The sequence below is a fragment of the Grammomys surdaster genome, unplaced genomic scaffold (assembly GCF_004785775.1).
Source record: "Grammomys surdaster isolate TR1022 unplaced genomic scaffold, NIH_TR_1.0 125807, whole genome shotgun sequence".
NCBI lineage: Eukaryota > Metazoa > Chordata > Mammalia > Rodentia > Muridae > Grammomys > Grammomys surdaster.
The window spans coordinates 3437094-3553562 of NW_021620638.1; the positions used below are offsets into that span (position 1 = coordinate 3437094).

The 116469-nt window shown below is 40.0% G+C and overlaps 1 protein-coding gene, 1 long non-coding RNA gene and 1 pseudogene across 2 annotated transcripts; all 3 read left to right on the plus strand.

Moving 5' to 3' along the window:
- The first annotated feature begins 7384 nt into the window (after positions 1–7384).
- On the plus strand, positions 7385–7902 carry LOC114640334 (annotated as a pseudogene).
- A 10185-nt stretch (positions 7903–18087) lies between these two features.
- Rala (RAS like proto-oncogene A) lies at positions 18088–71833 on the plus strand. Its single transcript, XM_028789251.1, has 5 exons — positions 18088–18306; positions 56290–56438; positions 59802–60010; positions 63956–64130; positions 69898–71833. Exons 2-5 carry the CDS (start codon positions 56325–56327, stop codon positions 70018–70020), a joined length of 621 nt encoding a protein of 206 aa, XP_028645084.1. The 5' UTR covers positions 18088–18306; positions 56290–56324; the 3' UTR covers positions 70021–71833.
- Positions 71834–97339: 25506 nt separating this feature from the next.
- LOC114640310 lies at positions 97340–110712 on the plus strand. The gene is made up of 3 exons (XR_003714133.1): positions 97340–97388; positions 97678–97745; positions 110617–110712. It is a non-coding gene; the product is annotated as an uncharacterized LOC114640310 (long non-coding RNA).
- The last annotated feature ends 5757 nt before the right edge of the window (positions 110713–116469 follow it).

The following is a 116469-nucleotide window of genomic DNA, read 5'->3' on the forward strand; positions in this document are numbered from 1 at the left end:
AGAGAGAGAGAGAGAGAGAGAGAGAGAGAGAGAGAGAGAGAGAGAGAGAGAGGGAGAGAGAGAGAGAGAGAAGGAGGGAGGGAGAGAGAAAGATTCATTGATTCATGGAGATAAATGAAAATGAATATACAGCCCAACAGAAGCTCTGGTGCACTGAAAACAGCGCTATGAGGGAAATTTATAGCTCTATGTGCCCACATTGAAAAGTCAGAAAGAGAAAAAAATAAATCAGGTAATGATTCAACTCCAGAATTTAGAAAAAACAAGAACAAAACAAATGCAGTGGACAGCAAGAAATTAAAATCATGGCAGCAATTAATAAAATAGAAACAAAGCAATACAAAGGGTCAATGAATCTAAGACCTGGTGAGAAGATAAACAAGACTCCTGCCCCAGCTAACCAAGATAGGGATCCAAACACATAGAGCCAGAAGAGAACAGGAAAACATTACAACAACTTCCAAAGAAATTCAAACTATTTATAAGGGAATATTTTTAAAACCTGTATTCCATTCAGCTGGGAAATCTAAAAGAAATAATGGTCTAGATTCAGCCAAACTACCAAAATTAAACCAAGAAGAAATCATCAACCTAAACAGGCCCATAACAAATAAAGAGGTTGAAATAGTAGTAAAAAGTCTCCAGGTTTAAGAAAGAAAAAAAAAGCCAGGTCCAGATGGAGTCACAACAGAATTCCACTAGATATTCAAAGGTTTGTGTCAGTTCTCGGCCTCTTCCAAAATAGAAACAGAAGAATACTCCCAAATTTCTTCCATGAAGCCAGTGTCATTCTAATATTGAAAATAGGTAAAGAAAGGAAAAACAAAAACTGCAGGCCAATTATCCCTGGTAAATGTAGACTCAAAAATGCTCAAATAAAATGATTGCAAATGAATACAGACATGAAAGTCAATAATAAAGGTGAACCATATAAATAGACTTAAATAGAAACATTATATCTCAATAGATGCAGAAAAAAAAAACCCTTTGACAAAATTCCAAAATGCCTTTGATAAAAGACCCAGAGAAAGTAGGACTACATAGTTCATCATAGTAAATGCTATATGTGAAAAATCCATAGACAACATCATACTAAATGGAGAAAAACTTGAAGCATTTCCCTGAAGTCAGGAGTGAAACGAGATAGCCACTAGTTCCACTCCTTTAAAATACTGTGCTCAAAGCAGTAGCCAGGGCACCAAGGACATTAAAATAATGTGAATAGGAAAAGAATAAGCCAAAGTATCCCTATTTGCAGATGACATGATATCATAGCTTTTACTTGTCCTGAGTTGCCCTTTAGTTCTATTCCTGTGGCTGAGTGAGTAGAAATATAAGCTATTTTTTCAAGGTTGCAGACATTTCTGGGAACATGTCCAGGCATCCTATTCAATTATTCTCTTGTTATTAATGAAGATTTTATACAGTTCTTTTGGAAGTTTGCACAGCATGTTTCTGAATCAAAGGAGTTTGAATTCAAATACAGTGGTATAATTTGAAAAGAGAAAGAATTGTCACAGTGAGACCACTACAGAGAACCAGAAGAGCCACAGAGTCAGCTCAGTTCAACAACTGCTTATGTGACAAGCCATGCTTACCTGAGGGAAACCCAATAGACAGTTCATAGCTGTTTTAAAAATAGCTTTATTGGGTCTAGGGGTGTAACTCAGTTTGTAGAGGGCTTGACCAGCCTTCATGAACCCTGGATTCCATCCCTAGAATCACAAAAACCAGGTGTGGTACTGCATTATCTATAATTCTAGCACCTCAGAAGTAAAGGCAAGAGGATCAGAAATTCCAAAGTCATCTTCAGCAAGTCCACCCTGGCATATACGAGCCTATGTCTCAGCAAAGAAAAAGAAAGAAAAAATATCAGCTTTATTAAGATATGCAGGTCCAGTGTCACTAGTCAGAACCTGAAATCTTAAATTCTCCAAATTAATTTTTTTTCGAGTACTGAGATACATCATAGATGAAAACCGCACTTGACCTCATGACAAGTTTCAGCTAAAGCCCAGGCACATGAAAAACACAGTGTCAAATGACCTCTGACCATGTATACAAGGCATAGGCAATCACATGCCACTGAATTTGTCATCATCAGAATAATGTTTCTTTTAGAGTTTGCAAAGGGCAGTACTTACAGCGGAACATTTGAGAACAAAATAAGTTCTACTAACTGAAGCAGTCTGTGAGTCATTCATGTTAGTTATTCACCATGAAGCATCAGATTTTCCTTCCCCTCCTGGTTGTCTTGTGCATCTCCCACATATATTTGTGTCAGATATTGTTTACAACACTGTATTAACACTGCTATTGGCCTAACCATCTGCCCACACTGGCCTCCTTCCTGAGATATGCTCTTACCTTTGTGCCTGGGCTCTTAGGTCACTACCTGGGATACAACAAGATACTCAGTATATGTCTATTGCATAAGTAAATGAGTGTGCTGGAGAAGTAACACCACCAGATTAAATAAACAAGTTATGCCTATAAAAACTTAAAAGGGAAAGGTTTTGGAAGCATATATGAGTCTATGTTATTAAAACTGACTTTCTTTTTTAGTTTGTGCTTCCAATGGCAATTTCTTTCCAGACTTTCAAAAGATATCTCAGTAATAAGCCATTTTCTAATGGAGTTCTTGGCCAAAAAAGTCCCCTAGGAACCTTCAAACAACCCAGGATATTGCCAGGGCTGTTGTTTGTTCACCACAAACTGATGGAAAGGCCCTTTTGCTGAAGATACATATACATACACACATCATTGAACACAAAAGAGTCAAGTTCCTACCTAGAGTCTTGACATCCATGTACTAGAGTTCATGGTACTGGAAGGCACCCATGTGCTACCAAAGGAGAAAGATAACACCAACACAGCTACAAACCCTTCCTTCTAGTATGGTGATCTACCTGAAAGATAGATGTAGGCTTAGATTTTTCTCTAAACCTACTTTATTTAATGTTCTTAAATGCTTCAACCTCCCTTCTAGCCCACTGAGAGAGAAGGTTAATAGGAAAAGGGCATTGTGGACCTGCTTTGTAGTAGCTCTTTGGGGAGATTCTTCATTGTCAGGATACCAATAGTCCAGTTCAATAGCAAACACCAAACATGAATCGTAGCAGTGGCACAATCCAGCAAAAATCATGAGGCTCTGTCAAATCAGCACGAGTCAGTGGAAGCCACCAGAACCAGCTGGAGTAGCATGACAAATGTTTTTGGTGTGTTTCTCTCTATGAAGTGAAGACCATCGAAGACCAGCAAAGCATAGCACGGTACTGCAGTGCAAGAGCGACCTCTCACTGTTTTTGGGGTTTCATTTATACTTTTTTCCAAATATCACATGCCCTCTGAGGCATCCACTCCAGCAAAACTTTACATGGCCTCTCACATGTCTGATTCAGCAAAATATCCTCTTACAAGACAACTTCCAGAAAGACATCACATGACACAACTGAGTTTCCAATGAAACCAGGACTTTCTGCTTCAGATAAGTTGGTTGCAATAGCAGCATGAAGTTTGTCAGAGTAATCAACCAATATAAGATTTGAGTTAAGGCTCACTCCAGGAGATGGAACCCCTATCCAAACTTCTTTGGTGGCTAAGAACCTGAAACTAGATAGGGCAGAGACCTAGGGGAAAAAACAAATACTATTTATTGTTCTGATGAAGGGATGTCACAATTAAATGATGCCTTATGACATTCTCTTCAGTGCCTTGCTCAGCCATCATCAGAGAAGGCTACTCTTGCTACAGAAAGTAGCTAATACAGTGACCCACAGCCAGACAGTATGCAATGAATAAGAGATCTTGGAGCCTTAAAAGAGATGTCGCCATCAAATCCCTGCTCTCAGGGATCAGGAAACTCTGTGGAAGAGGAGGCAGAAAGAGTGTAAGACCTAGAGAGGATGCAGGACACCAAGGAATCAAGGCCTTTTAGAAACAACAAGGATGGACATGTATGAACTCAGAGAGACTGAGGCAGCATGCATGGAGCCTGCACAGGTCGGCTCCAGATGGGGTCCTAGAGCTGAAACAAGTGGGCATTTCATCCCCAATCCAGAAGCAGTCTCTAATAAATTAGTTTTCTCCATGGGCGTCTTAATGGGGAATCAAAGCACTCTTAAGGGTAGGCCCCATTCCCAGCAGTATATTGCCAACTGAAAGCCGAAAACCAACCCAATAGCATCTTTATGGGTTTGAAGGTTCTTTGTCAAGGTTTCTGTTTTGTTTTGTTTTTTCCCCTTACTGATTCTTTGCATATATATTATAGTTTCTGGTTTTGTGCTTTTATGGTGTTCCTGTGTGTATAAATGTATGTGTCTCTGTGTCTATATGTGTTTCTTGTGCTGTTTCTTTAGCTCATTTTCTTCTTTGTTTCTTTGTCCTAATTTGCTTGTTTTGTTTTTATCTTATTTTATTATTATTCCTTAGATGCCTGTTTGTTTTCTATCGAGACAGAAAGGGCATGGAGCCAGATAGGAGGAAAGGTGGGGAGGAACTGGAAGGAATAGGGAAAGAGGAAACAGTAACCAATGTATTTTAGGAAAAAAATCTATGTTCAGTAAAAGAAAAATACATAAATATATTCATATCACTAAAACATAAGCCATCCACTACCATTCAACAGAATGGAAATGCAAATGTTATCTCCTTTAGTGGAACTATTTTTGATATTTGGCTTCTTTGAAATGAAAAGGCTCCTTAGTCAGGTAAAAGAGAATATTTAAATACTCTTTCTGTGCTTATTCATGGTGTACTGAATAATCAAACATAATACTTTTTCACTCAGAACCCTGTCACTTATCAGAAATAAGGACAAAAATGTGTGTCTGGGAGCTTGTTTGATTGATCCCAAGGTTGCTTCTGGAGAAGAAACTCCAAGAAGCAGCTTCCCTGGGCTCCTTACACTCCATGTTTCCTTGCAGAGGTGGCCTTACTGAGCTGTTGTCAATACTGACATGTTGCCATTGCTAGAGCAGCTTGTTGGCTGCTCAGAGTTCTTTTACCCATGGAATATAAAGCAAAAACAGCTGAGTAATGTTTTTGTTTCAAGCTTCAAGTAAGAACAACTTTTTGAAGTATGAAGAGATGAATGAAATGCTTTCAGGAAGGAAAATGATCCACTGTCAGGGTGGGGCCTATCCATTGGATCCTAATTCGGATCCTTTTCCTTCTGAAGTGTTATTTCATTGCATCCCTCCACACTTCAAAAAGTTTTCCTCTAAAGACCTATACGTTTCCATCCTAGACTAGTAAAACAACCGGTTTCCAGTCATTCTCCCAGTAAAGAGACTATGACCTATCAACCCATTTACTTGGGATTGAACCCAAGGCCTTGCTTTGGCTGGGCAATTGCTCTGTCACCAAGATACAGCCCCAGAACTAGCATTCTCCATGGAGGAAATCCAATGTGTAGGTAGAAAAGGAGAAAAAAGAAGATAAAGCTTTTTTTTAGTATATGTGCTGCCGAAGCGAGCACAGATAAAGCTTTTTTTAAGACTAAATATTGGTAGAAACAGTAAATGAATTTGCAAATGCCGTCAAGTAAAACAGCAACAAAGGGAAGGAAGAATTAGCTGATTGGTTACCTTAAATGCATCAGACAGAAAATCAAGATGTTTTTTCAAGTCTTCCTACCACTAGAAGGAATATATTGTATGATTGTGTAGCATGGAGAAGCTTACTCAGAGGCAGAGGATGCTACATTTAGAGTCTCACTCTGCTCTTTGCTAAGCTTCTCAGAATCTTGGTTTCTTCATCTGTAGATGGAGTGACTATAAAAGTTCCCACTTTGCACTGTTGCTTTAAAAATAAAATGTATCATGAATATGACGATGCTTGAATGACATTCACCAAATATTGAACATAGTTATTGTTTTTAGTTATTCTGCCATGTAAGCCACAGTTATTTAAGCTCCTCCTATTTTTTCTTCCTTAGGGGTTACAAGCTGTCAATGAAGAGGTACAACCCCATAAAATGAACTTTCTTTAGGGCAAAAACTGTATTTCATTTATTGCTGTATTCCCAATGACTACCATAATATTTGATACATATGCAAACATTTGTTGGTGAAATAAAACAATCACTAGCACAAAACATAATTTTAACTGCAAGTGGCATGCATTGAATTATATCATCCCCAATTTCATATGCTGAATTCTTCACCTCTGATATTTCCTAATGTGATTCTCTGTGGTAGTATTGTTGATATAATTCAGATAAAGTCATACTGAAATAGAAGGGGCCCTTACTCCAATACAACAGACATGACCACCATGGGAGGATGATGACTAATGCTGAGATACTTCCTGTGCAGTCCAAGGAACACCATAGATTTCCATAAATCCAGAATCTAGAAGAGAGATTTTGTTCAGTGTCAAAGGACAAAACTCAATAACTCAGTGCATAAGAATGAACGCTGCCACAAAGCCTGATGATCTGAGTTTGATTCCTCAAATCCATATTGTGGAAGGAGAGAAACAATTCCCACAAATTTGCCTCTGGCATCCACCTTATGCCATGGCATATGTGTACTCACAATCACACACACATAAATGTAAAAAATAAAACAAATAAAAAACCCTCGATGACAGTGATCTCATACTTGTAGCTTCTAGAACTATGAAATGATAAATTTCTGTTATTTAAGCCATTCAGTTTGTGACATTTTTTTTATTATTACAGACTAGCAGTCTGATAAGGCAAATTAGTAACATTATTTCCAAATGCTGTAATTCTATGATGGATTGAGTGCTCTGAAGAGAACCTTCAGCTGATGTATTATTTTATATAAACACAAGGGTAAATGGTAAAACAAAGATAAATGAAAAAACAAAATTGTTTCTTGTGTGCAACTCTTCTGTGTTTAATTTCATTTTGTTTTGTTGAGACAAAGTCTTGCTATGTAATATAGGCTTGAATTGTGGTCCTCCTGCCTCTTCCTCTAAGATGGTTGAATTATAAGCATGTATCATCATCCTATTCTGCAGTTAAGCACAGGAACACGTCAAGTGCCTGGCCCCAAGGCAAGAGGAAATCAAGAACACAGCCAATTTCAGAGCCAAGGGTCTCTTTCATTTAGACATGGAAGAACTGCTCCTCCCGCCAAGAGTAGTGTATTGGTACATAGATACAGTAAACAGGCAGAGAAGGTAACAGTTCCATTTATTGATTTTTCTGTAATCACTTTTTAACATGTTTACAAGACTAATAAGCCAAACTTCTGACTATGTGTGTGAGTTAATTAGGTTTCTCATAGCTGTGAAAATATCTCAGACAAGAGTGACTTAAAGGGCCACCATCTGTGGGAGCAAAACCTGCACTTGGCTGGGAGCAGCTTGCGTGGAGGTCTCTGGCCAGTATTGCTTTCACCTGTCCACAAGCATGGGGCATATCTTTTCTAGTCTCTTCAAGGGCCTTTTTGGTAAAAAAAAAAGAAATGCTCATGGTGGGCCTGGATGCTTCAGGGAAGACAACAATTCTATACAAACTGGTCGAAATTGTGACCACCATTCCCACCATTGGTTTCAATATAGAGACAGTTGAATACAAGGATATCAGCTTCAAAGTGTGGGATGTAGGCAGCCAGGACAAGATCCAGCCCCTGTAGCACCACTACTTCTAGAACACCCAAGCCTTGATCTTCGTAGTGGTTACCAACGACAGAGAGCATGTGAACGAGGCCCGTGAAGACGTCATGACATGTTAGCTGAAGATGAGTTCCGGGATGCGTTCTCTTGGTGTTTGCTAACAAGCAGGACCTCCCGAATGCCATGAACCCAGCTAAAATCACAGGCGAGTTGGGGTTGTACTCTCTACGCCACAGGAACTGGTACATTCAGACCACCTGCGCCACCAGCGAGGACGGGCTCTATGAAGGACTAGACTGGCTGTCTAATTAACTCTGGAACCAGAAGTGAACCAGACCTCTCCCTCCCCATCACTTCCTCTTCCCTGGCCTCCACTTTCCTCTTATGTGGCAAACGTGCGACTCTGCGGTCTTGAGTTCCAGAAGCTATCTCCATGGGTTGGGCACACTATGCTGTATATGTGCAGACACAGTCTGCAGCCAGGTTTTTATTTAATGTAAATAGTTTCTGTTTCCACTGAGGCAGTTTCTGGTGCTCCTATGAAATATTACTTAGCTTTTTTATTGCAAAAAGAGAATCAACTCACTGTTAGTACAGAGTAGGAACACCTGGCCTCCGAAAGCCTTTGGGCTGTAGACTGGTTTCGGTATCCATTTGGTGATTAGTTTTTAACCCAAACTCAGTGCATTTTTAAAAAATAGTTAAAAATGCAAGATAAGAACACTTGACCACACAGAACGGAGACTATGCCTAGTATAGGCTTTGAAGTTAATGGCCTGAACACTAGTCTATCATATCACCTGTTTCCCTATGGGAACAAGAGAGAAGTTGACAAACCACCAAGCGCTGCATGGTCACAGTAGAGCCCCCGTGACTCGCCTGTCTTTGGGTCACCTGCATTCCATAGCAATGTGCTTGTACTTGTGTTCACATGGTCACCTAGGAGTGGGCTGGGAGCCATTGTTGGATGCAGGGCCCAGCTTGTACTTGGTGTGTAGCCGGGCCAGATGGCAGCCTGGATCTTACTCGTGCTGGCAGGAGGCCTAGGTCTCACCAGTAGGAGCGCGTGCAAGGTGGGAGGGTTGGTCCATTGCAGATCCACATCCTAGAGCACACCCACGGGTGAAGTAGCTTCCTCCCTCAGCCTGCAAGGGTCCCATTTGCCATCAAAAGACAACCTCTACTTTTTTTTCTTTTGTACTTTGATAAACACTGAAGAGTCTAGAGCTGTTAAATTTATCATGGGAAAATCTCAGAACTGGTTTATTTGGTGTCGTGGAACTGCTCACTGCTTTCAATGCACAATTAGTAATCAACTGTTTTGTATACTTATTTTCAGTTTTCATTTCGACAAGCACTGTAATTATAGCTATTAGAATAAAGCCTCATAACTATGAAAAAAGCGACTGAAAGAAGAAAAGAAGATTTATTTTGATTCACAGTTAAGGAATACATAAAGTCTATTATGGCAGGGAAGACAAGACAGTGTGTGTGTGTGTGTGTGTGTGTGTGTGTATTTTATATATATATAAAAATCTGTATGGGACCTAGCCCATTAAGTCACAACCCTCTTCCCTCTTCAATAAAATCATCCCAGAAACACCATCAAGACATGCCCAGAGGTGTGTCTCATTGTTGGTGCTAAACCCAGTCAAGCTGACAATGAAGATTAGTGGTGCTGGGTTCACCCCTTTGTCAACTTGACACTGAAACACATCACTTTAATACATAACATCCCACCCACTGCTACCAAAATGCTTATGACTATTTCATAAAGCAAAACACATTTAGTTATAATCTCCAAAGTCCCCTAAGTGTTAAAGTTATATCTCAAAGTGCAAAGTCCAAAGTCTCTTCTTAGATTCTAGGTAAGCTCTTAACTGTGAGTCCCTGAAAAACAACCAATCCACAAAGTCACATACTGTTTTATGCAGTGGCATAGAGCAAAGTGTCTCATAAATGATAGATAGATAGATAGATAGATAGATAGATAGATAGATAGATAGATAGCACCCATCTCTCTCTGCTTCTTGACTGCAGATTCAATGAAGAGATATCTCACCTTTTCACTTCCTTGTCTTTCCTGACATAATAGACTTAATGTATTCCTTAACTGTGAGTTAACACAGTCTTACATAGTGGTCTCCTTATAGGAAATCAGGCCCTGGCATGCATTCCAGACCTCAGCAGCTTTCCAGAATTGAATTTCAAACCTTCGTGATCAACTAAATAGATGACACTGTTCAATTCTACTACCAGCTGCAGATACAGCCTGGTCTCCCTCCATAGCCTCCATGGGTCTTGGCAACCAAACCTGGGAAAACACACCTTCTTAACTGGTTGGGGTTTCTTGTTTGTTAGTTGATATTTTTTAAGCAGAAAACAACTTCAGTGGCATTCTCTATTCAGTTTTTTTCCATTTCAAACAGCTTTGTATTTTTATAAGCTGGAACCCTGATGAATAAGGTCTTGACCTCAGAGTAGTCCTCTTATTAGCCCAGCGCAAAGCTGGAGGTTTCTCTTATAAAATTCAGCTGCTTTTTCCCATTTGCTTTTCTGTAACCTCAAACTCTCTCATTCTCTTTTTATTACCAAACCAGACAGTTTCCATTTTTCCTGTTTCGGCTTCTCATTATAGACTTTAATAAGTACAGTGAGTAATAACCATGCTATAGGCTGAGCTGCCTGAAATTTCCTCTGCTTGGGGAATAGAACATTTGTGACAAGAAAGTAGAGAAGAACAAGGAAGGAGGAAAAGCTTTAGCAGCAGTGGAGGTACAGTGATGGAGAAGAGGAAGAAACTGGGGAGGGACAACCAAAACGAAAGATGTGTGAAGTTATGTGGACCAACTAGTGTCTAATAAAATTTAAAATGTAATTAAAACAAGAGGTTTAATGGATATAGGCTGCATGAGTGATACTGCTGCCCTCAGAAGCCATGTTATTAAATTAAAATCCCAGTGCTTGGTATCATAGCTTCTGTGAGCTGCCAGTTAGGAAGGTTCTGAGGCCACCAAAATAACACAGGCTATTGTCATAACCCTTTGTTGTCCATCATAGCTGGATGGTAAGATCTTATGATGATATATATTTTGGGATTAGGGCATAGACAAATGCAGCTGGAACCCTATTGGCTAACTTTCATAGTGTTATGAAAATGCAGGCTACTAAAGGAGAAAAATCAGCAGTCTTACTCAGCTGAGAACTCTGTGAGCTACAGTACCAACCTGTCAGGCAAGATGTATGCACTGGTGCCATAGTGATGACTATGGAGTTCATAGGTTCCAGTGGGGAACTTACTACTATTATTTGCAAATATACATGTTATCTTCACACACACACACACACACACACACACACACACACACACACACAGACTTTGTATGTCTAACATGAGCGGGTTTTAATTGAATTAAAAAAAAAATCTTCCATGACTAGATCTAGGGCTCAAGAGTTCAGTATCGGGAAAATGACTTTGGAAAAATCAGCCAGAAAGAATGAAAAGAAATACTAGATTTCCTACAAGTTGTCAGATAAGGGTTAACTCAATTTTAAAATATATAATGACAGAATTTATGTATTTAAATTATGCCTTGGTCAGTAGTAAAAACCTTGTGATCACTTGTCTGAAACCACAAAGGAGTCATTATCTCGTTTCACAGGGATTATAGGAAAAGGGCAGGAGATATGGAAGAACGGGTGACACAAAGGACTTTGATTTTCTCATATGTTCACTTAACATTTTTAGCTGATATAAAAATGGCTATAAAAGTGCATACCAACACAACCACAGAACATCCAGAGGCCCTTTATTGGTACATCTTTTGATAAGGAAGTCTTCCCAAAACAACTCCAGCAGATTTTCTTGTCTAGTGGGACAGATGTTTACCACACCCTTACCATTAAACCAATCTCATGCCAGGAAAATATGTTCTCATTCTGAAATTCCTTGGCATAGACCATGGAGTATTCAGACCTACCATCATTACCTAAATCACAAGGGATATGCATTCCTAAGAAACTTGGGATTACTGGGTGTGCAGTGTGGCCACCACTGACATTGAATCTCAAAGAAAAAACACTATGTTTCAGGACTGTTGTATTAATAGGTGTGCCATTTCTAGATATTGCATGTACATTTGTTTGGGGTTGTCTTTGCAAAAGATTAACATTTGGGTCAGGAGTGAAGCAGACTGACTTCCATCGTGAGGTGTGGCTCTCTTCCAATTAATAGAATAAAAGAAGTGCTGACCTTCCTCAAGGAAGAGGAAACACCTCTTTCTAGACCTGGAGCTGAAAGCTAAATCAATCTCTCCCTCCTCCTCTCCCTCACCCTTCCTCCCCCTCCCTCTCCTCTTTAAAATTTAACAATTCTTTGATAATTTAATACGTGAATATAATGAATTTTGTTTTCATCTCCAGTTAACCTCTCACCCTTCTTGTTGGAGTAATGTTTTTGTACACTATGTGAAGATGTGTCTTTGTCCTTCCTTTCCTGTCTAAGGCACCTTCTGATTGGTTAAAATAAAAAGCCTATAGCAAGAGGCAGAGTAGTAAAGTGGGACTTCTGAAGAGAGAGAGGAAATCTGGGAAAGAAGAGTGGCAGGAGATTCAGCCAGCTGGACATGGAAGAAGCAGGCTGGGAAAGAAAGGAGAGGTAATTAACCAGCCATGTGGCAGAACTTAGATTAGTATAAATGGGATAATTGAGTTATGAGCTAGTAGGAAACAATGCCTGGCTATAAGGCCAAAAGCTTATAAATAAATATAGTCTCTGTGTCATTATTTGTTAGCTTCCTGAAGGTCTCAGTTATTACTATACAAATCTCTCTCTCTCCTTCTCCTCCTCCCCCACATGTATAACCATACAAAACTGGGAGAAACCTAATAATTTCTAATAATTATTAACACTTACTCTTAAAGTGAGCCATGTCTTGAGTTCTTATAGATAAGTGATACATGCTTTCTATATTATTCTTTTTTGCATTTAGAAATTAATAGAATTCATTATTTTTATTGTTATTTTAGAATAGATTGGGCACAGCACAGGTACAGAGGCTCTGTTGCCCTACTTGGTGGTGGCAGGAAAAGGGATGGCTGGAATTTAGTTTCACTTCATTTTTGTTGATTCATTTATAACCACCGTGCTCTTTTTAATGGAAAACTGATAGAATGCTAGAAGTTATGGCAAAATTCTTTGAAAACTTTTCTTATCTACACCATTTCATAAATCTAAAATTTTAAAACCTCATTATAATAACAACTTACTGCTTTTTTTTTCCTTTGTGAGTTCTTCCTCTATCCCCTTGCTCACCATAAGCCCCCAAAGAGAAAGTTTTATTACAAGTCAGAAGTAGAAGGGTGGGAGATATAGATTATATTTTTAAATATGCATTTCAAAACCACAGAGACATTTGGATTTAGGTTTTAACTCCCATTTTACAAATGTTTGGCAAGCAGAAGAGTACTGATACATTAAACACCAATGCTGGAAGTCTCATGCAAACACAAAGGGAGCATAGAACCCTAAGCTTCTTCTCTTTGACAGTGTTTAGTCTGAGGCTCCTTGAAAAACAGAAGGGAAAAATGAAACTGGTTCTTACATGCTGCTCAAATCAACTCCACCCTGATGAGTTTGCTGAGATGGAACCCAGCAGATGGTGGGATACAGTCTACATCTTAGCTGTTAAGACTCATGCATACACATGAGGGTATGCCCAAGATTTTCTATCTAGATTTAGGAACAAAAACAAAACCAAAACAAACAAACAAACAAACAAACAACAACCACCAAAAAAACCCCTCATAATATCACACGTAAAATACTGAAGTAGCACTAAAATAATCAAAATATCCAACATTTTACATAATTATAGGATATAATTCCATTGTCATCTTTATAGAATTGAAGATACACGTTGTGGAATGATTTACATAAAATTACCTATTGCCAACATCTGTCCATAGTATTGAAGGTATTCTCGTCTACTTGAACTGTCAATTGTAAAGTGGAACTACATATACACTGCCTTCACAGAAACATCTAGATTAGAGTTTGATCATGAACTGGCTAGTCTAGCCACATTGACACATAAAATTAGCCATCACAACATCTATTTTTGAGGGGTGGGCGATGGAATTTGTCTGGGTAGGAACTCAAGCAAAGGCCTTGGGATAATGATGCTTAACGGCTTGTTTCCTATAGATTGCTCAACTTTCTTATACAACTCTAGATGCCCTGCCCAGGGGTGGCACTAAGTACAATGAGTTAGTCCCACCTACATGAGTCACTACTCAAAAAAAAAAAAAAAAACCACCTCAGGCTTGCCCACAAGACAATTTGGTGGGGGCATTTTCTCAATTGAGGGTTCCTCTCCCTGGATGACTAACTTCTGTAAGTTAACAAAACAAACAAACCCAACAAGACACAGAATAGGTGGTTTGTTGTTTTATAATTTAAGTTAGTTGGTATCATGCCATGGAGATAGGTAAGCTTAAGTAGGGGCAAAGGATGTATATCACTTGTATATTTAGTTGGCCTCATTGATGTGGCTACACTAGTAAGAACAGAAAGAACAGAGTCCTGACAACTTGAGACCTTACCCTTGTGGACCACGCATTTTCAGACTGTCTATACAGTTAGAAAGACTATTCAGTGATTGCCAATGCAACTGCACAAAAGAGTTACATGAATTCAGACTCCTTGATTTCCACCAATTAAAATATGTTGGATAAACTAGAAGGCATTTGCTCCCTCAGATTCTGAGGACTGAGTAGGTTTGGGAAGCTCTGGTTCCAATAAAATCTGAGATTGTACAGAACACTAGATTGAGCCAGTAACTGCCCCAAGCCTCATGAGTCTCAGATAACTTACTCTTATCAGGCTTGGCTGTCTTCTTAGTGGTTGTATGATAATGCAGAATGGAGAGGTGAGACAAAAAGAAAATTTTTTCTTTCAAATTTCTTCTTTTTAAGCAAATTCTGTTGTATAATTTTAAGATTTAATGCAATAACATCTGTAAAATCTTTAGAACCATAGTTGGACTGCAGTAAGGATAAGAAAGACAAACACAAATTTTCATTGTCTTGTTCTAGAAGTTACTTTGCTCTAGGTTAAATCAGGTAAAATTTCATCAGATATTAACATTTTCTGGGTAAAAAAATTGTATAAAGATACTAATATTCCTTCATGTTATGGGATCTTTGATTTACATAGATGATTTTTTTTGTATTAATATGCTCTGATTTGAATTTTTGAGATGATTATGCCTGTATGTGCACAGGTTCTCATGCAGTCCAGAATGGTCTTGAACTCACTGTGTAGCCAAGGATGGCCTTGAAATCCTGATCTGTTTCCAACTCCCCAGTGATGGAATTATAGGCATTCACTGCCATACCTAGTGTCCTGTTTTTGATATGAGAAATGTTAATAATATAAAATTTTAGATCTATAGTTGTGTAGTATTTTGTATTTTTAATATATAGTTACAGTACATAGGTATTTTACATTATCCTTTTGTCATTGTATAAATTATTAAGAAACCATCTGATTGTAATCTTCCAAATGAAATATTTCCCTTAAATGAGACAATAGATACACTTGATTCTGTTTAATTCCCTGCAAAATTTTTCACTTTTAATACTACACGGGCCTTATGCTTGTTAGTTATAAATAAAATTATGCCATTTTATCACTGGAAATGAAGAACCTAAATTAATGTTTTAAAGTGCTCTTTGATACATTTGACATAGCATGAAAATGACCTTTGAACAGCATCTGTGAATATCAAAATTGAGATCCACTTTAACTTTGTTCAATTTTACATTATTTTCCAGGGGTATTATCACATCTAAGCATCAGTTCCTAGTTGCTCTTGTATGGGTATGGATATATATGTCAACAGAATACTTTCATATCTTCATGCCGAGTTCTAATTTAATTTAAATGACCCTTATTAAAATGAGCTATTTTATAAACAGATGGTTTTTTCCCAGAGAAGTGCAGAAATAAGGACAGAGCAAAAGAGAAAGTATTCATACAATCTGGATGGAACAATCAGACAGTGACTTGAACCAGATCAGAGAAGCCAGAAGAACCAAATGCTGTTAGAGAGGAAGCAGCTGTTTAAGCTCAGAGTCAAGGACGGGGGATACGGTCACAGCTTAATGAATTTCAGACCCTTGTATCTTAGAAAAGAAAGAAAATCCCAAATGTTCCTAAGATGTAGGCAGTTTGAGTCTTGGGAGTGAAGATAATATTACTAAGTAAGACACGTGAATAAAATCTGTTGCTTCTTTTTTTGTAACCTATTACATAGTTTATTGTAAGAATTCCTCAAAAATTAAGGATGCAAGTTGTTGAATATAATGAAGCTAACTTATTGACCATATTCAGTGTTTAGGCCTTCTTTCTTTTTACAGTAAGAGGCCATTCTCCAATCTGTGTTTTGGATTTCAGTTCCCCCTGCCTCTTTTTTTTTTTGTTTTGTTTTTGTTTGTTTTCTTTTTTGTTGTTGTTTTTCGAGACAGGGTTTCTTTCTGTGTAGCCCTGGCTGTCCTGGAATTCACTCTGTAAACCAGGCTAGCCTCGAACTCTCGAACTCAGAAATCCACCTGCCTCTGCCTCCCAAGTGCTGGGATTAAAGGCCTGCGCCACCACTGCCCGGCTTCCCCCTGCCTCTTGTGGAGACCTTCATACATCAGTTATTCGTATTAGAATAATATTAGAATGGCTATGGATAGTGAGATGTATTAATACAGTATTTTAAATTTTTCTCTCAAGTAAAGCAGAAAGGAGAAAAGGTTTTTGAAATTGTGCTCAACGAAGTGACATTGCATCTGCTTGAATGTGGTAATACAAACCTATGATGAATCTAACTTCAGCTCCTCCTGCCCCCTCCAGAACTTCAGCACACAGCAACTACCATTAGATAACACCACTCACTTCAGACTAAAAAAACCTTCTCCCCTAACCTATGCCCATCCTTCTTTACCTCTTTAGTAAAGTACACCTTTATGCAGTGGAAATATGAGGAGTACAGTGTTTGCTGGCTAGACATGAAACTCAGGGTTCCAGCCCCAGCAGAAACCAGACATGATGGCGCAGGTTTCTATTACCAGCACTTGGGAGATGGAGTTAGGAGAGTCTGAAGTTCAAGGTCATCCTCAGTTACAAGGCCAAGACAAAACCATACCTACAAAGTACACTTTTACCCTGCGTCTCTCCAAAAGCAAAACACTCACTTCCAATTCTCTTCTCCTCCAGTTGCCTAGCAAACAAGTTTTATTCGGCTTATGACGCTTATATGGCTTCATCATTTGGGAAATGATCTCTTTTGGATGGTTACTGGCACTGTTACAAAGATCTTTCTCCTTACTTCTGCAAGACTTCACCGTCTACTCTCTGCTTGCTATACTGCCCAATGCCCCCATTAATCCATCCTCCATTTACAAACAGCTTAAAACTTAATGTATCTAGCCATTCTACTCCCAGAATTTAATAGACAACACAAAAGACAGCCATGGCTTGACGGTCTCCTTCTGCAGCCTCATCTTTCTCATCAGCCCTGATAGACCGTTTAAGACAGCTAAGTGGCACTCAACCTTCTCTGTGAAAGACTGACCCCTGTTCTGTGTGAACTCCCTTTGTTTGGATCCGGATTTACCTACCATCTTCTTTCTGTACTGGAAAAAGATTTTAAGTTTAAAACTCTAACCTGCAGTTAGTTAAGTCTTCCCTCCATTCATACTTCCAAATGCAAGTATTTGGTCCACTTGACTGAGTGGACATTCTTTCCTTTAAGTAGTCATGCCAACCAAGCCGTTGGTTCTTAATTTGGGGCCAAAGGAAAAGAGAATTTAAAGTCCAGGGAAGAATGTGTAGCAGCTAACAGAGGCTAGGCAAACTATCTCAAACGTGTGGGCAGATTTAAAGAAAACAACCGATTCAGTTTAACTACTAATTTTAAGACATTAAATCAGTGTCTGGAACCGTCGCCTTATCTCAGTGCCATATCTAGAGTCGAAAGGGAACACTCCTCCAAAAGGAACCCGAAGCTCATATGCAGAGGCCAATTCTCCACTTGGTCAGCTACCGAGACCCTGCAACCAGGACAGGCCACTAATCCACCTCCCTGGACTTAATCTGCGACAAGCCACCGTGCAGGGTACACGGTGGAAAACGCTTGCCAGAGAACCTAGCAGCCCCCAGAAGCAAGATGGCGGCCTCCCCCTTCCCTTCTTTCTCCAGGAGCCCCTCAATGTCCTGGGAAGACACAAACACCGCGATACGGGTTTGGGAGGCCCGGCCTTGGGAGGTGATTGCGCCTCGCGAAGCCAGTGGCTCGCCGTAGGTCCGCCATGAGGCTGTACCACTGGACCGCCCCAGCGAACGGAGAGCCTTTGTTCGCGGCCGCCAAGGAGTATTCGACCCCGAAGAAGGAAGTGCTAGCTGGCGCCCCGCCCCACTCGCCCGCGCCCCGGAAGTGATCTGCGGCGGCTGCTGCAGAGCGGCCGGGAGGAGGGTGGGTCTCCCTAGAGCGGAGCGCCAGTGTCCTCCTCCTCCGCCGCCGCCGCCGCCGCCGCCGCCCAGGCCGTCGCCGCCCTCCCGACTCCTCCTGCCGCGCCCTGCGCGGAACTCCGAGAGCAGCCCCGAGCGCGGTCCGATCGGCGCAGCCGAGGCCCAAGAGCCCGCGGGGCGAGCGGCTCGCGGTGCAGGTGAGCGCTCGCCGGCCGGGGAGGCCGGGCCGCGGCGGGGGTGTGTCCGACGGGCCGGGCCCGCGGCCGCCGAGATTGCATGTCCCGCCTGCCGCCTGGGCTGAGACCTGACTGCGCCTAGACAACGGGCGGCGTCTCAGGAAGGTCACCTGCATCGCACCGGTGGCTACCAGGACTGTGCCCGGGCGGTGCCCGCAACCTGGGGCCGCCGCCGCAGTCCCTACGCCGCACTCCACCCCGACCTCCCTCGCTTTCAATCCACTCCTTGCCGGTACAGAGCAGCAGCTTTTCGAGCTTCTCTCCCAGTCTTTGGTGCCAGTTAAAGGAATGGCTTTTTCTGACGAAAGTCTTTAGACGCTTCGCGTCCAGCTGAATGCTCATAGGCTCTTGTACAGGTTTAGCCTCTAGAAGAGGAAGGGAATGTAGGTATTGTGTGATGGGGTTATCTTCCGCGTTTGGTTCTTGAAAGGTGTCAAGGAGTAGAAAATACGATTTGTGTGCTTTAGATGGACATATGTATGTTTGAGTGGGCGGGCGTGGTGTTGCTGAAATGGTTGTGTTGTTGGGGGACTTAGGAGGAATTAAAGAATTAACTGGCCTTTGCGTGGAAACCAGAATGTCCAGACTTGTGAGAGCTCACCCAAGTGTCTTTGAGCTACTGTGAGAACTCTGGTGCCACGCCCTACCTGTCAAGCCGGAAAGCACTCAATTTACAAACAGTTTGGGTATGTGTTCTGGGAGAACCTTTATTTCTGTAAATTCTTTTTCTGCACATAAATTACAGCTTTAATCACCGTTCCAAAATTGGGTAACAAATTTATTACTCACAGCGTAGAAGGCATTCCTTTTGGCTTATGCTTGCTAATATGTCTAAGAGTATCCTATTAGCCTATGCTGTTTGTATCTGTTGATACAGTATTCTTGTAAATGACTCTTGTGACTCTTAAGATGTTTCTACAGCTCAATTTTCTTTTTTCAGAGGAGGAGGCTTTTTATCTTCCTCTCTGTTACCATGTAAAGTGCTCAGAGCTCCCCACATTTCTTCACTGAATGAATGAGTGTGCATGTGTACAGTTGATGGAATAGTCACTTTCCAGAAGCAATTGATTTTGTCTGGGGGTAGCTCAATGACTGTGGTTGCCTGCCGAGCAAAGGATACTAGATTCCGTCTCTAGCAAGTCCCCTAAACAATTTTGTTAAGAGCATAGTTTTGCTCCTTTGAGATTCTTAGAACATAAAATTTTTGCTTTGTCTTTTTTGTTCTCCAGAAGATCAAGAAACAACTCAGGAAGAATTTTATTTTCACAACTCTAACCTGGGAAAGGTTAAAAATATTTAGGGATTGTGGTTAGACAACATAATCATCTATATTTTATTGTTTCGTGTTTACTTCTAAAGTATGTCCAGAGTTAGATGGAAGAGATTTCCTGGCAAAAGATAGCAAGTATATGCTTGGAGTTGATAACTGTACCCAATCTTAATAAAAAAGAGGAAGTTTTGAGTTGATGCTGCTTAGAAATAAGGTGAAAAGCACGATTTGTCAGAGTGGCGCATTTTTTGTCGCGGATACATGAAATCTTCCGACACCCCTATGTGACCTTGGCATCTTTGATCAGCAGGCACTTTCATGTTTGGATCCACATGCTTCTTTCTCTGCTGAGTGTGCAAGTGCAACATTTATTTTGAAGTAGTAATTCATTACAACTCTTTTTTCCCCAGGGCATTCAGGGTGGGGGAAACTAATCATAGGAAAGAATTATAGGAAAGAATGCTCACCATTTTTAAGGAAATGTTTTGGCCTCTAGGTGGTTGCATTATTCTCAGTTTAGGCTGCGCATGTCTGTCTTCTAGTATATAGTGGTCCTGCACTGGCTTTCTAAGCAGCGTTTCTACAGGGCACAAATAAATGTACCAATATCACTTCTTGTGTATGGATCTGCCAAACTAATAGGTTCTTGTATTGTTTTATAAATGAATGAAAAGAGTAATCATTTTACAAATACTGGAAGCTGTGAATGTTAACTGGGGAAGAGACTATGATCTTGAAGAGGTAGGAGACAGTTTCCATTGTTTTATAAAATACTATGATTTTTAAATTAAGGAGAGTTTCGTAATGTTACTATACAGAGGTTAGATTTCCCTTAATTCAGCAACCATCTTGGTAGTAATAGTTCTTACATATTGATTGCTATTCAAGCACTGTGCTGAGTATTGTTATGATACCAGTATGCTTATATTATTTCTTATCTCCACAGTAGCTCTGCAAGACGGGTAGTCTTCCCCAACACTAAGTGAAGTTATTTGGCCAGAGGCCCGTCTCACACACTAGCATGTAGCAGAGCTAGGATTTAAAAATGCAGTAACAATTTCCAAAAGCACTGAAAATTGCAGCTAATCCTAAAAGTCAAGGGGAAAGTGATTCTGACTGACCTGAGCTTCCAGAAAAGATACTATGCTTATCACTCTTAGTTCTGAAGTCTGGCCTGGAGTCTCCAGTGACTAGCCAAGGGTCTTCAAGTGGGAGCCACAGACATCTTTATTTCCAGGGTGATTGCAAACACAATGTAGCTGTACCCCTACATACAGTCTGTTAGGTGCCAAGATGAAAACTGGTCAGACATTGTTCTTGTAGGTGTCCTGGTAGAATACTAGGAACTCAGAAAAAGATCTTTGATGGCTTTTTACTTCTTCAGCACCTGTTTGAGCTGGCCCTGTTTGAAATCATATTTGTTTCCTTCTTCTTTCTTCCTCTAGTGTAGGTGGTATCAATGTAGGACAGTAGGAAGAATGTTTTAAAAAAAACAAAGAGAGTTGCAAAACTCCATTCTTAGAGGTCTGGTTGCCTTTTCCCCTGCAAGTGTGTATTTTTTTAAAAAAATACTACTTTCTATGGCCTAAAAAAGTAATGGATGAAGGACATGCCCATCACCCGGTTATAACGATGGGAAGTGTGATGTGATCGCTCCAGATAGCAAAGCTCCTTTTCTAGCCCCACAAGGAACAGTATTCCGTGTTTATTTTTTAAAGCTGAGTAAATTTTAAAATGGAATTTTCATCATTGATTTAATCATACATGAAACTGAAGGTTTATTTCCTCAACATCATGAGAGTAATCTATATAAGCCATTAATTTTATTTATTTATCTTAAGTGGTAGGGATTTTGAGACAGGTGTTTCTCTGTGTAACCCTCACTGCCCTGGAACTCATTCTGTAGACCAGGATGGAAGAGACAGAATACTTGACATATATAATTTCCTTAAGTCTGAGTTCCAATTCTGTTGTTTGATTAACATTTGAAATTAAGTGTCAGGGTTTCACAATATGATTATGGACAGTCCAGCCAGAGATTATGAAATGACCTTGATTTCAGATGCTATGGGAAATGGATGAAATCTCACAAAGATTCTGATGACCATAGATCACACAAAGATCAGAGCCATAAGATCTCTTGTCATTTTTTAGCACAATCAAATAGCTATGGTGGTACCCATTGAATATGGAGGCTGACTTGTGAGTGCTGTCTATGTTTATTCTGACTACTAAGACCCTGCTTAGCCCATAGTTGGCCTCCTGGTAATCTTTTCCTCATATTTAAAACATCCATCATACTCCACTGATTGAAATCCTCTGTGGCTATGTTGAACATTATCCTTAATCTGGTATATAGAAACTTCCAGAAGGACTACTTACCTAAATTCATTCACTGGCCCCATCCCTTTCTCGAGCACAGTTCCAGCAATGCTGTGACCCAGAATCCTGATGTTTACTTGGGTGATCTCATTCCCCCTTCCTGCAGTTCTGACCACTCTTCTCCCCAGTCTAGTAAACTGCTCATCCTTCAGGCTTCCATTGGGTTACACTTTTTCCAAGAATTACGTCTGTGTGCAGCTGGGGTTTGGTTTTGTTTTGTTTTGTTTTGTTTTGTTTTGTTTTGTTTTGTTTTCCTTTACATGTATCTTAAAAGAAAGAAAGAAAAATCTTCAAGACTAGGCACCATAGTAAGGTGGGCATACCTATAATTCTGATAATTATAATAGCTAAGACAGGATGACTGTAAGTTGAAATAAATACTGAGACTCTGCCTTAGGATGGGGGTTGAGGGGAGACTTCTGTGATTCTGTGACTGTTATCCCTGTACTTATTACATTGTGGAGAGTGATTTTGTCAGCTTATTTCAAGTTCTATTGTACTCTCCTGTGGACTGAATTCCAGGTGTTTGCCACTCAGTGTAGTTTTCTTTTGGATTTCCCTTATTATAAATGAGTTGAACATTTTTAAAATATGCTTAAGAATCATTTTATTATTGTTCTTAGCCTGATTTTCTACATGATTTTTTGGTATTTTTCCTTTATCTTTTCAACTTATTTTTTATTTAAGAACAGTACCTTTTAATATTGGCATATTTAGTCATCCTTTGATGCTGCTTATGTTGTTTTTGTCATGAAAAGTCTTCATTTGTTTAATTAAATATAGCCATTTTAAACTTATTTCATCTGGAGTTCTAACCATACAAAGCTTTTCTATGCCCTTAGATTGTAGAGAAATTCATACTCATCATACAGTTTTATTTCTCATGTTTAGTTCCCCCTGGAGTATATTTCTGTATATGGTGTGATAAATGAATCTAATTTACTACTTTCAACTATTAATATAGCTATCCAGTACCATTTATGAAAATGAATATTTGCTCATTTGACATATGCACATGCTCTATGGAAATAGGTGTGTTCTATTCTGTTGACTTTTCTGGCCAGTGCTGTGCCAGTACCAGCACCCTGGTTGTAGAGGCCTATATTACACTGAGGTGTGGTGTGCCGTCTGATTGGGTAGCCCCCGTTGCAGCAGCTTCTCCTCACTGTTTCTCTTGCCCTTCTGCTGTATTTTTTCCCCTTGTGGATTTTAGCATTGGTTTGCCTGACTCTGTTGGTTTTCTTATTGGAATTGTATTATATTTATGGGTTTACTTAGGAACAGTTGACATCTTGATGGCATTGAGACATTTTAACTTTAATGAAAAGCAAGCAATGTCTTTATTTTCTTCTTTTTGTGTCTTTGAGAAGTTTTTAATATAACTTTTGTGTGGTTCTTATTAAGTTTAGTCATATTTTATCATTTTTTAGATATATCTTCAAACTGGTTATTATTTGTACAAACAAATACTGTTGATTTCTGCTCATTTTCTTGATACCTTGCCTAATTCTAAGTTACTTTACACTGCTTTCTCTTACACTTTCCAGATACTGTCACATCACATGTAAATACAGTTTCTTCCTTCTTCTTGATGTTTATGTGTGTTAACTTGTCTGGTTACTTTAGCTAGTCTCTCTAGATCAATATTAAGTTGATATACAGATACTTACATTGTAACTGGATATTAGTTTAGTTATGGATATGCCTTTTAAAGATTGCAGTTCTCTATTCTCTTTAAGAGAGACCTAACTAGAGACATGTTGAGATGTCGTCAAGGTTGAATTTCTTGGTGGAGCAACATATTACAACGGGGAGCAAGGCTAGGATTGCTTGGTGGTTTCCCAGTTCACAAATGGATCCTGTTTTCTTCTAGCTTCTCTCTGACATTCTTGTAGACTTCATGTTATCTTCTCTCAACCTCCTAAGCTGAAGCCCCCTTTATCCTGCTGTGGCTCTGGCTTGCATCATTGGTTCTCTAGGGCATATAGCAAAGCTGATGTGTAATCCAATGAGTGTATTCAGGGATAACCTAGAGTAACAACTATGGGGTAATTCTAGACAGGATTATCCAAGGACCTGCATCACCTGGCTTTGAGGTTAACCTTTCTTCAGTTTATTAATGCAGGCCCAGTCCTCTGCCTGGAATGATGTATAGAATAACAATAGGCAATACACACCAATGCTCAGTCTTTCAAGGCCTGAAGAGAGTTATTTCATTGCTGTACAATTCATACAGGGAACATGCTCCTAGTATTGCTATGTAGTTAAGGATGACCTTCTGATCCTGCCACTACCTCACAAACACGGGGATTATAGGTGTACACCGCTGTGTCTCACCAGAGTAACTTTGTTAATTGGGATTGACCGTAGGACCTTGTATATGCTGGGCAGGTGCTCTATCACCTAGCTACATAGATTCTTATAGTTTCAAGATTATGTAAGTCCATGTATGTGTGTTCAGTCCACATCCCATTTTAGTTTAAATCTTTCCTCTCCCAGGGGTGCTGGGTGGTAGCCAGTTTTTTTCTTGGTTCTTAGTCTGCAGAGCTTATCCCTAGATATACCTACACATGTTGCTGTCCTAGTACAAAGTTTGGAGTAAATTTTTTCTCTTTTTCTTTTTTTTTTTTAAATCTTTTGTCTCCACTGCTTTCTAGCCAGAGAAATCTGTCTCTTTTTATTTTGCCTTCTCATTTTCTTTCTTCTTCCTTGTTTTCTGTTTTTGTCTTTCTTTCTTTCTTTCTTTCTTTCTTTCTTTCTTTCTTTTTCTTTTTTTTGTTTCCTTTTTTCTTTTTTTTGAAGTTGATGACCCTTTTGTTTTTCAAGAATATCTGGCCTGGCATTTGTGGTCCCCTGCCTCTGCTATGCTAGAATTGCAGGCATGCATCACCTTTCTTGGCTCCACTCATCTTTTTTGCCTAAGGCATTCAGTCTGTGAAAGAAAATCTCTGTCTTCTGAGGCTTTAGGTTTCTGGGACATTAGCCCTGATGGCTTAGTGCTGAGATAATTGCTGCCTTTCCCACAGCCCCACTAGTCTCTCAGATCTCCCCGGTTCTCTATGTACTACAGTTAGGATAAGTCACTCTATCCCTTACCTTATATTTTATTACTTGCTACTTTTATTATTTGTTGTTTTCTTAGTCCCAAATAAATGAAAAACTGATCTCTTCTTAATCTTGCTTTTTTTTTCAGTTAGTAAATTCAGCCCTGTATTTGTTTTAAGACCTATATTTGTCTTGTTAAAGTTGCTTGAAATGTGTATATTTATTGGTCATTTGCTTTGCTTTTGTGACTTATCTTTTCATGTTCCTTTTTCCCTCTTTCTGCAATGAAAGGGCTAACTAATTCTTTTTTAAAAAAATTATTGAAATGTAGTTCAAGTACCATGAACTCATTCTTTTTAAAATTTGATACTAGTATAGTCAGAGAGCTGTGTTACCTTTACCACTCACTCATTCTAGAACATTGTCCTTTAAGAAGAAAGCAGTTCCGATTTGCTAGCTATCTTTGCAGATCTATCCTGCCTTGCAGCCCTTGGCTGCCGTACTTCATATCTCTACAGATTTGCCTATTCTGTATCTTCTAGGATTCCGTAGATGGTCATTGTATCTTTGATTTTCAGGGTTCACTGCATTGTAACATATATATTTCACTTTTGTATGTATGGTTGAATAATCCATTGTGTGACTATGCCATGCTTTATCTATTCATTAATTGATTGATATTTGAGTGCTTGTACTTGGAGGCTTATATTGTCTTAACACTGAAATGTATCTGCTGACTTAACGTTAACATTTTGAGGCATGACCAAAGTAGCCCCTAAGGTACCTGTTTGTTTTGTTGAAGATTTGGGAGAACTAGCAGTGTGTCTTTCCAATTTTATTCCATCTGTATAAACACTTTATTGTCCAACTTTTTGCTCATAACCTTTGTAGTAGGTATAATTTCTATATTCTGTCATCTGCTAGGGTGCTTTGTCTAAGCAGTTCTGTGTGTATAAAATATATTTTAGCATATTGCATTCTTATTTGTCTTAGCATAAGGTCAAATGCTGAGAATGCTTTATTATAAAATTATAAATGTGACATTTGAACTTTTAAGTAAATTTCTTTTTTAGTTCACTAACAAGATTTATGTTTTACATTAGCATTTTTGATGAGTTTCATACTATTGAAACTTTAATATATATTAATATGTGTATGTGTCTGTATATGTGGTACCGGGTTCATTGTAAGTCCTAGGTTCTTTCTCTCAAAGGCAATCTTTAATGAAGCAGCTCTCTGAGACAGTCCTTGCTTGTTCATATTGCTTTATTGGGGGTGGATGTGGACACATACACTTTATTTGGGGTAAACCAGGGGTTATATACTTTTTGGGGGGAAGGGAGTAAGAGTATGCAGGAGGGGAAGGTCATTGGGTGAAGGCTAAGGCTATCTAGATACTTCTTTAGCATGGAGAAAAACTCCAGGGGCTGTGCTGCATGACTGAGTGACTGTGGTCCTCTCAGTTGGTGGTCTCAGAGTAGGCATTAGAGGCTGGGAGGGTGCAGCTCTACTCCTGCTGTCTCAGATCTCTGAGATTCTGGGAGTTGAGTATACCCCACTTCACTAGTTCTTATGCCCATCTGGTAGTGTGGTCCTACATGCCCAACATGTGTACTTGTTTGCCATGTATGTGTGAGTGTCCAAATAAGCCAAAGAGGGTTTGGATCCCCTGGAACTTGAGTTACAGGGGTTTATGAGCTGTTTGCCACAAGTGTTAGGAACTGAACTTGTGTTCTTTGGAAAAGCAACCAGCCCTCTTAACTACTGAGCCATCTCTCTGGTGCCACTATTAAAACTTTAAATTGCTAAAATACATTTTTAGAACTTGTGGAATAGCAGGTAGCAAGACAAAATGTCCAAGGTGGGAGGAGTTAAAGTACTCATAGGGAATACTGGCTATATCTGTTAAGTGAACAGTGTAGTGTCTATTACAAAACTGCAGAGCCCAAATTATGACTAGAGTAACCAAAAATGGTACTGTTTCATGTTGTATACATCTTAGTATGTAATATGGCTAAATGTGTAAACATGAAACTTGTCTTGGTTTGGATTTTCTTGCTGTCTCATTAGGGCTAGTTTATATTTCAGAGATTTACTCCATTATCACCATAGTGGAAGTATATCTGCCTTCGTGCTGCCATGATGCTAGAGAGCTAGCAGAGCTGTACTTCTTGATTCACAGGCATCAGAAGGAGACTTGTGTAGCACTGGGCATAGTTTGAGCATATAATACTTCAAAGTACACCTCCATAGTGAAATACTTCCTCCAACAAGGCCACACCTACTCCAAGGCCACACCTCCTAATAGTGTATTCCTGATGGTGAAACATTCAAACACATGAGTCTGTGGGGGCCATAACTACTCAATCCACCCTAAAACTTAACTAAATTTGTATACATGGTATTTGACTTTTTTTTTCCTTTTTGAGACAGTACTAGGATTATAAGTGTAACCACACTACTATGTCTGTCCTATCTGTATCTTCTATTTGTTCCATATAAAGATCCAGTGGTGTCTAATGAGATGGTTCAGTGAGTAAAGATGCTTGCTGCCAAGTCTGACAACCGAGTTTCACCCACAGAACCCACATATAGAAAGAAGAGAATCAGTTTCCACAAGCTGTCCTCCGACCTCCACTCACAGTGGCATACTTGCATCCACACTCACACATCTCACACTCAAATACATAGGTAGGTAGAAGGTAGGTGATAGATAGATAGATAGATAGATAGAATAGGTAGATGATGTAGGTAGGTGGATGGATGGATGGATGGATGGATGGATGGATGGATGGATGACAAAAGTGAGAAGCCAGGTGTGGTCACATATGTTTGTAACCTCATCACTCAAGATGTTGAGGCAAGAGGACTGAAAGCCAATTGGCAACCAGCCTGAGCTACATATAGTGTGTCCCTGTCTCCAAAACCTAAAAAGTAAAATTAAAATGAACAAATGAGAGTTGCATTTGGAATGTTTTATTTTGAAGCTTTTACTCCTGTAGAAATGTTAGAAGTAGTAGTTGAATACATACAAACCCACACCTGTATTCATCATCCACTGATTATCATTTTTCAAATGTATTCATTCATCTATCTATTCAGTGTGGTTCAGGGGATTGAACCCAGGGCCACGTGCCTGCTGGGAGGTATACTACCTGCCAGCCCTGATTTCTATTTTGCTACATTTACTTTTCTTTCAGAAGTTAAGGGTTTTCTTGCTTATTTGTTGAGTAATTCGTTGATTAGCTGTTTAAAAGTAAATGGAGAAATTAATCTCTGTGCTCTTTTGCTTGCATCTTTTGAGCATAAAGGCAGTTTTTTATATAACTACCATACTCTAAAGCCTAAGAAAGTAATACCTCCATAATCTTTTTAATATCTAGTTCAAATTAATATTTCTTAGTTGTCTCTTAATGGTTTGTTTTTTTTTTTTTTTTTTTTTTTCCGAGACAGGGTTTCTCTGTGTAGCCCTGGCTGTCGTGGAACTCACTCTGTAGACCAGGCTGGCCTCAAACTCAGAAATCCGCCTGCCTCTGCCTCCCAAGTGCTGGGATTAAAGGCGTGCGCCACCACTGCCCAATTCGTAATGTTTTTAATAGGTATTTTTCCCTTGTTTTAGGATCCAGTCAGGGTTCATGATTTCTCTCCCAGTTATGTCTTTAGTCCTTTATGTTTTTCAATGAACTGTATTCCTGATCCATCAACTTTTAAGAGATATAGCTTGCATAGCATAACATTTATCCACTTAAGGCTTACATGATTTTTTATCACTCCTAAATTGTGAAAACATTGCCATAACATAATATTAAAACATTTTGAAACATACTTATCAGACTTCAGTAAGACTCTTCTTTATGTGTGTGCTTTGTCCGTGTACATGCATGGGCGTGAGACCCTGTAGGAGGCTCTCACGTGTTACCCTCGTCAATGTCTCTAATTGGCCTGGGAGCCCCAGTCATCCTCCTGTCTCCACCTGCATGCTCTAGAATTACAGGTGCCCACCAGAATGCTTGGCATTTGTACATTTCTTGAGACCAGACTCTGGTCCTCATACTTGGGAGACAAGTGCTTTACCAACCGAGGCTCCCACCTTTAGCCTGAATCTTGATAAGAGTCTATATGCCCAAGTTATCCCTATTCCCATCCTCTAGGACTAGGCAACTATTATTTTATATACTTCTCTAGGAATTTTCCCCTTGCTCTTCCTGAACAGAATATAAACACCGAATCATATAATATGTAGTCTTTTGTGCTGTTTTTTAAACTTGGCATATTTAATGACTTGTTTATTTTGTAGCATGTATTAAGAGTTTTTCCATTTTTATTGATGAGTCGTATTCCATCCTATAGATATATTACATTTTGCTCATCCATTCACTGGTTGATGAATATCTGGATTATTTCTCTGATTTTTTTTTAATTATTAAATAATCCTGCTGTGAATGTTCATGTAAATGTCTTTATTAGAACATGTTTTCATTTCTTTAGTCTATGCTCAGGGGAATAATTGTTGGATTATGTGGTACATTTATTATTAACTTTTTAAGAAACTACCAAGTCTTCTAAATTGGCAACATACTGTTTTTTTCATTCCCACCACAAATTTTTAAGGGCTCTACTGTGAGGGCTCAGCCATAAGAGCACGTTTACCAGAAATTGTTACAGTTTGGTTTTATCGTCATTTTGTATTGTTTGCTTATTCTAATGGATGTAAAATGATATCCCGTGGTGGTGAATTCTGCTTGTGTAGTATGTTGTGTCTCCACCTCCCACGTGCTGGGGTTACTTATATTCATGACCACTTATATGGTACTGAAGATTGAACCCAGGACTTTGTGCTTGTTAGACAAGCCCTCTTCAGACTGAGCGATAGCCCCACCCCTCCTTGTCATTTAATTTGCATGTCTCTAATGACCATTGTGTTGAACATCTCTGTATGCACATAGAGGCCATTCATAAAACTTTAGTGAAATGACTAATCCAGTCTTTTTCCCTATTTCTTTTTAAATTGGTTGATACCTTATTATTGAGTTCTGTCTATGTATTCTATATATTAGATTTTACACACACACACACACACACACACACACACACTAGCCTTTCATTAGATATGTGTCATTAGTAAGCATTTTAGTTGAAGAGTGCTGGCATTCTGTAAGGATGTTAACCATGAGTGATGCATAATGTTTTCTCATTTGCTGCGAAGCTGTTTTTTGAGGGTTAGAACAAAAATGAACTTAATTCTTTTGCATGTGTATTATTGAGCCACATACCTAGCTCTTGATTTAGTTTTGTTGAGTTATATTGAGTAAGAAGTGTATAGTTAATTCCTTCTCAAAGAGGAAGAGATAATATATAGACAAATCATATGCATGTTTCTCTTATGATGCTATGTCATTCTGTAGTGAATAGAAACTTGGTTAATTATGAAGTGTTAAAAGTAAAAACATGTTTGTTATCTGATCAGTTTTGGCTATGATCAGACTTTGGTAGCACTTTTTTGAAACATGTCTAACACATGGTTTAAGATAAAACATCCCACCATTTCACACCTCTCAAGGAGGTGAAGGTAACCATATTAACAGTGAAACAACATGGTAATGGTTCAGCCCTGCATCTTCTAGCCAATCTTTTATCTGCTTTCTTTAGCTCTCTGAATAGGACTTATATCCAGTTATCCTGGAGTCCCTGTATTCCTATAGATTGGTAAAATCAATCTTTTATAATTAGTTTGTTACCCTTCCACATCCACTGAAGGGGTTCTCAAAGTGTCAGTGCCCATATGTTAACACAAGTCATCTCTGAAATAATTTTTTAAAAGTAAGGCATTCCCAGTTGGTTTTCATGGCTGGGTATGTGATAGGTATGGGACAGCGATGAGGGCTGCTGATGTAGCTCATTTGCCTGCTCAAAATTAGATTTTTTTCCTCACTTGAAGTATTTCTTTATCTAAATCCTGAATCAGTAATACAGCTAGTTGTTTGTGTAGTTGAACATGAAACTTTGGGTAGGATGTGGATTTTGCACTTCTTTCATCTACTACTCCCTTTCAAGATTTATTTTAGCATATAAAAGGGAAAGACTTAACAAGTCGTCTAGTGTATTTCTCTATCTGCAAGAGAAGTATCTTAGTGCTTCACTGCCGTGGGTTCTCTAACAAAAGACAGTTATAAGGAAAGAAACAAGTTTATTCATGTATATGACACAGATCATGAGAGAAAAGCTCAGTGAAGAGTAACACAGAGTAGTGCTTCACAAAGAAGAATTTATTTGTGAAGAAGAACAAACCCTCTTTCCCACTGAAAACAAAAACAAGTTTTTGGCTTTCTGGGACAGGAAACTGGGAAGAAACTACTGGAATAAAACTCATGTATGGATATCTTTGCTGAAGTCTAGAATTCACTCAATGAGATTTATTCTGTCTCTTGATAGAAAAGAGGTAGATGGAGAGCTGGCCTTTAGTTTCTATCTCTTGATTGCTTCAGAACAACAAAACAAAACTTGGCTCAGAGGAGTATTTTCTGGGTGGGTTTTGTTTTTTTTTTTTTGTACCTGTTAACTAACACACACACACACACACACACACACACACTTATCCAGCCACTAGCCATTGTTAGACACTTACAATGATGCTGTGGAATATGCTTCGTATGGGGATGCTGGCATTTAAAACTATATCCTTGTTTTGTGCTGACACATTATCTTGAGGGTCCTCTTTGTTCTTTGTCTGGCTTTTTGAGTTACCTATTTGAGGACTTACCACCTATAGTCTGGTAACAGACTTGAAAGTAGCACTGTTCACCACGTCACATACCTTACTCAGCTACTGGAACCTGGTAGGTTCTTTGTTTGTTTGTTTGTTTGTTTGTTTTTGTTTTTTTTTTATAAAACTAGTGCTTGGCACATTATCCAGTAGTTTATCTCTTTAGTTTGTAACCATCCTCGTTTTTAAAAATACTGTAATTAACGTTCACCTACTCAAGGCTTAAGTTTTAGAGCCCAAATATAAATCCCTAGAATCTGTAGGTTATCTTCTGTGGTTAAGCCCTGACCAGACAATTTCAGATTCAGTGTTTCCATTTATTTATCCAAACACATACCATGTGGTAGAAAATCACTGAAGTTTAAGACTACATCATTAAGATGTAAAGTCTGTTTGTGTGTCTGTCTTCCTCTTTCTCTCTCTTTCTTTTTTTAATCCAAAAGTATCCAAAGTATAAATCCCAAGGCCTCAGTGGAACAGATTATTATTCATTTGATGCTCAGGGAAAATCATTAGACCATAATACGTCAAATTGCTGTTAAATTGTGGAATTTGATTGGCTGGGTGGTGGCAGCATATGCCTGTAATCCCAGCACTTGGGAGGCAGAAAGAGAGGCAGGCAGATCTCTATGAGTTTAAGGCCAGCTTGGATTACAGAGCTAGTTCCAAGACAGTCAAGGCTACACAGAGAAACACTCTCTTGAATACCACTCCCCCTTCCCCAAAAAAGAAATTTGTGAGACATGAACTCCTGAGTGCAGAATCTCTATTGTTTGTCATCAGTGTGCTATTATGTAGTGGCATTATTCTAGGTAATGTACATTTCAAGAAAGTGTTCCCATCCGTTAAAAACATTGTCCAATCTCCTTTCAGAGACTCGGTTCAGATCATGAACTGGCCACTTCCCTGAGCTCTCAGAAAACAAAGCTTTCCTTTTAAAGTTTTCATATCTGAAGTGAGTTTTCTTGGCTTCCACACCAAACCCAGTGGAAGAAAGGACCTTGAACATTTTTATCATAAAGATATTTTAAATAAAATTAATTTATTAATTTTGTCTGATATAAGCATTACACAATGTGTAGAGATGCCAAAATATGACTTGATTCCCCACTAATATGTATAGTTTTTATCGTTTTTGTGTATCAGCTTAAATGGTGCTTAAATGCAAACCAAGACTTTCTGACCTCAGTACTGTTTCTGGCAGCCAAGTTTGTTGTTGAGAAAGTCTCACAACTCCTAGATTTTGGTATGTGTGTTAAGAGGACAGGCGATTGTAGGCATTTGCTCATTGATGATCATTTTGAGGGGTAGGTTCTCATCTCTGGAACCATAGTTTAATTTCTAAGGTTCATCCTTGTGTTGTAGCACACACGGATCTATTCCTCTTCTACTATTGATAGGGATGTAAGAGTCCTGTCTGCCTCTGAAACCATTCAGTCTTTCACATAAACCTTACCATCAGGCGCAGAGTTAAAAGGATAACTTTGTATTCCTTTAGAAGAACAGTATTCCATCCTCCTCTTATTTCCTATTGGGTTGATCACTACTTCGTTGTGAATTGTCAGTAGAACACTGCACCTTATGGCTTTGAGCCCCATCTCATTTTGCTGGGTATTTAACTTTTTGATACAAATATTAACAATTTGTTTTTTTAACCAAAATTTTTTATTGTTTAAAACCCCAAAATTAATCTTTGTCACAGCATTACTACTATTGAGATTATAAAATAGTGGTTATCCCTGCTTTTAGTGAGATTTTAATAACTTCATATTAAAATGTCCTACATTATCCATATTAGAATACATGGCATCCCATGAGAAAATTGTGCAACATGTCAGAGACCCATATTCTGCTCATAAATTACTTGCTGCCATTTCATTATATTAATAAATTAATGTAATATAGCCAAACCTTTGATGAATTCTGAACCTTAAATGGTGGGAAATATTGCAATCATAATTGTAACTTTAACATCATTAGGATTTAGAACACACACATACACATGGAAAATACTGTTGTTTATATTACAATTATGAGGCCATGGGTAAATAACAGTTTTCTTTTTATGGCCATTGTTTTGTTATATTAGTCAGTAAAACTCATTTTATGACTTTGTCAAGGTGTGGGAAGTGAAGGCACAAGGGTTCAGAAAGGACATTTACATTTTTAAGCTAGTCATGTGAACATGTGAGATGAAAGCTGTTACTAATGTTTTTCTTCATACTCAAACTGGAATGAATTAGCAGTTAAATGGCTTCATAAATGAAGCAAGAAAGAAAAATGACAGCAAGTAAGGTTTTGTTTGTTTGTTTGTTTTGCTTTGTTTTTTTAAGAGTCCATCGGTTGTTCTTTCTGTAATGTTTGAAGCTAATGGGTATGCATCTGTTATACAGAGACTGTAAAATATCAAAGCAGCAGCCTCGTGGTGGAGGAAACTCCCTGCAAATCTCGATGAGTGAACAGAACAGAACCGGGTTAGTCTCTCCACCCTGCTTCTCCACTCTTCGCTTCCCTTCTTCAGTATTGTCTTAAGCACTTAGAGCTTTAGTGTTTTCAGACTTATAACTGACCAATTTCCACACTGATTCTTTAGATGAACTGGGGATGAATGACATGTCTACAGTATGAATGTCTGTCTTTGTTACTTGTGTCATTTCTGTGATAAAGTTCCTGACAAAACAGATAAAAGGAAGGGAGGGTTTATTTGGGCTCACCCTTCAAGGGAGCAGTTCACCATGGGAAGCAGGAGCGTGAAGCAGCTGGTCATATTGTATCTCCAGCCAGGAAGCAGAGAAGGGTGCTGGTGCTCAACTCAAATTCTCCTTTTTAATTCAAGAGAGCTGTATCAGATACCATCCTCAGTTAAGGTGGGCCTTTCCATCTTAATCATCCAAATCTAGGTAGTCCCTCACAGGCATTCCCAAAGGCAACCTAGTCTACATAATCTCTCACTAGTTTGCCTGGAGAAGGTTAAATTGGCAATGTTAACCATCGCTGTGCTCTAATCAACAATCTAAATTATTATTTACATTTCTCAGCAACATTTCCTAGTTTTCTAGTAAAGTTGTTTGTGATAGCTATCTCCAAGATGTCCACCTTTGCTCCTTGATATTCAAATCCTTTGTGTTCCCTTTCACAGTAAATAATGGCAAACCTGTGGAGCCAAGAGACTGTTGAGAAATATATTACAGTGTAACTTCAAAGGCTTAAAAACAGTGAATCTTCTGATTTGCCTTCTTAGCCCAGTCTGGAGAGAGCCAGCTGTCATGGCATGATGACCTTGAAGTAACTCAGTGGAGGGGCCCAAGTGGTAAGGAACTGAGGTCCTACCAACAACCACATTGAGTGAAACGTCTTTAAAAAAGATTGTCCTTGGATAACAACATACTTAGAGTAACCCCAACTGAGAACAGTGGGGTAGCTGGATTTGAGGCATGAGATGACTTACAATGAAGAGTTAGTAAGGAACAGCAAGAATAACTTCATGTTTGTGATATGGCCACCTCAGCATGACCTGTCCACTGAAACGTGGAATCTAGGAGAAAGAATGGGTTGTTTTAGTCAATTCAAGCATATGACTGTCTCACAGTAGAAGTTGGAAACAGATGGGTTCTATCACCTCAAGTCTTTAACTGTTAATATTGAATTTTGATGCAAAATACATAATTCCTTGTACAGTCTTATGAGTCTTGTTTACATCTGTCTGACTCTTGCTTTACAAACATTTTGATGAGAATTGTAAAATATTAGAAGACAGTGGGCATGCTTCCTCAGATTTTAGTGCCATTTCCTTTACAAACAAGCAGGGGTATCAGTATGGATTGAGAACTCCAAGCATTTCTGTTAATGAGACAGTTTCTTCTAGGAGGAAACTTATATTGCCTCTGCCCTTATGAATCTTGCCCTGTGAATATTCTTTGTAATGATTCAGGGTGTCTGTGGCCATTCCAATTTATTATTTCCTAGAAGGAAAACTTGCATTGGTGTAGTTTGAGGATATTTCTAGCTACATATTTTAATTCCAACTTAGACATTTGTTAGCTTGTGATCTTGGGCATGTTTGCAATGAATTGCATGTTTATGTATCCCCAGTATTCATATATTGATCTCCTAACTTTCAAGAGATAGGTTTAGAAAGTAGAGCTTTGGGAAAGTGTTAGGTCATGAAGGTAGAACCCTCAAGAATGGGATTTGTATGGCCCCAGAGAAATCCGTCACCCTTATACGATGTGAAAGTATGTTGAGCGTAGAGCTGTGTGTAAACCAGACTCCCAAGTATTCTGGCACCCTGATCTTGGCTTTCAAAGTCTTAAGAGTTAAGAGAAATAAGTGCTTGTTATTTATAAGCCATTCTGTATGACTGTTCTAGCATTTTTTTTAAAGATTTGTTTATTTATTTTATTTATGAGTACACTATCGCTGTCTTTGGACACACCAGAATAGGGCATTCAATCTTATTACGGATGGTAGTGAGCCACCATGTGGTTGCTGGGAATTGAACTCAGGACCTCTGGAAGAGCAGTCAGTGCTCTTAACCGCTGAGCCATCTCTCCAGCCCCTTGTTCTAGCATTCTAAATGACTTTGGGGTCCTATTTTTGTGGCTTATTACAAAAATAAATAAATAAAAGACCAAACTCCTCCTTTCTTACCTGTGTTATAAGTGAAGACTGAGGGGTAAGTTTTTGGGGTTTGTTGTTGTTGTTGTTTTGTTTTTAAAGACTTATTTATTTCATGTATGTGAGTACACTGTTGCTGTCTTCTGACACACCAGAAGAGGGCATCAGATCCCCATTACAGATGGTTGTGAGCCACCATGTGGTTGGTGGGAATTGAACTCGAGACCCGTGGAAGAGAAGTGAGTGCTCTTAATAACTGCTGAGCCATCTCTCCAGCCCTGAGGATAAACCCTTAAATAGGCTTTGTTTTGTCATCTTACCCGCTGGTGTGATACTTAAGTATATCAGGACATTTTCCCAGGAAGTCAGACTTAAACTTTCCTATGAGGGTATCTTTACCGATGCTATCTTTAAAGTCACAGCTAGGAGGGTTAGACGACTTAGAGGGTTAGAGGCACTTGCCACACAAGCCTCACTACCCAAGTTTGATTCCTGGGATGCATGTAAAAGGAGGAGAAAACCAGTTTCACACAGTTGTCTTCTGACCTTCACACACGCAAACACACTTCCACTGTATAATTTTTTTAATTTACATATAATTTATGTATAATTTTTAAAATTTAGTTATTCAGATTTTAGAGTTTTGTTGATTTTAAAGGTTCAAGGGCTTCATGTTTAATATTTTCATCCTATAAATCTGAAAAACATGGCCTGTAAAGATTTATGAGTAGTAGTAAACCAGAATTTTTAGAGGGTCAGCAGCAGATCCCTAGGCCCATTGCTCCATATTCTAGCCTTTTTTCTGGTTTAGTGTATAATCAGAGCTTTGATTGTATTTAAAATACTGGAAAACCAAAAATGAATATAAATATATATTATATATATAATATATATATAAAATGTATTAAATATAAATTATATATATATAACGACAGTGTCCATCTAGGAAACACACATACATTGCCTTTTTTCACACTTCATTCATTCAAGAAACATGAAGTGACTATCATAGGACAAGAATTATACAAGGTGATAGAGCTGTGACAGTAAACAAACTGAGAAGAATCCCTGCACACATGGATATTATGTTCTACTAAAGGACGTAAGAATGAGCCACATTTTATCTTCTTCCATGTATGGGATAACAAAAGCATATGGACTAGCTAGAGACCACTATGGGCTTTATTCTGATGCCGCGGAGTCTTGGAGTAGATACAGGTTGAGGGATTTGTCAGCTGCTAAGATCTGAACTGTGATAGTGAATCCAAGAGTTTAGCCTGATCAGCTTGATGTGTGGGGTTGCCCTTGATGGATAAAGGGAAAGTGAAGAGAGACTTGTTAATTAAGAGTTCAGTTTTAGTAGCTTGGGATGGAGAGAGTTATATTAAAGGTTATTAGACAGCTGCCTCAGGTATTGAGTTGGAAAAATGAATGTGAATCTGACATTAGGGAGAAATGAATCTGAAGTATAAATGAGCTTTGTTATGTATGTCCATATTGAGCCCAGTGGTTTGAATGTTTGTCATCTCCAAAGTCCACAAGGCAAAGTGGTACCAGGTGGAGCTTTGGCTATGAGGAGATTAGGCTATGAGGACAGAACCCAGAACAAATGGGATATATGTATTTATAAAAGGACTAGAGGTAACTGCACTTCCACTGAATGAGGACAGGGTTTGTCATCTTGCAAGTACCATCTTAAGCAAAGAACAGGCTTCTCTAAGCAACAAGCCTGTGGCAATTTTATGTTAGGCTTATAGCCTCAAATATACAAAAAAGTAAATTCCTTTCCTTTATAACTCCCCAATCTTAGATGTTTTGTTGTTACACAAATAGTACAAAAATGAGTAAGGTCCTTCTCAGCTAAATATAGATTAAAAAAAAAAAAGGAGGTTCAACTAAACCCAACATTTATAGTGAGGTAAGAAAGTAAAAAAGATAAATAGAAACCTGTGGGGGAAGCAATAGGTTATAATTCTCTGGAAATCAAATTGTGTTTTGTTTTTTAATGCTTTATGAGAGGCCGGCAAGATGGTTTGGTGGCTAAAAGAACTTGCTGCTCTTCTAGAGAATCAGAGTACAGTTCCTAGCAACCATGCTAAAGAGCTCACAACTACCTGCAATTCCAGTTCCTGGGGATCAGACACCCTCCTATGGCCTCCACGAGTACCTACACACACACATGGCTTACATACAGACACACACATATACACACATGAATAAAAATAAATACTTTTTTTCAAGAAAGTTGTTTATGAAAAGGAATGACTCTTTCAGTTAACTGCTACCAGGTGAACAATCATGAAGCTTGGAAATTGACTGCTAGTGTTAGCAGTGTAGAGATCACTGATGTCCTTAACAAGAGCCAGTCAGAACAGACTTGAGAGACAATGAGAGGAACACGTTAATGATTATAAAAATGGAAGTGCAGGTGAGCAGTTTCTGTTCTTTAAGGTGAAGTGAGGGAGCTAGACAGTGGTGGACCAAGCCTTCAATCCCAGCACTAGGGAGGCAGAGGCAGATCTGAATTCAAGGCCAACATTATCTACAGAGTGAGTTCCAAGATGTCCAGGGCTACACAGAGAAACCCTGTCTCAACACACACACACACACACGCACGCACACACACATAAGTAAGATGAAGGGATGGATCTATCTCAGAGGAACAGATTGATGAATGGCAAGATGACAGTTTTGTGGGGTGATGTCTGTTTAATTAGCTGTAGTGAATGGGATCTGCTGTATAAGGAGAAGCATTAGTATTACCAAGGTCATTTATAAAGGGGGCAAAGAGCCAAATCCACCCCACTGCCAGATTTTAGAATAAAAGTTTTATTGGAATATAGCCATACTTTTCCACTTAGGTATTGTCAGTCCCAGTGGCAGCATTGAGTAGATGCTACAAAGCTTTAAGTATTTGTTAGAAAGCTTACTGACTCTAGATGTATAGTAGTTGAAGAAACATTGACATACTGGTAGGCAGTCAAAGAAGCAGAAGCCAAATAATCGAACTGGATTTTTTCAGGAATGTATTCAAGTATTTGTTTTGGTCAAAACATAAGAAATCAGAACCTTGAATTTAGAGCAAACTGGCTTGCAGCCTAGACACTATTCCTAAGGTGGGTTCCTGAAAAGTCTTTGTTAGCTTTCCATCTTTGTGACAAAATACTGAAAAAAAATCAAATCAGTATAAAAGGAAGAAAATTGTTTCCAGGCCTTTATGAGGCTGAGCATCATGACATGGAGTACATAACAAAGTAGAGCCACTAGACTCCTGGGGACAAGCAAAGGGAGGGGGAGGGGGAGCAAATGAAGAACTAGACCTTGTCTCAAGTTTCCATCACCTCCTCCCAGTAGTCTATTTCCCTATGACTCCATGTGGATAATGTATCAATGGGATTGGAGCTCCCGTCCAGTTACCTCCCAGAGGTCTCACCTCTGACTCTATAGCTTTAGAGGTCAAGCCTTCAGGACGTGAGGTTTAAAGGACATTTTAATCGAAATCATAACAGCCTCCAAAATTGTAAGCTAGCTGTATGGTCATATCTTGCTATATTATAAACCACCTAACCTTTACTGCTTGGAACAGTGTACATTTATTTCTTTCACCCCTTCTGTGAATCAGGAGTCAAAAACCTGCTTAGCTATATGGTTCTAACTCAGTATCCCATCAGGCAGCAAGCAACTGAGACTTGGCTGGGTCTAGAGATTCTGCTTTCTAGTTTATATTGCTCTTCACAGGAGACTGGGACTCTCCATAAAACTACTCACAACATTGTTTTCCCTAAATAAAGCTGAGAGAACGGAAACCTTTGTCCTTTATGATATGCCTTCCTCTCAAGTTTGGTCACACATACCAGCCTTAGTACAACATTGGTTGGGAGCCTTCTTAGGGGCTGTTGCCCACACTGGCCTAATTGAATGCTAATAAAATTCTTCAAGTTGTGTTCTCTCAGCCTTGCCGTGGACCAGTGTTTCTGTAGTTGTGTTCTCTCAGCATTGCCTTGGACCAGTGTTTCTGTAGTTGTGTTCTCTCAGCATTGCTGTGGACCAGTGTTTCTGTAGTTGTGTTCTCTCAGCATTGCTGTGGACCAGTGTTTCTGTAGTTGCCCAGAGTAGTTATTTGTGATAGTTTGGTTACATTACAGTCATAAACACTTGTACTTTTTTTTTTTAATTTTCACCAATTTTTTTTCCTTTTACTTTTTCCTCTGATTTTGTGAATAAAATTCATGGTAGAAAACTGGTATCCAGATAACCAAAATGTCCTGAAAATTAAACATTTTAAATGTATAACTAACTAGTCAAATTGTTACTGAAATTTTATTTTGCTGGTATTTTTGTTTGTATTTATATGTCAAAAATAAAGTTCCTACATAAATACATTTTCAAATTTCTGTATTAGTTACTGTTCTGTTGCTGTAACAAACACTGTGACCAAGAAGGCAATTTATAATAGAAAGCCTATCAAGGCCACTCCTCCTAATCCTTTCCAAACAGTCTACCAATTAGGGACCAAGTATTCAATCATATGAGCCTGTGGACAACATTCTCATTCAAACCACATTCCATTCCCTGGCCTCCATGGCTTCTGACCATAGTATAATGCAAAATGCATTCAGTCCTACTTCAAAAGTCCAAAGCCTCTTCTGAGGCTCAAGACAGTTCTTAACTGTAACTGCTTATGAAAAATAAAAAAGGAAATTACATACTTCCAACATACAATAGCACAAAATATACATTAGTGTTCCTAAATGGGGGGGTGGGGTGCAGTGAGGAAATACTGGAAGAAAGTAAAACCAAAATACAGGAGAGCAAATTCTAAATCCTGTTATCCCTTGTCTGATGTCAAAGAGCTTAGATGGCTCAGGCCTTTGCTGCCTGCAATATACATCTCTCAGACTGGATCCACTCCCTTTGTGCAGCTCTCCTTGGCAGATGGACCACAGTTCTGACACCTCTGACATAATCTGGGCTTCGCTTTCTTAGCTTCACATAATGGTCTTTCAGGGCCTACGTGCAGTGGTTCCCTGCCACACATGCAGCCTCAGCTGCTCTCCTAAACCACAGAGGAAGATTCTGCATCCCTCTTTCTTTCTCTTGTGTCTTCATGACTAAAGCCAGAGTAATGTGGACAACACTAAATTCTGCTGCCTGAGTGTAATGGAGCCTGACCTCCTTGAATCACATTTGCAGCAGCTTTTGTTTGTGCCTTTTAGGAGCAGAAAATTGCTTAGTAGGCCTTTTACAACTTGGAAGCTTAGCTTGGGGAGGGGTTCTTGCCCTGATGACACCCCTTTCTTTATTCCAGGGCACATCAGGCCTTCTCTCTTTTAGCATAAGCCTTGACTCCAACATTAACTTTCTCTTAAAATTATGTTTTGTATTTCCTCTTACTCTTTTTTGTTATAGACCTGCTTAAGAGTAATGACCAATGACTATGTGACAGCATTAGGTTGTCTTGAAATCACCTCTGACAAAGAAATTAGTCCATTATTTTTCAGTTTAGCCTCAGGCAGATTCCTAAGATAGGGACAGAAGGCATATCAGATAGTTGTCAGACTACACAAAAATGGTTTCTAGATCAGTTAATATTATTTCCCTCTGAAACCTGAGCTGAGCCTCTACAATCCATTTTGTTCTTGGCACTACTGCCTTCCAGGCTTCTACCTTGTTGGCCCATTAAGCTCTGTTTATAGCATTTAACCACTTTTCTAGTCCAAAGTCTCAAAGTCTTAGCATATGTCGAGGGAAAGACATGGTCAAGTCTGTCTATACTTCCTGGTTCCAATTTCTGTATTATTTTCTATTGCTGTTACAAAACACCATAATGAAGACAACTTAGAAGAGAAAGCATATTTAATGGCTTAAAATTTCAGAGGGTTAGAGTCCATGATGAGTGAGCAAAAGCATGTTGGCAGGGACAGCTGAAAGGTCACATCTGGATCTGCTAGCAGTAGGCAGAGAGGGTGCTTTGGGAATGTCAAGAGTCTTGAAATTTCAAAGCCTGACCCCAGGGTCACAAGTTCATCCAAGGCCACACGTAATCTTTCCTAAACAGTCCACCAACTGGGGACCAAGTATTCAGACTTGAGCTTGTAAGGGCCTTTCAGACCACTTTAAACTCCTAAGTTTCCTTAAACTTTAAAGTTTCCAATTACTTATATAAGGAAAAAGGCTTTGTAGAAATTGAACTTAATGATTGCCATATCAGAAAATAGAATTCCATTGTAGTCAGGCCTTCTATAAAATTCTGTAAAATTGATATGCTTGTATTAATTCATTAATGTAACTTCATGACAATTGGATTAACTTGGGAGGATTATCTCTAACAATTCTGACTTATTGGGAGGGACATTTTGGGGAACAGCCCTAGGAAAGCTAACACAGATAGCTTCCATGCTTCATGTCCCCCATACACAAGGACAGCCTGGGAGCAGATTGACTCCTGGGCCTTAATTTGCTGGTTCTACCTCTTCTGCCTAGTCCTCCAGTTAGGGTTTGTAGAGGGGCCAGAGTGGGGAATTGGAAAAATGGCATTGTAACTTTACCCAGAGCCTTACACATGCTAGGCAATCACCTTAGTGCTGAGCTACATCCCGGACTCTTAATGAAGAATTCTAAGTAGGATTCCTGTTCCTCCTGGGATACAACTCAGTTTTATTACTATTAATAAACTATACTTCAAGGTAGTTTCCTAGAATTGTTTCCTGTCCAAATGCATGTATGTGTACAGTTTCCTTTACACAAAGCCTACTAGATGAACTAAGACAGCTCTGCACCAGGAAATCCTGATACCATGATCAGAAGCACTGTAGAAATCCACTCTAGACTAGATGAACTAAGACAGCTCTGCACCAGGAAATCCTGATACCATGATCAGAAGCACTGTAGAAATCCACTCTAGACTGGATGGGAAACCACTGAGGAGTTAACCACCTGGAAAGCAGGCAGCAGGAGGGGAAAGCTGTGCAAATCACCTCTGTTTAAATAGCCTTCCCTACTGTTGTGAGTACATTCACTTTAACCAAGTGGAAAAGACACACATCTCATCTCACTCAACATCCACCTGTCCTTCTGCAAATGCTAGGGTTACAGGCTTGTTACAGTGATAGCCCTGCCTGACTTTTATATGGTTCATGAGAATTCAAACTCAGGTCCCCAGGGTTAAACAGCAAACATTTACTCACTGAACCACCTCTACAGCACCCCAAATATTTTAACTAAAAAGATTTTGATTGAGTTGTGTGGACCACAGAATAATTGCTGTGTTTATCATTGACTGTTATAACAATGTGGAAAGTAGTCATCTTAGAAATCACTAAAATGTGGATATAGAATAAGGAATTCAGTCGAGTCTGTCTTCTGCCCTATTTTTGCTGTTTATTTCTTTGATGAGTGCTTACAGGCAGTTCGTCCCAGTTTTTGCAGTAATAAACCAGAAAAATTTTGCCAGTAGACAAAATCTGCACATTTCTTGTCTTTTCTCAGTAATTTTTCCTAATTGTAAAAATCATCTCCCATTCCGTAGCTTATCTTTTTCGCTTTCTTAATTGTATTTTCAAGAGCACAGTTTTCAATTTGATGAAAGTGACTTCATCCATTTGATCTTTATGGATTCTGCTTTTGGTGTTAATAAATTATTACCTAAGTCAGAGTCACTTGCCTCCTCCTATGCTTTCTTCCAGATTTGTTGTTTAGTGTTTGTATTTAGAATGGCCCACTTAGCATTACTAAGCTAATTTTGTGTGGTATGAGATTGGTCATATGTTAATTTTTACAAATGGATATAGCATCACTTTTGAAAAGCTTATCTTTGCTTCATTGGCCTTTGTCCCTTTATCAACAAATATTGAAAGCTGTAAACAATAGAGATGCCCATCAGAAAGTGAATGGTTAAGGAATTGCAGTATGTCCACACTGCACAGTACTATTTAGCAATAAAAGGAAATGAACTATTGATACAAGAAACAGCATGGCTCTCAAAATTATGCTGAATGAAAGAAGCCAAACAACAATGTATATTGTCCCATGAGTATATGTAGTTTTTACATTTTTGTTTGTTGGTTTTCTGCATATCCATGCTTGTCAGGCAAGCAGTTAATTTTCTCTGTTAGCTTTTTTAATTTTTAAGAAATTAATTTAAAAGAAGAAAGTAGTACATATTATATAATTTCCTTTTTACGTAACTCTGGAAAATCCTTCACTAATCCGTTACAGAAAATCAGGTCTATGGAGAAGAGAAGTATAGGGGAAAGAAGGAATGATAATGTCCAAATATGTGAATGTGTGCAGTTTCCTTTCTACATACTGTATTTCAGTAAACCTGTACAAGTAAACTTCTTAAATGTGGATAGAGTCACAGTAGCTCGGTCAAGTTTTGATAATCAAGGCTTTCTTCTCCCATCTAGACATAATATTTGGAAAACATTGCATTGTAAATTAGAGTATTCCAAGTCATGGCAGTCCTAACAGAGCTTATTTTTTATATCAGTATTCAACTGTCTACAAATCCATTTTGATAGATGACCCAAATGTCTGCAAATTGCCCCAAAATATTTCATTAGCAGAAATTGCATAATCATCAGGGTTAGCATACAACATTTAAGAGATGGGGAATGAAAAAGGAAAAGAGTAGTGAAAGGTGGTACTAAGGAATTATTATCTTAGCCTGTGATCAAGATTCTCTTTTTTACAAGGTAACCTTACCTCTCGATATAATGCAGGCAGAATTCATCGAAGGAGCTCTGTAGTCCCTTTGTTATTACTAGTCTGTAGACTCTTTTGAGGGTCAGAGTCAAAACCTGTATTTTTCCTCATTTAGCCCCATACTTCATTATAGTTGTGCCCTGTTGACTGAAGTGTAACTAGCAAACCAAAATTCAGCATTGCTTCATCTTTCTTACTTCTGAATATTCCTTCGGTTTATGAGAGTAACAGCTATATTTAGGCTTAAGAATTTATTATACTTGAATTAAAGAAACCCATGCTTCATCTGTTCTTGCTTGTAGTTTCTTGAGTTGAACTCTTGTAAAAATAACATGGGAAGAGCTTTAATCTTTTATTATCTTCTTTTCAAGCCCTTAGAGTCAAGCCTGACTCACTTGGGGTTAGTTATGAGGCAGGTACTGATTCATGATCAGGAGAACTGGGGAAGAGAAAGGTGTTGTAGGAGCTGCTGCTGATTCCCTGGGGATGGAATGCAGCTGTTAAAGCTCCTACTGAAGCAAGCCTTTGTCTTCTTAAAGCCCTCACTGCTGCCAAGGTGTGTTCTAAATCCCTGCCTGCTCAGTCAGAAACTGTTAAGCCATATTCTGGCCAGTCCTGCTTCAAATTAAACTAGGTCTTATAATGTAGTAAGCCAGTTATGTCAGCCTGCCTTGACTCCTGGGTTAGTTCTGGGTTTAATTCTACCACAGTGGTTCTCAATCAGATATTTACGTTATGATTCATAACAGTAAGAAAATTACAGTTATGAAGAAGCAGCAAAGTAATTTTATGGTTGGGGGTTAGCACAACATGAGGAAAGTTGAGAACTACTGCTCTACCACAGCTCTCTGGGACCTCTTGCAAGGGACCTCAGTCTTCTGGTGCCTGTTTCCTCATATGAAAACTGAAGGGTTTGGCTTCTATTCTGCTACCTTCTGTGATTCTTCAGGGTTACTGAATGTATTTTTTAACTCTTACTTCTAGGTAAAACATAAAGCAGCTTATTAAAATTACATTACTTTGAGAGAGGGTCTTTCAGTGAGTGAACCTGAAAGTTAGACTAGTTCTAACTTTACATACTATATGAAATAAAGTCACTTAGACCCAAAAAGGCAGTGGTCATGTGTCTTCCTTACTTACTTAAGGATAGGAATTTTATCTAATACCCTTTCCTTTTCATCTTGTGTTGGCTATATGACTTCTTTCATTTGGTCTGTTGGTAATTTGTTGTTGTTTTTTTTTTTTCCTTTTTATTTTGCAGACAGGGTCTCTCTGTATAGCTCTGGCTGTCCTGAGCTCACTGTAGATCAGGCTGGCCTCACACTCACAGAGATATATGCCTGCCTCTGCCTCCCCAGTGCTGTGATTAAAGATGTGTACCACCACTGCCCAGCTATGATTTTTTTTAAATAGCATGATTTTAGATTTTTTTTCTGTGTATGAATATTTTGCCTTCATGTATGTAAGTGCCTTGTGTACATATGTGCCTGGTGCCCCTGAGAAGGCATACAAAGGCATTAGATTTCCTGGAACTGGACTTAGAGATGGTTGTAACCTGCCATGTGGGTGCTGCAGATGGAACCTGGGTCCTCTGCAAGAACAACAACTGCTCTCAACTTATGAGCCATCTCTCCAGCCCTTCCCTCTTATGTTTAAAATCATGAAAATGTGTCGAGAGAGGAAAGAGAGCACAGGTTGTAGGAGTGCATGTGTGTCAACACCAATGTTAGGACTAGCAGAGAAACTCTTGGAAATGAACCTGTGGTAACATGTTAGATACAGTGTGCATCTTACAGTGCTACCAAGATGCTAACCTGACTGGATGAACAGAAGTGGTATGTGTAGCAAGCAGAATTTAAAGTTTGCTATTTTATGTCCCCTCCCTGACTTTCCTCCTCCCTCCCATTCCTCCTCATTGTTCCTTAAAAAGAATTGACTGTTCAGCCACAGTTCCTCAGAGTAGTGATTCAACAGGTGGCCTGTGAAAGGGCAGGATTCATTGGCACGAAGAGATTGTGGCTGGAGAGTTGATCTTCAGTTTTAAATTCTTGGTTTCTAAAAGTTATTTTGGGAAGTAATTTTGAAAGCACTGTCTAATCAGTATGTCCTTAAGGAAGTATGCCCTTAAGACAGTACCTGACTTTCACAATAAATGCATATTGGTGCGGGTTTTGGTTATTGGAAAAAGTATGGCCGTATGAAGTCTTACCTCAAAAAAGCAACAAAGCCACTATATAAAGAGAACACTAACTCTGCCTTAAAAAGTAGACTCTAACTGTCTGTAAACCAGAAACTATACTTAGATGCTTATTTTAAAATGTTTCATGTGTAGCTAAACATGCCTTTGCATGCTTATAGTAAGTTCCAGGCCAGTTTGGACTGCAAAGCAAGAATTTCCCTCCCCCAACCTTTATTGAAAATATATTTTCCCCCTCACACAATATATCCTGAATACAGTCTCCTCTCCCTCTACTCCTCCTAGCTCCTCCCCACCTCTCATTCCATTCAGATCCTCTCCCTTTCTCTCTATCATTAGAAAACAAACAGGCTTCTAAGGGTTAATAATAAAATACAACAAAATAAAATATAGCAAGATAAAAACTGTCATATGGGATTTGGACAAAACAAACAGAAGGAAAAGAGCTCGAGATAAGGCACAGGACTAGAGACCCACAAGTTCATACACAAGAATCCCACAAAAAAACTAAACAGGCAGCCATTATATATACACAGAGGACCTGGTGCAGACCTGTGCAGGCCCTGTGCTTGCTGCTTCCATCTCTGTGAGTTCCTGTGAGCTTGTGTTGATTTGAAGGACCTTGTTTTCTTGTCCTCCATCCCCCTTGCTTCTTACATTCTTTCTGCCTCCTTGACTCCCTGAGCCATAAAGGTGGGGGTGGGGACCTTGTTAGAGACATCCCGTTTGGGGCTGTGTGTTCCAGGAGACCTTTTCTTAGTTATAGTGGTAGCAATATTTCATTTTCTATACTAACCAACCTTTTTCCAATATTTCTTTAACGTACTGTTTGAGGGGCAAGGATCTCAGAAGGTAAAAGTACTTGCCATGCAAATCTGTTTACCTGAGTGTAATCCTCTGAACCCTTGTAAAGGTTTATGGAGAAAATAGAATCCACAAAATTATCACCTGACCTCCACATAAGTGCAACAACACACACACACACACACCATATACATGAATGCATGTTTGCTTTGATACTTGATATAAATCTTGTTCAGTTGATCAATTCACTACTCTTGGGATATAGTTTGGGTGGTTGTTTGTCTGTTTTAGTGTTGAGGAATGAACCTAGGACCTCAAGCATCCTACTATTTTTTTTTTAAGCTGGATCATTGAAACATGGTTAAATTAATTATTTTATTTTGATTTAAGTTTTTAATTTTGATATAATAGTAAAAAAAAGAGCCTAGACTAACACTATGTATACTTATTGCTCATAACGAAAACCAATTGTTTTCCATCTTCTAGTGTCTTTTATACATACAGGTTTATACAATACAGGCTATTTTTAAGGTATTTATTTATTTTTATGTATGTATATGAGTATTTTGCCCATCTGTGTGCCTGGTGCCCCTAGAGGGCATCAGATCTCCTAAAAGTAGAGTATCAGATGGCTGTGAGCCACTACATTGGTACTGGTAGCTGATCCCAGGCCTCTAAAAGCAGCAAGTACTTTTAACTGCTAAGCTTTGTCGTTAAGCCCACCCCCCACTTCCCTGTTCTGATCCCACACACACACACACACAGTTCCTGTCCATGTTTTCCTTCCCAACCTCACATGTTGTTTAAACAACAAACTCTGAGTTCATTCAGCTCTGCCAGGATGTTTATGGGTGTGAGGCCATCTCCTAGAACACGGGTAGCCTCTCATGGGCCACAACCCTGAGGAAAAACTGATTCTTTGTCTACCAACAGCTTCTCACCTGGGGTGGGCTGGGACTTCGTGATCACGTCTCCCCTCTATGCTGAGGTTTTTTCTGTCTTGATCTGAGCACTGCACACTCTTGTTCTCTCTGTGTTGACCACTTGTGGGTCTTTGTGTTTATCTCTGCTGCTAAAAAGAAGATTCTCTGCTGAAATAGAGAGACTGATTTATGAGTATAACAGTAACACATAAGAAGTTAGTTTAATAATATGTCCATTTAGCAGAATAATAGTAATAGGGTCTCTCTTAGGGCCTAACCTATGTAACCACAGGTTCTTGCCCCAGGACTGGTGCCAGGCATGAGTTCCATCTTGTGGAGCTTGCTCTAAGTCTAATCAGAAAGCAGTTGGTCACTTCCATACTATTCATATGTTCTACCACTTCGGTGAAAGTGTTTACTAGCATTTAGGAGTTGCTCAGTGAAGTCTCTGGTGTCTTTTCTATATAGAATCATAGAATCTACAATTAGGAATACTCTGAATTCTTCATTTCCAATTTTTATCTCTATTATTTCTTTTAACTTACTACCCTAGCTACAGAAACTATATTGAATATGAGTGAAGAGAGTAGACACCCTTTTCTTCTCTTATTCGGGGTCTGAGCAGAAGTGCCTCTCTAGAGGACTTTTTACATACATATATATATATATGTATGTATGTATATGTATATGTATGTATGTATGTATGTATGTATGTATATTGAGGTAATGTGGTGTCTGTCTTTGAGTACCTTTAAATGATATGTCACATTTATGAATTTACATGCATGTATCTCTGAAATGAAGGCAAATAGATCATGATGAATTACCTTTTGATGGGCTCTTCAAACATGTTTACCAGAATTTTATTGAAGATTTTTGCATCTGTGTTCATAAGGGAGATTGGTCTTTAATCTCCTTATTTTGTTGTGGTTCTATCTTTGGTACACAGTACTGGGTTTGGTATCACAGTACTGCTGGGTTCATAAAAAGAATTTTGAAGTATCCCTTCTTTTTCTGCATTATGGAGTAATTTGAATGGTATTGACATTCTGTTTTGAAGGTCTCAAAACTCTGTGATAAATTCATCTGTTTTTTGGAATTATTTAGTTAGGAGACCTTTTATTATTATTTCAATCTCATTGCTGGTTATGGATTTGCTTAAATTATTTATTCCCATTTGGTTTAATTTTGGTGGATCTAATGCATCTAGAAATTGATCCATTTTAGATTTCCATGTTAGTGGAATATAGGGCTTTAAATGCATCATTATAATTCTTTGAATTTCTTTGGTGTCTGTTGTAATGTCTCTTTTTATTTCTAATTTTGTTAGTTAAGTTTGTATAATTTGGATAGGGGTTTGGCAGTTTATCTTTTAAACAACCATCTCTTTATTTCATTCATTCTTTGCAATTTTTGTTTCTGTTTCTCTAATTTCTGCTCCAATTTTAATTATTCCTCCCCATATACTAGTTTGAGTGTTTCTTCTTTTTCCAAGGCCTTCAGGTGTATCATTTGCTCTTAGGACTGTCTTTATTGTATCCCAGAGATTTTGGAATGTTATGCTTTCATTTTCATTCAGTTCTAGAAATTTTTTTAGTTTCTGCATGACCCATTTATTATCCAATAGTGTGTTGTTTAGTTTCCAAGTTTGTGTACATTCTGTGGTTTCTCTTGTCAGTGATATTCTGTTGTGATCATGTAGAAAATAGGATGTTACTCCAATTGTGGGAGGTTGGGGAGGGGTTTGAGACTGGGTTTCTCTGTAGCTTTGGCTGTTATGGAACTCACTCTGTAGACCAGCTTGGCCTTGAATTCAGAGAGATCGACCTGTGACTGCCTCCCAAGTGCTGGGATTAAAGGCATGTGCCACCATCACCACCTAGTTGTTTCAGTATTTCTACTTGTTGACACTTGCTTTATGTTCTGATAGCTTTGGAGAAGATTCTCTGAGCTTTTTCAAAGGTATGTGTATTCTTCAATGCTTAGGTAAAATGTTTTATCCACCTCCACCCTGCCTTTTCCTCCACCTCCATCCCCCTTCTCTTTTCCCTCTTCTGCACCCTCCTTCCTCTCATCCAGGTGACCCATCTATTGGTGACAGTGGAGTATTCTTGTCTGTGATATTCTGACTCCCCCCTCCCCCTCACACACACACACTGCAACTGTGCTGGGGTTAATCTGGGGTTTTACATATGTGCACCTCTGTTTGGTGCATAGAATTGTTACTGTTTGCTTGATGAATTGTTCCCTTAATAAGTATGAAATGACCTTCTAACTAGTGTTAAAGCCTATTTTGTCTGATAATAGAATAATTATGTCTGCATGATTCCTAGATCTGTATTCTTGAAGTATCTTCTTCTGTCTTTTCACACTGAGGTGTATTTCTGAGAGAATGCCAAAAGATGATTCCTGCTTTCTAACCCACTCTGCTAGTCTGTATTTTTTAATTAGGAAATTGAGACCATTAATATCCATAGTACTGAAATGTGTATTGATACTTTTTACTTTGTATTGTTTTCTCAGACCCTTTTCTGATTACTAATTTTAGTATTATTCCTTCTCTACCATCTTGAGTATGTTTATCCCTTTCTTCTGTCCTAAGTATTCTGTCCCAGATCCTTTGTAGAGCTAGCTGAGTGGTCATTTGTTTCATAGAAAGTTTTATTTCTCCTTCAATTTTAATTTAATTATCTTTTCAGAACTTGGAATATGTTTTTCTAAAGTTTAAAGTTTTCATTAAATAATTAGCTGTTATTTTGATGGGTCTACATTTATACGTGACTTTGCCATTCTCTCTTACAGCTTTTCAGTACCTTACTTTAATATTTGAGTTTTTGTTTGTTTATTTTAACGATTACAGGTGGACAGTTTACTTTCTGCTTTATTTGGTGTTCTGTGAGCCTCTTCTGCCTGGCTGGGTATCTGTTTCTTTAGATTTGGATTTTTTTTTTTGTATGATTTTATTGAAAATGTTAACTGAACCTTTAGCCTGGAATTCATCTTCTTTTATGCCCATAATTCATAAATTTGGTTTTCATAATATCTCAAAATTCATCTATATTCTACTAGTGTTTTTTTTTAATTTATCATTTTCTTTGATTGAATGATTTAGTTTCTATATCTCCTCAGCCATTTACTTGTGTTCTCTTTATTTTCTTGTTTTAAGTTCAGGTATTTGTGCCTCTTTAAATGCTTTAAACTAGCTGAACATGTTTATAATTGTTTTTTTGAATTCTGTGTCTTAAATTTCATCTTTCTTCTAAGGTAGGGGATATTACTTTAAAAGTGGTGATTGAAGTAGGGTATGTTGTCTTCATTTATTGATTGTGTTTTTACAGTGGGACCTGCACTTCAGGATTTGGGGTGTTGGTTGTCTTTTAATGTAAGTTTTAGCCAACCAAACTGGAATCACAAGACAAGGTGGCTGGCTGGGTGGCTTTGGGGTATCTCAAGGGAACCTAGCCAAGGCCAGAGTAGCCACTGGGACAGGGTCTCTTACATCTGGAGCAACTGTGGCAGACAGATTTTCTTATTGAATCCAGATCTGCTCCTGGGCCTACACAAAGCCTCTGTGTCCTGTGGACTTGGGTCCAGTGTGAACCTAAGAAGACACAGCCTGGTTTCAGATAAGCAAGTATTTTCTGTAAAGTGCCAGTACTATTTTAGATTTCTAGGCTACATTTTCTGTTGAAAATTCTTGATTTGGTTTGTTTATAACCCTTCAAAAACAACTCCTTTAATTCATTGACCATACAAAAATAGGTCAAAGAAACTAGTTTGTTGGACTTTGGAAAAAAATGTATCTGATGAGTGAAACAATATTCCAGTATAGTTTCAATTGCATTTCTCTTAAACCTTTAGAACCATTTCATTTTCCACAGTTTCCTATGTTGATCTTACCTACAGTAACTCTTACATAAGGAAACTATTATTATAACTATAACTGTTACTAGTATGCTAAGACAAGGTTTTGCTGTGTAGTTGAGGCTGGTCTTAAGGTTGCAATCCTACAGCTTCGCGTCCTAAGTGCTGGGACTGAGCTCCGTCTGTCATGACCAGCCTAAAATGTATCTTTCATCTTTAAAAATGAGTTAATAGATACCTTCCACAGTTTATTATACTTCTGATACTACGTTACTTCCCGATACTAAGATTATGAAAGTAATCCTGTGTTTTTATCAGATTCATCTCAGTCTTTGAACTGTCTCACCTTGCCAGGTCTCTGTTCTGTTTGCCTGTTGTCTCATTGCATCTCTGATCCTATAGGAGTCAAGTTGGCTAGCCTATTGAGTTATCTCAGGGCTCTTACCTCTGTTGTCTTCTCATCTCTATTTCCATCTTGTCCCTGAGAGAGCTTGTTCAGTTTTGTGACTTTAAATGGTATCTGAAAAATGTTATTTAAATTTATGTCTCTTGTTTCTACCCTCACCTTGAACTGTGGATTGACCTCCAATTCTATATTTTAAAACCTGACTTAGATGACATACCCAAATAGTGCTTGAGATTTCTTTCCCAGACTTGTGTATTCCTAGGCTTGCTCCATTTTTGGTAATAGTATCAGTACACATTCAGATGTTTATGCCCAAAACTTACAAGTCTGTTTTGTTTTCCTCTACCTACTCAGACCAGCATGCTGTCACTTGTTCTTGCAAATGCCCTACACAGCAGGGTCGTTACAAAGGCCAGGCTGTCTCACTTGGAGCATGTCAGGCTGTCTCACTTGGAGCATGTCACCTTTGCAACTCTTGTAACTCATTTGCTACAGGAAATTAAAGTAGTGCATGCACCATAGGGTTGCCATAAATGAACTAGACTGAGGTACTATGTACAGTGTACTCAAAACACAGTGCCTGGCACTTAATGAGTGCTCAGGAAATGCTGTTTCTGACATACGTAGTATTGATTTCATAGAATAGTTAAGAGGACAGACCCAGCACTGCTAGAGTGTCTGCTGCTGCCTGCCATTGCAGCCCAAGCCTCTCTTCGGTCCCCTGTGTACAGAAAGCTAAGGTCAATCACTGTATTTTCAAGTCTTTTTGTTTGGGGAAGAGGGAATAGGGACGATACAGGTCCCCTATAGTTCAGACTAACCGAGAGCCTCAGTGTAGCCAAGCATGACCTCGAACTATCGATTCTTCTGCCTTCATTTCCCAAGTACTAGAATAACAGACATGTCCCACCAGGTTTTTTCCAACTATTTTCAGCTCTTAGACTGTGCCGTCAGTTCCCCACATACCAGTCATGGTAATCTTTTTAAAAACTGAAATGAAATTATGGTATGTTCCTGCTTAGACCATCTACAGTTTTCTTGGTGTACTTATAGTGAAATCCAAGCACTTTCCCGTGACTTTCATGGCCTCTTGTGATCCTGTCTCTGCCTACCTTTCAGTCCTATGTCCTGCTGCTTCCATGTTTCTTATCAGGCATCTTGTCACAAGCCTTTTTCTAGTCCTCAGAGCATGTCAACCCCTTCATGTTTTGTGTTCGCTGTGGCCTGTATTTCCGATATCTGAAATGTTCTGCCCTTAGAACTGACTGCAGCTCTCGTGTACTTCAGTTCTCCGCTCTCAGATGTCACGTTGTCAGAGGTCTCCATCTTGACTCTCTGTTAAACAAATCATCCCATTACCCCTCTAACATACACACCCTGTTTTTTCATTGTACTTAAGACTAGTGGAATTTTCTTTCTTTTAATGTATATCTAATGTTCTGATAGGAAGTGACTTTAGATATTTACCATAAAAAGCAATATTTGGACTGGTTATTATAGTGTAGGATATTTAGGAGGTGTGACCTAGTAGAAGGAGGTTAGGTCATTTGGAGCATGCCCTTGACAGGAATATTGAAACCTCCGTGCCTGTCCTTTCTATCTTTACTTCCTTACCACCACTGAGGTGCACGTCTTTGGTTTACTACACCTTCTTTGCTTTGTTTCCCTACTAGGCTCAAAACATGTGCATGCCTGCATTCTGACATTGTGTATGCACAAGCATATGTATACATAACACATTCACTCTTCTGTGATGATAATAATGAAATGAAAAATTCATAACCAAATAGACATGGTGACCCTATAATCAAGTGACTTCTGGCATACGGTATATGAGAAACCTATATTGAAAAACTACACACTCAGGCAATTTCAAAACATGATGAGGGTTTTAAAAGGAAAGTATCAGCTGCTACTTGGGAACTTAGAGAAAAAGAAAAGCCAATTTACATTGGGTGTTTCCGGTGATATTGGGACCCCAAAACTGAAAAGAGAGAGCTGGTAAACAGGAAACCTGATGACAAATGTGGAAGTCAGAGAAGGGCATTTACAGAAGGAAACCAGTTTGACTGAGCTGAGCTGAGACGTGGCACAGGGAGGTAGGCAGACAGGGATAGGTCTGTGAACTGCTGCTAAGCAAAGCTGTTACAAACTGTGGAGAGAGACTAAGGACGGAGTCGTAACCCCTTGATTGCCTAAGCACAAAGTCCTTGCTCGAACCTCCCCATGAACTGTGTTTGCTGTGACTTTGCAGCATGTTTTCCTCCTAAATCAGTACCCTGGTCAAAGGCAACTGTGTACCCATCACCACTACAGCATCTATAAGAGTCTGGACTCCACATCGAGAGTCTTAACATACTCAGACAAGTGAACATTCTAAGGAAAGTGAGGGCATGCTACATTGAAACAATCAAGTTATATTGATTATTCCAAAAACCACAGATGTCCCCATAGCATGGCTGTTGAATTATGCACTGCTGGAATCCTATTTGTAAGTCTTTTAAGGGTTGTTGGATGAGGTTTCTTCACTTACAGCAAGTATTTCTAAGGATGGTCTTAATGCAAATGGCAGCCTTTGTTTCCTACTAAAATTAGGAGGAGCATTTCCTCAAGCATTGAGTGTATAAATTAACATGATGAAAATAAGTGATCCTTTAGCCTGTTTTCAATACTCCAATGTAACTAATCCCCTATTAGCAGCTTGTGGTTGCCCTGGGAATCTTTACATTTGGTCAGAACTCACTATAGAATCTATTAGAAGTGAAATGCCCTTGAATCATCAGCCTGTCTCATTTCTATGGCATTCTTTGATGAATGATTCTCCCTCTGAGAGTGTGCACTCTCTTACTATCTATTTACACTCACTGCAGACTGAGAGTTAGTGTCGTGAACCCTAAGGACATTGTTTCTTCCCTCCACCGGAATTCTAAGGAGTCCACTGAGCCCTCCCTGTCTCATCTGTCTTAGATTCTTCCTAATCCTCTGAAGACTCTGGGAACAGGATGGCTGCAAACAAGCCCAAGGGTCAGAATTCTTTGGCCTTACACAAAGTCATCATGGTGGGCAGTGGTGGTGTGGGCAAGTCTGCCCTGACTCTGCAGTTCATGTATGATGAGGTAAGTGCCCAGCTTCTCTTGAATAAAGGTTGAGCTTAGACAGAGTATCCTCTACCTTAGTTTTAGTGTTATTTGGTAGGATTCTTTTATTCCATGAAAGCTCCTGATAATATTTTTTCCATTTTAAGTTCAGAGCCAACAACATCAGTACCTACTTAATTTTACAAGTCAAAACCTCATGAGCCAGTCTCTAGACCCCAGGCTTAAAAAAAAAAATGTTACTAATTTCTTTGTTCAATTGCATATTCTATACTATTTATTTCTTATCTAGTCTTCTCTTAAGCTAACCTTTGTATTAGCCCTTCCCTCCCTTTTTTGGGTTGAGATTTGAGACACGATCTCACTCACAAGTCTGTACTGGCTTCAAAAGCTCAGGGGGGGTTGTCTGCCTCAGCTTCCCATATGGTAAGATTGCAGGCATGAGCCACCACGCCCATCACTAGTCCCCTTCCTGCCAATAAGGAAGCCAAACTAAGAGCATTCATGTTCCAACTTTCTTAAAATAGGTAAGAGACGTCACCCTAATAGCTGTAATCACAGTGCTTGTCAAAGTGACAACTGAAAACAAGCATACAAAACAGTTGATTACTAGTTATGTACTAAAAGCAGTGAAATGCTCCACAACATCAAATAAACCAGTTCTGAGGTTTCCCCAAGACAAGTGGAACAATTCTAACTTCTTCAGTGTGTATCAAAACACAAAAGAAAAAAATAGAGAGCATCTTTGGATGGCAGGTCAGACCCTTGCAGGCTGCTTCAAATATGGAGATGGGCATACTCACAGATGTGGGGCTGGAGTGGACCTACCCTCCCAACTTGCACCGGCTCCCACAAGGTGGAAATGTGGGTTGCCACCTGGCCCAGTCTTTCACCAGCCAAAGACAAGGTCAGGCCCTGGACCCTATGGCTACAAGCCTATCCCTAGGTGACCACAAATATAAGCAAGCTGTGGAATACAGGTGACCCAAAGGCAGTCATGTCACAGGATCTCACCTGTGGTCATGCAGCTGATAGTAGTTTGTTCCCACAGGATAACAGTCAATCCAGTGGGTTAGTGTTGAGGTTGCTACTGCAAAACTTACCCAGGCACATGCACCCTTCTGTATGATGAAGTTTCTCGTCTTTTTTTTTTCCCTTTCTTTCTTTCTTTTTTTTTTTTTTTGAAGTGCACTGAGTTTGGGTTGAAACCAACCACCAAAATGAATCCTGACCTGACACTGGTTTACAGCCGATGGCTCTGGGAATCAGGTGTCCTGACGCCTAGATCCCTCTTCAGTGCTAACAGAGAGTTGGTTCTCTTTTTAGAATCAAAAGGCTAAGTAATATTGCATAGGGGCACCAGAAAGTGTCTAGGTAGAAACAGAAACCATTTACATTAAATGAAAACTTGACTATAGACTGTATGTAAATGTGACCCACCCATGGAGGCAGTTCCTGCACCTAGGACCATGAAGTCACACTTGCAACGTGAGAGGAAAACTAAGGGCAGAGAAAAGGAACTGAACTGGGGAAGGGTCTGATTCACTTCTTCTTCCAGATTGATTAGACAGCCAGTCTGGTCCTCTATAGAACCAGCCCCGCTGTAGCTTTAGGGCAGGTGACCTGAACATACCAGTTCCTGTGGCATAGAAAGTGCAGTCCCAGCTTGTGGGTGATTTCAGCTGCAGTGTGGCACTGGGGAGGTCCAGTTGGTATCTGCCTATTGGCAAACACCAGAATAGCATCCCAGCTCAGCCTCAGCCAGTATCCTTATGAGCTCCTCTGGAGCCTCATTCACACACCCTCTGTCATTGCTGTCTATTATGAAGATCAAGCCTTGGGCATTCTGCAACTAGTGGGATCTTTTCCTGGCTGCCGATACCTCACACAGTGAAGCTGATTTTCTTATACTCAGTAATTACCACCCTGAAACTAGTAATGGGAGAATGGTGATTATTGCTTCACCATGCTTCTGTGGGAATGGTAATCAGGGTTTCACCATGCTTCAGTTTATATAGAATTCTTATCATTCCTGCAACATCAGACTCATCCTGAGAATGTGTTTTGTTTTGTCTTGGTTTTTTTTTTGTTTGTTTCTAAGAAAGCCCTTGAAGAGGATTGCAAAGATATTTCCCATGCTGTTATATAAACAGGAGTAATACTGGTCATAGACTGAGCTGCTCAGAACCAGGCGTTGTTTTCACACCCACAAGATGGTGGGGTTCTCAATATTGTAATGATTAATTTATTTTTATTTCATGTTCATTGGTGTTTTGCCTACAATTATATCTGTATAAAGGTGTCAGATCTCCTGGAATTGGAGCTACAGACAGTTATGAGCTGCTGTGTGGGTGCTGGGAATTGAACTTGGGTCCTCTGGAAGGGCTGCCCATGTTCTTACTGTTGAACCATCTCTCCAGCTTCCATCAGTTTTTTAACTTTCAATGAATGGTTAAATGCAGTGTTAGAAAAAGTAATGGTAGAATGCTGGATAATCTTACAGTACTAAAACATTATATTTTAAATAATTATTGTAACTGTCTACCACAGTGATTCTTAACCTATGGGTCACCTAAGACCACCAGAAAACACAGATATTTATATTACAGTTCATAACAGTAGCAAAATTACAGTTATGAAATAGCAACAAAAATAATGTTATGGTTGGGCCTCACCACAACATGAGGAACTGTGTTAAAGGGTCACAGCCTTAGGAAGGTTGAAAACCACTGCTCTACCGTGTACTATTTGCTGTTCTAGACTTAGTATGTATAGAACTGAGTAAGTAGTAGTTCAGGGCCTCTGCTATCAAAGGTAGATGCTAGTAACTTACATAAATATTAAGCAAATAATGAAAATATTGATTAAAAACCTATACTGTGGTGAGTGAGTGTGTGTGTGTGTGTGTGTGTGTGTGTGTGTGTGTGTGTACACAGCAAGGAGACCCATGTACATATTATTGGAGCGAGGATGACGCTGTTGTAAGGTCGGACCATCTGGGTCTGAAAGGTTAAGGTTTCTACAGAGTGGTCTCCACCTTGTACAGAAAGACATAGTGGTATTTACCTAAATATTGGCTTATAAGTTATTTCTACAGTTTTGGAACCAGAATCTTGTTTATTTAAAGTTATCTAAAGTGGGATTCTAAATTTGATAAAAATATATGTGTAATTTTTTTTGTATGTATAGTGTTTTCAGATTGAAAATGGACTAATTTCAAGCTGTAAACAGCCTAGAAGTAAGACTTCAACCCAGTCTTTTGAAAATTGATACAGTTTTTACTGTTTGGTGAAAACAGGTAAAGAGTAGTGATTTCTAAATAAGATGTTTTTAAAAGTAACAATCATTTTTTAAAATGGATGTGGTTTTTTTTGTGTTTTGTAGTTTGTAGAGGACTATGAACCTACCAAAGCAGACAGCTACAGGAAGAAGGTGGTGCTGGACGGGGAGGAGGTGCAGATCGACATCTTAGATACAGCAGGGCAGGAGGACTATGCTGCAATTAGAGACAACTACTTCCGAAGTGGGGAGGGTTTCCTCTGTGTCTTCTCCATCACAGAGATGGAGTCCTTTGCAGCTACAGCAGACTTCAGGTATGGCTGAGCCTAATCTCATGTGTACACACACAACAGTTCTTTCCAGAAACAGGTGGATAACTGGAGCTTCTTGCTGGTTAATCATTACTGTCTTGAACAGTGTCTTTCCACTTCTATGTCAGTGTGTGACTCTGGCCCCTGTGGATATACACATATGTATTCATTCAGGTGTTACTGTTGCTCAAGTGCTGCCTACATTGTACTTTCAAGTACCGAGAGCCTTCTTGTTTTACTAAAGCAGTTCATAGTAAAGCATGTCTACCCTGGGGTAGTGTAGGGACCACAGGGATGCTCCACATTTTTCCTGTAGTAGTCAGTCTCTCAGCACCTGTGTCATCGCTAAAGACACATTGCCATTCTCCTTACAGTATAGGTGCCTAGAACTTTTAAAGTACAAATAATCTTATAGACAAAACTTATAAAGTGAATCACTGTACATTAGCATATTTGATTTTGTCCTACAGTGTATGTTCTTTACTATGTACCTAATTGGAGTTTGGCTTAGGTTTGGCTTAGAAGAGATGTCATCACTCTGTTTGAGAGCTTTCGGCATGAACAGTCTCTGGAGCAGTCATGAAAGTACTCAATTCATCATCTAAGATGCTCTTTACCTATAGAGTTTTGTAGCTGTGACAGAAGTTTTATCGTGCAAGGCACAAAAGAAGCATGTAATATGCCCTCTAATTAGGGTTTGCATAGCCCAGATGTGTGTATAAGTCATGATGCAGAACTCCTTTACATGGAGGGTGAAGAAGGAAGTGATAGTTATAGAAGATCCAGAAAGGGAAGGAACATCCTTAAAAAGATGACCCTGGGAGAACAGAGGATGTTTAAGTGTTGGAGACTTATATGCTTGAAACTCGGGAGCTCTTAAAGAATCTTAAAGAACAGTCTTCCCCCCACAAAGGCATGTGGTTGAGAAAATGCACAAGATGAGCTGATTTATAAGATTAAATCTGTTGGTTTCTATAAAAGAATTTCACATGTGATACTGCATAGTGGATGGCAGGTCCTGGAAACTTGTAAACTTCAAGACATGGAAAATTATATAAGTGCTAATGCATGCCCTTTCATTCCTCCAGGAAATACCAGAGGGTTTATTATGAAGCAGGCCTTGCTGTTGGTAATGGAATAGGTTTTGTTGCCATAGCTATGGTTGACTGGGAAGTCAGGTGATTCGTTACTCCTCTGTGCACCTCCAGTGCAGTTTCCTTCCATAAAGAAGAGCAGCCCCAGTGATTCAGCAGCACCAGGAAAGTCAGTTTGAGACAGTCTGACTGGTTACAGACGTTGCTCCACATGATTCAACCTGAAAGTTAGCTAGCACCAGTGTCCTTCCTAAAAATTTCCAGCCTTCACCCTTCCTGTTCCTCTGTCACCAAGGCAGACCATTGCGTCCCCGTCTCCTCAGATGTGCTTGCTACACTAGTATCACACTTACCATACCACACTTTTCAAATGTGTATGGGTGTTTTGCCTGTTTTTATGTCTGTGCACCACAGAAGCCAGAAGAGGGTAGTGGATCCCCTAAAGCTGAAGTTCTAGTTGTTAGCTCCTGAGTGTATGGGAATAGAACCCTGGCCCTCTGGAAGAACAGCAAGTGCTCTGACCCTCTGAGCCATCTCTCCAGCTCCATACTTAGCTTTTTTTTTTTTTTTTTTTTTACTGAACCTACATATTTTTTTCTTGCCAGGAAAAAGTCTTTCTCAAGAACCCATTTCTTTCCTGTGTGCATCGTTTATGATCATATAACAGTACAGCATGTGACTGATCTACACTGGACTTGAGAGCTGGGAACTTTTTGTAGGACTCTGAACTTTTTGGAGCTCTCTTTCCTTCAGAAATAAAATTGGGCCAGGTTTTAAAGGGATTTTCATATTTTAAAACTTTTATAGTAATGTCTGAACCTGAACTAGACTAAGAAAGTAACAGTAAGCCCAGCAGTGGGAGGTAGCACAAGGGCATCTTTGCTGCAGAGTAAATGTACGGCCTGGAACTATGAGACTCTGCCTCAGAAAAAAAGAGTAATAGAGATTTTGTTGTTACCAGCCCTGGAAGCAAACCATGATGGGCCAATTTTCTCTCAGCTGAAAATGTTTGTGTTCCTATAATTTCTGCATCTCTTAATAATTTCAAAGGTATGGCTTGTCTGTGATAGCAAGATAATCTAAGATATTTATTTTTGTTTCTTATTTTAATTTTTTTTGTTTGTTTGTTTTTTTGTTTTTCGAGACAGGGTTTCTCTGTGTAGCCCTGGCTGTCCTGGAACTCACTCTGTAGATCAGGCTGGCCTCGAACTCAGAAATCCGTGTGTCTCTGCCTCCCAAGTGCTGGGATTAAAGGCGTGCACCACCACTGCCTGTCTTAAATTTTTTATTACATTTATTTATTTGTTTATTTAGTGTATGTGCATATGCCACAGGATGAATGTGGAAGTCAGAGGACAAACTGTGGGAAACCATTCTCTTCTACCATATGGGTCCCAGCAAGTGAGCTCAGGTCGTCAGGTTTGGCCACAGGTCCCTTAACTAGCTGAGCCATTCAGCCAGCCCATGTTTCTTCATTTTGAAACTGAAAAAGCCAAACAGGGTTTCAGATACCTGTAACTCAAGTTCCCTGTGATACTGAAGCAGAAAGGGTCACAAGTTCAAGGCCAGGCCACACTGGCAACTTACTGAGACCTCTCTCTGAATGAAAGGAATTGAGAGCATAGTTCAGTGGTAAAGCTCTTTCATAGTGTGCACAAGGCCTGAGATTCAATCTTACAACCTTAAAATAAATACACAAACTAGCTAGGCATCTTATTCCAGTAATAATAAGAGCACCTGTGACTCACCATATAACTAACTGACTGTGTACCACACATGGTTATAAGCATTCACTTTTAATCGTCACAGTAACTGTGTGAGTAATGCGTTGTCAATCCCACTTTACATATGAGGGAGCTGAGGCAAAGAAGCACTCTGCCCAGAATCACATGACTAGGAAGAGCAGAGTCCTAGTACTTTACAATCGGTGATACATTGTAACATATACCATCTTTGTATACAAGAGCTACCTTTGGAAATCTCTGTCCTGTGTGGGAGGGACCTTTGGAATATAATAAAAAGTAGTGCTGTCTGTCTCTTAAAGCTTCTTCCATAATCTCAGTTTAAGAAAAAGAATGTCACAAAAAAACAATGTAGAGACTCGGTACTGTTCCTATAATCTTCCAAGCTCATCATCAAAATAAGGAAATCTGAGAGCCCAGCACAGGAAGCTAAGTGCTGAATGTGTGCCTGGAGCAGAAGAAGATATCGTGTGTGAATGGGAGTGTCAGGCTGAGAACACTAGAATAAATAACGATACAAGTAAGGATATCAGTTTGGATCTGGATAAGTGATATGTGACGTTGCTGATGCTGAAATGTGCTGAGACTTACATAGCAACCAAGGAAAGCCGTGCCTCCTGCATCTGAGCGTGTCTTCACAGCTTTTCTGCTCCTGCCATGCTTGTGCTCCCTACTTTGCTGTAGTTTTCCATCCTTAGTTAAGGGAATATGTGTTTAAATTAATCGTTGTCAGGTAACAGATGAACTTGGTACTATCTAGCAACATGCTTGTAAATAAATTCTGATTGCAGATAGCTAGTTGTTATTCTGAAAGGTTTGTTTGTTTACTTGTTTTTGTCTTTAGATTTATACATATGAATCTGTTTAGCATGTAGCTATGTGCACCATAAGTGTTTCTGGTACCCACAAAGATCAGAAGAGGGCATCAGGTCCCTTGGAGTTGAAGTAAGGAATGCTTGTGAACCACCATGTGGGTGCTGACACCAAACCTGTAACCTCTGCAAGAGTGACGTGTGCTCTCAACTGCTGAGCCATTGCTCCAGTTCGTATTTTGTGACTTTTAATGTATAGACATTGTATTAATACTTTCTTGCTTGCTTTTACTTATCTAGGGAACAGATTTTAAGAGTAAAAGAAGATGAGAATGTTCCATTTCTCCTGGTTGGTAACAAGTCAGATTTAGAAGACAAAAGGCAGGTTTCTGTAGAAGAGGCAAAAAACAGAGCTGACCAGTGGAACGTTAACTATGTGGAGACATCTGCTAAAACGCGCGCCAACGTTGACAAGGTAAACTGTTGTTCTCATTGTTACCCTTCTATGTATGTAAAGGCCCTGTTACCCTACTGTATCTAGACTCTAGGATCTAAACTAAAATTTAATACAGTGATTTCCTTTTTTTTTTTTTAAGTTTGTTTGTATTTATTGAGGGTGGGAGGGAGCCATAGCACACTTGTGGAAGTCAGAGGACAGTGCAAAGCAATCTCTTCTCTCCTCCCACCAGGGATTAAACTCAGGTCCTTAGGCTTGGTGGCAAGCACCTTTATCACAGAGCCGTTTCACCAGCCCTGACAGACAATGAGTGTATCATTGTTAGTGTTTAAGTAAGACAGTAGAAATTCACCCTGTCTTGGGCCTTCTCAGATATAAAACACTACAGACAAATGTACTTTTTTTAAGCCATCAATAGCACTTCTCATCCCACTGCCTTCATTTTTAATGGCATTGTATAGTGTAAAAGAAGCACTCTATATCCTAACATGCCAGCACTGTATGTGCTTGCTCTGACTGATGCCTGCCTAGTGCTGTGTAAGGCCTCTGCAGGGAGGATGCCTTCTGGATAGACCCCTCTCCAGGATTACGGGAGATTATCTTCAGGGCTGAGATGGCTCTGGTGCTTGGAAACTCCAATGGGATGCTCTCTAGTCACTGTGTACCGTGACTGTCCAGAGGAGCCCCTTAAGCCCACTGTGCAGCCAGTTGTCCCTGAATCCTAACAAGTACACAGCCTTAAGGCTCACCACTAGGGCTTTTGCTTCATTTGTTCTAGAATGGGAATGTGCATTTCTAGAAAGCTCACATTGCTCTAGATGGCCTCAAGTTTTTGTAGACCAGACTGCTTATACTTAGAGGTCCATAATACTGATTCAGGAAGCATGAGGTTGGTCAGCCATAGTAGCATTCACCTTTAATCCCAACACTGGAAGAAGAGGCAGGCAGCTGTCTGTGATGTCAGGGCCAGCCTAGACTACATAGTCACAATGAGAACATGTCTTAAGAACACACACACACACACCATAAAAGAAAAAGAAAGAAAAAAAATGAGGCAGAAAGCATGAGGTTAAAAAAAAAATCACAGGTTCTTTCTGTTCATTTATAATAGATATTATGACTGTGTTGTCACGATTAAATTTTTTAGTAATGTGGTCTTAGTACTTGGACACAGTGAGTCCTACAGTATTTCTGTTCCGTATACTGTACTGGTTTTCTGTGAGGTTATATTAAATATTTTTAAAGTTCTTATAAAATATATTTTAATATTCAGTGTGAGGAAGTTTTCAAAACATAAGCATATCTTTCTTCCTAATTGTCATAAGAAACTTGTGAACACACTTCAAGTGACTGGGACTCAGGGGAAAGGGGAAGAGAGGCCAATAGAGGCAATGCACAGAGATGACCCATGCTGTCACAGCCATGTCTAATCTGCTGACCTCAGAAGAATGCCAGGTGGGATCAGAGCTCTCACAGGAGAGTGAGAAGACAGCCAGCAGTCCAGCAAGAATGCAGTCCAAATGCTACCAGAAAAAAATGTACATGCCTTTGTGTAAATGCACCACATTTTCTGTATCCATTCCTGTGTTGAAGGACATCTGGGTTCTTTCCAGCTCCTGGCTATTATAAATAAGGCTGCTATGAACATAGTGGAGCATATGTCCTTGTTATATGTTAGAGCATTTTCTGGGTATATCCCCAGGAGTGGTATAGCTGGGTCCCCAGGTAATGCTATGTCCAATCTTCTGAGGAACTACCAGACTGATTTCCAGAGTGATTGCACCAGCTTGCAAACCCATCAACAATGGAAGAGTGTTCCTCTTTCTCCACATCCTCTCCAGCATGTGCTATCACCTGAGTTTTTGATCTTAGCCATTCTGACTGGTGTGAGGTAGAATCTCAGGGTTGTTCTGATTTGGATTTCTCGGATGACTAAGGATGTTGAACATTTCTTTAGGTGCTTCTCGGCCGTTCGAGGTTCCTCAGTTGAGAATTCTTTGTTTAGCTCTGTACCCCATTTTTAGTAGGGTTATTTGGTTGTCTGGAGTCTAATTTCTTGAGTTTTTTGTATATATTGGACATTACCCCTCTATCAGATGTGGGATTGGTAAAGATCTTTTCCCAATCTGTTGGTTACCATTTTATCCTATAGACAGTGTCCTTTGCCTTACAGAAGCTTTGCAATTTTATGAGGTCCCATTTCTCGATTGTTGATCTTAGAGCATAAGCCATTGGTGTTCTGTTCAGGAACTTTTCCCCTGTGCCCAGGTATTCGAGGGTCTTCCCCACCTTCTCTTCTATTAGTTTCAGTGTATCTGGTTTTATGTGGAGGTCCTTTATCCACTTGGACTTACGTACTGGAAGTCCTAGCCAGAGCAATAGGCAACACAAGGAGGTCAAAGGGATACAAATAGGAAAGGAAGAAGTCAAAATATCACTATTTGCAGATGATATGATAGTATACTTAAGTGACCCCAAAACTTCCACCAGAGAACTCCTAAACCTGATAAACAACTTCAGCAAAGCGGCTGGTTATAAAATCAACTCAAACAAATCAGTAGCCTTCCTCTACTCGAAAGATAAACAGGCTGAGAAAGAAATTAGGGAAATGACACCCTTAACAATAGTCACAAATAATATAAAATACCTTGGTGTGAATCTAACCAAGCAAGTGGAAGATCTAGATGACAAGAACTTCAAGTCTCTGAAGAAAGAAATCGAAGATCTCAGAAGATGGAAAGATCTCCCATGCTCATGGATTGACAGGATTAATATAGTAAAAATGGCCATCTTGCTGAATGCAATCTACAGATTCAATGCAATCCCCATTAAAATCCCAACTCAATTCTTCAGAGTTAGAAAGGGAAATTCTCAAATTCATTTGGAATAACAAAAAACCCAGGATAGCGAAAACTCTTCTCAACAATAAAAGAACTTCTGGGGGAATCACCATCCCTGACCTCAAGCTGTACTACAGAGGAATAGTGATAAAAACTACCTGGTATTGGTACAGAGACAGGCAGGTAGATCAATGGAATAGAATTGAAGACCCAGAAATGAACCCACACACCTATGGTCTCTTGATCTTTGACAAAGGAGCTAAAACTGTCCAGTGGAAAAAGGACAGCATTTTCAACAAATGGTGCTGGTTCAACTGGAGGACAACATGTAGAAGAATGAAAATTGATCCATTCTTATCTCCTTGTACAAAGCTCACGCCCACAAGGTTTTCTACTACAAGCATTACTTCACTGAACTTTCTGTGGTTAGAAAGTGCATTAGAAAAAATGCCTGGATTCTTTTTCAGCTGAGGTGACAAGTGCCAACCATACCAGTGTCCTTGTGTTCCATCATCTTTATAAGACACTGTTTTCATAGTCTTTCCAGCCTAACTAAAACAGCCCTTAAAACTTGCAAGAACATGGTGAACCCTGATTACCGGTGAGACTGCATATGCTTTGATTGATTGATTGATTGATTGACCCAGTCATCTACCAATCGGAAGTCTTTCTTCCCATCTGCCTAATGGCTTTCATCCCTTTTGATTTGTGTCTGCTTTAGAATGATAACGTTACTCCCCTGTCCACTGAATTTGCTGTCATTATTGTCTCCAAATCTGTTACATGTCTTCATGTGGCATACTTTATCTTTGACCATGGGAAAAATAGATTATACTGTCAGATTTTGATTGTTTTATTTTGTGATTTCTGAATTATATGGCTTTCTTAGAGCTTTCAAGCATTCTAAGCTACACACGTACACAGATACACATAGGCATATAGACACACATATTTCTTTCTTTGTGTATTCATTTTTATAATAGCTCCTTGGTTCTCTTGACAATTTAATAGTTTCTAGTGTGGACTCGGGGCCATTACACACTTAACAGTAGAAATACTGGTGAGGGCAGTTTTTATTTTTTAGCCACAGATATTTTAAGTCAAGCGTAAACCTGTGGATTTGTTTTGTCTGACTGTATTTTTATTTATGTGAAAAGGTATTTTCTCTGATCATTAGTGTGGAATTAGAAAGCCAAATTTCATAGGCACTGGGTTGCCCTAAAGTGAGAAAAGAGGCTGGAGCCAGGAGAACCAGATGGGCAGAACGGGAGGTGGTTCTGCTATAAGGGGAGCGTCGGCTGTCTGGGGGTGTTCTGTCCTCCTCTTCCTTGGTTGATGTTTGCTTTAGTCGGCACTTAAAACAAGACTTAATTCATCAAATTAGCTGATGCCAACTTCTACTGTTTCCTACCATCTTTTGTAGTTTGGGTGACTTCTGAAAGTCATCCACTTGTTAGAAAGTTAAGCCTTCTATATCCTCTTCCTAGTGTACTATATCTATCTGATACAGTGCTGATACAGAAACCAGTACTGGAAACCTCTCATAAAGATCTTTGGCCAGAAAGGAGGCTTCCTGCTAGAGCTAGTCCCATCTGAATTGGAAGCAGAGGCTTCTAAAATCCCTGGGAGAATTTGAATCCCAACATTGTGGTCTGTGCCGTTGTGGTATTTCGGCATTGTATGCTCTCCAATCTAGAATTTACCTTTGAATCATCCATTCCCTTGTCTATTGAGGCATTAGTATTTTATAGCTTCCTCAGTTTCTCATCTAAGTTTTATGTTTCTTGCTCCAGCTCAAAAATTAACTGTTACCCAAGAATTCCATTTGATAGATTGTCAGTCAGCAGCCTCAACCTGAGAATATTTGCTCATTACTTTTCACTGCACTGTGGCTTTTCATTGAACAATGTCAGGAAATCTTTTTTAAAAGTAGAAGAAAAGCTCAAATTCACATTGTTATTGCTCATGCAGATTTTCTATCATGGATCCTTACCTCTTTACATTCATCCCAATAAGCCTGGCTTCCTACAGCAGCACTTGTGTTGTCCTGCAGAGTGTGTGTGAGTCACTGTGACAGTAAGCCACAGAGTGATTCTTAAGACTTGCTAGGCTTTGGTTTTTTTTTTTTTTGTTGCTGAAGTTCTATGTGTGTGTGCGTGTGGGTGGGTGTGGGTGTGAGTGTGTGGTATGAATATGTTTGTGTGTGTGTATAGATGTGGGTATGAGTGAATGTGTGTGTGTGTGCATGTGTGTGCCCAACAGTTCTGATGTCTTCCGTTGCTCTTGAAAATAGTGTTCCTAATAAGCTAGTGAGTGTCTTCCTTTTGGTAGCTTTATTTTGACAAGTGCAAGCAGATGCACACGCACTGCTCCTCCCTCCCTCCCTCCCTCCCTCCCTCCCTCCCTCCCTCCCTCCCTCCCTCCCTCAAGCCCTTCTCCATACCTCTGCACCTGACAGGTTTCCAGTTAGTGTCCCTTGAGAGCTAAACAGTTAGCATGTCAGACACTATGTCTTTGTTATTTGTGCTGTATATGTGTGCATGCATGTGGCAAGTTATTTTTTGTATTTTTGTTTCTAGTCTTATTGAAGTTGGGAGTTTTTTTATAGTTTTGTATTTTTTCTATACCATAAGTAGTAACTGAATTTCTTGAGAAAATGTAAACGTATGTGAAGGTCTGCCATTACTATATAGCACTATTTTCATTTGAGTCTTGAAAATTACAATAAATAGATGAGGTTTGTTATACAGTTTGCCACAAGGTGTATGTCATTCAGAAACATTGCTACTTTTCTCAAGTCTCAGCTCACTTGTGTGTTCTCTGCCTGCATTTTGGGGATGAGCTCTTAGATAGGATCCTTTCATCCCCAGGGTTTACTGCTGTGATACAGAAGTCCTGAATTCACATTGTTGCTCATTTTATTTACTCTGCTTTCTTATTTCTAGGTATTTTTTGATTTAATGAGGGAAATACGAGCCAGAAAGATGGAAGACAGCAAAGAAAAAAATGGAAAAAAGAAGAGGAAAAGTTTAGCCAAGAGAATCAGAGAAAGATGCTGCATTTTATAATCAAAGCCCAAACTCCTTTCTTATCCTGACCTGACCATACTAATAAATATAATTTATAAGCATTGCCATTGGAGGCTCAATTGACTGAAATTACTTTAACATTTTGGAAATTGTTATGTATCACTAAAAGCATGAATTGGAACTGCACTGGAAGTCAAATTCACTTAAAAAGAAATTGTGTGGCTTCACCAAGAAGCAGAGTTCAGCTTACTTCATAATTGCCTACATTTATCACAGTCCTGAATGTAGTGTGTAAGCTTGGGTTTTTTGGGGTGGGGGGAGCAGTCTTTCTCAAACTGTTAATCAAGAGGTGAGATGGGTGGGGGGTGGGAGGAATGGCCATTTCCTCTGGTGTTTATTATAAAGCTTAAATTTTATATTATTTTAAAATGTCTTGGTCTTCTACTGCCTTGAAAAAAAATGACAATTGTGAACACGATAGTTAACTGTACCACTTTTTAAACTGTTGTTATGCAAATCTTGAAGAAGAAGTTACTGGCATGGTTGTTACATATAGTAAAACTGAGAGTAATTCATCTGTGAATCTGCATATAATTACTTGATGATTAACTTAGAAAAAAAGATGTGAACTTATACATGGACATTTTTGAATATGCCTTAATTTAGAAACTGAAAACTAATCCAGTTACATCATTCTGGCTGTGTTCTCACTAGCACTCAGGGCCCTCGCTGCCCATGTGGACTAATAACAGAAGGTCTTACCTTGCCAGGCAGTGTAGAGCTACAAGAAGATTCCTGAGAAATGTCCAACTGCTAGGAGTCTGACCAAATTAAAGATGTGTGCCATACTCTGGTCCTTAGAGTTCCAGAGCTCCTTCATTGGTTTTAATAAACTATAAGGTAGTTAAAGATGACAGGCCAGCATATATTTATACTATGAGTTTAGATGATGGGCATGAGTACCAATTAAGTTTGAGTGAATGTTCCTTCTATGAAGAGTGCTGGTCCCCCGTAATTGCTTTCGGCAAGTGATGCCCATATAAGTGTTTAATCTCCTGGGAGCGAGGAATAGGGAAGACTATCAGGAGAGCTATTGTGGTCTGTACTAGGACACTTGAGGAAAGATGCTTGCCACCTGTCAGTTCTAAATGTGTACTCCTGAGGTTACAGTTTGGGTATTAGGAAAAGCCTTTGTAGTCTCTTTATGTTCATTATGAATACTGTATCAATATTTCCTAACATGAAGCAGTCAAACATGTATGGCACATACTGACCAGATGTCAGGCTGTGATGTTTCCGCTGCAAGAATTCAAGCATGCTGTTAGGAACATAATTTCAATGGGAAGTAAACCACTATTAGATTCTTCTTTTCCTCTGTGGGGCTAAGACACTTGATTAAACAGTTTCTCTAACTGTTGCACAGTCCTGATTTCATAAGGTCAAGGAGACACTCAGACATTCCAGGAAACAAGTGTGTCCATGATGTTACCAGAGACAGGCATTCAGGAACTCGACTGTCTAGATACTACATTCAGCTTACCATAAATATTTGTCCTTGAAGGGTTTGATTTAATATTTTCACAGACAAGGCCATGTGCAAAATTAGAGTTCCCTGTGTAACCCCAGCCAGCAGGCCCAGCATGGCTGTGTGCACTCATTGCAGCCTTGTTGAACCAGGGTCCTAACCACTAACATTGCAATTTGCTTTGAGACCTTTCCTCTCCTGGGTACTAGGTGCTATGAAGCCAGCTGACAGAGAAGCATCACATGTCTTGGGCTGATGCCGCTACCCGGTTCATTTATTTGCAATTTGAGCCATTTAAAGACCAATAAACTTCCTTTTCTAAAACTGTTTGTGGTGTTAATTGATGTTTACAGAATGGTATTCTTACTTTACCACTTGGGTATCTTGAGCAGAGATTTACAAATGGCTGAATCTTGAGCCAAAGGTTAGGAGACCTTGGTGTAAGGGCAGATTTCAGGGTGGTGTTGATGTTCTAGTCACTGCTGGGCATGGGAGACTGCTGTGACAGCTGCTGGGAGCTGTTGTGAAGAGCTCAGTTTACCCTCACCTTCAGATGCTTTCAACAGATGGCAGATTTTTTTATTTGATTATTAATCAGAACATTCCAAAGACAGTTTTGCTCCGAAAGGTGGGTAAGAGTGGCCACTTGTTACCTTTCACATTGGATATCTTCTGGTAAACCGTGGTCATTAAGTGTTGAACAGACATTGAGTCGAAGAGCACATTCTTTCAAATGCAGTTTATCCAAATACCTTAACTCGTAAGCAGTGATGGAAAGAGTCCATTTATATTAGAGCCAGAAAAATTCAGCTAAACACCAGAAAACGGTGTGCTGAGTGCTATGAACCTGTTGGTTAGAGTGAGTTCTAGGCTAATCAGAATGTCATGTCTCATTTTAACTTCAGTTGCCTAGGTGAACCTGAACAGTGAACTATCAAATCATTCTCTAAAATTCCCATGGGAATTCAATTGCAGATTCCTTCAGGAATCAAAAACGTGTCAGTAGGCCTCTTCAGTGCATGTCTTCAGTTTGCTGTAGTATTTTTTGCTCTGCCAATTCTGTTGCTGGGAATATACCAGTGAAGGGAAAACAGGTTAGGGATGATTGCTACTAAAGGAAATGCTTACCCAGCATGTACAAGGAGAGGATGTGAAGCTAAGAGATCTGAGATTAAACATAGTTCTCATTAATCTTATTGCTAATCCATTTAGTAGTAGCAAACCTGACACACCCTTCAGGTAAAGTACTAACCTTATAGATTTAACTTAACCTGATGAAGTAGATGCTTTTGTTAGTCTTTATTTTGCACATGAGGAAACTGAGGCATAGAAAATGATGGTCTCAAATATTTAATTCTGCCTCATGAGTTCTGGGATTGTAAGCATGTGCCAAGTTTATATGATATTGGGGATCAAATTAAGAACTCAAGCACTCTGTCAACTGAGCTCAACCCCCAGGCTCCTAGTACACAGTCTTAACCACTTCATTAGGAAAGACAGAGTGGAGCTGAGAATATATATTAAATAACTCATTTAAAGTCTGTTTAAGTGGGAATCATCTGAGATTTCCCAGCATTCGAGGGGCATCTTTAGAAGGCTAGCAGATGTTGCTGTGTAAACAGAAAAGCTCCTGCTTACATCCTGGTTGCTATCCAGATAGGAGGGGAAACCCGGTGTCTAGAGTCAGACTTTGTGTTTCCTCCTCTCCCCATTTCAGTAAAGAAGTATCACAGAGCCTTCATCCCACAATAATTTAACTGTAAAATCATTTCCTAGTCCTGAACACCAATAGTTCTGCACACAGCTGTTGCAGATGTGTTGGCAGGGATGGAGAGTGAGGGGATGGGGTGTGGAGGTAAGGGGACATCTTTCTAGGAATAAGAAAGGATGCAAGGGATTTTTTGGGGGGGAGGGTTTGATTTCGTTTTTATTTGGGGTAGTTGATTGCTTTGTTTTTGGTTTTTTTGTTTTGTTTTTTAGCTTTTTATACAAGATGGGGCTTCTGTGTATTACAGTCCTGGATGTCCTGAAACTCACCAGGCTAGCCTTGAGCTCACAGAGATCCACCTGCCTCTGCCTCTTGAGTGTTGAAATTAAAGGTATGCACCACCTCTGACCAGCTGGGTATTTGTTTTGTTTGTGGTTCTGGGAATCAAACTCAGGACCTCTTCATTCATACAAAGCAAGCACTTTACCTACTGAGCTGTATCCCAAAAATCTACTTAAAAGAAGCCTCAAGCCATCCTAATCTACATGAGTAATCTGTTAGAAGGATAATATTGCTTTATCAGAAGCTCCAAGGAAAAACAACATCTAAAGTGTTTAAGTACTTGCAAGCATCTTCATACCTAAGGAAGATACCAATAAGAGTGAAAGTTGAACTGAAAGCCGAGCTGGCATACGCAATGATTTCTCCAGTGCCCTTGTACCTGTTATAATTAATTCCCCCTTTAATAAGAGTTTCTGTGTGACATCATTAACATTGGTTAAACCATGAAGTAACTGGAATCTATATTTTATCTGGCATGTTGGATTAATAATAATAATAATAATAATAAAGAAACTAGAAAAGTGGTTGAAGGATCCGGAGACTCAAGTTTCTCATGTCAGTGGACTTAGCACTGAGAGGACCCTCAGAAAGAAGTAAACTGCAGAGACCAGGTGGCCTTCGTTGGCTAGAGAGGCCAGACTGGGTCCTTCATCTTCCTTCTACCCAGGTCTAGTAACTCACAACAACCAGAAATTAATTGTACTTGCCTAGTGTTCTCCAAGCACTAGGTTTATCCTCAGCGTGGTCAGAAAGAAAGATAACTGCAATGACTGATGTAGGAACAGTGGTGTATAGAGACCCTGGAAGGAACAATAGGTCAGAGATGCAACCACTGGTAGACAGCCACTGGTAGCCAGTTGATTTCTTAGACGGAGGAAATGGTTACCAAAGCCAGGGAAGTATCAGGGAGGGGATAGAGAGAGGATGGATGGTTAGTAGGTACAGAGGTGTAGTTAAGAAGAAAAACAGTGTTCTACAGCACAGTAGGATAACTGTAATCAAATCAACAACAATTAATTGAAGTAATTAGGTAGTAACCAGAATTTTTAATGTTCCCAACAAGAAATGGATGATAAATGTGCCACCTAACAGATTATACCTGATTACAGGTAATGAAATGTCATGCTATATCCTTTAAATATGCACAACTACCACACGTAGGCATAAATTTTTTTTGCAACATACTTTTATTTTTTTATTTTAAAATAGTGCCAGCTTATTGGCTGGGTTTTTTTTCCTGATCTTTTTCTTTTTTAATCTGGACTGGCAGGGGGATAAAATCTGGACTGCAATCTACTTTTAATAAAGGTTTAACCTCTCCTCTAGCCCACCTCCCAGCAGAGGTAGTAGAAGAGAAAAGTTAGTAGGATATAGGCAAAGTAGACCTGTTCAGCAACAGTTTTTTGGGGCCGAGCTTGATGTTCTTTGGCAGCAGTTCAGTCACACAGCAAACACCAAATGCAGTTCAGCTGCTGCAGATCAATTCTCTAGGCAGGCAGGCACCACGCATGAACCAGCAGCTGTAGTTCAATCCTGAAGAAACCACCAGACTCACCAACCGGCCTGAGGCAGGGCTGCAGAAGTTGTAAGTTGCTACAGGAATCCCATGAGCAGTTCTTGGGTGAGTTTCTTTCAATGGCAGCATTACCACAAGTTGAGCTCAACAACACTATGTAAGGCCAAATAATACATGCATATTGTTAGTGAAGAATGGCAAGGCAGAGAAAACCAAACCAATGCTCAGTGTTTGTCTCCCACTGTCTGTAGGGTCATATTTATATTCATCAGGCATCCTTTCACATGTCTGCTATAACAAAACATCTTTTCGACTGTGTCTGCTTTAGCAAGACATCCTTTCACCTGTGTGTTCCAGCAAAACATCATTTGACACAGCGGACTTTCCAAAAAATCTGGAAGTTTCCAATTCAAACACATATCAGGTTTAGAGTGGTACACAGCTAAAGTACCAGCTACTTAAGATACTTACCCAAGCCCAGGAGTTCCTTACTAAGCTGGTGAGAAGCTAGCATATTAAAAGGGTCAGGAAAACATATATTTATTTAAATATTGAGTAAACAGATTTTAAAATAACTATACTATGCCAACTACGATAGAAGAGACAGAGCTGGATGGATAGGTGGATGGATGGATGGATGGATGGATGGATGGATGGATGGATGGATGGATGGATGGATAAATGGATGGATGGATGGATAAATGGATGGATGGATGGATGGATGGATGGATGGATGGATGGATGGAGGAACTAGCTCCTATCTTAGCCTCATCAATGACCTGAAAGAACATGTGAGGAATCACTAAAGTTATAGTAGTTCAAATAGATATGCCTCCCCCACAGATGTGTTTGAATGCTTCCCCCATAGAAAGTGGCAATATTAGGAGGTATGGCCTTGTTGGAGGAAATATGTCACTGTGAAAGTAGGCTTTGAGGTCTCCTATGCTCAAACTATGCCCAGTGTAGCACACAGTCTCCTCTGCTGCCTGTGGATCAAGATTCAGAACCCTCAGCCACTTCTCCAGTACCATGTCTGCCTGCATACTGCCATGTTCCTACCGTGACAATAATGGACTAAAAACTCTCAAACTGGAAGCCATCCCCAATTAAATGTTTTCTTTTATAATAGTTGCCATGGTTATGGTGTCTCTTCACAGCAATGGAAGCCCTAAGACAGAAGTTTGTATCAGAGATTGCAGATAGGCCTGACTATGCTTTTGTTTGGAGGAATGTGAATTTTGAGACTGTGGGTTAGGAAATCAGTGGAGTGCTTCAAGCGGGGCTTAATAGGCCATCCTAGTAGGAACACTGAAGACAGTAGTGCTGAGAATGACTTGTACTGTGTTGATCTGACTCAAGAGATTTCAGAGGAAAGGAATTCTAGTATACGGCCGAGAGATTGTTTTTGTGATATTTTGGTGAAGAATGTGTTTGCTTTTTGCCAGGTCCAAAAATTTTACCTAAGGCTAAATTGAAAAGTTTTGGATTAATTACACTGGCAGGGGAAATCTCAAAACAGGCTAGTGTGAACTGTCCTGTGTGGTTATTAGTGGGCACAGTTATGCAGATCTACAATGAGGAGCAAGCTGAGCAAAGAAAAATATAAAATGTACAATTGGAGGAGAAAAGGGTCACCAAGAAGTGGAATGGAGCTAAGCCCTGTGTTCAGTGTCATAAAAAGGTTAAAGGTTGAAGAAATGCTGGATGTTGAATGGAATGAAGGGAGTGGTGACCTCAGGGCAAGACTCCACCCAGCTAAGCTTCCAACTTGTGTACAGTAATGAAAGAAAAGTGAAAAAGAATTAAAGGAAAGTTTAGGGCCAGGTATGGTAGTGCATACCTTTAATCCCAGCACTAAGAAGGCAGAAGCTGGTGAATCTTTGCGTTCGAGGCCAGCTCAGTGTCCAAAGTGAGTTCCAAGACAGCTGAGCATAGGCAGTGAAGGTAAAGCGTTGAAAACAGAAAGCTGCTGAAGATGTAATTGAAAGAGGAGGCCATGTTTCTGCCCTAGCAAGAATCAGAATTTGGCAGCCTCGGCCACATTGTTCTGGCTTTAGAGTCAAAGATAGAAAGTGGTGGGGGTGGGTCTATGGAATCTCCCTCCAGGACTAAGGAAAGCCACTGAGACCACGTGTGTGGTAGGGGAGTCCCTGCAAGGAGGCCCAGAGAGACCACTGTGTGAAACTGTAAAGGTGAAGCCTGTATTTCCTTGGAAACCCCGAGCAGTTAGAGATGCCAGCGCCCTGGGATTCCTGCCAGGGAAAGCTGCCAACAGAAAGTAGAAGCAGCCCAAGAGAGAGAAGTGTGTTGCTGTCAAAAAAGCTGAAAGGAGTTGAAGATCTGAATCTGACATCAGGTATGGAGATAGAGTTTGGAGTTTGCACAGCTGATTTTGGCCTTGCTTTGGTCCAGTATTTCCTCACTATGCTCCCTTCTCTATGTTTTGGAATGATAATGTATGTCCTATGCTGTTGTATGTTGGAAGTACATGATTTGTTTTTGGTTTTGATATTATAGGGGATTATAGTTAAGTGATTGCATGAATCTCAGAAGAGATTTTGAACTTTTAAACAGTGTTGAGACTGTGCTAGACTATGAGTACTTTTGAAATTGGACTAAATGCATTTTGCATTATGTTATGGCTACAAGCCTATGGGGGCCAGAAAGTGGAATGTAGTGGTTGAAATAGAAAGTGGCACTAGTAGGAGGTGTGTCCTTGTTGAAGAAAGAATGTCACTGTGGGAGTGAGCTTTGAGGTCTTCGGTGCTCAAGCTGTGCCCAATATGGCACACAGTCTCCTTCTGCTGCCTACAGATAAAGATGTAGAACTCTCAGCATCTTCTCCAGCACCATATCTGCCTGCATACCACTATGGTCCCTCCATGACAATAATGGACTAAAGCTCTGAAACTATAAACCAGCCCCAGTTAAATATTTTCTTTTATAATAGCTGCCATAGTCATGGTGTCTCTTCACAGCAATGGAAACCCTAAGACAGAGATTCTCTTTGATGTGAACCTTTTGACCTAGTGAAAGCCTGTAGTGTGCTCCCATTCACAGTCTGAGATGCTGCCTCAGTCTGAGATTCAGCCTCAGTGATGTTTTGTTTGTGTGGTAAGGTTATATGTGCACATGCTCATGTGTATGTATACTTGTGCTTCTAGATGTTCATGGATGTATGTGTGCATTCATATATGGAAACCAGAGGTTGGCAGTTGATGTCTTTCTTGGTTACTACCTTATTTTCGCAGGCCCTACATGTTTCTCACTGAACCTGGAGCTCCCTAATTGGGCTAGACTGTCTAAGAGCCATCCTAGTGTTGCTGTTACAGATGCTTGCCACTATACCCAACATCACATGTCCCCTCACAGCACAACTGCCTGATGAACATGTCCCATTAAAACAACAAACACCTGCTTTGTGAGGCCGCTTCTCTCTGGAAGCAGCAGCAGTGAGCCATTGTCCTGTTGCAGAGGTAACCATTTCTGAAAGAGGGCATTGGGAAAGGGGCATCTGAACTCGTGCTTCTGTAGCAATCTCTGCCCTATGAGCCATTGTCCCACCCTCCTTTCAGTGTTTTTGATAACAAGTAGGCAGAGGATGATGCAACCAACAACACTGCAGCTGCATCTTGGCAGCTGTGTCTCCCGAAGGTCAGACTCCCCTTTGTGGTCAAGCATCCTCAAAGCTCTGGTTGGGCTACTCCCACTGTATCTGGAAGTAAGACATCAGGATATTCTCTCACACTGTCCAGTAGCAAAGGTTCTATATCCTCAAAAGTCCTAGTGTCATTGTACTGCCACATGCATTGTGCTCTTTTAGAGGACCATGAGAAGAAACACCTGATAAAGGAGATCTAAACAGCTATGACTTGGGAGAGAAAGAAGGGTCACCTTACTCTTTGAGTATGCCATTTATCTCAATTAATTCATGAAATAATACTCATTAAAAACTTCTTTAAAGTCTACAACTCAGAAGCCACTAGCCTTAGTGCTACCTCCTCCAGTTTCTATTTGGAGTATTTTATTGGCTTAGCATTGTTCTACTCATCTAAACTTTTTTTTAAACAGTCTAGAGCTCTTGACTAAATTCTTCCCTTCAAGAAGACAAGCTTCCAGGGAAGCTAAAGGTACCAACTCCCAAAGTTCTTACAATCTGACTAGTGCTGTAATTGGTTCTTAGTTGTCTATGTGGTCAAAGTTCAATCCTAGGTGTGGTGGTTTAAATATGCTTGGCCCAGGGAGTGGAACTATTAGGAGGTTGTGACCTTGTTGGAGTAGGTGTGGCCTTGTTGGCAGAAGTGTGTCACTGTGGGAGTAGAGTGGGCTTTGAGACACTCCTCCTAGTTGCCTGAGAGATTCAGTCTTCTCTGAGTTCCCTTTGGAACAAGATGTAGAACCCTCAGCACCATGCCTACCTGGGCACTGCCATGCTTCCCACCTTGGTGATAATGGACTGAACCTCTGTTGCCCTCTATAAGAGTTGTCTTGGTCATAGTGTCTGTTCACAGCAGTGGAAACCCTAACTAAGACACAGTGCTATTGGGAGCTAAAAGGCACTTTTAGGCCCTTTCCCCTAATGGGAAGATGTTAGTTCGCAGGGGAGTGCCCTTCTAGGGGACTATGGGACTTCAGTCCTTTCCTCTTCAGCAAAAGAACCTGTGAGACTTAAGCCATACTTGCATTTATTCCAATACAGCATAGCATCAAGAGCTCATATCACTCAGGATTTTGTTTAACATAGAAAAAGAAAAGAAAGAAAACTACTTATAGAAACAGAACCTCTTATGGGAAGGCCAGCCACTACCATGTCCAGGTTATCCCACCCCATAGCACACCTGCCTGATGAACATGTCCCATTAAAACAAACTAACACAAGCTTTGTGAGGCTGCTCCTCTCTGGAAGAAGCATCAGCAAGTCATTGTCCTGTAGAAGGTTACCATTTCTGAAAGAAGACATTGGAAGACTAGCCTGTGGAGCAGCAGGGACAGATATTCATATCTGGCAGCACACAGATGCTTTAGAGTGGAAACTCCTACACTTGGGGGAAGGTCCTTCTCCATGATGGATTTCCCACTTGTTCACTCTTTCATCCATTACCTCACTCATCAAATTTCAATTTTAAATTTTTCTCAATAATTTTCAAATCTTAATTAAAATAACAGTTACATTCCATCCCCTTCCGTCCCTCCAACCCCTCCCATGCACTCTCTCTAACTCCCTTTCAAGTTTAGGCCTCTTTTTTTGTAGTGAGTATTGTTTCACACACACACACACACCATCCTGAGTCCATTTGATGTTACATATATATTATTTCATACATATATATTTCATCCATACACATGTATATGAAATCATATTATTTTAGGACTGGCTACTTGATATTGAACGATCAATTAGGGCTTCACCCCTGAGGAAGAATAACCCCCCTCTCTCAGTAGTCCCTAGTTGCCTGGAGCTCTTTGTCTAGGTTGGGGCCTATTTGTCTATTGGTATCATCCTTGATCAGGTGTTCTTGAGTTGATGAGACTTCATGCATGTGACTTAGCTGTCATTTCTGGAAGACACAACCTCATAGCCAACTTCTGCTCTTCTGACTCTTGTTCTTTCCACCCCCTCCTTCACAATGTTCTCTGAGCCTCAGAAGCAGGAGTTGTGTTTCAGATGTATCTGTTGGAGCTGGGCAACTAACAGTCAGCTGTTCTCTGTATTTTGACTAATTGTTCTCTGTGATGGTCTCCATCTGCTGCAAAGAGCTTCTTTGAAGAGAGGTGAGAACTACATGTCTCTGTATAAGGATAAGTTTAGAATGAAGTTGAGAACTGTGCTGGTCTACTAAGCGGAGCTAGTAGGTCCTCCTCTAAGACTGGTGACCTCACTAGCTCTTGGTAGTTGGTGAATTTCAAGTACCAGATGTGATTTCCCTCCTGTTGGCCTTGAGTTCAATTAAACAGCTGTTGATTACTTCCAAGATATTAGTGCCACTATTGCACCTTCAGAGATAACTTTCCATGTGATTGTGGTGGTTTGAAAAGGGCTATGGCTTCTATAGGCTCATATATTTAAATTATTGGCCATTAGGGAGTACACTATTTGAAAGTATTAGGACATGTGGCCTTGTTGGATTAGGTATGGCTTTGAAGGAAGTATGCCACTGGGCATGGGCTCTGAGGTTTCAAAAGCTCAAGCCAAGTCCACTGTTTTCCTCTGCCTGCTACCTGTAGATCTGGATGAAGAATTCTCAGCCCCCACCCCACCCTCCATGTCTACCTGTGTGTTGCCCTACTCCCTGCCATGAGAATAATGGACTAAGCCACTGAAATTGTAAGCCAACCCCAATTAAACACTTTCATTTATAAGAGTTTTGATGGCCGTAGTGTCTTCTTCACAGAAATAGAACAATGGCTAAAACACTGGTCATTGTTATGATTCATAGGTATCACAGCTGGTTAGGACTATGGGTTGCTTCCCCAATTTGGCAGTTTGCACGGCACCTTTTGGTACTATGAAAGTTAGTCCACAACTGAAGTTTTTAAAGATCAGTAAAGTACAGACTTTCTCCCTTCACTGCCTTTATCTCTTTGTGTGTGTTCTTATGTATAGATGCAATCTGTATAGGTGTACATGTTTATCCACATGCATGTGAAGGCCAGATGACAGCCTCAGATGTTTCAGGTAGCATCTAGCTTGTGTTTTGAGACTTGCTGTATTACTGGCCTGGGAACTCACCCAGTAGGCTAGGCTGGCCCATGAGCCCCAGGAGTCTACCTGTCTCTACCTTCCAGGCAGTAGAACTTCCATGTTCAGCTTCTTTTTCTAAGTGATCTAAGGATTAAGCTCATGTTGTCATTCTTGTGTAGTATTTTACCAACTAAACCATATCCCAGCCATGTACTACCCCCATTCAAATCCAAGCTGAGATGTTGGTATATTTGTTTAGCTATTTTATTGAGGTCTAATACCTCTAATCCCTTCCAACACTTACTCCCCTCTAATCCCTTCCAACTCCTCAACACTAGGAAGGAGAGAAAGAAAGTTAGAGGGGAAAGGAGGCATAGACCTCTTTAGACTACTTCCTGCTGATTAGGGGCATTGGGCTCCTAGGGACAAGTCCAACCTTCATTGTCAGAATATCCAGCAATCCAGCAGACAGAACAGCAAACAGCAGCAGGGAGCAGCAACGGCCACCACAGACCTTCTCAGAGCTTCTCCCATTTATGCCTTCTCCAGAGTCCCCAGAATTAAACTATCCACAGCTGGCAAAAATGGCGCTGTTGCTAGTGCATGAGGCAAAACTACACTGAAGAATTTTACCTCAATGACTGCTACAGTCCCCATCCATATCATTCCCGCTCTTGGTCTCTTGTCCCTCTCCCAGCCCCATCTAAGAGTGAGTCCGAACTGCGGGACTGGTTATGGCTCCTTTTGCATAAGCTGTTTAACGAATTCCTATTCTGAGAATAAACACATGACTTCAGAAATGTGCAGCATCCTGAAAATGTTATCCTCGTATCTGGCAAAAGGAACGTTGAAGATGAGTTTGTGTGAGGTATCTGGAACTAGTTAGATGATCCTGCTGGATCCAAGGTAGTCACAAGAGTCCTCATTGTTAGGAGCTACCATGGTAACTTTACAGCAGCAACAGGAAGCTGGTGATAGAGGCATTCTGGGTCTCACACAGTTGAGACTGCCCACTTTCTCTGTTGAACTCCTTCTCTGAACTCTATTTCCACCAGTTGGGTCTTTGAAGCCTTTCCCAGTTCAGGACCATCTCCTGATCTAGCCTCACTGACAAGAAATTTCCTTTTCTTTTCTCTCTGGAAAGTACCATTTGTTTCCTACCTGAGTTTATTCCTCTACCACTCTCTCTTCCTTCCAGGCAGACTCAATTTTGCTAGAGAATAGAGTCTAAGGAAGGGCCCCAAGGCCCTGCCTACCTCCATCTGAGACTGGGGCACCTCATGCCTGATTGCATAAGCAAACAGGAAAGCATGTTGCCCTGGCTATTAGTTGGATTAGGTGCCCAGTGTTTCCAGCCAGTGGATTTGAGGCAACACCTGCTTCCTGACTTCAAGGAAATGTTTATGGTAAAAATAGACCTGCAGGGTAGTTGCCCCAAACTTGTTAGCAATGATTACCCTGGGAAGATATCTGGACCTTTGAATGTCACTTGGAATTCGAGCACATATAGACCTCAGCAAAGGGAGAATTTGGTCTTTTTTGTTGCTAATTTTTCAACCCAAGATACAGGATTTCTCTCTGTGTAGCTTAGCTGTCCTGGAGTTCGCTCTGTAGGCCAGGCTGGCCTCAAACTCACAGAGATCTGCCTGCCTCTGTCTCCTAAGTGCTGGGATTAAAGGTGTGTGCCACCATCGCTTGGCTGATGTTTTGTTTGAGATGAGAGTGCTTTGTTCAGTGATGCTAGAGATTGAAACCTTGCACAGGCTAGATAATAACACTTCCTCAGCCTTCATCCTCAGCCTTGAACTGGACTCACGTTGTTGAGCCATTGTATCAATTAGTGTGGAAGATTCTTCCTTTCTAGTCACCCACTAGGGGATGAAACATTTGCCTCCTTTTTGAGCTAATTGAGTTAGGGTTTTGAACCAGAAGCATACTAACTGATGAATGCCATTTCTTGCCATCTTTCAGATCAAAGCTTCCAATAGCTGATCACTATTTCCTCAGAAGACTCTAGAGCTTTATTTTTGTGTTGTTTTTCTGAAACACCTGTTTTTTGTGTATCACAGGCCAGCTTTGAACTCCTGATCCTCTTGCCTCAACTCCTATATGCTGGGATTATAGACCATACCCATTTCTATGTCTGCCCAAAGCTGAGTGCAAAGAGATGGTCTCCACGCACGTGTCAGAGTGAACAGGGTCAATTCAGAGATGGAACAGTAAACAGGATGTGTTTCCTTATGAGATGGGGCGAGAGAAACTTCATGAACAACGTAAAGCATAGAAAGTGCCCTGAGATGAGAAAACACCCCAAGAAAGAAAAGAGTGGAGAGTTCAGAGTCTCAGAATCACTAACTTTAACAAATCAGGTTTTGCTATTTAGAAAATAAGTTTCCTTTGTGTGTTTGTAATACTAGGGATAGAGCCAGGGCTTTGAAGATGCCATAGAATTCTACCACTGAGCTACCACTGTAGAACTACAAGGGTGACCAAGCCAGCTCAGTCAGTCAACAGGGTCTCATGTGAGGAAGTGAGGATTGAAAAAGGAAAACAGTTAGACAAAATTACAACATGACTCCAGCCCGTACTGAGGCTGAAGCAGGTTTAGTTTCCTCCAGACTGCTTTTATATCATTCTTGGAATATCCATAAAAATATGGTCAGCTCATAGACCAAAGACAAAGTAGTCAAGCGATGTAGTAAACAAAGAGATCACACAAGAAAGGAATCTAGCAGAGCAGTAAGCAAAAGGATCACACAAGGGAATAATTAAGTAAAGTAGTAATCAAAGAGATCCCGGAAGGTAGTAATTCAGCAAAAATAGTAAGCAAAGCCCCATGCTCACTGTTTCTAACATTCTTATCTGAGCCTACTTCCTTGTCCAAGCCCAGTGACAAATGCCAAACTCCTAGAAGCGGCACCAAAAGCTCTCTACAACAGAATAATACAGTAAGGTCTCCATACACCTTTGATCCAGTATCAGTAAGTACCAACACTCTGTCTTCTCCATCCTTTCCTCCAACTACACTTTTGGGGAGCATCTTAAGATAGCCTGAAGAAATTATAATTTTACCAATAAACACTTCCATTATTTGTTTTGTTCTTTCTGGGTGTTTTAGAACAATAGAACAAAAGAACAATAGAATAGGATAATGGTATAGATCAGGGATATAGCACTAAACTCTCACGTGAAAGGCACTGGGTTGAATCTCATAAGGTTTCTATTACTGTAATAAATACCACGGGGAGGAACAGGTTGATTCCAGCTTACGTCTCTCAAGCCACATTGCATCACTGAGGGAAGTCTGGGCAGGAACTGAGGCAGAGGCCTTGGAGGAACTCTGCTTCTCAGCTTGTTCTCCATGGCTTATTCTGCCTGCCCTCTTCTATACCCCAGGATGAGCTGTACCACAGTGGCACCACCAACAATGGACCAGGCTCTCCCACATCAATCATAAATAAGAAAATGCCCTACAGACTTGCCTATAGGCCAATCTGATGGAGACATTTTCTCAACTAAAATTTCTTCTTCCCATATGACCCTACCTTGTGTCAAATTAATTAAAAACTAGTCAACACTCCCCCCACACACACACACACGGACAAAAGGAAGGAAAAAATGAATGAATTAAAAAGAAAAAGTGAAAGAAAATCATCCTTATTATTATTCCTTAACATTACTCAGTCTATCTTAAAACATATGCTGCTTTCTCCGTCCTGCCCCCACACTCTCTTTACAGCTGATTTGCTTGACTCAGAATTTAAATGCCATTCTCAAGCATATTTAATTGTATGTTGAAGTCTCTCATAAGTTTTTGCTTTGTAATATTTTTTGATTGAGATAAAATTTTCAGATTATAAAGAACATTCCTTCTCCTGGCCTCCCTGGCTATCGATGTGAAACCAGAGACACATGTTTCAATTAATAGATCGACCTTGATAAGATTCACCTTGCTTCCTTGTGTCTTTCCTGAGTCTGTGATGATTCTCAGGAGACAAGAGCTAAAATTAAGCTATCCACAGACTCAGAGGTTCTAGGGTGTGCTGGCTAGTTTTATGTCAACTTGACACAGCTGAAGTTAACTGAAAGGAGGGATGCTCAACTGAGAAAATGCCTCCCATAAGATCCAGCTGTAAGACCTGTTCTTACTTAGTGATTGATTGGAGAGGGCCCAGCCCATTGTGGGTGGTGCCATTCCTGGGCTGTTGGTCCTGAGATATATATATATATATATATATATATATATATATATATATATATATATATATATATATATATGCAGGTTGAGACTCCATGCCCCGCAACTCCAGCAGGCACTCCCTGGGAACACACAGGCCACTCCTGCCAGAAAAGCAGGTAGAATAACTGCAAATCTCTTCACCTCTCGCTCCATCCCTCCAAGTCCAATCCCCCAGGCTTATGCCAAGATCTTTTGTTGTTGCCTCTCCACACTCTTTGACCCCATTTGCAGGGGAATAACTAAGCAGATCCTGGCAGAACACCCTATTTTCTCCCTATTGTGAAGCTCCTCCACTGCCTCCAGCCCATCCAAATTCCTAAGTCCCAATACTCAGAAACACATTGGAAGCCACAATGCCACACCTATCAGGACACAGCCACTTTTCTAAGAACCATAGAGGAAAGAAAAACCAAAGAATAAAACACACACCCAACAATGACAAGACCAGATATCAGCACCTAGAATAACAATTTTTCCAATCTGAGATGCCTAGACACCAGTGTAAAATCACAATCAATAACATCCAGGACAATATGTATTTATTAGAGCTCAGCAGCCTTACCACAACAGGTCATGAATATCCCAACATAATTGAGGCACACACAAAAACCCTAAAACGGCCTTTATGCATACAATAGAGGTCCATAAAGAGGTAATGAATAAAATCTCTAAAGAAATCTATGAAAACACACAGTGGGAGGAAATGAATAAAGCCATTCAAGACCTGAAAGTGGAAATAGAATCAATAAAGAAAACACAAACTGAAGGAAATGTGGAAATGAAAAATTTAAGAACTCCAACAGGAGCCACAGAAGCAAATTTTTCCAACAGAATACAAGCAGTGGAAGAGAGAATCTTGGGCATTGAAGACAGAATAGAAGAAGTGGATACCTGAGTCAACAAAAATGTTAATTCTAAAACACTCCTAGCATAAAACATCCAGGAAATCTGGAACATTATGAAAAGACCAAATCTAAGAGTAATATGAGTGAAGGAAGGAGAAGAAATGCAAGTCAAAGGCACAGAAAATATTTTCATCAAAATCACAGAAGAAAGTGTTCATAACCTAAAGAAGGATATGCCTCATCAAGGTTCAAGAAACATACGTAACACCAAATAGGCTGGACTGAAAAAGTCCCCTCAGCACATAATAATCAAAACATTAAACACACAGAACAAACAAAGACTAGTAAAGCTCCAAGAGAATAAGACCAAACAACATATAAAGGTAGACCTATTAGAATAACATGTGCCTTCTTAGTGGAGACCCAAAAACCCGAAGGGGCCCAGACAGAGATATTCTAAAGACTCTAAGAGACCACAGAAGCCAGTCCAGATTTACTATTCCCAATAAAACATCTAATTACAACATAATAACAGAAATCAACACTCACTGGTTATTGGTGTTTCTCAACATTAATGTCTCAGTTCCCCAATAAAAAGACTGACAGAATAGATGCAAAACCAGGATCCATCCTTCTGCTGCATCCAAAAACACACCTTAACAATATACCAGGGTAAAGGGTTTGAAAATGATTTTCCAAGCAAATGGACCCAAGAAGCAAGCTGGTGTAGCCATTTTTATATCTGACAAAATTGACTTCAAACTAAAACTAATCAAAAGAGATAAGGAAGGACATGCTCATTAAAGGAAAACTTCACCAAGAGGCCATTGGAATCTTCTCTCTCTCTCTCTCTCTCTCTCTCTCTCTCTCTCTTTTAAGTTTGTGGTTTTATTTAAATCAAGTCATTTTAATTTTTGTTGTGCTTCTTCTCACCTAATTTATAGTGCTGGGGATCAAACACAGGGCCTTATGTGAGTAAGGTAAGTACCAGACCACTAAGCTATACCTTTGGATGACATTGGAATTCTTAACATCTATGCCCCAAAGACAAAGACATCCAAGTTTGGAAAAGACATACTTCAACAGCTTAAATCACGTATTGACCCTCACACACTGATAGTAGGAAACTTCAATAGCCCAACCTTGCTAGTACACAGATCATCCAGACAAAAACTTAACTTAAAGCTGGAACTAATAGAAGTTATAAGCCACATGAATGTAACAGACATGTACAGAATATTTCACCTAAACACAAAAGAATATACCTTTTCTCAGCACTTCATGGAACCGTCTCCAAAAGTGACCACATACTCAGGAACAAGGAAAAATCTCAACAAAGAAAATTGAAATAACTCTCTGCATTCTATCAGACCGCCAAGGATTAAAGCTAGATATCAACAACAAGAACAGCAGAAAGCTTAAAACTCATGAAAACTGAACAGCTCTGTACTGAATAAAAAACTGGATTAAAACAAATAAATAAATTAGAGACTTTCTATAATTGAGTGAAAATGAACACACACCATACACAAATTTATGGGACACAATGAAGGCAGTTCTAAGAAACAAGTTCATGGCACTAAGCACCTACATAAAAATACTGGAGAGATCTCATGCTAGAAACTTAACAACACACCTATGGTTAAAATCAATAAAATATAACAACAACAAAAGTACAAAGAAACAATGAAGCAAAGAATTTGGTCATTGAGAAAATTAATAATTACAAGCCCTTATACAAGTTAACTAAAAGGCAGAGAGAATATTCAAATTAATAAAATTAGAAATGAAAAGTGGGACATAACAACACGGAGATGAAATCCAAAGAGTCATAAGGACATGCTTTAATAACCTGTAATCTACCAAATTTGAAAATCTAAAGAAACAGATAATTTTTTGATACATACCACTTACCAAAACTAAAGACTAGGTTAGTAATTTAAACAGACCAATAACCCCAAGCAAAAAATAAGCAGTCATTAAATGTCTCCCAACCAAAAAAAAGTCTAGGGTTTGATGGTTTTAGTGCAGAATTCTACCAGATTTTCAAAGAAGAAGGTTGCCAATACTCCACAAGATAGAAACAAAAAGGACATTACCCAATTCATTTTATGAAACTACAGTTATCCTGACACCCAAATAACTCAAAGACTCAACAACAACAACAAAAAAAGAAAATACAGAGCAATTTCCATTATAAACACAATGGAAAATCCTCAGTAAAATACTTACAAACCAAATCCAAAAAGATCATTTACAATGATTGACTTCATCCCAGAAAGGCAGAGATGGGTCAACATATATGAATTGGTAAACGTAATCTACCATATTAAAAACAACAACAACAACAACAACAAAAGACAAAACCCACATGATCATCTCATTAGATGTAGAAAAGGCCTTTGACACAATTCAACACCCTCTCGTGATAGAAGTCCTGGAGAGATTAGGGATACAAGAGACATACCACACCATATAAAGCTTGCTTACAGCAAGTCCATAGCCAACATCAACTGAGAGAGAAACTTGAAGCAATTACACTAAAATCAGGAACAAGATAGTTTTCCACTTTCTCCAACCTATTCAATAGATCACTAGAGTTTCAGTTAGAGCAACAAGAAAACTGAAGGAGATCAAGGGTATAAAAATTCTAAAAGGAAGAAGCCAAAGTATCTTCATTTGCAGATGATATGATAAGTGACCCTAAAATTTTCACTGAGAAACTCCTACAGCAAATAAACACTGTTAGCCAAGTATCTGGATACAAAATTAACTCACAAAGATCATTAGCCCTGTTGCAGGATATTTGATCACACTGTGAATTATTTTATTTACTGAAAAAAAAAAACTGTTTCTGACTGTGGTGTGGCTCAGCCCTTAGCAGACACCCTAATCCCTCTGGCTGGAATACAGACACACCTTTAGTATATAGCTTTAATCCCAAACAATGGAGATAAAGTTAGTTCGTAGAAGGAAGCACCCATCACCCATGTTTGAAAGAGATGTCTAATTGAGTGGGAGACAAAATGATGAATCAAAGAAAGATTTGACAGAATATGATATGCCTAACTCTCTTGAGAAGGGAGAGGAAAGAAAAGCTACTTAGGGGGCAATGCAGAGAGAAGAGGAGGAAGTTTTACTGGGAGGGTTTTATAGACACAGGTTGAAGAGAGAACAAACTAGATACAAGTAAAGGCAGAACAAGCCAGGGAATAAGATGAAGCCAGAAGATTAGAATAGACTGCTCGAGTTAGTCTGAGACCACATAGAGCAAAAAAGTCAGAGGCCAGGAGAAAGAGGCCAAATTGAATAAGTCATCTTAGAGAGGAAGGTTTGAACCAAAACATTTGAGTTGAGGCAGCCAGCAAGAGTTAAGGAATAACTAAAAATGGTGAGCTTATTCAGCAGCAAGTTTCAGAAACTTAAAAACATTCTAGGCCTAGATCATACTGTACAGAGGCTAGAAGATACAGGAATAGGCTAGGTTAGTAGACTAAGGCAGTAAGCCTTGGAGATGGCTATATACCAAGGACAAACAAACTGAGAAATCAGAGAAACAACACTTTTCACAATAGCTTGAAATAATATAAAATATCTTGGAATATTTCTAACAAAGCAAGTTAAAGACCTGTATGATGAAAACCTCAAGACATTAAAGAAAGAAACTGAAGAAAAAAATCAGAAGATGGAAAGATCTCCCATGCTCATGGATCAGACAGACGTAAATCCACATATCCACAGACAACAGATTTTTGATAAAGAAGGCAGAAATACATATTGGGAAAAAAACCAGCATTTTCAACAAATGGTGCTGGTCAAACTGGTTTGCATGTAGAAGAATGTAAATAGATCCACACTTAACACTGTTGTGGATTGCTGTTTGCATTTTCTGCTCCCTCAAGAGGGATGCCCTGACAAGGAGTAGATCACGTACTCAAGTGAGGTCAGGTGAAATCTTAATTGGTCAGATAAGGCTAGAGCCTGTGATTGACCAGTGGAAGGAAAAGGTGGAGCTGAAAGTTTTAGAGAAGGAAGAAGAAAGGAAGAGAGACAGAGGATGGAGGGAGAAAAAGATGGAGGAATAAGAAGAGGTTGTAAATGGAGTAGACCCATGTGGCCTGGAGGAGCCGCAAGTAACTAGGGATTTCATAGATGGGCAACAGAGTAGTGTAGGGTACATTTGTCCAGTCTAGGTGTGCAGCTTGTATTTGTATCAATTGAGTTTTGTGTTCTTTGAATGGGCATTTTGGGTTGGAGATTTACCACTATAAATCTGGCTGGTATAATATAAGTCTCTAGTGATATCATTTCACGGGGCTAAGAGGAGCTGAGTGAGCTGTAGCTGGCATTCTGCAGGCCAGCCACAAGGGGTAGATGGCCTGAGAAATGAGCGGTAGTGCCAGGCATTCCAGGTTAAACTGGTCTGGTTAGTTGATTCAGTGTGGGTTCTTTTTACAACTACATGCAACATATCACCCTGCACAAAAACTCAACTCCAAATAGATCAAAGACCTCAATACAAAGTCAGATACACTAAGCCTGATTGAAGAGAAAATAAAGAATAGCCTTGACCTCATTGGCACAGGAAAAGACTTTCTAAACAGACTGTGGTTAGCATAGGCGCTAAAATCAACAATTAACAAATGGGACCTCATGAAACTGAGATACTTCTGTAAGGCAGAGGACCATCATCTGAATGAAGCAGCACCATAGTGAATGGGAAAAGATTTTTACTACCTACTTATCCAATAGAGGTTTAATATACAAAAATGTATAAAGAGATCAAGACACTAGATATAAAGAAAATAAATAACCCAATTTTTAAAATGTGGTACAGATCTAACCAGAATTCTCAATAGAGGAAACTTAATAGCTGAAGAATAGTTAAAGAAATGTTCAACATCCTTAGCCACCAGGACATGCAAATCAAAACTACTTAGAGATTTTGTCTTACACCTGTCAGAATGGCTATGATCAACAGAACAAGTGACAGTCCATGCTGGTGGGAATATGGAGTATGAGGAACACTCTCATATTGCTGGTGGGAGCTCAAACTCAGAGAGCCACCACAGAAATCAGTGTGGTGGTTCCTCAGGAAAGTGGAACTTGACTTACCTCAAGATCCAGGTATTCCACTCTTGAGCATATACGAAAAGGATGCTTCATCCTTCCACAGAGACACTTGCTCAATCATGTTCATTGCTTCTCTATTCATAATAGCCAGAAATTGGAAACAACCTCAACAGAATATGGATAAAGAAATGTGGTATACTCCATTTACACAATGGAGTATACACAACCATTTAAAAAATGACATCATTAAATTTGCCAGCAAATGGATAGAACTAGAAAAAATTATTCTGAATGAGGTATCCCAAACACAGAAAGACAATTATGGTATGTATTCACATAAATGTAGGCATTAGCTGTAAAGCCAATGATGACCAAGCTACAATCATAGAACTACAGAGGTTAGGTATAGAATAAGAAAACTAGAGAAAACAGATAGATCTTAGTAGGAAAAGGAAATAAATAGATAAGGATGAAATGGGAGGATAGAGTGGGGGAGAGGAAATTATAGGAGGGACTATGGGGAGAGACAGCTAAAGTTAAGGAGTATTTGAGGTGTAGCATGGAAACCCAATACAGTAGAAACTTACTGAAATATATACATACATGAAGATGATCTAAATGAAACTGCCAAATAATGGAGAAGACAGAGTCCCAACTGGTCATCTCTTGTCATTCAATGAAACTTCCAGTACAGATATTGGGTTACATCCAATTGAGTTGTTAGCCACAGGGGTCCCATGGAATCCCAAAAAAACCCAGGCTGTTGACAAGACTATAAGTTGCTTTCCACAAACTGATAGCAAGGCCTTATTGCTGAAGACCTAGAGATGTCAAGCTGCTGCCTACATACAGCCTTCAACCCTATGCCCCAGCATCTTTGGTACAAAATGGTACTGTATACACTATCAGAGTAGAGACCAAGCCAGCCACAAACCCTTTATCCACAATGGTGTACCTGCAAGAGTGACAATGGGCATAGCAACCACTCCAGGACAGGCTTCATGTTCAGGAGCAGTTGACCAACATATAATGACTGTCACAGGGTTTTGTATGCTTGTACTTGGTTACAGCTTGGTAGATTCACAGGGATGCATTTTCTTGGTTTTGAGGGTATTTATTGTTGTATTTGAAGATTTGTTTGTTTCTGAAAAAAAGTTGGGTGTATAGGGATGAGGAGAGGATCTGGAAGGACTTGGGGGAAGCTCCACCCAAGCCATGTATTCACACAGTGTGGGCACAGCTCCCATCATGAGGAAATAAGAAAGACGTTTACAGGATTGGGTTCCTGCCCTGACTTCCCTCGGTGATGGATTATTAATTACCTGGAAGTGTAAACTGAAATGAAACCTTTCCTTCCCAAGTTGCCTTGGTCATGGTGTTTCATCATAATAGCAACACTAATTAGGAAAGAGAAAAGTCTAACTCTTCAGCTTTTCTAGCTTCTAAGGCTGTCTGTATGTTCTGCCTACCAGCAGTCTTCCTCCATCTTCTAAGTGAGACACACTGAGCAGCGTCCTGCTCTCACCTTCACGGTGCGCCCTCTTCCCCATATCCTATCTACTTATACCTTTGTAATCATTCTGTGATCACGAGACAATCTTGTTACTTTATGGTCAGCTGGTTAGCGCCTTCTTCCCTTCGCCACATAATCTAATGTTTTCACTGGTCCCAGGTATGTGGATTTAAACATCTTTGGGAGCAATGATTCTGTCTACCTTGTTCCTCAGGTCACTCTCAGAAGTTTCATATGCTCAGTAAGGGAAGGTTGGTCTGGCATTTCTGTCCAATACTGGGGGCTTAACTAGACAAAGTAGGCAAGTATCATAGTGTATAAATTGGAAACAAACTGCTAAAAAATATTTTAATTTTATTTTTAATTTTTTTAATTATTTATTTTATGCAAATGAGTGTTTTGCTTGTATGTATATGTACCATGTGCATGCCCAAGGCAGCCAGAAGAGGACACTGGATCTTCAGGAATTGGAGTTACAGATGATTGTGAACTGTCAGCCAGATACTGGGAATCTAAACTCGAAAGAGAAGTCAGTATTCTTAGCCACTCAACCATCCTTCTAGCTAAAAGTTAAGTTGTATATGATTTTTTTAATATCAAAATTCCTAAGTAATCCACTGAAAATTGTTAGAGTCAATAGATAAGTTCAGTAAGATTGCAGAGTACATGAACAATACCAAGAAATATTAATTATATTTCTATATGCTAACAATGAATAATCTGAAAATGGCTTTAAGGAAATAAATTTACTTACAATCTGTTAAATAAGATACTATGCAATAAATTTAACAAATGGAATACAAAATTTATAATCTAAAAATTATAAAATTTCATAGAATGAAATTAAAATAATCCATATAAATAGGGGAAAACCCTGTGTTTATGGATTGTAAGATTTAATATTACCAATTTGGCATAAATCCACATAATAATCAACACATTCTCATCATATTCTCTCATGTACTTCTTTTTTTTTTTTGTTTTATGTACAATGTTTATTACAGAAATACAGACCAGAATGACAGGCTCCATGATGGAGAGAAACCAGGAGTCTACAAGACTCATCCCAAAATGGATTTGTTGCACTTTGCAAGGAGATATCAAAATTCTGGAAGGAAGGAAGTGAGGCAAACATGTTAGCCATCATCGATTACATACAATCCTTCATGATATTTGGATCTGAAATTCCTTTCTGCATAGATAATCTGGGAATCAGGCTAAATTATATAGCTCTCCAAGAAAAGCAAGCAAGGATTCACAATAGAGGGTGTTTTCTTTCTTCTTTTTTTTTCTTTTTTTTTATAATTTATTTTTTCTCAAATCGTAATTCATTCACACAGGGGTTATAAACACAGAAAGGCAGGATGTGGGGAAGGGGATGACACTGGAGTGTGGGTGTTCAGGGGGAATACAGATATCTTCAGAACCGGGTATTGGCTGGGTGAAGGTTCAGGGGACAAGTCACCATGACTCTGCCTATGACTCGCTTGACCTTATCTAAGTTGGTATTGTCTGCCAAGGCTACCTATTTACAAGGTCTATGACTACTCAGGCTTGTAAATTTCCACAAAAGCTGCCTGTCTACATTAGCTTATAGCCATCTGTTTCAATGTTTTTCCACTGAGACCCAAGACTTGGTGTTAGTATACATGTATGACAGGCCTATTGCTGATTTTAGGCCTATGTCTGATTTTAGGCCTACAGTGTGTAAGCAGGGCTGCCCCTGACATCTCCTCCCTTCTCTAAGTATAGAAGGGCTGTGGCAATTCTAAACTTTCGAAGGCGGGGATAGAGGCCTGACCTCCAGTAATTGAAGGGGACCTTGTAATGGCTCCAGTCCCCCTGTCGTTGTCCAGTGAGGCATCTCATGTACTTCTAAACTTCAAGTTGCTACAGCATTCATTTTTAAATGCCAAAAGTCATCTCCTACTGCATCTTTGAAGTGTCCTTTGAGATAGGGTCATACTGTTTACCTTAAGCTGGCCTTAAATTCAAGATACTGTTGCTTGTGTCTCCCAAATGCTAGGACTATAAGTGTATGCATGAGTTTTGGTCACTGATAGGCATTAAATGCAAATATAATGATGTAGTCTTGTGTAGGGAAAAATTACAATTACCTAAAACTGTTATTCACTAATTGAATATAGAAATGCAAAAGCCTCTGTGAGTTGAATTAAAAGTGTCCCCCATGGTGTCCTATGTTTGAATTCTTGGCCTCCAGTTTATGTGCTATTTAGGGAGGTTGTGGAACCTTCAGGAGATGGAGCCTCACTGGAGGAAAGCTGGGCTTTGAGGGTTTCTGGTTTCTCCTCACCTCCTGCCCAGTCTTCCTGCTTACTTTGTGTTGTAGAAAATATGATCAACCCGCTTTCTGCTGTCACCACTGTGTCATGCCTTCCATGCTATAATGGAATCATCCTCCTGCTATGATGGACTCTGTCCCCTGAAACTGTAACCCAAAATAAACCCTTCTTTTTATATATTGTTTTTAGTTATAGTATTTCATGACAGCAACAGAAAAGTGGCTAATACATCTATAAACAATGTGTTTCTACAATTAAAATTCTACAGTATGAGATTTTAAGTACAAGTTCATAATATGTTAGGAATTGGAGAAGTATTTCACAGAAAGACAAAAAGCAATCCAGTGTTTACATGAACAGTTCCGCTCTCCCTTCCCCTGCAGTGATGATCATATCTTCTTCCTTGATCAGTCCCCCAGATACCTCAAACCCTGACACAATGTCCTGTTCCATGCTCCCCTTTTCTTCTTCCGCCCACAGCTCAGAATAAGCTCAGGGACCAAGCCTGATGTTCCTGGGTGAATCACCAAAGCTGGGGCAAACTGGGAGAGAACATACAAAAAGGAGAATTGGGACACTGTTCAGAACCCTGAAGTCCAAATGCCATTGTCCTTAGCCAGAGGAGGAGTGGGTTCAGGGAGATTGTCAGAGTGACATCTACAAAGAATACCTCAGCTGTTCTGAGGCAGGGCAATCACTTGAGTTCAGGAGTTTAAGGCTAGGCAGAAAAAGATAAGGGTGTCAAGAGGAAGGGAAGGAGGAAAAGAGAGAGGAAAGGACACTCCTTAAGGCAGCGTTCAGTCAGGACATAATGGCCTCAATCAGCATAAAAGAGTATTTGCTAAGCACACACTGGCCTAAGTGTAGGATTCAGGTTATAATTCCTTCTAAAAGTGCATTCCTTAGTGTCAGCAGCTTCATTGTCTTGCTTATTACCACAGCCCCAGCTTTTGGAGCAGAGCCAAGTTCATAGATGGCCCCTAATGCAGACTGACATCCTTCTTAAACACAACTAAACCAGGCTCCAAGTGAAATGTCATCCCCGTGCCCTGGCTTCAAAGAATCTTCACAGACTCCCTTTTCTTCTTTCCGAAATAGTGATGACTAGGTTTCCTGGTGTGTTGTTTGGGTTTTTGTTGTTGTTTGTCAACATAAATGCCAGTTAGAGGTAGCTGTGAAGAGAAACCTCCATTAAGAAAACGCCTTCAGATTGCTTGAGGCAAATCTACCAGGCATTTTCTTGATTTACAGCTTACTGGGATAATCTTCTTCTGCACTGTATAAAGGGTGTCTTTTTTTTTATTCAAATGTTGATTTCTGTGCCACCAGAAAGCAGAGTACTGTCCACACTTTGGTATTATTTTTATGAAGCATCACTTGTTTCCTTGGGACACTGTTCAGGGCCCTGAAGCCCAAATGCCTTGGTCCTTAGCCAGAGTTTTAGCCAGAGTCCTTAGCCTCATTGTTTTGTAAACATCTTCTCCCGTCACTTTCTGATTGGTTTAATAAAGAGCTGATGTTCTATAGCAGGGCAAGACAGGAAAGGCAGAACATCCGGGTAGAGATAGGAACTGTGGGTAGAATCAGGCGCAGGATTTGCCAACCTGACATGGAGGAAGCTGGACTTACCGGGACAGAATGAGAAGTATCGGGCCATATGGTAAACGTGGACTAATATAAATGGTTTATTAAGTTATCCGATAGTTGGGAACAAGCCTAAGCTATAAGGCCTAAGAACTCATAAATAAATATAAGTTTATGTTATTATTCGGAAGCTGGCAGGTTGAGATAGTCCAATAATAATGACTGATGTGGAGGTCCACGAGAACGTGGTGGGCAGGCCCGCCTCTCTGTGGGCGGTGCCACCCCTGGGCAGCTGGTTCTGTGGTATACATGAAAGAAAGATGAGCAAGCCAGTAGACAACATTCCTCTACGGTCTCTGTTTCAGTTCCTGCCTCCAGATTTCTGCCTCCAGTTCCAATTTGACTTCTCTCAGTGGACTGTGAACCAGAATTTGTAAGTCAATAAACCCTTTCCTTTGAGAGAGTTGCTTTTGGTCAAGGTCCTTCTCACAGAAATAGAAAACAAACTAGGACACCAGTGACTGACTGTTTTAGGAATGTTCCGCTGGGGCTCTGGGGCTGCAGACCCACATTTCTCATTGCTGGCCATCTCTAAGCAAATTGGGAGGTTCACTGATAGGAATTAGGCTTTCTACAGCTGACGCTAATCACGCCCCTCCTCCCTGCGCCACTGCAGGCAGCTGACTAGACTTCTTTTCCCAGGATAGGAAAACTCCCACCCAGTCATCCCTGACTGAACCCCACCCAGTCTTTTTCTGGCAGAATCAAGTCAGGACCAGATTGCTGAGTGAAGCCTGCTCCCTTCCAAGCTGCCTCACCCAACAGCCTCTGTTCTAAAGTAACAGAAGTTGACGTCGGCATGGAAACTGGCTGGGGTGGGGGAGTGTTTGGGGGACACTTGAGCATGATAGGTGCTTTGATGTCACGGGATCTGTCTTGGAACTGTTTTTGTTCTTCAGCCAGCGATCTGAGAAGACAGGATGCTCACCCTAAAGATCTATGGTCTCTAGCCAGCAGTTATATAAGTAAGGAGAGAAACTAAGGCCAAGTTTCATGGTCTGGTCTTGGCCTCTGGTCCTGTCAGTCTTGCTCCTGTGTTTTATGGTGCTATTCATTCTCTCCGCATGGTCTCCTCTCTCAGTGTAACTGGTGGGTTTTCCTCATTATTATCTCTGTATAGTAGTGGGGGGTGGGGGGTAGGGGGGTCGTGTTGTATATGCTAAGGCCATTGGGTCTTAAATTCCTCCTGAGCCCCTAGGATGAATGACAAGTAGGTTGAAGGTTAATTCAGAACAAATATTAGCAGTGTGTGTGTGTGTGTGTGTGTGTGTGTGTGTGTGTGTGTGTAGATGCCTTCCTACAGAATGAGTACAAATGTATTCTTATATACTATGACGTGTCCTATCATTAGAACCTCTGGAAACAGAGGAGATGTCTTTTGGACTCCTTTATCTGTCTCTATACTTCCTAACCCCCAACTAGAGTAAAGGCTTCAAGTGTCCAATTAACCTGTCTGCCCACTGCTAGAAAGCTGTCTGCCTTACCTACCCTTGACAGCACAAGAATCCCTGCCTCCTCCCTCTGGTGGCTGAGTCCCAATTTCCTATGAAGGGGAAGAAAAGAAACAAAGGAGAAAACTTGGGAGGAGGGTTCCCTGATGACTGACAGCAGGCTGCTCCTGAAGCACTTCACAGGAACTGATTCTACTAACTAGCAGAGGGGCCAGACCTCCCCCCCCCCAACCCCCCACCCAGATAACAAGGTCTCAGAACAGGAATCTTTGTTGTTCTAGGCATTGGTTTTCAAGCATAGATCTGGGAAAGGGACTGTCTAAGATGACAAGCAAGCACAGCCTCAGAGCTAGAGCCCATCTTCCAGGCTTCACTTTGCTCTGGTCTCAGTTATCTGTCGACTAAAACAGACTGTGGTTCCGAGCCTGGGATCTCTCAACTGCTTAAAGCCTTTCAGTAGTCAAATATGAAATGAAGAAAAGAGAAAGAGGAGGGAAAGAGGGAAGGTGGGAAGAGAAAAAGGAAGGGAAGGGAGAGAAAGAGAAAAGGTCAGCATGGTACTTACTCTTCCTGGTAGTAACTTCCTGGTGCTCTTCCTGGTGACAGACAGCTTCCTGCAGCCAGGTCTTCCTAACTGAAATAGCATTGGCATGCTTTATGTTTACTTCAGAAAGCTTTTTTTTTTTTTGTACTCAGTAATGAGAAATTTCAATCTATCCCACTTGCACATGTGTACCTCTGTTTGTGGTGGCTAATTTTTGTGGGTGTCAACTTAACTATATCTGAAACCAACTAAAACTCAAATAGCTGGACATGCCTGTGATGGATTGTCTTGATTGGATCTTTTGAGGTAGGAAGACCCAACCTAAACCTGGGACCCGCCTTCTGTAAAGACATGCAGTAAAGAAGCTTTGCTTTTTGCCTGCTTGCCCTCACATTCGCTGGCAAGTTCATTTACCCTGTCGCTAAGGCATTCCTTCGTTGGTATTAGAGTCTATTTCTTCAGATTCCAACATCAGCTAAAAACTAGCAGCACTCTAGGAACCCTCCAGAATCCCAGCATCAGATCAGGGCTACTGAGACATCCATCCTATCTCCTGAACTGCTGGATTTTGGGTCTTTCCATGGTAAGACAGCCATTGTTGGATTACCCAGACCACAGCCTGTAAACCAGGCAAATAAAACCCCCGGATTGAAGTACCCCAGGCCCCACACACATCAGGCACGAGCTCTTTCATACTGTTGCACACTAGGCAGGGAAGCTCTTACTTCGAAGTATGACTAATGGGTGGCTGGAAGACAGCTCTGGGTCTGCCTACGGAATTCAGGTTTCTCAGGGAGGCAATTATCTGTTTATCAACAGCTAGGGTGTCTTTATATAAATAAACACATAACCTTTTAAAGATAAGAGTTTAATAAAAAGATAAAACAATAAAGCTAAAGGAAAGATTTCCATAGTCCTCATTCAAAGCCACCGAGGGAACACTTATTTGAAACTATCAGAGAGATACCTGCTTTGCTTCAACAGGAGTCTTGCCTACTCCATGAATTCAGGGCTGGGAGATCTACAGTTGGCTGGATAGTGTTTCAGGAAGGCATGTCTCATAAATTATTCATCTGTTTTCCCTAGCATCAGGCTTTTAGGTTTTTTTTCTACTTTTGTTTATTAGAAACATTACTTCCACACAGGTCTTTGGGGGCCTTTGTTTCCTTAGGAACCATTTCTACAAGGAAGCTTGCAAGGTCAAAAGGAATGCACATATTTTTAAAAAAAAACTAAAACAAAACAAGCAAATTGAATGCATAAAAAAAAAGATCAATAGTTATAGGTGATGACACCTCCCCCCTACCCCCCCACCCCCCACCCCCGCAAGACTAGGATAAATAAAACATATAGGTCAAAGGGCACAAACTTGCAGTTACATAGGATAATAAATCTGGAGCCATGATTTACAACACAGGGATTGGAGTTAATGCTGTATACCAGCGATTGGGCAAGGTAGCAGATTTTAGGTACGAGCATGGAAAGTGGAGGGGAAAAGGTACAACCCATGGTATGTTAGTATGCTTGTATGCTTGTCATTTCAATGTATACATGTATAAACACACACACACCAAAACCAATGCTTCTAGTAGTAGCATTACTGACATAGCTGCCTCTGACATTCCTAAACTCATGGCTACTATGAGTGACGCTACTCTCACTATGCCTATGGTTTTTGAAATTTAGGGGAAATGAGTCTCCTCTTCATTGTTACTTTTTCTTCAGATTTTTTAGGCCACCTTTATATGCCATTATTTTGTATAAATGTACTTTATATAATAAAAATGCCAGAAAAATAATGCTAACATTTTGATTGACATAAACAAAAAGAGATTAACTCAGCATGTTCATTTTGAGAAATTTAATTTATATTTATATCTCTTATTATAAAAATTTTATATCTCTTGGCGTAGTATTTTAGTTTTATTCCCATCATTTCTAAGCATTGAATTGTGTTTATTCCCAGGCAGTCTGTATCTTTGACCACTTTGGGGAACAGGATCCTCTTCCATAGAATTTTCATGTAACATTTTGCCAAAGAAATAAACTAGCACTACTTAGATTTCCAATATCTTAAGGAAATGTTGCTTACTCACTCTTATTTGTAAGCAACCATTAAAAATGCCGGTTGCTTAGTAACATGTCCCATTAGCTTCTAATTTCATGGTTGATACAAAGATAACATGGGACTTTAGAGAAGTCCCACGTTGCACGGTGGTGTTAGAAGTGTGCCCACCCAGATCTGAAGTCACTGTGCAGAGCTCCTACACAGGCTGAAGGGAAGAGCACCCAACGTGGGTTACACCTCAGGTAGTTACCACGTGCTGCTCGGTGCTAAAGATAATGGTAGACCAGTCAGTCAGGTGACCTCAAAAACACATCCAGGGTTTATAGTCCGGTCAGCAGAGAGGCTTAACAGACAATCCAGTGTGAACAAGAACTCTCTGGGCAGAGGAACTGCATAAGAAGGCATAGACAGACGCTGGAAAAATCTTTTTCTCCAAAGAGATAAGCACTCCCTGATGTTGGGATGTGGTATGGAGGAGGAGAAACACGTTGTTTTCACATTAAAATCCTGTCAGCCACTGCTCTGAAACCTCCTTTATTGTCCTTTATCCAGCTTCTCGCTGTACCCAGTCTAGGCAGAGCATTGAGAGTGCCCACATCTTCCTGCTGGGCCGTGGCACTCCCCAGTATTGCCTTCATCAATACTGCCCTTTCATTCTCCAGAGTGTACTGATCTGTGTGATAAGTTCTATGGTCTCCTTATTTAGCAAGACGTGACAGTCTGGTTTTGGAAACCAGGAGTCTGGGATACTGAGCTGGTTCCTATGAAGTAAAGAAATGGAGAATGCAAGGAAGAGTCTGAATTATTCAAGTCCACATGGAAAAGACCAAGAAGGCTACGACGGATGTGCTGGCTCTCTTCCATGTTCACTGACACCCTTGCTTGTTAAGTGCTTCCAGATACATAAAGTATAGCATGCTGATCTCAAGCTTGTGATTAGGAGGAAATAAAATATTCATTCTCTTTAAGGATCATTTACTGATATCCTGCTTTGAGCCAGGAACAGAGCTACTGAGAAGCCAAAGGTTTCAGAAGATGAAATCAAGAATTAAGGAACAGTGAGGTAGATGGTATGAGGTCATCTCTCAGGGTCACAGGAGACCAGAGGAAAGGCTGGAAATCTTTTCCTGGAAAAGCAGTGTTGGGAGGGTTAGATCTCTCAAATGAGATAATTGAGCCTGGTTCTGTAGAAAAGAAGCTATCAGATATCTGCTATGGGAAGCAGGGAATTCTCAGCTTTCAAGAGTCTAAAGGTCCATTTACAGTACATGTCAGCAGGCAGTGGGGACCGGGAGGATGGGATGGGTGTATCTTCTAGCCTTTCCTCTTGGAACTAGCTTGTGTCAGGATCTGGGCTGGGGTGAAGGTCAGAGGCCTATGGAAGAGAAAGAGAAAGTCAGCTTCAGTTAACGTGAAGTCAGATAGACTTCCCAAATGAATGATGGAAATGGGCAGTTTGGCAGTTCTGAGAGCCACATGGACATCAGCCAGGGCACTGAGCTAGTAACAGGCCAGTACTACCCCACCCTCTGTGTGTTCCACTCTCTGTGATTTCTCCAGTGGGCTCCCTTGGTTCAGCAGTGGGCTCTCAACCTTCGTAATGCTGTGACCCTTTAATACTGTCGTGTTGTGGTGACCCCCAACTGTAAAATTATTGTCATTGCTATTTCATAACTGTAATTTTACCACTGTTTTGAACCATAATGTGTTTTCTGGTGGTTTTAGGCGAACCCCGTGAAAGGGTCATTTGACCAAACAGGTTGAGACCTGCTGACATAGAAGCTAGCTGAGGTTCTGAAGCCTGGCAGAGAAAACCCCAGCCTTTCCACACTGCCTCCTGCATTCTCACCGTTATGGGCACACTTGGAAAACAGTCCACAGAGCTGACTCTCCTGTTCAGTGTCCCTCAAACTACTTTTCTAACAAGTTCCCAGGTGATTCTGCTCCAGGGACCATACTGGGGCAATTTTTGCCAGGTGTCCCTTTTACCTAGGCCAGTTGGGCAACAAGATCTCTTAACCAAGGACTCCAACTCTGAGTGGGCTCAGAAACCACTGTATAAAGGAATAATTCTGAATGAGATTTATGTGTACATGGATGCCCTTTCTGAAACAAACCAAATCACTGTCAGTTATTGCACACAAACTTAGAGAATTTTCCCATTTCCTAAAATAGTTTCCCCCACCTCTTCCCGTGTGTGTGTGTGTGTGTGTGTGTGTATGTTTGTGTGTGTGTGTGTGTGTGTAAACAGAATCCAACCAAATACATTTGTAGGCTTAGATTTTTTTAAACCCACTTTAATAAGGGTTCTCAACTTTGACTCCCCCTTCTAGCCCACTGTAGAAAGGTAGGGGAGAAAACATGGTAAATGGGACAAGGGGCTGTGGACCTGTTTAGAAGTAGTTTTGGGGGACAATTTTAATCTCAGTTTGTCAGTCCAGTTCAGTAATGTCAGGATACCAACAGTCCAATTCAAAAGTTTGTCACCAAACATGAATCAGCAATGGCAACACAATCCAGCAGAAATAGCCAGGCCTTGCCAAATCATAATGAGTCAGCGGGAGTGACCGGAACCAGTCAGAAAGCCAGGAGTTCTCTGCCATGCTTCTCTCAACAAAGTGAAGGTCTGTGAACACTTGAGACCAGTGAATAGTTGCAAAGTGAGCTATGGAAGCACCCCGCCGTCGCCCATTGAGTCGAAGTTGGGTCCTATTTATACCTTCACCAAACATGACATGTCCTCTCAGAGGTATTGCCTCAGCAAAACATCGCATGAGTCTGCTTCCTCAAAACATCATGAGTCTGCATCACATGACACAACCAAAAATTCCCACTTCAACCAAGTCCAACAGACCCCATGTTCTCTCTTCTATACATAAGAATATTCAGTGATCCCCACCTTAGCTCAGTGCTGTCTGTCACAGGGTGCCATAGCTTTCACAGTTTGAGCTATGACCTGGAAACTGACACCAATTTCCTTTTCCTTCACGGTTTCACGGTGGATGATTTGCTCTAATTGCAGATTTCGCAGCCTCAGTATGTTTTTCCCCATTCCTTATTAAAACTTGACCACATCCGTGTTTTCACTTAAAGACTGGAACTTCTGTTTGGCATCACGGACTTGCTACCTGTATTATTGCCTTTTGGAGTCATTATTAAGTAAAATAATGATCATTTGAACATAGTCACTGTAGTGTCCTGTTAATCCAGTAATCCAGACAGCTAATAACTGTAGTAACTGACTCGTGGGTGGGCAGCACACACTGAGTGGATATTCTGGGAAGGGGAAAATTCACACCGTGGTGTGGACAGAGCAGGACAGTGTGTGCTTTCAGTGCACTATTCAGGCTAAAAGTTGGGGATAGATTACTTTTGGAATTTTTCATATAAATCACAGTTAGCAGAAAGTGAAATCATGGACAAAGGTGATAGGTATTGCTGTAGCTTACAGAGCACACCCAGGTCAGAGGCCCAGAGAGGACTCTTACAGTGCAGAATTTGCTGGTGAAATCTTTTTCTGGGCCCTCACAATATTGACATTCTCAACATGGCTTGAGTGATTCTTATGCACAGGAAGAGGTTTGAAACCAGGGGCCAGGGAGATGGCTTCATGAGTAAAAGCTTTGCTGCTCAAATCTGACACTACAAAGCCGCCAGTGTAATGGCTTGACTCTGTAATCCCAGCATTCCTAAAGTGAGATGGGCGGCTGAGACAGATCAGCCCAAGCTCACGAGTCAACAATCCTGGAGTAAGAGGACCATGACAGGAACAAGACACCTTTCCTATCATGGAGGAAGGAAGGAGAGAATCAATTCCTGAAAGTTGTCCTCTGACTTTATATACTCACTTTCACAAACACATAGGTGTGCTTATACACACACACACACACACACACACAAATAAATAATCCATATAATAATAAACTTTAAAGTGGAAAAAAAAAAGAAATCAGTATAGCCTACAGCAGTGAGTTAGTGGGAGCTTGGTCATTCCTCAGTTTTCTGCCTTGGTGCAGGGCCTCTGAGAGTTTCCCAGCTGCCAAGCTGTTTGAGGACTTCTCTCCCTGGGAGGGGCCTATGTCAGTGGCCTCATCTCTCTATGCTGAGACCAGGCCCCTGGCTCCCTGACTGTGTGTTAGGTGCTACCACCTGGCATCGTGATTTTATTGCTTTTGTCATCCTCAGAATCTAACTTCAGAAGGAAATGTGATTCTTATGCATTTGAGGGTCTTGCTGTCTCCTTAAGTCATCACCACTGCTCCAGAGGAGAAGGGCCAGCACTGAGTTTGCTAAGGGGAAATGCAAATGGGGTGGTTCTTTCTTTCCTAAGGAATGGGATCATTTTATTCAGACTGTCCATCTTGCCTGTGAGTATGTCTGTTAGCACAGCAGGAAGTCTGGACAGCTGGAAAATGATTAAAGTGTGGGACTGTATGGGACTTGTGGACTCCTCCTGTGGCTCAGTTCAGCAGCCTGCTCCCTTCCCCAGTTACTATTTCTTGCAGAGAAAAGTCACACATAGGCAAATGTGAAATTCACACTATGCTCAGACACCTCCCTGATACAGAAATTGCCCTGAAACAAATTCAGGTTTTCTTATAAGAAAAGTGACTGTACAACAGGACAATAATGCTGAAACATGTGTAATCATCTGGAATCCCAGCATTCTAGAGGTAGAATTCTGAGGGGCTCCTGAGTCACAGAGCGTTCTTCAAGTAGAAAGGTCAAAGGTTTTGGCATATGGGCCAGGGGCTTAATGAGAGAATGTTTAGCTAGTATGTAGACAATCAACCCACCACAAAATTCTTTTATTTAACTGTTTCACATGGTGCGGTAGTTTGAATATGCTTGGTCCATGGGAACTGGCATTATTGGGAGGTATAACCTTGCTGGAGAATAGGTGTGGCCTTCTTGTAGGAAGTGTGTTACTGTAGGTATAGGTTTTGAGGTCCTATGCTCAGGCTTGACCCAATGCAGGAGAGAGACTCCTCCTGATTACCTGCAGAAGATAGTCTCCTTCAACCATCTTTCAGGAAAGAACTCTCAACTCATTTTCCAGCATCATGTCAGCCTGGACACTGTTATTCATTCTTGACATGAGGATAATGGACTGAACCTCTGAACCTGTAAGCCAGCCCCCAATTAAATGTTTGCCTTTATAAGAGTTGTCTTGATCATGGTGTCTCTTCAGCAATAAAACCCTAACTAAGACAGAAGTTGGTACCAGGAACAGGGGTAATGCTGTGATAGGCCTGACCATGTTTTTGTTTGGAGGAATGTAGATTTGGGAACTGTGGAGAGCAGCAGAATGCTTTAAGTGGGGCTTAATGGACCATACTAGTAAAAACATGGAAGATAGCAGTACTGAGGGTAATTTGAACTGTGGGTGCCTGGCTTAACAGGTTTCAGAGGAGTAGAATGGTAGTATGTGGCCTAGAAGACTGCTCTTGTAATATTTTAGTGAAGAAAGTGGCTGTTTTTTGCCTTTGTCTGAAGAGTCTATCTGAGACTAAAGTAAAGAGATTCAGATTAATAGCATTGACAAAGGAAGTCTCAAAAAACAAACAAAAACACACACACACACAAAACCAGCATATGCTTTGTCCTCTGGTTTACTCTCAAGAAGAGTGTTCTGATCAAGCATAACAAGCTTAGAAAGGAAAAATACAAAATGTATGGTTCAAAGAATAAAGGGGCACCAGAAAGTAGGATGAAGCTAAATCCTGTATTCAAGAATATTAAATGGAATTAAGGGAGTGGTGACTTGGGGCAAGATCCCACCCAGCTAAACTTATATATTTGCAGTTGGACAAGGGAGAGTTATATCATGTCAGGTGTTTTTATGACCTGGTTCTTATTTTCATTTGGACTTTTAATCTGGAATGAACTGCAGTCCAGAAATGGAGGGCACATGTGTGATCCAGAGCTTGGGGCTGGAAGACACATGATTTTCATCTGTATCTTGAGGCATAGTAGCCATGAGAAGCTTAGGCCCAGAGATGGTGGTACTCTCCTTTAATCCCAAGAGACAGAGACAAACAGATCTCTGAGTTCAATGCCAGTGTGGTACAGAGCAATTTCCAAGTAAAGAAAGGCTTAGGTCTAGGTATGATGGTACACTCCTTTATAAAGCAAATTCCAGGACAGCCAAGCTTAGACAGTGAAGGAGTTGGAAAACAGAAGGCAATGATATAATAGAACAAGGAAGGGCATGTTCCGGTACCCTCTGTAAGGAGCAGACCTCGGCAGCTTCAGCTATGTGGAGCTGGCTTTAGAGTAAAAAGTAGAAGGGGTTATTCGAATTACTGATACTGGTTAGCTGAGGCTAAGAAATTAGTGGTGATTTTGAAGAGACCTGCATCACTGAGGTGAAATCTTCTAGGATGTGTTTTCTGAGAACACAAAGAAGCTGTGTTCCAGAGATAGACTTACTGTCCCAAACATGGTAACCTGTAAGAATCAGCCAGGTAGTACCAGTTTTGAAGTTCGTAAAGGGGTCATTGGAGAGTAGCTGAAGTTTGGCACTGTGAGAGGCCAAAAAAGGCCATTGGTGAATGTGTTATCTCAGTTGCAGTTGACAGCCCAGGACTGAAGGGGTCATGCAAAGAAGCTGAGGCTTGACATCATGAAGAGAGCCTTTGAGAGGCTACTAGTAACATCTAGTTACAGTGGAAGACTCCAGAGTATTGGAGATGCCAGTACCATGGGATGACCACCATAAATAGCAGCAGCAGTGGGATGGAGTCAACCTGAGCCTACAGAGGGCAGAGCTGGAGACGTAGAGTAGCCTGGAAGATCATGTGTGGATCTCAGACCTTGGAAAAAGAAGCTGTGGAGTTGAAGTTGCCTTGGATACCCCAAGATGTTAGAAATGCCAGAGCCATAAATTGCTGCTGAGGAAAGGTGCTAACAGGGAGTGGAACCAGACCAAGAGAAAGAAATCTGTTGCAGTCAATAAACCTGAAAGGAGTTCTAGATCTGAGGAACACTTTGACATCTGACATGGAGATGCCTAGCTGTTTGGAGTTTGTCAAGCTGATTTTTTGGTCTTGATTTGGTCCAGTATTTTCTCACTATGATGTCTTTGAATGGTAACATATATCCTTTAATGGTGGAAGTATGTGATGTGGTTTTTTTATTTTGATTTCATAGGGAATTACAGTTAATAGATTGCATGAACCTCAGAAGAAACATTTGAACTTCAGACTTTTAAAATTGTTGAGACTGCTATAGACTATGGGGACTTTTGAAGTTAGACTAAATATATTTTGCATTATGTTATGGTGAGGTATGGCCCCCATAGACTCATATGTTTGAACAAGTCTGTGGATATCAGGGAGTGGAATGTGGTGGTTTGAATATGCTTGGCCCATGGGAAGTGGCACTATTAGGAGATGTGGCCTTGTTGGAGGAAGTGTGTCATTGTGGAGGTGGGCTTTGAGGGCTTATGCTCAGGCTCCACCCAATGCAGAAGAGAACCTCCTCCTGGTTGCCTTCGGAAGACATCCTGCTGCTGCTTTTCAACCAAGATGCAAAACTCTCAGCTCCTTCTCCAGCACCATGCCTGCCTGAACATTGCCATCCTTCTGGACATGATGATAATGGACTGAATCTTTGAAACTGTAATCCAGCCCCAACTAAATGTTGTCCTTTATAAGAGTTGCCTTGGTCATGGTGTCTCTTCTTAGCAATAAAACCCTAAGACACATGGTATGTGGATTTTACATTAGCATTCCCTAAAAGCAATGTTACAGAGAATTCTTTGGCTCTTCTAATACAGGGAAAATGAATGATGTTGTTTCTAGACAGATTAGAATTCCTATTATATTTTCATTATCTAAAATTCATCCAGATAGGCCCTTCTCTAAGCCTCTTTCATGTAGGCTATCATCTCATGCTCACATGATGCTTCATAAATCTCATTTTCTGTGTGAGGAAACAGGCAAACAGCTTAGAGAGTGCATGCCTTACTGCCCTGTCCCACTGGCTCTTCTCGGCTTCCATTTGGGTAGTTCAGTCTTGTCATCTTGGACTTGCCCTGCATTCAGACCACGCTGTGCAGCCATGCTCTCTTGTCTACCAGAAACTTCTTTGAATACCTAAAACATTTTCTAGGTCAACATGCTCTGCTCTTTTTGAAAAATAAGCCTACAGAAAGGGTGTCATTATAGAATTTTCTCCCATGAATGTCACTGTACATTGTTCATGTTGCTTTACCTATTCCCCTCTTTTATTCACCCACACACACTGGCCTTCTTCCTCCATAAATAGTCATACATAGATATACACATATGATACATTTCTATTCTATGCATGTATACACATATACATACACATATATATTTCCTTCTTAAATCTACACTTCACATCCCAACGGTAGTGAGATTTGTCCTTATCAGCCTTATTTTCTTTAATATGATTATCTACGGTTCTACCCATTTTCCTACAAATAATAGAATTCATTATTTTTGGTTGAATAAAACTCTTATTGTGTACTGTATGTACACAATTTTTTAAATTTTTTAAATTTTTTAAATTTTTTAATTAAAAAAAATTTTTTTTCATCTAATGTGCTACTCTGTCTTAGTTACTTTTTTATTGCTGTGAAAAGACACCATAACCAAGGCAACATATAGAAGAAAGAGTTTACTGGGGCTTGCTTATAGTTTCAGAGTGTGAGTCCATGATTATCATGGTAGGTGCACAGTAGCAAGCAGACAGGCATGGTGGTGTAGTAGCAGATGAGAATTTATATGTTGAAACAGTAACCATGAGGCAGAGAGAATGGGATTATAAGGACTCACCCCAGTAACATACTTCCTCTGGCAAGACCATATCTTCTAATCCTTCCCTAAACTGTTCCACCAACTAGGGACTAAGCTTTCAAATATATAAGCCTATCCATAGGGCCACGCTCAAACCACTACAACCTCTTTCTCATATGTCAGATATTTATGTTTAGAAAGAAAAATATTACTTTTATTTAATGATTAATTTTGTGTGTCAACTTGAGTGGGTCATGTGGTGCCCAGATAGATATTTAGCTAAGTATGTGTATGTGCAGATGTACATTTTTTTTAATATGCTAAACATTTGAGTCAGTAGTAAAGCAAATTATCCTCACCGATCCACTAAAGATGTCAACAGAACAAAAGACTCAGTAGAGGTTATCTTTGAACAGCCTTCAATTCAGATTCAGAAAGAAGCACATCACTGGATCTTCTGAATTTCCGTATCATCAACTGTAGTTTTGGAATTTGTCAACTTCCAGAATCAAGTAAGTCATTTTATTATTTTTATCTGTCAGCGTGTTTATGAATAGATTTCCTTTTGTCTCTGTACCTCTCAAGAATCTGTAAGAAGAGGCATGGTGCTATAACAATTAACTAAAAATGCAGCAATGCATTTTTGTACTTTGAGTACTGGATTGAGGGTCAAAAAGAACTGAAAAGCATAAGGATTGGTATTGGCTCAGAACCCCAAAACCAACTTCTCAGCACAAAGGAGATTTATTTGCCCCAGAGAAACAAAGGGCAGGGAATAAGGGACAAAGACAGAAGCTAGAGGGAGAAGGGGGAGGGAACAAAGGAGAGGGGGCAGAGCTATTTGTCCAGGAGGAGGACAAAGGACTGCCTCAAGATAGAGAGGAGACAGACATGGCCCATAGACAAATGGTAGTTTATAAAGGGAAAAGAGAAAACCTTGTGTTAGGATGAGGTGTTTAATTTTAATTGGGCATGTTACTTAGGTGAGCCAGGGGATGGGGGTTGCATTTGTGTGCTTTTTTTTAAAAAAATTATCTTTTACTTATTCACTTTACATCTCTGTCACTGCCCCCTACTCCATCAGCCCCCACAATCCCTCCTCTACCCCCCCCCATCAAAGGAGGCTTTTGATTGCTGGACTTCAGGTACCTTGATAGCTAGACAGACCTTGGAAGTCAGCCTTAGGGGGTAGAAGTAGCCAAATAGTGGAATAGCTTTTAGGAATGTAATTTAAAATGATCATTAGCAAGTCACAGAGAATAACAGAGAAAGACAAGGCCTGCCAGAACCATGCCTCCCCCACCCCCAAACCCCCTGCACATACATGCTCAAGCTGACCAGAGTTCCTTCAGACACCATGCCCATGGCAACTCTTATAAAGGAAAACATTTAATTGGAGCCGGCTTACAGTTTCAGAGGCTTAGTACATTATTGTCATGGAGAGAAAGGAGCTGAGATCCACAGGCAGCAGAAGGAGACTGACACTAGGTCTAGTTTGAGCATATATGTGCAGGGGGTTTGGGGGTGACCACAAATCACACCCCTACAATGACACAATACTGCCAGCAAGTCCACACTCACTCCAACAAGGCCATACCTCCTACTAGCGCCACTCTCTTATGGGCCAAGCATTCAGACATATGAATCTATGGGAACCATACCTCTTCAAACCACCATACCCATCTAGTGTCAATTGCAAATAGCTTCTGGTTTGAGGTGAGATGTAGTGGCCACTTCACCTATGGCTTGAACTTATGAAGGTCTTGTGCTTGGTCTAAACTAAGTTGTAAAAAACAGAGACAACTGGAAACATTATTTGATCTTTACAAAATAGTATACTTTTTTATTTTTAATTTTATGTTTTTATTTGATACTTTATTTATTTATATTTCACATGCTATCCCCCTTCCCCATTCCCCCCCACCCATTAATCACCTATGCCATCCCTCCTCCTCCTTTTTTGCTTTTATACTGTTTAAATTACATGCAAATATTAAGGTCAGTTCTAGGTTGAGGAACTAACAATACAATAGATTCAAATACTCCGGGAACAAGGAAGACAATAAACCCAGATAATCAGAGAACATGCACAACAATAAACAGAGTCCTGTGATCACTCCTGTGATCACTATTTCTAAGGGCTTATCAGGATGATGAAAATATCTGAGCCTATTTCCCTGTCCTAGCCCAAAGTCATTTTCATGCCTAAAGCATACTTCTTTGTTCTAGCCTAGAATTTAGATTTCTGCCTGAAATTACTTCTTTGTTCCAGCCCAATGACAGATTCCTGCCTGCAGTCCATTTCCTTGTCCTTGGCCTATGTCAGATTTCTTCCAATCAACCCATTTCCTTGTCCTTGGCCTATGTCAAGTTCCTTCCAAGCAGTTCATTTCCTTGTCCTTGGCCAATGATAGATTCCTTCCAGGCAGCCCCAAAAGCTCTCCACATCTCCCCCTTTTTATTGCATAAACCAGACTGAGCCTGTCTTAAGTCATTCTGACAAGAAAGCCTTCCTTACCCATCATGGAATATGCATTATCACAAGCAATGCATTTCTGTCTCAGGTTGGTAAGGCTCTGTGCAGAATCTTACCTGTCCTTGGCTTGCCAGCCTGTTAAATTAAGAACTCTGTCTGGGGGTCCATTATCAGTTTCAAGTCATGTACTTTGGCTGCCAGCCTGTTGATGTAGTTAGATACAAGCTTTAACATGATGGGCAGAAATAAAAGTATTCCCAGGACAAGAAGGGCTAGCCTGATCAAGCTATATATGCCATTCCTGAGGTTTGACCAAAATGGAAATACCTCAGGCTATATCGACATTATCCACAGCAGCAAAGCTCAACAGAGCAGCATTCTTTAAATCCATAATCTCACTATGCAAAGTTAATGCACCCAGAGTGGTGTTAGGATTATGCCAAATATCCTACAGGTGTCTATAAGCTTTTTTCTAATTATAATGACAATCATTGTAAATTTTATAAGTAACACAACTCTAATGATATTTGTCATGACACTTTAGATGACTTCTAACTCTTGAACCTTGAACCTCCTTCAGATAATTTGAATGGGTTATAGAGCATCATTCATTGTTCCAGATACCTATATAAATCCTTTTGTATATTCAATACATTAGTAAAATTTTTTGCTAGGTGGTTAACAAAAATAGTTGTCTTAACTCCTTGTGTCAATGCTATTGTAGAAGCAGTGGTGCTAGCAATTAATGAAATTAAAGCTGTTATACCAGCAGTAATCAAGCCCACTACCCTCTTGCTTCTGCTTAAAGCCTAACTCACTTCTTCCAGAAATTTCAAGCTTTTTTCAAAGAATCAAGCTTTTCTAATACTCAGGGCAATAAGACAAAAGCTGGTTGATAGACCCCCATAACAAATATGCCAGGTTTCAACACACTAACACAATTGGAAATTATACAGTCAATGCAACTTACAATAAATACTGTAGAAGAGACAGAACCAATTTTAGCTTGAAAATTTAAAAGAACCTTAAAATATGCACTAACTCTTGTTTGAAATCTAGATCCTGTCCCAACTTTATCTCTTGCTATCATAACATCATAGTGAACTACAGCTAACTTCCAAATATGTCCCTGAAAATGTCCAGATCCAGCCTTCCAAATGTAGACTGTTATTTCCATTATTGGATTGATTTCATGATTGAGTCCTAATAGCTGGTCACCTTTAAAAAAAAGTACAAGAGACATTATAATTTGTCTTTTTGATTCCCTATCCCACAAGGTCTAAAAACTTGAGGCAAGGCAGCTTGTCCCATCTGGGATATAGTCAAGCAAAGGTGGGTCAGGAACATATATCCAATACAGCTCCCCAGTCACCCTTGCCAGGGCACTCAGCAAGCTCACAGGTCAGCATCATTCTTTGTCTCAGCAACAGTATGTCTCACCAATCTTTTTAAAGTTCCATGGGCCTCTTCCACAATACCTTGTCCTTGAGGATTATATGAAATCCCTGTAATAAATTGTTGACAAAAAGTCTCGACTACTTGACTACAATTGCCAGATCCATTATCTGTTTTTTTAATTGGATATTTTACTTATTTAGCTTTCAATGTTATCCCCTCTCCCATTTCCCCCCAAAACCCCTTATCCCATCCCCCATCCTCCTACTTCTATGAGGGTGTGCCCCTACCATCCACCCATTCCCGCCTCCCTGCTCTCAAATTCCCCAACACTAGGGAATCCAAACTTTCAGGGACCAAGGCCCTCTTCTTCCACTGATGACAAGGCCATCCTCAACTACCTATACGGGTGGAGCCATGAGTCTCTCCCTTTGTATTCCCCGGCTGGAGAATTATTTTATTTATTTTATTTATTTATTTTATTTATTTTATTCCCCAGAAGATCTGGGGAATTATTTTATCCTGTTCTGTTTCTGCTTTACTTCAAATTATTCCACATTTTAATCCAGTTATAGATATTGACTACTGGCAAACATGAATTTCAAGACACAACCACTACTTATTTTAGGGCAAGGAACTTTCTGGAAAACTAGCCAGCCTATCACTCACCTTCCAGTGTGAAATCCAGTCTATTTTGCCTTCCCTTTTCTTTATTTTAGAAGTCTTGTTTCCATAGTTTGGACAAGATTTTTGTTGTTGTTGGATTTTTGTTGTTGTTGTTGTTTTGTTTTTAAAGAAATTGCTTTGTGTTTGCCTGGTGCTTGGCAAACAAAGCATGCTTACCAGGAGAACAAGCTCTTCCCACACTAATGTATATAAAATGCCAGCATCCTCCTGAAGGGACATCTGTCATTATGCTAGCAAGGCAAGCAGATGGTGAGTACCTGTGAAGGCTGAGTTTATTTTACAAAGTTGTCAATGTTCTCAGGAAGGCTCTTTGCTTGCCACAGTGAGGCAAGCTGCAACTATCGCACTAACATCTGAAGACTCTTCTTGAAAGAAACAGTTGTTGAGTGACTTGGCTTAGGCCTTATAGACTGTGCCTCAGGGATTTTGCTGTCACTTCTGAAGACTCATTCTACCTCTCCACATACTCCAACATTCCCACACAATAGAAAACTGGGGTTCTTTGCTTAATATTGATCTAATTGTTAAGTAAGATAGAAGGATTAGAAAGAACTGATTTAAATGAGTTTTGTTTTTAATATTTGTGTTCTCTGCAGAATGGAAAATAAAAAAGCCAATTTTAGGAAATTAAAACATGTTCTTATAGTGAGGATGTTTTTAGGTTTAATGCCTGAAGAAATCAAATGTGTTTCCCTCTGAATATACTTTGCCCTTGGATATGGTCTAGCAAGAGGTATTTGTGCTACAGTGGCATTGAAGCCATTAAAGACTTTCCTCCTAGTCAAGAGAATGAAATCTCTGACCTGGATGGAGACCTAACATTCCAGATGGGCTCATCAATTATCTTGCCAAGGAACCTCAGGAAGGTGGTAGGTGCCACTCTTAGCAAGGCCAGCTCACCTTAAACCATGCTAAAGAAAAAGGACCAATTACCCCTTTATAGAGATCCTGTACTTTCCCCTCTCAGAATTCCCACCAGCTAGTACAGTCCCTAAAGGCTGCCATGATTTACTGGGTCTGCCCATCTGATTCAGTAAAATCCAATTTTTTTCTTTTTCTTTTTTTCTATTGCTTTCAGATGCTACCCCAAACTGAAGCATGCTCTGTCTGATATTTTGGACTTTCTTACTCTTTCTCTAAACCTTCCTCCAAGCCCAAACCAGACCAAATCTCAGCAAGGAGAGAAGAGCTGATCATAAAGTTCTGCCCTAGATGAGGGTCAACTGGCTACTGTGAAAGAAAGGGTCATTTTCTCTAAAACTGTTACCTAGTTTTTCTTTTTCCTCTTCTCCATTTTCTCCCTCTAGGTAGATGCTGAGATTTATGGTTTTCTTGCCCTGAATTTTTCTTTTAAACTAATAAAATTATCCTTTAGCTTCAATTTGAGTTCTGTCTTAAGTTCTTTTATCGAGACTACAAACTCCTTCTTAAAAGGGACTCAAATTTCTCCAGTACCATCTGGCAATTATAAAAAGATTTCCTAGAATTTCACATAACATTTGGATAATTGGGGTGTTCCCTCAGAAGGGAAGCAGAACTTCAATCTCATCATCTCTTTTGTATCCCTGCTATGAGATGAACTGTAGTGGTAATTCCCTACACTGCTCTGGGGCAGCACACTCGTGCCCAGGAGCAATCTGAATTTGAGAATGAAAGGCACACAGACACACACACACACACACACACACACACACACACACACACACACACA

Bases quoted from the DNA above. Each gene is read 5' to 3' on its own strand.
- Rala (XM_028789251.1), top strand. From the start codon at position 56,325: ATGGCTGCAAACAAGCCCAAGGGTCAGAATTCTTTGGCCTTACACAAA. The intron at 56,439-59,801 runs GTAAGTGCCCAG...TGTGTTTTGTAG, and splicing joins TGCAGTTCATGTATGATGAG to TTTGTAGAGGACTATGAACC. The intron at 60,011-63,955 runs GTATGGCTGAGC...TTACTTATCTAG, and splicing joins GCAGCTACAGCAGACTTCAG to GGAACAGATTTTAAGAGTAA.